The sequence below is a fragment of the Rattus norvegicus genome, chromosome 2, assembly GCF_036323735.1.
Source record: "Rattus norvegicus strain BN/NHsdMcwi chromosome 2, GRCr8, whole genome shotgun sequence".
Taxonomy (NCBI): Eukaryota; Metazoa; Chordata; class Mammalia; order Rodentia; family Muridae; genus Rattus; species Rattus norvegicus.
Window position 1 is genome coordinate 169697289 of NC_086020.1, and position 144179 is coordinate 169841467.

The 144179-nt window shown below is 39.5% G+C and overlaps 1 protein-coding gene, 1 non-coding gene and 1 pseudogene across 6 annotated transcripts; 1 reads left to right on the forward strand and 2 right to left on the reverse strand.

Moving 5' to 3' along the window:
* The first annotated feature begins 4752 nt into the window (after positions 1 to 4752).
* Positions 4753 to 4859, forward strand: LOC120101147 (U6 spliceosomal RNA). The gene has a single exon (XR_005501544.1). It is a non-coding gene; the product is annotated as a U6 spliceosomal RNA (small nuclear RNA).
* Positions 4860 to 19395: 14536 nt separating this feature from the next.
* On the reverse strand, positions 19396 to 83072 carry Gucy1a1 (guanylate cyclase 1 soluble subunit alpha 1). Of its 5 annotated transcripts, XM_006232518.5 has the most exons (10): positions 82303 to 83072; positions 50505 to 50567; positions 46825 to 47180; positions 41316 to 41377; positions 38255 to 38313; positions 35811 to 36520; positions 33078 to 33563; positions 29412 to 29555; positions 24668 to 24822; positions 19396 to 21861 (listed from the first exon to the last, which is right to left on the reverse strand). In XM_006232518.5, exons 3-10 carry the CDS (start codon positions 47074 to 47076, stop codon positions 21657 to 21659), a joined length of 2073 nt encoding a protein of 690 aa, XP_006232580.1. In that variant the 5' UTR covers positions 47077 to 47180; positions 50505 to 50567; positions 82303 to 83072; the 3' UTR covers positions 19396 to 21656. The 5 variants fall into 5 exon arrangements, with proteins under 5 accessions (XP_006232580.1, XP_008759329.1, XP_063138383.1 ...); XM_008761107.4 differs by lacking the exon at positions 50505 to 50567 and having other exon boundaries at positions 46825 to 47226; XM_063282313.1 differs by lacking the exon at positions 50505 to 50567 and having other exon boundaries at positions 82251 to 82390.
* LOC134486013 (U4 spliceosomal RNA) lies at positions 69269 to 69337 on the reverse strand (annotated as a pseudogene).
* Positions 83073 to 144179: the final 61107 nt, after the last annotated feature.

A 144179-nucleotide genomic window follows, 5' to 3' on the forward strand; every position in this document is an offset into this window, starting at 1 on the left:
GTGTGTGTGTGTGTGTGTGTGTGTGTGTGTGTGTGTGTGTGTGTCCAGTGTTGATCAGCATCCTCACGGTTACTGTAGTTGTTCACATGAACATTTCCTCTGTCGCTTTACCTAGCAACAGCTGGCAAACATAGTTAATGTTACAAAGCTAACATTTTACTTTCAGTCAATGAAGTTAATAATCAAATGTGCAAACTAAGATGTTCTGTAATATATAAGAGGTTTAGCAACTGTGTCATCACAGTTTAGCAACTTTTTGTCATCAAGACAAAATACCTGGTATTAACCAGTGGAATTCATTTTCACGTGTGGTTTCAGAGGTACTTTGTTTTTGTCTCCAGTGCTTTCGGACTTCTGGGGAGGCACAGCCCCATGGTGGCTGTTCAGTTCCTTACAGTGACACAAGGATGGGTCTAATAGACGCTACAGTTCCCAAGGACATCCTCAGTGGTCTACTTTCAAACTCATGAAAAACCTCCAGAAGTTGCCTAAATGGTATCTTCAGCTGGGGATTATGCTCTGAAGTTCCTGAGCTTCTCGAAGAACACCTCATGTGCAGACATGCTAGTGACAAAATGTAAGCCATCTCTGTCTGTCTGTCTGTGAACTTCACAGGACATGCTCTATTTCAACCCAGGAGTTAGAATTCCAGAAGTTTTAGATTTGTCTTGTATTTCTGTTCTGCCTGTCAGTCCATCTGCCTACCTGTCTGTCTGCCTGCCTGCCTGCCTGCCTATCTATCTATCTATCTATCTATCTATCTATCTATCTATCTATCTATCTATCTATCTGTCTATCTACCTAATAGTTCAGTACAAAATGTGTGACCATTTAATATCCCTCCAGTCTTTTTTCCTTCCTTTCTTCCTTCCTTTCTTCCTTTCTTCCTTCCTTCCTTTCTTTCTTCCTTCCTTCCTTTCTTTCTTTCTTTCTTTCTTTCTTTCTTTCTTTCTTTCTTTCTCTCTCTCTTTCTTTCTTTCTAGTCATCCCTGCTCCTGTAAGTACTCATCCATATTCTCAATGAAAACTCATTGGTTCTCTAATGGGGACAGTGATATAATCACTACTCATCTGTCCAGACAGTAGACACGTACATTGTGTCTCCTTAGAAAAGGTTTTCTACACAGTACCTCCCGAACCTTTAGATTGCACAATTTTTAGACGGCATATAGTATGTATTAGTTGTCTTTTTCTGTTCCCCTATGACTAGCAGAGCAGGGTACCTACACTGTCTCAATGTGCATTTCGCAGTGGTGCATGCCCTACACTAGGCTTAGACAAGAAAAAAGGGAGAGAAAACTATCTTTTAGCAGTGAAAAACAGAAAATTCACTTGGAAAAATGAGAGGGGACATGAAAAAGGAGAATTCACATTCCCCTCCTTCCTTACACTTTCCTTCTTTTCCTCCCTCCCCCTCTCTAATTTGAATGTCCTTTCTCATTTTTAATTCAGTAGCCATTTGCTCTTACTGTCTCTCTTAGCACATATTTGCACTTGTAAATGGCTTAAGCTGTTTATTTTCTAATCTCTCTCTTTCTCTTCTCCCTCCCTCTCTCTCTTTCTCTGAATCTATAGGCACCTTTTGTTCACTAAACCTTTAGTAATTTTTATTCTGTTCACAAGATACCACAGAGCATATGATTCTGAGAGCCAATAGAGTTCTCAACAGCTGTACAGAGCCCCCAAAGGGTGACCACACTCATGTGACCTCCAACCTCAGTGACACCACTGCTGACAGAGGAGTACAGACACAAGACTATGAAGTGACTTAGGTCTTATTCCCAGAAACATTGTTGCATTCTTCTCTTTAAGTTCCGTGCTGTGGAGAATCTGTTAAAGGGGGAGTAGGAACTTAGGAAAGAACTTGGATGACCTCAAAGCCAACACTGTTTGCTGATCGGTGTGATGGATGAAAATAAACAGGAAGTGAAGAGTGACCTTCAGGAATGTCAGCTGAAGGGACTCATATTTTCAGCTAATAGAAATAATTTTATTTGGGCAATTTAAAAATTAATAATTCTGGGATTTATAAAAATAATTTTATGGCAGGGGGTTCTGTCCCCCTCTAGCCAGAATAAAAGTCACAGTGTCTTCATTATGGTTTTACTGCTGTGAAGAGACACCATGACCAAGGCAACCCTTATAAGGACAATATTTAATTGGGACTGGCTTACAGGTTCAGGGGTTCAGCCTATTATCATCAAGGCAGGAGCATGGCAGCATCCAGGTACTTACGGTTCAGTAGGATGGGAGCATCTTCATCTCAGGGCAGCCAGGAGAAGACTGGCTTCCAGGCAGCTAGGATGAGAGTTTTAAAGCCCAAGCCCACAGTGGCACACCTACTCCAACAAAGCCATACCTCCAAATAGTGCCGCTCCCTGGACTGAGCATACTCAAGCCATCACACACAGAAACGCGGTATTGTTAATTAGCAAGCTATAAGCCTAAACTGGGCAGGTTCTGAGCTAGTCTAACCTACATCCCAGTTATATGCCCCATGTTAACTTACCAAGTGAGTCTTGCTCTGTGTGCTCTGCCCCATGCGTATCCTCGGGGAGATTTTCTATTGGCCACACGCTCATGGTTTATCCTGCCTCATTGCGACCTCCTTCCCCTTCCTTTTTCCTTCTCCTCATGTTCCCTACCTGAGAACCACCACCCAACTTGATCTCAAGATCCATGTTCCTCTTTTTCATTCCCAGTCCATGCTGTAGCCTTTTATTATCTAATCTGAGGTTAGTGGGGAGCATTCTTTATAGCACATTGGTCAATCAATGCCCATATCCAAACTGCACCCTGACCTTGGAGCACAGAACTCAGCATCTGAATTTACAGGGCACAGGCCCAACAGGGACTGTTGTTCACAAGGCTTTTCAAATCAATATGGGAGTAACAAGCCTATATTGAGAATGTAGGGGTACATTTAGGGGTGCTCTCATGCCTGTGCATGTGCTTTACAAATGACAAACATTTTTTTTTCTATTTTTATTCAGTAATGGAATCAGGGTTTGCAGAGCAGCATGCTGTCATTTGAACCAGTGGCTTGCTTCAACTCACATACTTCTTTAATTGTCAAAGTTCAAAAACCAAATTATGATTATTTCTTTGAGCTCCTGGTACCAGCATTACACAGGTATGCAATATTCGTATCTCTTCTTAAAGGATATGCTAAAAATCACCCAAAACTTAATGCAAGTAATTCAGGATGCTTTGAAATAAGAGAAATCTTGATTCAAAAGAATAACAAAACATGTGGCTTTGTATCAAAGGAAAATAAAATCAAATAACTTAGACTTTTAAATAAGAAAGAATGTGTGTATAGTATTATTAACTGGGCCCCAAATGGCTAGCTGGTCGTGGGCCTTAGCGGAAAATCTAGTATTATTACTCTGCTAAATAGAAATGGCATTAAAACAATTTCTAGTGACCTCTTGCTATACTCAGAGATCAGTATAACTCTCAACCATCATCAGAGAAGTTTTTTGTGCAGTAGATGGTGAATAACATAGAGACCAATGACGGATCAGCAAAGAAAGAGAGTCTGGGGATGCTCAGCCCCAAATGGACTATCACACACCTTTTCCCCAAAGCTCAAGAAACCTTGCAGGAGCTTTGCTTAGGGTTAGCATAGGCGCACGTTTAGCTAACTTTCTTATACAGCCCAGTACTACTTGCCAAGGCAATTGTGCTTGACACAGTGGGCAGGGTTCCCCTAAATCAATTAAAATCAAGACAGCCTCTCATGGACATGTCTAGTGTTCATTCTGATCTGAACAGTACCACAATTGAGACGATTCTGCTGTCACTAATCTCTATTAGACACTGAAACTGACCAGAACAATCAGCAGCCGGTCACCTTTCTTGACAATGGTTCATGGATGATCAAAAGAAAAAAATGTTCTGTAAAACTTTGCTAAGTATCAAGCATTTAATTATTGATTATATGCAACTAATTAGTCGTTGATTAAGCAAGGGACAACAGAAAGCACGTTATTCTTTGTTAAAACTTGAGAAGAAATCCAGAATCTTCCAAGTCCATTGTGTAGATTACACTTTTCCAAAAAAACATTGTTATATAATTTAGAACTTCTTTGCTGCCTGTCAGTTGACATGCAACTCATATTCTATTATGCCCTCACACTCTACTATCATCTGGTGATGCCTGATCACCTGGCCAGTCTTTAAGAATTCTGATGTCCCCTAAAGATGCCCCAACATATAACAAAGACACGTGCTCCACTATGTTCATTGCAGCCTTATTTATAATAGCCAGACGCTGGAAAGAACCCAGATGCCCTTCAACAGAGGAATGGATACAGAAAATGTGGTACATCTACACAATGGAATATTACTCAGCTATCAAAAACAATGACTTTATGAAATTCATAGGCAAATGGAGGGAACTGGAAAATATCACCCTGAGTGAGGTAACCCAATCACAGAAAAACACACATGGTATACACTCATTGATAAGTGGCTATTAGCCCATTTGTTTGAATTACCCTAGATGCACAGAACACATGAAACTCAAGAAGGATGACCAAAATGTGAATGCTTCACTCCTTCTTTAAAAGGGGAACAAGAATACCCTTGGCAGGGAATAGGGAGGCAAAGTTTAGAACAGAGGCAGAAGAAACACCCATTCAGAGCCTGCCCCACATGTGGCCCATACATATATAGCCACCAAACTAGATAAGATGGGTGAAGCAAAGAAGTGCAGGCTGACAGGAACCAGATATAGATCTCTCCTGAGTGTTCGCTTCGGCAGCACATATACTAAAATTGGAACAATACAGAGAAGATTAGCATGGCCCCTGCGCAAGGATGACACGCAAATTCGTGAAGCATTCCATATTTTTTGCAATCCCCATCAAAATACCAATCCAATTCTTCAAAGAGTTAGACAGAACAATTTGCAAATTCATCTGGAATAACAAAAAACCCAGGATAGCTAAAACTATCCTCAACAATAAAAGGACTTCAGGGGGAATCACTATCCCTGAACTCAAGCAGTATTACAGAGCAATAGTGATAAAAACTGCATGGTATTGGTACAGAGACAGACAGATAGACCAGTGGAATAGAATTGAAGATCCAGAAATGAACCCACACACCTATGGGCACTTGATTTTTGACAAAGGAGCCAAAACCATCAAATGGAAAAAAGATAGCATTTTCAGCAAATGGTGCTGGTTCAACTGGAGGTCAGCATGTAGAAGAATGCAGATCGATCCATGCTTATCACCCTGTACAAAGCTTAAGTCCAAGTGGATCAAGGACCTCCACATCAAACCAGATACACTCAAACTAATAGAAGAAAAACTAGGGAAGCATCTGGAACACATGGGCACTGGAAAAAATTTCCTGAACAAAACACCAATGGCTTATGCTCTAAGATCAAGAATCGACAAATGGGATCTCATAAAACTGCAAAGCTTCTGTAAGGCAAAGGACACTGTGGTTAGGACAAAATGGCAACCAACAGATTGGGAAAAGATCTTTACCAATCCTACAACAGATAGAGGCCTTATATCCAAAATATACAAAGAACTCAAGAAGTTAGACCACAGGGAGACAAATAACCCTATTAAGAATGGGGTTCAGAGCTAAACAAAGAATTCACAGCTGAGGAATGCCGAATGGCTGAGAAACACCTAAAGAAATGTTCAACATCTTTAGTCATAAGGGAAGTGCAAATCAAAACAACCCTGAGATTTCACCTCACACCAGTGAGAATGGCTAAGATCAAAAACTGCGGTGACAGCAGATGCTGGCGAGGATGTGGAGAAAGAGGAACACTCCTCCATTGTTGGTGGGATTGCAGACTGGTACAACCATTCTGGAAATCAGTCTGGAGGTTCCTCAGAAAATTGGACATTGAACTGCCTGAGGATCCAACTATACCTCTCTTGGGCATATACCCAAAAGATGTCCCAACATATAAAAAGACACGTGCTCCACTATGTTCATTGCAGCCTTATTTATAATAGCCAGAAGCTGGAAAGAACCCAGATGCCCTTCAACAGAGGAATGGATACAGAAAATGTGGTACATCTACACAATGGAATATTACTCAGCTATCAAAAACAACGACTTTATGAAATTCGTAGGCAAATGGTTGGAACTGGAAAATATCATCCTGAGTGAGGTAACCCAATCACAGAAAAACACACATGGTATGCACTCATTGATAAGTGGCTCTTATCCCAAATGCTTGAATTACCCTAGATGCCTAGAACAAATGAAACTCAAGACGGTTGATCAAAATGTGAATGCTTCACTCCTTCTTTAAAGGGGGAACAAGAATACCCTTGGCAGGGAATAGAGAGGCAAAGACTAAAACAGACACAGAAGGAACACCCATTCAGAGCCTGCCCCACATGTGGCCCATACATATACAGCCATCCAATTAGACAAGATGGATGAAGCAAAGAAGTGCAGGCCGACAGGAGCGGGATGTAGATCGCTCCTGAGAGACACAGCCAGAATACAGCAAATACAGAGGTGAATGCCAGCAGCAAACCACTGAACTGAGAATAGGACCCCCATTGAAGGAATCAGAGAAAGAACTGGAAGAGCTTGAAGGGGCTCGAGACCCCATATGTACAACAATGCCAAGCAACCAGAGCTTCCAGGGACTAAGCCACTACCTAAAGACTATACATGGACTGACCCTGGACTCTGACCTCATAGGTGGCAATGAATATCCTAGTAAGAGCACCAGTGGAAGGGGTAGCCCTGGGTCCTGCTAAGACTGAACCCCCAGTGAACTAGATTGTTGGGGGGAGGGCGGCAATGGGGGGAGGATGGGAAGGGGAATACCCATAAAGAAGGGGAGGGGGATGGGTTAGGGGGATGTTTGCCTGGAAACCGGGAAAGGGAATAACACTCGAAATGTATATAAGAAATACTCAAGTTAATAAAAAAAAAAAAAAGATCTCTCCTGAGAGACACAGCCAGAATACAGCAAATACATAGGCGAATGCCAGCAGCAAACCACTGAACTGAGAAAGGGACCCCCGTGGAAGGAATCAGAGAAAGGACTGGAAGAGCTTGAAGGAGCTCGAGACCCCATATGAACAACAATACCAACCAACCAGAGCTTCCAGGGACTAAGCCACTACCCAAAGACTATACATGGACTGACCCTGGGCTCCAACCTCATAGGTAGCAATGAATAGCCTAGTAAGGACACCAGTGGAAGGGGAAGCCCTTGGTCCTGCCAAGACTGAACCCCCAGTGAACGTGATTGTTGGGGGGAGGGTGGTAATGGGGGGAGGATGGAGAGGGGAATCACATATAGCAGGGGAGGGAGAGGGGTTAGGGGGATGTTGGCCAGAAAACCGGGAAGGGGAATAACAATCGAAATGTAAATAAGAAATACTCAATTTAATAAAGATAAAAAAAAGAATCCTGATGTTAGGAATTTCTTTGAAATGAGACACAATTATACTGAATACAGCCAACAGTATGCTTACAGAAAAGTGTCCTTTGAACAAGAAGTCATTTAGAAATCATCCTAAAAGATTGTTAGCTATGATTTCTAGTATCTCTATATTATAGTTCTTCTGTATGCCAAAGGATTTCTAACTGCAAAACAGAATGAGAAAACCCGAAGGCATTTTACCCACATTCAAAGGGCTGTGAGGAGTGCTGCCTTTGGGAGCATCCACGCCCAACTGAAAAGTGTGAAACAACATGCTACTCTGTTAAGAGCAAATTACGCTCCTGAGAATTCTTAGCAGGCGACAAGGTTACAGTATTCATTATTACCTCCTCTTGCGTATACCAGGTAAATATTGTTTTACTGCTGTCACCTCATACCAGGGGAGTAAGACTGGCATATGAATAAAGTCATCTAGTGACACATTGGAGAGCACTGACTCAGAAACATGCTTCCTTCTTCATAAAAGGCTTGGCCTTTGTGTGTTAGGATCAACAGCCAGTGTTTGTTACTGTGCCTACATGGCTATAAAGAGTTCAGAAGGGAATTAACTGCAATTATCTACGTAAGTTTGAAGAATCATCAACTCTCTATGCTTCACTTAATGTCTCTGAAAATCTAAGGCACTATAAATGGCATCCTTTTATCCATTTCTTTTGTAGTGTCTTTGAAATGAACTAACACATATGAAAGGACTGTGTATATCATATAATAGTGTGCATCTGATGTTCTGCTTCTAACATATCACTGCTTGAATTCATTGGCATTCTCGATGTGAGAGAAACTCATGAAGATGACAGGATAATGTTATTCATAGAAAGCCTGCTCTTTGGCCAACTGTGAACCTTTTGAAACACCAATTTCCTCTTCTAACATAAGAAATCCAGGGTATTCGATGTAACAATAGTTTAAAGGACATATAGTGCTTTACATGTGGCAAACTCTTATCAAATGGGAGCTTTATAATCCATTCAAGCAATGTGTTTGTTAAAAATACAAGTGATTCTTATTCACACATGTTGCATTTGAGTTAAAACAATGTGCTTGAATCTCATACCAGCATTATAAAGTACATAAACCAGATTCTTCATCCCTTCCCGAATTCTCACTTGAGGTCAAGAAGCAGTAGCCAAGGTCAACAGAATAAAGTGGGCCCAGATGTGTGTTATTTCATAAATCCATGAGAAAGAAAGTTAGTCTACTTTCGGTCTTTCTTAATTTATTATCTTCTAAATTAAATGTATTCAGCTTGTGGAACCGCTCGCATTTATTCCTTCTTTGAAATTGATTACTTTCAGTTTTATTCTTGCCAAGAGACTATTTAAAATGCCCATAAAAATTGATCTTTAAGAGCAGACTCACTCTTTAGGTGTCCTGTGGAAAGCAGTGGTTTCTCCATCTGAATGAATGTTGAGACTGACTTCCAGGAAGAAAAGAGTTACTCACATGGTAAAACTGCAGAGCTGACAGAACCAAGTACGGCAGTGCTGAGTTAGCACTTGTTGGAGACAGAATAAGATTCTATCTTGTCAAATGTCTCTACACTCATCTCCATGGCCTATGAATTATCAAAGGATACAACAAAGGCATGTAGAAAATGTGATTATTTCAAGAACACTACTTTGGGGACATTGTTCTGAAGTATTGAGATTGACTCAAAATTTCAAAAGGGAGTTAAAGTAAAGGTAGGAACAAGAGTTTGAAGAGGCAGTGAACTAACAGGTGATATTTGGATTGTCTGGATCCCGGAAGGAATTGATTACCTCCAGAATTTTCCCCTGAAAAGTAGCCTAGATGATGCCTTGATTTTAGGAGGCCTGGTGTGTAGAATTACAAAATGAAATTTTCTGTTGTCATAAACCATCAAAGTTGTGGAGTTTGTTACAGTAGTATTAGGACACTAAGAGAGTAGCCAGTGATTTGTTTCTGAAACAAATTCGGAAATAATTCTGAGAGTAGGCATGGACTGAATATGATGGAAAGCAAAGCTTACAGGATGTAACAAGAGTTTAGATAAGAAGAGAGAAATTAAGTGTTTTCTTCACTGTGAGAGAGATACATGAACAGATCTATTTATTACTTTTCTGTGGCTGTGATGAAATATGATCAATAAAATTTATAGAAGTAAGAATTTATATGGACTTATTTTTGCAGAGGGAGAGTCCATAATGGTGGGAGAGGCGTAGCAAAAGGCAGCTGGACCAAGAAGCAAGAGTTCACTTCTTTAATCATAAACAGAAGAAAGAATGAACGGAAAGTGGGGCAAGGCTATAAACTCTCTAACCCCCCTCCCAGGGAAGTACTTCCTCCAGGAAGAATTCACTGCTCCATAACCTTTCCAACCATAGAGCTACCAACCATAGAATCAGATGTTCAAAAATGTGTGGTGGTTATTACTTAAACGATCAGCACATTAGTTAGATCAGGACACAGGAAGCTCACCAGGAACTAGATTTTCCATCATTATGGTCTTGGACATCCAGCTTCAGGAATAGTGAGCAATAGGGCATCTATAGATTATGTCTACAGGATGTCTAGCAGCAGTTCAAGCTGACTAAGACCCTAAGACCAGTGTCCAGATTATATTTCCAGCTAAATATTTCAGAATGTCAATGTCAATAGAACTTCTTCATACATAACTCCTTTTTCAATGTTTATTTTATTTATTTACATTTTGAATGTTATCCACTTCCCAGTTTCCCCTCCTCAAACCCCATATCCCCTCCCCAACCCCCTTCTTCTGTGAGGGTGGTCCTATACCCACCCACCCACTCCTGCTTCATTGCCCTAGCATTCCCCTATACTAGGGCCCTTCACAGGACCAATAGCCTCCCCTCCCATTGGTGCCAGATAAAGCTATCCTCTGCTTCATATGCAGCTGGAGCCATGGGCCCTTCCATGTGTATTCTTTGGTTGGTGGTTTAGTCCTTGGGAGTTGGGTGGTTGATATTGTTGTTCTTTCTATAGGGTTGCAAAGCCTTCAGTTCCTTCAGTTCTTCCCCTAACTTCTCCATTGGGGTCCCTGTGCTCAGTCTGATGGTTGGCAGCAAGCATCTGCATCTGTATTGGTCAGGCTCTGGCAGAGCCTCTCAGGGGACAGCTTTATCAAGCTCCTGTCAGCAAGCATTTCTTGGCATCCGAAATAGTGTCTGGGTTTGGTGTCTATGTATTGGATGGATCCCCATATGGGGCACATACATACCTCTTATGGCTATATCAAATTAATATTCTCTTGTTGGTTTTATGTTTTGTTGAGAAAATGATCACATTATTAGAAGTCACTCTAATAATGAAGTCTAATAGAGAAACACTATTTTTGCTTTTTTTTGAAAGGTTTTTTTTTTTTTTTTTTTTTTTTTTTTGCTTTTCCATCTAGTTCTACATAGTAATAGGCAGAAACCTACTATGGCTGACTTAAATCAAAAGAAAGTAAAAAAAAAACAACTTGAAGTTATGAGCATTATTGAGTAGCTTACAAAATCATAAGGTTGACTAAAAAGATAGTGACAAAAGCATGAACTGTACATAAATTCTACTTACCTTAATAAAAGTATTATAAAAATGAAGAAATCAGGTCAGTGTGCTGTTTGGATTATAACAGTCTGAAGAAATTACATAGAGAAAATTTTAAGCCATCAACATGTTTGCTTTCTCAGGGGACTACATCCAAAGACCTTGTAGGTCTTTGTGAGCCAGCTGGAATGTAGACATGTCACATATCTTTAATCCTCTGACTGGAATACAGACAGGACCATAGTATACACCTTTAAGGTAAAGTTGGCAGCCAAGTTTGAAAGTGACAGCTAATTGAGGGGCAGACAAAATGATGAATTAGAGAAAGATTTGATAGACTGAGTCAGAGATAGGATACACCCAGCTCTCAAGGTGACAGACAGGGCTGAGAGAGTAATTAAAGAGCAGTGAGGGAGGGTACAGTAGAGTTCAGTTCACAGGAGTTCAGTTCAGTTCGGTTTGGTTCGGTTCAGTTGAGTGGTTAAGTTGAGAGGAGTTCAGTTCATGGAGTTCAGAGACAGTCTTTCCAAGCCAAGCAATTCAGTCAGAAACCAAGGGAAGCCGATTTGAATCAGTCAGCTTGGAGAGGAGTTTGAACCAAAACAGTTTAGTTGAACCAACCAGCCAGAGTTCAGAAAGAGCTAGAAAGTGTATGTTTATTCAGTAGTAAGTCTCTGAGGCTACAACATTTTAGTCCTAGGTTAGCTGATGGAGGCTGGAAGCTGAAGCTTTCAAGGTCCAGGATTGCAAAAGATTAGATTGTATGGAAACTAAAAGTCTAGGCCTAGGGAGAGTTATATAGAAATACTCTGGGCTCAGTCCCAACTGTGTATTCATCAAGCATTGGCACACATCTCATCTCATCATTTCATTTGAAAAAATAAAAGCAATATTTACATTAACAGACTTGGGAGTGACATTTTATGTGGAGACAGTAATATTTAATAGTTATTTTTTAAATTAGGTTTGAGCAAATGCCAACTATAAAGTGAAAGGCTAAAAGAAAGGGGGGGCATATGTCAGGTGTCTTTTCTGGGGCAGGGAAATCATCCTGTGGAGTTGAGGCATGCTTCTAAGATAAAATGTGAAAGAAAATAAGAACTGTCACTTGTTTTGTGTGACAGGGAAGGTTTACTGATGATGTAAATATGTATAAATGCAGAAAAGAGCAACCAATTGCCTTTTCTAGGGCCCATATCTCTCATTACTCTTCAAGCTTGTAATTCAGCAATTAGCTAAACAGATTCCTCAACTTTATCCCAGATTTAGCCCTATGTTTCTGCTATGGCATTTGGTGCATATTTACCTCTCCTATTCTAGCCTCAGCATATTGATCTTTGATTATCTTTATCATAGCCAACAGGTTATAGACGAGAACAAGCAAGACAGAAAGTGTCTCAGCAGACTTGATGACTCATGCTCCACTTAATACACTCATGGTCTAACAAGCATGACATGGTTTCCAGGTAACATACATAGTTATGGAAATCCCAGCAGCCAACCTTGCTTGCCATCTAGTCAGGCACTCATCCTTCGTGAGAGACACTGAAATGAACTCCTTGAAACGAAAATTGATTTAAAAACGTTTTTAGAATTTGATTTTAAAAGTAGCCTTCTGAAGGTGGTGGTTTTTTTGGAATCAGATGCTTTAAAGGCCATACCTCTACTTGCAATGACTTTCAAGCAAATGGATCAAATGTAGGGTAACTATATAATTTCCTGTCCTCCTCTCAACTGATGTTAATAATGAAAAGTTAATGACGTTTAATGTATAGGAAACTCTGTAGAACTTTCCTAGTTCCCTAGATATGCTATATTAGCTACAGGAAGATTCTTTAGACTATTTCCAAATCTTACAAATGAGAGTCCCTTAAGTGATTGACCACATTCCCATACTTTATGCCAAATTCCTCCTGAAAAGAAGTTATCCTACCTAGTTGAAGCTAGGTAGGGGAGGCAGCCAGACTACAAGAGCTGGTTGTCTACAAACAGATTGATTTTTCCTTAAGCCTATAGGAAGAGGGGGGAGGAAATTTCACAATCCCTTCTTAAGGCATGTGAGGCCATTGACATATAATAGCACGACTGCACATATCATAAAGAGGCATGTCCCTGCCTTTGTAAAGAGATGGCAATGCATTTTTTGAGTGTGTCTTTTCAGAGATGTCCTTCCTCCTTCATCTATAAACAATGTAAGGGTATAATAGGGAGGATACATTTTTCTCTCAACTTGGGTGTGTTTCTTCTTTCTCTGGAGCCAGTGCATTCCAGACTGAGAGAAGTAAGCATTGCAACTCAGAGACACAAACCAGAGAGTCTGTCAGTTACTTGCCTGGATCAACAAGAAAGAACTTCAGTCTCCCTCTGTGGAGGTTTTAAGATGTTGCCCCATAAAGATACTGTCTTCGCTGCTACCTGCTCTCAGTAACATGTCAGACATGAGTAAGCCTTTGATAAATATTTATGATGCAGACTGTAGAGATGACCCTAATTGGTCCCATTTCTCCCTATCATTTCACACAGTAACAATGGACATTTCACAGTCTGTGCTTATAGTATGTGATCTGCAAAGAATTAGGAGATCATCAGAATTTAAGATGTTAACTATCTGGTGAACAATGGTCAGCCTAGCCTTTCCTCTTGCTGACCAAAATAGTGTGCAGTTGGCAATATATTATGCTGCTCTGGAAAAGATGCTCTGGTCACATTAAATGGTCAGCAGAGATACAATAGGAATACATATTGTGTGGTTTGTTTTACCTCAAAAGGATTCCTGCTACAGAGACTTGGGCCTCAAGTGTAATGGTATAAGAGGTAGAAAGCAATGGGCAAGCCTTAGGGATTCAAAGATAAAAAATATTCTTATTGGACCTGTATCTGATTCTAGGAAAGAACTCTAAGGGCCTGGAGACTTTGCCTCAGTAGATAAGAGCACCAACTGCTTTTCAAAATGACCTGGGTTCAGTTTTTACCAATTCCATGCTATGACTGCTCACAACCATTTGTATCTCCAGTCCCCGGGTATCTGACACCCATCTCTGCTCTCCCGAGGCATCAGACACATACATGCAAACAAAATAGCCATACCTGTAACAGAAATAGATTTTTTTAGAAGGAACGATGCTGTCTTCCTAACTTTGGAGTGACCTCTTGTTCCTGCAAACACCCCATGCTTACTTACCACAAGGTCACGGTACAGTCAATATTGTGTTATTTATTGGGTTTTAAAAATATATTTAGCTTTTAAACTGAGCTAACTATCCTTTCTTCTTCTAGTGTCCATAATGTAGAAAGTAAGTTAATGATCAATAAGAAAGAACTGAAACATCCTAGAGACTCAAGTGGATGTTACTGAGTGATGCTAAAAATATAGACAGGAAAGAACACATTGTGAGGTCTTGGATGCGTTCTTATAGACACAGATATGTCTTACACCCTACAATTCAAACAAACTAGCAGAAATGGATAATATATGTCTGTTTTCTGCTCATAGTGAATGCCTTCAACATGAGTGTATACTTCTGTACTGTCCAAAGGCTCAGACTTTCAATTAGGCAGGGTAGACAGGTTCTGAAGTTAATAACAATGGCCTGTGAACTTGTGAATTCTAGGTAGGTATTGTGAATAAAAACTGCCTGAAAGCCACAGAGCTTGCCTCAGTTACCAGAAATTGCTATAATATTTATAAAGATGAAGGCTCCACAACCACTGTCACCACATCGCCATTGCTTGCAAATGAATTCGTTTTTCTGCTTCTACCATGGGAATTGCCTAACACAGTGTTCTGTCCAGTTTCTAGAACAGAGGTTTTTGCCTTGCTTTGTTTTATGTTAGTTCTAGTTTTAGTTTATCCTGAAGTTAGCCCATAATTCTTTCTACCGTAAAGAAGGGATTGGCAGCGTTTCAGAATAAACAAACATCTTAGCAGGAGTTTTAGGACTTGGGCACATGCAGGCATTTTCTGCTAAGCAATTTTCTTCAAATTCTGTGAGATTCACTTACAGTTTCTTTTTCTGGCATCATGTGTTCAAAAAATTTTAAAAGCTTGAAAACACTTCTCTCTACAGTCTTTTTATGGAATATCTTAGATTAAGTTTTAAATCTGCCATTTAAATTTTGTCTTGGTTTTAACAGCTATATTTAAGTCTAACATAGTAACATATCATGAAAGTAACTTGATTATGATGGCAGCAAATCTAACTGATAATGGAATAAGTTTATTTTTGAGGTTATTACATTATTCTTTTTATTTAACACTTTGAATTTAAAAACTATCCATTTATGAAGACTTTTCTATTTTCTTATAAGAATATCAAATTTGAATGAGGAAGTAAATTTTTAGATAAAAATATAGTGGACCATGTGGATTGGTCACAATATATGTGTGTGTGTGTGTGTGTGTGTGTGTGTGTGTGAGAGAGAGAGAGAGAGAGAGAGAGAGAGAGAGAGAGAGAGAGAGAGGGGGGGGGGAGAGAGAGAGAGAAAGAGGGAGTGGGAATGGGAGAGGGAGAGAGAGGGGGGATGGGAATGGGAGAGGGAGAGAGACTAAGAAACACAGAGATTAGTAACATGCATGGTATTTGAAGCAACTTCATATCAAAATATGACATGGGTCATATCATAAGTAGAATTAAAGAAACATTTAAAGGGAACATCATCAGAAAGCTAGATTCTGACTTCCTAAGAGAAGGAAACTGGTTACAACAAAGACAATAGGAGGATGACTGCTTCCACGGCAAGCGAGATTCATCTCCATCTCTCTAAAGGACACTAAGACTTTCCAGGACCTGAAAAGTCTCCCAACCAAAGCCAGCATGTTATATTATGACACTGTAAATCCTGGTTGGAAATGATTTTTTGCTATTTTCTGCTTAGTAGAGCAACTTGAGGCTGCCCCAGTTGTTCCTTTCTATTGGACAAGTGAATTGTCCTCCCTCTTATCTCGGGTGAGTAATTTCAGCTTGAAGAAAGATTTTAGTGTCTGCCTATGCACCCATCACAGGTAGCACGTATTGGCCCCATCACAATTTAACATCTTATGTAGCTGTCCAACACACATAAAGGGTGAGTTAACACCAAAATGTGTAAGTGAAGTCAAATCAGTGGAAAGCATGGAGTTGGAGTAGTTTAGATCATGATGGTTCCCCCCAACAGCCTATATGTTATGGGTTTAGTCCTTAGCATGGCAGAGTTGGGAAGTAGAGAAAACTTTATCCAGGAAGGACTAGTGGAAATCTGTCAGCAATTGAAGATATTCCTGAGGGAGTATGGAACCCCTCTCCTATCCTTTCCTATTTTTGCTCCATTTCACTTTCCAGCTATGGCATGAACACTTGGTTTCAACATGTTATTCCACTGTGATGAACTGGTTCCCCCACCAGAGGTCCACTAATCTTAGGATCATCCACCATGGACCAATGCCTTCAGAACTATGAACCGAAGCAACCTATTTCTCTCTGCAATTTGATTTTCTCAGGTTTGTGTTACAGTAGTAAGAAGTTGACTAATGCACGATCTATCTAGATACCCCATCCACACATATATAATATACATATTGCCTTTCAAGTGTATTCACACAAAACAGCTTGAATAATATGTTGTCTTGATTAAAACAAAATAAGACTCCATAAAGGTATTTGCAGCTAGACTTCAGTGAGACTGTCATGTACAGGCTACTTTAGGTGGCTTCCTAACCGAGTAATCTCTAAGGGCCCATGTCTGTACCCACCAATATTTAGAGCACTCTAATCTGAAGGTAGGACACATCTGGGAAGGGGCAGGCAATAGTAGGATTCAGAAGAAAGACAGGGGACAGAGTCTTCTGTCTGTAAAAATAAATGAAAATTTCTAAAGATTTGAGGTTTATACGTAATCCTGGTGTTAGCCTCAGTTTCTGTTCTTGCTGTGTGTGTGTGTGTGTGTGTGTGTGTGTGTGTGTGTGTGTGTGTGTGTTCTCGTGTGCACACACATGTGTGTGCATATGTAGGCCAGAGGATATGCCCAAATATTATAAATTATGTGTATGCCTCTTTTGATATTTTAAAGACAGGGTCTATCAATAACTTAGAACTGTCACAGGCTAAACTGGATGGACAGCAAACCTGGGGCTTGGAGTCTATTTGTCTCCTTCCTGCTAGTGCAAAGATTTCAAGTGTAAACTGTCATGCTTCATTTTTGCATGGGTCTTGGGAATGAACAGACATCAGCACATTTGTAAGCACGTAGCTGACTCGGTTGTCTTGTTCATACTTCTGGCAAAATGCCCAGGGTGTAACATGAGATGTTTTCTACTAAGATGGGCACAACTGTTCATGCAGTCACCTGTACACATGAGTCTCCATTGTTATCCTGCATTTCCTGAAATAGCTTTTGAGAAACACACATTATACCCTCATCCTTCAAGATTCAGCATGTCCCTTGTCTCATGGTTCTGACACTGTGCAGAGGCAGGAGGCTATGGATCTGCTTTTATTTTTTATGAATCACTTTATTCATTTACATTTCAAATAACATTCCCCTTCCCTGGTTACCCTTCCCTGGTTATCCCATCCCCCTCCCCCGCCACCCTTTGCTCCTCCAGCCATTCACCCACCTCTACCACACCAGTCTAGCATCCCCCTACACCAGGGCATCAATCCTCCACAGGACTTCCTCTCCCACCCCCACTGATATCAGATAAGGCAATCATCTGCTACATATGTATCTGGAGCCATGGGTTCCTCCATGTATACTCTTTGGTTGGTGGTTTAGTCTCCGGGAGCTCTGAGAGGTCCAGTTCTTTCTGTGGGGTTGCAATCCCCTTCAGCTCCTTCAGTCCTTTCCCTAGCTCTTCCATTGTGGTCCCCTTGTTCTGTCTGATGGTTGACTGTGAGTATTTGCATCAGTATTGGTCAGGTGCTGGTAGAGCCTCTCAGGGAACAGCCATACCTGACTCCTGTCAGCACGCACTTCTCAACATCAGCAATAGTGTCAGATTTTGGTGTCTGCAGACAGGATGGATCCCTAGGTGGTGCAGTCCCCAGATGGCCTTCAGTCTCTGTTCCATTTTTTGTGTCAATGTCTTTTCTTCGGACAGAAACATTTCTGGGGAAAAATGGTGGGTAGCCTCATCCCTCAACTAGGCACCATGCCTTTCTACTGGAGCTGGTCTCTACAGGTTCTACCTCCCCTTTGTTGAATATTTCGACTAAAGTCATCACTGTTGGGTCCCGGGAACCTCTCGCATCCCTGGAGTCTGGAACTTTTTAATGACTACCCCTACTTCCCCATCCCTCACTGCTACATATTTTTATTTGTTTTCCTGGCCCTCTGCACTTCTCTCTTGTCTCTTCCAATACCTGTTCCTGCCCCCACCCCCTTCCCTTCCCTTTCTCTCTCCCTTCCAGGTTCTTCCTTCCCTCTACCTCCTGTGATTATTTTGTTCCATCTATATAGGATTGAAACATCCACACTTTGGTCTTCCTTCTCAAGCTCCATATGGTTTGTGGGTTGTATTATGGGTACTCTGAGCTTTTGGACTAATATCCACTTATCAATGAGTGCATACCATATGTGTTCTTTTGTGTTTCAGTTACCTCACTCAGGATATTTTCTAGCTCCATCCATTTGCCTGTGAATTTCATGGAATCATTGTTTTTAATAGCCAAGTAGGACTCCATTGTGCAAAGGTACCACATTTTTTGTATTCATTCCTTTGTTGAACGACATCTGGGTTCTTTTCAGCTTCTGGCTATTATAAATAAGGCTGCTATGAACATAGTGGAGCATGCGTTCTTGTTATATGTTGGAGCATCTTTTGGGTATATGCCTAGGAGTGGTATAGCTGGGTCTTCAGGTATAACTATTCCCAATTTTCTGAGGAACTGCCAGATTGATGTCCAAAGTGGTTGTACCAGCTTGCAGTCCCAACAGCAAAGGAGAAGTGTTTATCTTTCTCCACATCCTCACCAGCATTTGCTGTCACCTGAGTTGTTGTTGTGTTTTTTTTTTTTTTTTGCTTTGTTTTTTTTTTTTTTTTATCTCAGCCATTCTGATTAGTGTAATTGGAATCTCAGGGTTCCTTCCAGTTTGCACTTGTACCTGGGAGTGAGGCCTGCACTCTGGATCCCCTCCCATTCAGCCCACACCCAGTGACAGCTTGACCCCCCAGGAGTTCTCATACCTCCAGGTTTACAGATAAGGCCCAATCCCTGCCCCAATATCTGGCCTAACTAAGACCCCTGAGACTCAGGAACCCTCACCCAACCAGAGGGTTCCTTCCTGTTTGCATATGTGTCCAGGATGGATCGGAGGCTGTGCTCCAGCCTCCCCCAAAACACCCACAATCAGAGACAGCTTGACCTCCAGGAGTTCTGATGCACCCTGGATTTGTTTCTCATTTTCTATAGTTCAAGATTGCTCACAAGCAGGTCTACAGAACTGATGATAGATAGTGGAAATAATTTTTGATAATGTTTTTATTTAGCTAAAATGACAAAATAATAGAAAAGTTATAGGAACCGTACATGGAGCTCCGGTAGTTTGCCTTGAATTAGATACAGTTCCTCCATTTGCCCCAGGTGTGTACACAGGTGACACAGGTGAGTGTGATCATACATCATATGCACATGAGAGATACATGTAATTCCTTCATGCTGCTTGGGTCGGAACAGGACTGCCTAAATGCTAGGCAGGTGCTTTGTCATTGAGTTCTATCACCATCCCTAAAAGACAGTGGGAGAATTAATTCTAATTAATGTGCAAGCTTCTGAATCAGATTATTACTAATGTAGCAACCACCTAACTGCACAGCTTAAGAGGATGACATCCTGTTTTACGCTTTCTAATTGTCTGTGATTCCTACTAGTTCCCCTGTATTGAATATTAGTTCCAGAAAGAGGGGGTATTTACCTCTTTACCTTCTTAATAAATATTCATTGAATTCCACATCATTGTGACATCCTAAATACACCTTTGCAAGGCCCGTGACACTATCCAACATCAGTGTGACTGTTTAATGAGACAATATCCGCCTTTAAAGAAATCCATTGGGTGGTTTAGTTGTCCCCCTTGGAAACTAGAGCTAGGTAAAAGATGTCTGTTGCTCTGGATGCTTGAAGACTATTGGAGGTAGAAAATGACTTTTAAACTGAGTTTCTTTTCAACTACACACATAGAAATTCAGAATGTCTACCATTCTACTAATACTGATTGAAAAATTCAATTATGTCTATCTCTCTTGGCTTTGAAGTTGGTCTTCTTTTAAAGTCACTTCCTTTTACCAAATTAACACTCGGGAATGTAAACTGTCACCATTAGCAATAAAACTGAAGCCCCATGGTGAGGAAGTTACTCAGTAACAGTCTTTACCCAGCATGCACAGTTCCTGTGTTCAGCCCACAGAATCACACAAACATGCCCAATGGGAGAGGAAGAAAGAGGACTGCAGAGGAGGGCAGGGGAAGGAAAGGACATTAGTTTAAACTCCAGAAGAAAAAAAAACGTATCAGGATCTCTATAATGAAATCATAGTGACATTTTCTTCAATGATACTAGTGGTTTCTGTAGAAAATATTAGTATATTTAAAGTAGAATAATACTTCACAGGTGTACACTGAGTAATAAAAATTTTGATTCTTAACACATACACATACACTAAATGGTCAGTAGAAATACTTAAGAAGGTATCAAAAAAGACAAAATGAAGTCTATTTTTCTACTTCTGACTTAAAACTTTTCCCCTTGGCTTTTATGGCTCAACACGGCAGTAGAGGATCATTTAAACACGTGTGTTTGTGAACACTTTGCCACTGTCCTCTACAGTAGGCTCTCTGTGTGCAAATATTAATTCTATGCCTTAATTAAATTTGAATGTTATTGCATTTTAACAATGTATGTAAATACTTTTACTCTGAAAGTTTTGCTATTAGTAAATTTTACATGGATTAGTAGGAAGTACATTGTTACTATTAATTAAAATGTTTTATCACAGATAGGATCAAAATGAAAAGTATTTGTTGTATTATATATTGTGCTATAGATAATATCTTTAATGACAAAACATGAAAATATTCTTTGACACTTACTGAACTACTTTATATCACATTTTATCCTATGTCTAATTGCTTATTTTCTTAAAAAAAAAAAAGGAAAGGAAAGGAAAGGAAAGGAAAACACGTACATAGGCACAAAGATGTAGCTGGGAAGAAGGCGCTGGCCTATTGTGTTACATACGCCAGGATAGAATAAGGAAACCTAATTGAATGTAGAGTCAAGAGGCTGGAAGCTCTTGCAGAATTAAACACTGTCATTTCTATTCAGAGATTTACAGGCAACACTACCACAGACACACTGTAATAACCACAGTTTGCACTGGTCACAGGCCACAGGTGAGTACATTACTTTGACACTTAAACTTGACTACAATTGTCTGGAATATGTACACTGTGTTGGATTTCGAGTGCAGGTAGTGACTGCTCTAGAACAAAGCTATGTCCCCAAAAGTCACAAGTCACTTTTGAGGTTTGTTTCTTAAATAGAGAAGAAGGTTGAAAGCGCTGAAGCATTGAACACTTTTTTTTTTCCATCTTAAATGGGAAACAGAGGAAACTGGGTTTCACCCCTGCAATTTTAACACAGTTTTTTATCTTCTGCAATCCTAAAGTCATTTCAGAGATTCTGCGCACCCTCAAAGGCATCAAACACAGAAACATGCGGCTCACTAATCTACCCCTGATGCTTTGCCTAAGAAGTTAGCGTTTCCATCTTCTGCATCTTTCTGCTGGAACCATGGTTTAGAATTAGGTCCTTGATGTTGATAAGCATCCAGAAAGTGACAGATTCCAGGAATGTCACTAGGGAAGTTTGGTGGAAGCTCCTCCCTCGATCTCGGGGTGAACACAAAGCCAGGACAGTCTTTGAGTAACCTGAGAAAAATTTAAATAAAATGAAAACTCAATGTTGGCAGAAAGGCTTGGCAATTCAGGACAAGAACAGAAATAAATGATTATTAATACACTAATCATATTAGGTATGATTGACAGAAGGATTCCCATAAGTCAATAGACAGTACCACAAAAAAAATTCTACAAAGAATCAAATTCGTGGAAAACTCTACTTACTCTCACATTTGACTCAAAAGACTGATTGATTATATGATATTTGGGAATGATGTGATTTATATAATGATAGAATCCATAAACACGAAATTACCTAAAGTTTTAATAATAGCAAACACATAACATTTAAATGCAATTGAGAAGCATTTCTTATATTTTTGGTTGTGAGTCTAGCCTTTAACAGTTGAGCCATCTCTCTAGCCCTAAGAAGCATTTCTTAAGTTAAAAACAATGTCATTGTCCATCCATCCATCCATCCATCCATCCATCCATCCATCCATCATTCATTCATTCATTCATTCATTCATCCTATAAATACAACTAAGGCTATACAACTAAGAAGAAATCCTGGGGAAGAAGTCATACAAAAAAGGTAAAATGATAAAAATGAAATGAAAATTACTTTTTGAAATATTGATGGGTCTTTAAAATGAATTCTACAAAGGTAGGACTCAAATGTTCTTTTGGTGGGAGGAGCTTATTTGAGACCATGTCTCCTGTAGCCCAATTTGGCTTCTAACTCACTATGAACCTAAGGATGACCTTGTACTTCGGAACCTCGTGACCCCATCTTGTAAGCACTGGAATTACAGGCTTGCATGACCACTCCTGTTGTAGTTCTGGGGATTCACCCAGGGTTTCAAGTTTGCTAGGTAAGTACTCTGTCAGTGGAGATCCATCTCCAGCCTACAAGTGAGCTTCAATCGTCCACGTGGCCATCTACTGTTTGCTGTGCATTTGTTTAAGGAGACCTAAATATAAAGGAACAGCAAGATGTGGCAATAACCAAGGTTTTATGTTTTCAAGAGACTGGATAGTATGGTACTCTTGTGATCTGAGGGATCTAGAATAGGTTCTGTTACTTGTGGGTTTCCACTAAAAATTTTTTTTTAATAAGACAAAAATCTGTGGAATAAATAAAAGTCTATGGACACAATGGCTGCTTATTTTCTGCTTAAATGTGGAAAGTGTTGCAGTCACACAGGAAGTTGTTAGCTCAGGTTGCCAGCTGCACCTTTTCAAAGAAGTAGACAGAGAGGTCTTCTTTCCTTGTTGTTGTTTTTCCTGTTGTTTTTGCTTTCTTTCTTTTCTTTTTTCTTTCTTTTTTTTTTTTTTTGTTATTTGTTGTACTGGAGATTTCACCTAAGGACTCATGCATGCTAGGTTAGCCCTTTAACACTGAGCTGTGTCTCCAGTACTCCTTTAATGTTTTTTTTTTAATTTTATTTATTTGTGTTTTGTGTGTATGAGTGTTTTGTCTGCGTTATGTAGGTGCCTGAAGCCTACAGGGCCCAGAAGAAGGTCCTGGAACATCTGGATCTCGATTTTTAAAAAGGTTATAAGCTACTGTGTGGGTGCTAAGTACTAAACCTGAGTCCTAAAAGAGCAGCAATGGTTCTTAACTGCTGAGCTATCTCTTCAGCCCCCCACCTCTTCCACCCAAACCCAGGCTAGCTTTGAACTCACTCTATCCAAACTAGCCTTGAACTTGTCATCTTCCTGCCTCAGCCTCTCAAGCAGCAGGAATTTCAGGCCTGTGCCGCCTCACATACTAAGAGGTCCTCTTGATCCCAAAGGAAGTTTAGTTCCTTTGTAATGATGTCACCATTGCTGGTCCTCACGAATACAGACCAACTGTTTAATAATTTGACAGTCTTGTCTGATGAGCATTTTTTTGTTCCTATTGTTCTGATACAGGGGGTTTACCCCTTGTCGTTGGTTTCATGGAGCAACCCTCAAACCCTTGAAAATTTCCTGAATTACAGAGTTATTGTTATTTTCTATGAGCCCTTTGGATTTCACCCCAGTTTATGTTAATGAGGTGACTCAGAATGAGCAGGACTCCAGAAATATTAACCAGGTTAGGAGTGGGCTGGTCCAGGGGACTAGAAATTGAATTTCATTAACCAAGCCCATGAGCCAGTCCATCTTCCCTACATAAGGGAAGCAGGGAATGAGGCATCAATTCTTACAAGAGCGAGCTTCCGGGTTATGACCTCACTGCTGTGGTCCAGAGTGCACAGGGAGAGGTACAGGGGCTCTGCATTTGGAGCTCGGCCAGGCCTCTCTGCAAAGGCCTTCTGTGTTCTTTACAAGTAGGGTGTCCTAGATTGCTCAGGTAACACTTCCCTGAATCTGGTATCATTCTAGAAGGTCAACTTGAAGGAGTCAGGGGAAAGCACACATTTGTAATTAGCTGGCCAAAACTGTTATAGCCCAAGCACCCCTGAAATGTAGCTGGTGCCTGATCTTAATCAGATTTGTTAAAAATTATAACATGTTATAATTTTGTTAACTCCGGGTAGCTTCTGCTAGAATAGTACCAAAGGCTTTCTCAATTAGCATCGGAATACCCATTGGTATACTAAGAAAGCTAACACACGCTCTGAATAAAAGTTGAGGAAGAAAATGCAATGTCTGTTAAGAATTATTGCCACAATTGTCTCCCAACGGTAGTGAAAGTCTTAAAGCAAGTTAAAGTAGGATTGCTAAAGCTGTTCATTTCATTTTCCCAGAACATTTCCCAGACAAAAAGCAAGGATGGAGGATGGACTACGATGGCAAGTGTGATCAGTGAGAAACATGTATTTCAGGTCCTTACTGTGATCAGTACCTGTATGTCGTGGGGCTGACATTGATTTTCCGAGGCACACTGCAGGACTCAAATTTGTTAGCCAGAGTGACATTGTTTCCAAACAGGCAATATCGGGGCATCTTCACTCCAACAACTCCAGCAAACACTGACCCAGAATGCAGTCCGATTCGCATCTGAAGGCGAAACAACAGTGTCCCAGGTCACTGCAAAGTCACCTCCCACTTGCCAGTACTAATTCCACAGCATCCTTCAGTTCTGTGAAACCTCCAGTGAGCCACCACTGCTCGTGCCAGGCATAGTCAGAGGTCATACCTGCTCCCTCTGTTCTACTGGCTGCTTAGCTTTACCTCACCTGACTTTAACATCAGAAATAAACTTATCCCAGGCCTCTCGGGATCACTGCAACAGAAGAACAAAGAACCATTGGGCTGCTACCTGGAACCTGTTTTGTCCTTTGCATGAAAGAAAGACATCCTTTCTAGATTCTAGAAGGAAATTCTTGAAACAAGGACAAAGAAGGGCATACCTGTGTTTCCAGAGGCTAAAGAGGAGTATCTATTGAACTGTAGAGTTTGAGGTCAGCTTGGGCAAGGCAGACAGATCCAATTCTAAAATGAAATGGATATCTACAAAACGTTATGCTTTAAAGTAATTTTATGCCAAACACTAGTCCTTTACTTAAATGGCTAGGACCTGGGAAACAGGAATTGTAGTACTGAAGTGGAAATGACAGAGAACAAAGAAAATCAGAAGGTCTGGGGCCCAGATCCCTGTATTTACAATCTAGACAGTCTAGACATGGAAACCTAAAACTCAGACCCACACAACATAAACATAGGCAATGCCTAAACAGAAGACAGAGTCTGGAGTAGAACTTAGAAATTATGAATGAGGTCAGAGGAGGCTTTGAATGAAATATTTTCTCTTTATTTTAAGGTGTATGCTGGCTGTATACTAGAGGATAGTCTCGAATGTCTGATTCTTCTGATTCCACCTTCAAATGTTGGGATTGGCATGAAATATTTTTAAATGACCTACTCTAAAAGACCCAGCTCCCTGATGAAGTGAGCGAATGCTGACATTTTTTAACTGACTGCTACAACACACATGTTAACTGACGGTAAGGATGTCATATAATTCTCATTAATTCCAGATTCTATGTCTACCTGGCCATTTGAAAAGTTGAATTAGCTGTATGTCCTTTAAAAAAGTGGGCAAAGACTCAGTTACCTGAGGTACTGCTTGTAATTAAAGCATTCTTTTTTTAATTCTAAAACTGTTATTTATTATTCGAATGTGGTAGCTCCTGACCTTAATCCCAACACTCCAGAGGCAGGGAGGTCTATGTGTTTTGAGACTAGCCTGGTCTACATAGTAATAGTAGTAGCAATAGCGAAGGAAACAGCACAGCAAGTCCTGGCAGTTAGGGGACAGCTCTGGAGAGTGGGCTCTCCTCCGATCACTGGGTGCTGACGATGGCACTCACCAGGTTGGCTGAGCCCTCTTCCCTGCCTGAGATTTTTTCTTACTTTTTCAAATAACTTTGGGCATTTGCTGGAAATGAGCAAGAGTCATTCAAGATGCAACATTCCAATCCTCTATCACTTTCAACAAAGCAACCTGTGGAAGATCTGCTTTCTGTCCCTTTGTTTCCCTCCGGTTATTTCTTCATCTATAAAACACAGGGGTGGATGAGCCTTCAAGCCAGATTGCCACACTAAGATGCAAACCTAGATGACTACTGCACCTAGGTTTTCATCTGCAGAATATGGATTTGCACACCTAACAATTGCACAATCCTAAATTGTCCATAAACACAACCTTAGCACCAACTGTATTGAGGAGGTTATGCTCTCTTGGAATACTCCCTAAGACCAGTTTCTCTATGTATATTAATGTTTTGATTGTTTTAAATGATAAATTTACCATAGCATTTTATTATGTTATTTCATAAGTAGTGTGTAAATCTATCCCCTCACAGATGCAGGCAGGGCCACATGTTCCTCTCACACAGTTCTCCCTCTCTCTCCTTCTCTACTCCTTCTCTACCTTTAGTGTCGCCGTGGCCCAAAATTCAAAAAGAAATTTCATCTATAACATAAGATGAGCAACATGTCTGAATGGACTTCATTTTATAGGGAAAAGACAGTGAAATAGGAAAAGGTGAAGAGAATTGCATCCTGTAGGGGCTCTCGAAGGGAACTTTCTAGGGAGGCCCTCCTCTATTTGAGGGCTCTTTCAGCATTGCTCATTTCTCCTCTTAGTCTCTGCGGTTAAGCAAGGAAGGTGCCTAATGCAGATTCCTCTCTTTCCTGCCCCCTATTGACTCACTGGGAAGTCCATCCTCAGTTGTCCACCCACAGTCTACTCAGTTCTCCAAAACTGAGTGGCTGAGAATGAAGGAGGACCACAGTAAGGACACGGGAGTTCATGATTGCACATATGTGACCGTACCAGAGCACAGCACACAGTTAGAAAGAAAAACAAAGGGAAAAAAAAGCAAACAAAAGAAACAAAAGAAAAAACACCAGAATAGTTTTTACTTTTTTCAGGAGGAAAGCAGATTAAAAGTTAAAGCATGTTTGATGGCTGAATCCAAGACTTCAAATCGAGACTCCTAAGGAACTTGGCCAGTCTTCAAACTGTTGTCTTCCAATTTAGATGAAGCAATGTCTAAATCACAATATGCAGCCCTCCCAACACACTCATGTTTCCCTGTGTGCTAAAAACACTCCTCGTTCAGCACTGTATTGCTCTCTGTGAGTGTCTGAATCCAACAAGTATTTCCCAGGACAGCAGTGAATAAACAATGAAAGACCTAGTTTCTGTCTCCCTTCATAGGTCAGTACGGCTGACCTGTTATTACCCAGGTAATTATCTTTAATACTAACTATAAATAATTCCCCTAGCTGCAAAGCTAAAGAAAAAAATACATCGAGACAACTAACAAAAACCCTGCTATTAATCTCCTGATATGAATTGGACATAGAAAAATAATTTATGTGGCAATCATTGGCCTTATTGTTTATAGTCTAACTATTTTTAAAATGAAAGCTCTTACCAAAATATTTAAAAAGAACCTTATAGTTCTCTAAAAACGCAGCTATAGAAACAAAATCTGTTACTGTGAGATGCTGGGAAGCCTTTAAAACACAGTTGTAAATGATTATTCTAGACTTATCTTCAAATTTGGGATCTGCCACCCCACTTATGTGCAGATGTGATTGATCTGAACAATAGAATAAATGGAAACTTCTCTGTGTGCTGTGTAAACTTAAGTCATAAAAGGCCATGCAGCATCTACAGGTCATTCAGTGGGATGTTAGCTACCACGGGAAGAGTATATCTACTCTCATCCCACGATGTTGGAGCATGTGAGTAGATAATAGCAATTGGTACAAGACTTTCTACCCAAAAGGCAGGTAAAGCTGCTATTTTAATGATTCCTCCTGTTTATGCAGTACAATTCCAACTTTTCAATATGCCCTCATCTACTTGGTTGACTAGAAAGCCTTCTAATTCATTTAAACTTACGATGCACAAAATCAGTAGACAATAAGTGGCTATGGATTTATACAAGTAAATGTTGGGAAGTGTGTGATACAGCAATGTATGAATGAGCTAACAGCTGAATTTGAAAATGTTGTGAAGCCTTAGAAACATGGTTTTTTCTAAGGTTACAGAAGGCCGATGCTAAACTGTCATTACTATAGCTTTCTTTTTAATTGTTTTGTCTTTCTTAAAATTGGATATCAAAGAGTTAAGTGGGTATAATTCTGTTACTTTACGGGCTCCTCGCTGAAAAGCTTCGAGTGGAAAGATTAGTTCTGTAGGATTAAGTAGTAAATTTGCTATAAGACAGCTCCTATAATCCAAAGTTTCTATCTATTAAATCATTACCTCATTCATTAATTCTAGTTTCTTTTTGCAATATTACTTTATTCTGGATATGCCTCATCTAAAAATTTTACAACGTTACATGCCTGGAGAATACTGTTGGTTCCATAGTCATTATTTTTCAGTTTTAATTTTTTATTAAAAGCTCATTGTAAGGAACCTGCAAATAAAAATATACCAGGCAATGAAATTAACAATACCCAATTCATACATCTCTGTGAACCTCTGTAGAATAGGAGTAGCCATTCCATAGTCATATTCTGAGGGGATATCATCTGCTATTACTGAAACAGACACCTTTGTTTGTTTGCTGAAACAGACACCTAAATTATCTGGCATTTTCTGGATCTGTTAAGTTGGGTGACTGCTGTGCACATGCATGGGCTTTGGATGATCAGCTTTCATGAAGACTGTCCCTGGTTTGTCCAAATATGAGTATTATTGAGGGAGCTTGGTGACATTCTATGACATGCTCAGTAAAGAACCCCTTTACCAGACTTACAATCTGCGGCAGTGCTGACACAGAACTGCCATCTTGCTGGTTCAATTTGCAGCAAGCAGTCTAAGAAGCAACTTTCTGCACGTGATGGTTTTCTACCGCAACTACAGTGTCGCAGCTCTGGCATGTGCTTCCAGGCCAAAGCGGTGGTGTGCTGTAGATCTTTAGGAACTGTTTTTTGAAAACCCAACATGTAAATGGCATTTTCATATATCTAAAGTATCTTGTAAGGCCATGTAACTGCCTATGATGATTTTTCCCCCTTCCTAAACAAGTTTGAGAAGAAGTGTCTCTTTTAAAACAAAACCCTGGTCAATGCACCAGTTTTTTGACAGCCAGCTAATATGCATCTAGTCATTTCCTTACCTTGATAGGTTCTCCGTGGGGAGACATGACCTCATTGGAGAGCTCCATCATCTTCAGGGCCATCAGTGCTATCTGGACAGCATGTGTGTCACTCTCTCTGTGCAATCCCCCTGCCACACAATATGCATCTCCGATGGTCTCCACCTAGATATAATATAATTTGTCCCTTATAAATAAATGGAAGAAGACAGCACAACAGAATTATACAACAGGAACCTGAGCGCCAGGCCTTACGGAGAAGCCGGATAACTGAGGGTGTCAGAAGGAACTCTTTATTTCATAAAATGCATGAGGTACCAACCCCTGACTTTAGGATAGTAAACTGAAAGACATTACAGTCTGCAAAGACACTGTCAGATAATCAGATGGTCTCTACTGTAGACTTACTACTAATCATGTGCTCTTTTCTTAAAGCAAAACAACAACAACGAAAAAACTATACGTAAAATGGCTTTTGTACAAATAAATGGATTTGTTTTAAGTTTATCTTTATTCATGATTTCATATTTATTTATGTGTATATGTGTTTATAACTCATATAGGTGTGGGTGTCTACAGGTGCCAGAGGAGGGCATTGGATTCTTTGAGTTCCAAGCAGTGGTGAGACGCCCAGTGTAGGTGCTCAGAACTGAACTCATGTCCTCTGGAAGAACAGGAAATGCTCCTAATAGCAGAGACATTTTGCCAGCCCATAGTTGGCATTTCTAGTAAGTTTTGATAAACTTGGGATCACTTTCCCATCATATATTCATACATAATGAATTCTCCATTCATACAAAACTTTGTCATATGAATTCAATAAAAAAGTATGATATAAAATGAAGCCACTGCTAGCAATAAAAGCAAGAGAGATAGGACTTTTCTGAAGGATTTCTGAGAATGTTTGCAATTATTATGAGCATATATGGGTATTAATCACAAAGGATGGATAGAAGCCAAATTGTCAGCTGGGGAATGAAAGCAACCATGCTCACAAGGACATTTTAAAAACGCTGCTATGTAAACTTGAACTATGCTAACCGTCATCTTCATTGTTATTTCCAGGAGCAACTTTGCATCTGTGAATGGCTACAGAGAGCTATATGTTCATTTACCAACTTTAATACATATATAATTCTTGTCATTCGAGTAGGTTAACTTTTCCTGTCCTCACACTATGCTATTCTCCTCTAAAGTCCATTTTGAATTATAAAAGTAAAAAGAAAACAAAGGGAAAGAGGGACAAACAGTATGATTATTTCAGATAATTTCCATTATGGCTGGAACAGGCCTTGGGATGCCCCAGAGTTGTTCTTATCTTGATTCTGCTAAGGTAGGACGCTCTTCTCACTGTGCCTCTCGTGCACGCCACTGAAGTTCTGTTATCACTCAAACACACTAAATGCAGTCTCCCTCACTCTTCATCTGTCGAGAACAAACAGCAGCTACCTGCTTGCTTATCCCTCATGTTCTTAAAGCATCACATTATTAGAAATCTCTGTTTAAAGCCTTGTGCAGAGCGATGATCTTTTAGCATCTGTATTTCTTCTACTCCATAATCAGCTCTTTCCCCCCATACATTCCTTAACTGGAATGCTATATATAGTCCTACACTCTTTACCAGCGCACTAGACGTAAAACCTCTGAGTATGTCCACTCGGTTCGCTGCATCACCAGCACCCAGTTATGCACAAGCAAGCAACAGCACCCTGCTCTCCCTCAGCAAGGTGCCTATTCCTTCCACTGCCGTCATATTTTAATTGATTATCACGCCATGTCTTACAAAGACTCTACCCAGACAAAAATCCCAGCATGGAGGAAAAGAGGAAGGAATGAAGTCTTAGCCCTACCTGGGGAAGAGATTTGGGAATTTGAGTACTGCTTGAAGAGGGGAAGTTGGTTTTCATTAATGATGTGCCACACCTGGTGTACCGAGCACAGTCTATGGGAGGTTCTGTGCCTAAAAGTCATTGGTCAACCCAGACTGAACTTTGTGGGTTTTAACAAAGAGACAAAGGACAGGAAGTTGGGTGAATAGAAAGGTGGGAGAGGTTCAGGAAGCGAAATGAATATGATCAAATACAATATATGAAACTCTGAAAGAATTCTTTAAAATATTTGAAAAAAATAGACCTTTCTCGTTTATCGTAAGCTATTTCCGGCTATTTTCATGCAGTATTGGAAACAAGGAATGGTGGACATGGCGGCTGGGGAACTGTGATTCGTGGTGTGCTATCTGACTCCATCTGCAGCTAGTTAGCCAAGCAACACTGTGAACAGGCTCCTTCTGGGAGGGACACAACTTAGAAGTCCTTGATAGAACCGTTGAAAGCAGGGGGTGACAAATACTTCGTTGTCACTCATACAACTGTTTGTGTGATGGAAAAAGACTCACATCTCACTGTTCTGAGAGAACAGTCATTCTCCATGGAGAGCATAGCTAGAAATCAACAGTAAATTCCACAAGAGACCATCAAATGTAACTGAAATGGTGCCAATTATTTTATCTGTAATTATACAAGGGCCTCTTCCTCACCCTCCCTTAAGAGAAAGTGAGAACTCCCTCAGATTTCCTGTAAGAAATTTCAAAGGGCAAGGGCGTCTAGCATCTCCACAGAAATAAGGCGGGCTCTGCTTATTCCCATAAACAGTACATATTTCTTCCCAACAGTTAATATCCTTTATGTTGGGCTGAACTCTGGAGTAACCAACCACTGTGACAAGCTAAACAGATGATTTCAGTCAAAGGAAGATGAATGTTTTATTCTTACTGTTATCATCTAAATGAGGAAAAGCAGTGCAAGCCAGTGAAGCCTTTTAATTAAACAGAACTGGGAAAACTGGATTCAGTTGTTTCCCTTTTATAATATCTTTTTTAAAGAAATGACATATTTGGCATCCAGGACACACTTATCTTGTCGGATCCTTAGTGTCTAGACAGACACCTAGGTGTTCCCTGACACCCCTTAAAGAATCTTAGGGTCCTGAGCTACAACACTTAGCAACTACAAAACCTTTCTAACAGCTCTGTTCGCAAAGGTTATGAGACACGGTACATTCTTCATGGCTCTTGGGGAGTGGGGGGGCTATTGATCTTGTTCTTTTACAATTGGGAAATCACTTGTCCTGTTCACAAAATAAGAAAAAGAGAGGACAGGATCTGAAGGTGGGAATCATTAAAGGTCTTAAGTAGCTGAATTTGATCTCCTGCTAACTGCCTATAAAAAGTATCAAGTAAACTGTGTTGAATTAATCTATTTTGGGACAGTTTGCATAAACCTTTTGTATCTTTAAAACTAAAGAAACAAAAAGGATAAAGTTCCCCTCTGTGAATCATACCTTTAATTAGTTCTTGTTTATCTCAGTTTCCACAGTTAAGTGGCTGGTCCATGGATGTCTAATCTCTACCTTTTCACTCTAAGAACCATCCATTCACCCTAATCTCGGTTCATTCTATGCTCCTTTTTAGAAAACAATGTGGCAGACCTCTCCGGGAACAATTAGTTCATACTGAGCTATTTCTGGCTGGAGAACACCCACATAATTAATGCACAATTCCTGACCCCCAGATATAGCTGTGTGACCCAAATGCAGAGAACTGTTCATTTGCACTGGAGTTCACTTGGGAGCTGGGCCTTTCCAAGGCGACTTCTGCCTGCTGAATTATTCTAGTTCCACTTGTCCTACCTTGTAGACATCCAGCTCTCCACACTGTTGGTCAAAGCGAGTATAGAGAGCGTTGAGCATGGTGATGACCTGCAGAGGTGAACACTGAGAGCAGATGGCAGTGAACCCTACGATATCTGAGAAGAGCATGGTGACCTCATTGAACTTCTTGGCTTGCACAATTTGTCCTTGCCAGAGCTGCTGAGCAACCTCAGAGGGAAAGATAGAACACAGGAGATCTACCGTCTTCTTCTTCTCCTCCTCCAGGGCTTGGTGGGCATGCTCCAAGGTTGCCTTCAGCTTTCCCAACCTCTTCTTGAGGCCATCTTGAGCCCGTGCCTGTTCCCCTATCAAGACAACATCCCTCAGGGCATTATGAATCGGGATGTCAGACAGATAGAGACCCCGTCCTGTGAAATCTTCCAATCTGTCCACACACGGCGACCCTAAGAACAAGATGGCACTGGATTCAACGATGTAGATCATTTGACCTTTGAGGTCCATAACCTGCAAAGGAAAGGAGAACCCATTAATGGGTTAGTCAAGTTCCCCAATCCTTCCTGAAACTGCAGAGGGAGTGGAAACTGGGATGATCTTTTTGCATCTGACATTAGAAGTGGATACTGAGATAATCTATTTTGTTTCCAACTAGCTATAGAATAACTGACTTTTTAATCACTTCCAGTTTGGTTCCAGTTCTGAAATTTATGCAGACATTTGAAGAATATACTAAGATATGCTACACAGAAATTATGAGCTTCTCTGCAGCAAGAAAAACGCCTTGCTTTAAAGCCCCACGAAGCACCACCTGGGCGCGCTTGCTGCCAGCTTCTTCTCATAACTCTCTGGTAGTTAACCTGCAGCTCTCACCTAACACGGTGCTCATAAAAACCTGGTTTGCATTCAGCCTGCCCTTCTCCGCTGCTCGTTCTGTCTTTTCTCACTATGGTTTCTTCCTCCTTTTTTTGCTCTTCTATTTTAGCAAGCTTCTCTTCCCCCAAGAGTGGTTTACTCCATCTGGAAAGCATAGGAATTAAAATGTCTCCAAATATGTATCCAAACTTTTCTTTTCCTTTTTTTTTTCTTCTTTCTCTAGACTGATAGAGAAACTTATTTTGGGTGTGATCATTTCTCCAGGGATTTTAGCCTAAGATAGCTGGGTCTTACAAAAGAGGCCATGTCTGTGTTTCAACTTTGCCTTCAGCCTTTAACGAAGGCTGTTCTTCTAAACGCAAGGAAAAGTCTAAGCCAACATACAGACACAAATGTACCCAGAGGGCCTTGTAAGAGGTAATGCTGAAAGAAAAGGTCTTGGACCACACAATTCACTTATATACAACATACAGAGATGTACATATGTATGTGTTTACAGTGTATCAGAGTCCAAGCCATGCAAGTGCTCAGCAATGGGGGATGGAAAAAATAAAACCACTCATTGCATGTGTTCATCAGTGAGAGACTGCGCAAATAAAATCGAGCATAATCACTCAGTGTAATAAGCCATGGCCTCCACGCCACTGAGACAGACCAACGTCCAATAGCAGGGATGGATGGGCAAACTCTCTCCTTCACTGACAAATGTATTTGTAGGGGCTTGATTCTGTTATTCTGTTGCTGTAAACATGTACACATACACACATACACCCTACTTCCTTTGTAGTTTTGCTACCGTATACATCACTTAAAATAGCTAAATATACTTTTCGGTAAAAAAAAAAAATTAACAATACAGCTGTTTTCATTTTGTGGAACAGCCAGTGCTCCTGGGGGTTTATTTTTCTAAGATCATTCCTTATCTATGAATATGAATGGCATCATCACCACGGAGTTAGTAAACTTTCATTCCTGAGATTAAATAGTTGCCTCCATTCTTTATCGTGAGAGCATGCCCGTTCTGCCACACACATTTCATAGCAATTCATCAAGTTAGCTATTCCTCCACACATTTATATATCGATTCAAATTCACCTACTTGCTTCTTACAGCATACAGCTTGGTTCTTACAAAACAATTCCTTTTATTACTCAAAGCCAGTGACCTCTTTGATAATAACCAGAAGCAGATTTTCATGTGAACACTTCTAGCTTGGTTATAAAGCTCTCCATTTTGGTTTTTATATTTGTTCACTTATCTTTAATGTCTTCACCGTTGTGTGTTTGTGTGTGTGTGTGTGTGTGTGTGTGTGTGTGTGTGTGTGTGTGCACCTACATGCCGTCGTACATGTGGAGGGCTAGAGAGAACTTGTAAAGACTGTGCTTCTTTCTACCCTGTAGTTTCAGGAACCGAACACATTCCAGGTTTGGTGGCAAGCACCTTTACTCACTGAGCCATCTCGCCCTATACTTGTTTTGAGATTGGGTCTCATTTACCTGAATATACAATCAAAGATGGCTTTGAACTTCTGATTCCTCTATCTTCTGACTGATAGGATTAGAAATATGTGATATATCCCATAGGATGTTGGGGATCAAACCCTAGGCCTTCATGCAGGCCAGGCAAGCATTTTACCAATTAGAAGAGCATGTCCACACCCTCACTGCAATTTTAAGAGGCAAACTGTGTTCAATAAATAATTGTAATCAATGAAGTAGGCAAGAAAAATTAACATAGGAATAAATTCACTTGTTAAAAATCATTTTAGAATTCTAGACAGGTGCGTTAGCCAAATGGCACATTTTCATTTGTCTTATGATTTCTTCCCTTTAAAAACGAAACAACTGGTTTTACTTTGAATCCGTGCTATATTTTCCTTACCCTTGAAGATTTCTTCACTAAGTTATCCCATCTCCTCACCCGTATGACAAACTGCATATTCAACATTGTCATGATGCCGCTAAATGTCTGGTTGATTTTGGGAGTTAGAATTTCAAAGAACTCTTCAAAGTTGGGCTTCCCTTGGAAGTCCCTCTTGTTCACCAGCCTTCTGATGCCATTACCCAGCTGCAGAATGGCCAGGTCACGGTCCAGCATGAAGTGGAATGGGAAAGTTTTGCAGAAGAGCGAAGTAGGGATCACTAGCGAGGACTGGGGTTTGCCTGGGGACAGAGAAGGCTTGGTGCTCTTCACGTGGACCGAGTAGAGCAAATAGGGCTGGTTCACGAATTCGGTACACTCACTTCGGAAGCAGGGAGGCATCAGGGACACCTCCACGTGGCTTTCGTACAGTATGCGAGCAGCCGCTTTAATGATACCGGGGAGAAGCAGGGCTGTGGTTCTCTTCGGGAAGAAGTAGTAAACATTTAGAAAGTCCTGGTCCTTGTCCAGGCACAAGATGGAGGCATCTTCCAGTCGCCCCCGCCTCTCCGCCTCCTGGCAGTGGCTGCTCTGCTTCAGGAGCGTGCTGAAGCTGTTGAGAAAGTCCTTCAGGGTGCCGCCAACCACGCCCAGGATGTGCTCATCTTCCTCATAACAGATCTTGAACAGTTCCTCACCCAGAGAGTCTTTGAGCGCCTCCACTGGGACACCTGCAAGCACACAGCATAGTCAGCTATCAAGCGTGTCAACTCAGAAGAGGGTGGCTCGTGGTTCCACCACATGCAACTGCCCTTATCTAAATGCGGGCACTCAGCTTACCAACAGAAGTTAGCTTTTAGAATTCTCATCACTCTGATTACCAATCCACAAATGACTGACATTGCACCAAGAATGAGTAGTTAAGTGGGATGTACGACTTTTTAATCTCTCACAACTATAAAGCAACTAGGGTTCCAAGGTTAAGTCCATTTCAGAGGAAGCCTGTCTGTCTTTCTCTTAACCACATGATGTACCTTTTCTTGAAGTGTCCTCTACTCACTGGGGTCAGAGTATACACCTCAATGTAAGAGTCACAACTGAAGTTAATTTACACATGAAACTCAGTAATGTCTGGAGATGATTTCATGATGGGTTTTTGATTAGATGATGTACCCTGAGTGAATATTTCCATGAATTATATCATTTACCTTCAGCATCTTCTTCCTAAGCTTCCGACTCATCCCCATACTCTACATCCTATATTTTTTATCATGTCTTTTGTGACTATAACTGCATCGTTTTCCTTACCTTTCCCTCTTCTAGTTCCACCCATATACCCCTCCTTGCTCTCTTTCACATTTATGAGTCCTCTTTTTCATTAACACATATGCATCTGTATATTCATTTATATTTCTAAATAATAAAGTGCTCAGTTTGCATTATGCTACTTGTACGTGTGTTTTCAGGGCTGACCATTTAGTACTGGAAGATGAGTTGATGTATTCTTTTCCCAAGAAGACTGTTTCTGCTATGCTGAGGATTTCCTAGTTTCCTATAGTTCTTTGTTTAGGCTTGATCCTTGTGGGCTTTCCTCCACCCCATTTGGCCTGCCTATAGGTATTATCTTGATTAGCTCATATTTAGACAATCTTGTTGGTGAGTCTTTATGGGTGCAGCCTCTTGTATTGCTAGGAGATACAATCTTACAGTCAACTCCCTGATCCATTGGCTTTTCTGGTTTCTCCACCCTCTCTTCTGCAATGTGACCATTGGTCTGTGCTCCACAAGTCCGTTCTTTGATTGGTTGTGGTTCTCTGTTATGATTTCCTTCTGTGGCAGAGATGTTTCGTACATTTTTTCCCTTGGTAAAGTGGGAATCTATGCTACTCTCTTTGAGGACTATTGTGATGTGTGGGAATTATGTTTAGAAGAGTGTCTATCTTCCAAGGATGGCTCAATATAAAGTACCCATCATTACTACTACGTTTCTTAAAAGTACAACTTTTCCTAGCCCACACTCTGAAAAAGTTTCGGCAGTAATCACTACTGATCTTTCCCCTGTGGCTAATTATTAATGTGAGAATGCTGGCAGAACTATTTTCCCATGATTGCTTCCTGCCTCTAAAAGTACTCTTCAATTTACCTTGTTGAACAGAAGTTTTCATATACAAATGAGAAAGACATAGTTTGGTTTAAAACCAAAGTCTGTGAATGTGAAAGTCTGAGAATCCGCTTCCCACCCAGACTTATCTAATCTCTGCAAATAAACAACAGGAAAAGAGGAATGTTTGAGGCCACAAAACAACATGTTGTCGAGAAAGGGTTGCTCTGCATCAACACACACAGAGGTCAAAGACTTCAGGCTGGGAGTCACTAACAAACAAATACAAACATGTTAAAAGAAATATTAGTTATCAGGGATGTGGTGTGCTTCCTAATTTCCTGTACTCAGTTTTATTTGTTACCTGCCGCAATTGCTTCTTCTGCAATTATTCTTTCAAGGTCTTCTTTTTCTGAAGAATTCCTGGGAATAATTAAATATCTTAAATTAAAAACTGATAAACAAGTGCTGAAAATTCAGATCATACGCAGCATGTAGATAATCATATGTGAGGATTCTTTTCCAGAAGCAAATCTTGACTTGCTATATGAGATTTAATGACCTAAACAACCACTGTTGGGAAAACCCCCAGTGTGTTCATAGCATGGAGTCTCTCCTAATTCCTCATGAAGCATATTTGCCTTTGGGGTTCATTCGTCATGAGAGAGAATCTATACTAGCATGTAACCAGGAGTGGACGATGGTCTAGAAGATGATGTCAGGACAAGGTTACATGGCTGATGCACACTGTCTTGCACATGGAGGGCTTGAGTTCCACAACCAACACTGAAACAAACAAGGAGATGTTACGTTTTTAGGATGATCATCTCAATGAGATAAAGATCTACCTACAATGGGTCTCGCTATTGTTCTGCATTGTCTTTTTCTGATGCAAAAACATAAAATACTGGGGTTCTTACTGTTGAGATTAGGAATCTTTATCGTTTTATTTCAGACCCCAGTCTCCCAAATTTTATGCCTGATCTTACACACAAACTAGTTAGAAATCAATTTTTTCATCAATCGTTGCGTTCTAGAAAATGGAAGCTTGAAAGAATAGCAGCATGTATGAGGATCAATAGAAGGCTGAAAGAATTTCAAATGGGAAAACTTTTTGTTTTTAACAATCGAAAACATTTAAGATGGCATCACTCATTTTATGTACCATATGATTAGCTAAAAAATCAGCTGTGTGGTTTCCCCCTGGATTTTAGTTTACGTTTTGCTATGTTTATTTTATTTTATTTCAGTTTTTTGGAGATGCGGGCTAAAGTTAGCATCTTCTGCTTTTTATTTTCTTTGTGTAGCACCTAATTGATGCTTTATATTTTAGATGTTTTTACACTGTGCAAACCACATATTCTTCTTGACCACCAATGCTCAGCTGTATGTAAGTCCGTGGCTTCCTCCATCCACTGCATGGCTTTGTCATTCATGTCTACCGACTTGCTTTGTGAAGACTTAGCACGATAGTGACTGATTCTGGCGAAATTTGCCAAACTCTTCCAGCTCTTTAAGAGCATAAAAAGCTCTATTTAATTGCAAGGTTCAATTTGTCATCAGCTGAGCCAAGTTTAAATGCAGGTATACTTCATCTGTTTTAAATAGCATCCTTCTAAAGCATAGTATAATTTAAGAAGTTTTAAAAGGAGATACTTCTGAGAAGGAAAATTGGCCAGAGAACCACTTTGTTGCATAGAAATATGATGCTTATAAGTATGTAAAGTACTAGGTGGAATTATTTTACCTAAATGGGCCATCAGACTCAATTTGGACATGGAGAGCCACAATCCTTTGTTAGATAATTCATCAAAGTACCAAACTCTTATTTTTCTTCTTTGTTTTTTAATCATCTAAGCAGATTTATTTAAGCAGGGCTCCTCACTATATTACTGATATTTTCTGACATTCATACAGCCAGATGAGTGCAGAACAGACCTTTGTCATTCTGAAAAGCACACACTGAAGTGTAAATGAAATACTCCTTGCTTTAGTAAACACAGCAGACAAAGACTTTTGAGTGGCCAGCAAACCCAACCCCCTCTCTCTCTCTAGTGGCCAGCATACCCAACCCTCTCTCTCTAGTGGCCAGCATACCCAACCCTCTCTCTCTAGTGGCCAGCATACCCAACCCTCTCTCTCTAGTGGCCAGCAAACACCCCCCCCCTCCACACGCATACACACATGCACACACTTTATGATTTTTGTCCACCAGGTGGTGGAGAGAGAATGACAGAGACAGAGACAGAGAGAGGGAGGGAGAGAGTTGCTGCAACACTTCCCTGAGCAGCAGGCGAGGTCACAGTGGCTGTACAGATAAGAACTGGGCTCTCATCCCTCATTCAAGGACAAGGCACTGCTTAACCCATTTTTTTGTGTGTGTGTGTTTTGTTTGATTTGCAAGTCCCAGAAATAAGCTGCATGAAACAGGGTGAGGGTGTGTTCATCTGCTGGCAGACCAAGGACAGCACAAACAGTAAAGTGCGGCATCGACATTGCCCAAGAATGAGATAACAGGACAGGAGGCAGAGTCACTTCACACAGGAGCAGGAAGAACATACTGGTCAACTGGGTCAGCATCATGGACCGGTGTCTGCATCTGTTTTCCTTAAGATTTCCAAAGGAAATAATTGTTGTGGATTTTACTTTTCGAGGGCCCTTTTACAGGATGCACCACACGAAACAGATCTCCATCCAGCAGCAGGGACGTTTCAGAGTGAGAAGGCCTGAGAATAAATCTCAGTGCACTGGCTGCCAAGGACTTGAGCCTATAGCCCCAGTAGCACCGCAAGATTGACTTGAAGCTATCTTATCAGCCTGCCTGGGAATTAAGGGGAGAGGCGCCTGGGATGCTTGTCAGCTCAGTCCAGTAAAGAAAGCTTCCGTCAGACACAGATTCACACTCTTCCAGGCTGTCCATGACCGTTTCTTGGCTCAGCTGAGCTGCCTGCATAAAGTCTACCAGCAGTTACTCAGCAGGAAAATTCAGCCTGGATTATCCATACAGCAGACTACTAGATTATAGGGAGAAGTGTTTGTAAATTGTACCCACCATGGTGTTGGTTTGCATAGTTCCAAAGTTCTATTCTGCCAATGTAAACTCAGAATTTACTCTGTTATTCACATGTTGAATACTTAGAACGGGGATGGTCAATTTATCCACCAGAAGCACGTGAACGGCTTTATTTTAAAAGCCAATTATCCAAACCAGATTTAAAACAAAACAAAACAAAAACACAATCCTCCTTCCCTTCCCTTCTGAAACCTGGAAAAGTACATTTGTTTTCAAGTTTGTGGTTGCCAACACTTCAGGTTTTGATATATAACAAAAATCTAGTAACTATTAACATATTCTGTAAGGATTTATTATTTTGAAACAACATTTGTAGGATGAGGTTTCATACAACTGAAGTAGTATCGCTTACCTGTTTTCCTTTATTTTGTGCTTTGCCAATGTTCTCTGAAGTGCAAGGTTCAGTCTCTCAAACTGGAATTAAAAAGAGATATTTCTTTAAGATGTCTTTAAAAACAATGCAAACGTGTGTTAGATGGTGAGTGCCATGGGTTTGATATATTGGGAACTGAGACTTCTTTCCGAAGTGGTTTTCGATCCTGGGAAGAACCAATGAGCTCAGACTTTTTTTTTTTTTTTTTTTTTTTTTGTTAGTGGTTATAGGAGTCCCTGGGCCTTGCTCTTGGATATAAGTCTCACAGAGAATCAAGCTTGGTCTGATCCCAGACAGAAGATGTCAACTCTCAGTGTCAGACCTTCTTTAATGAAGGATTCCATGGCATCACTTCCTTTGGATGAGGAAGGCTTCCTGTACACACTCCCAAGATTTTCATTACAGAGTTCATTCTCTTCCCTTCCTAACTGATATCTCTTCCACCACTCACCCAAGGTCACAGTGCCCTTCCCACCCCACACACTCTACTCAAGTTTCCTTTATTCTAGTCTAAGAATCTTCAGTTATCTCTTCTGCTTACCTTTTAACCCTGAAAACTAATCTGTCACCAGAAGTGTGTATTTCAAGAGTATCGTGCTTGGGGTTGGGGATTTAGCTCAGTGGTAAAGCGCTTGCCTAGCAAGCGCAAGGCTCTGAGTTCGGTTCCCAGCTCCAAGAAAAAGAAAAAAAAAAAGAGTCTCGTGCTTGTCTTAATTATGGTAATTCCCATTTTTGAATTTGGTACTTACCAAATACCGGTACTTTCACTCTTTGATTTCTGAGTGTTTATGAGATTTCCTTTCATGCAAGACATACATATGTAGTTCCCCTTCATCTAATATGTACTTCTTTACTATCTATGGATTTATTTAAATATCTTTGTTTCTCCTTGATAAACAAGGAAAAACATTGAAGAGAAGTGTTCAGGTTTGGATCCTGGTTGAAAATCGCACATGTCTATGCATGGGTACGAGATCATCGAATCTTAATTTCAGTTTATATAGAGGAACGTCAAGAACTTTCTGGATATGACCCAAGTTGGGAAATTCCTTTTGCCTTAATCTATTTATATCTCTCATAGAGTTTCCACTAGTCACAGAAGGCAATGTTAAAAAAAAAAAAGTAGAGAGAGCTTTTTTGAAAAGGGCTTTGAATTCTAAATATGTAAATCAAGCTCAGAAAATACATACAAAATTTATTCAATGAAAATGCAATCACTAAGAAGAAATTAAAAGAGAATTTAAATCTATAGTGAGGAGCACATTTTTGAGGAGGGGACACATCTGTGACAGGATGAAGAGAAAATGGTAGTTGAGTCCAGAAGGTAGAACCTGGAGAAGACCCTGTTGACCCAGTGACTGCAAAAAGCCGGAAAGAGCAGCTGAGTAACAGGTACAGAAGGGCACACTACCTAGTGACTTTTTATAAAAAGGTAAAAAAGGGGTTTTAAAAAAAGCCCAATGAAACTTGGGAGATTTTAAAGGAGCATCTCAAATGGGTGCCTGGGAAACCCATCTTCTTAAGAGGCTTCTCACCAGTTACTCTACATCACTAGCAACAGGACACCAATGTGACACAAACCCAGGGAACCATAAGATTCTGTGAGTTCTCCCTTCTGCAAACCATACTCATGTGAGGAATGGGTCATGGGGTGAGGGAAGAGGGACGCTGCCTGTCCTTTACTGTAACCCAAGGTTTTCCTCGTATTGTCTGTCACCTAGTGGAGCAGAAACCCAGAAAAGGCAAGAATAATCATTTCTATGAACTCCTGATCAGAACTTTCAATGAGCTCTAAGAGAGAAAACCAGTTCTATTACTAGGGAGTTTGTCCTTTTTCCTGTGTGGTACTGCAGGACATTTATTTCTGTTGTTCTCCAATTAAACACTCAGGGGTATTCTTTTGCTCTTAAAAACAAAAAAAGCTCCTTTTTTGTGTTTCCCATGCTCTCCAGATCAACTTTGTTAGGTCCTCACTCCGAACATGCATTGACATAGCAAGTTGGAGAAGAGTAAAGTTGATACTTTTCCCAGCATTGCTGGAGATGATGGAACAATTGTTTTTCCAGATTTTCCACTCGGACCAGATTCATTTTCCTTTAAATAAAACCATGGACTTCTTAGGGAAAGATGAGTAGATTACTGTAGTGAACTCTTGTGGGGATTTAACTTTGTCTTATAACAGTGTTGTAAGTGTGTGGCTTCTTCTAGGGCAGACATGACCACCAGCCATCCCTGAGGAGAGGTTGCTACTCTGATCCACCACAGCTATAACAATGGAATAAAATAATACAGCGATAGCCAAGTCTATTGTTATAGTATAGAGGTTCCTGAGACTTCCTAGCAGCGGAACCTGGCATAGGGAGTTCTTCCTTTAAGATTCCGCTATTATTTTCTGCTGCCCTGCAATTGTGCTTGATCTTGCAGGATGCAGGAGTCCATAAGTGGTGGAAGATTAAGGATGAGACTCTTTTTTTCAGCTTTGTGAAGTCATCACTCACAATGTATTTAGGATGAGGTAGCGGTTTTTTGTGCTACCCGTTGCCTTGTAAGTAACTGTAATAAACTCATCTGTTCCTGAAGCTGGACGTGGATGGAATCCTTACCCTCATTTGCTCTGTCATTGTAGCCTATCTAGGGTGATTGGAGCTTTTATTCACAGCTCCCAAGGAAAAGTCAAGCAACAGACTGACTTTTATGAAAAGGTGTAGGTTCAAATAAAATACACAGGTTTTCCAAGGCAGTGTTTCCTGGCAAGAGCTGAGGAATGGATGTCTTTTTTTTATATACTATATTTCTTTTGATTTATCAATCTAGACACTGAGGTGAGTTTAGACTGTAAAGCCATAGATAAGATTCACATTAATTAGAGTTCATAACAAAAACCCAAACAGTGCAGGACTTCTCTACATACACAATGAACCTATACATCAATTTTCTTTTTAGTTTAGTGTAATACTTTAGAACTAAAACCACTATTTGTTTTAAAAAATGTATCTCAGAATTCAGTATATACATACATAGGGTAGTAGTCTTCTGTGGAGTTTTGTTTTGTTTTGCTTCTTGTTCTCTGTGCCTTTATATTTGGGAAGTCTCTATTCTGAACTTTAAAGAAATTATCTATAACCTTTATGTTTTGCAATGATGTGGCTCATGGAATTCTTGAATGATAGAAAGTTTGTCTTATTAGTAAACCAGCATTATTATCAATTTTATTTGTCATGAAAACTGTCATTTGGTGTGATAGAGAACATGTAGGAATTCTTGTTCAAGCATAATTTGGTCATGAATGTAGCATGAGGACAGTCCAGGAACATTGGTATGAATGCTCTGAAATTTGTAGAGAATTTCACTGTTATAGTTAATAGAGGAGCCATGATTTCAGTTGCCTACTGCAGGTACATGTATGCATGTGTGGAGTGCTATTCTGTACACAAGTTCACCTGTGTATACCAGTAAACTTCAGCGATAAAACATGGGTCTTACTTCTTCGGCTTTGTTTTGTTTACATGTTAACACGAGATACATCATTGGGGTTCTCTAATTAAGCTTGTCTGGCTAGCTAGAAAGCCCCAGTGGTCTACCAGTCTCCACCTCCCTAGTGTTGGGATTATAAGCATATGTCACCATTCCCAGCTCTTTGCATGAGTTCTGAGCATTAAATACAGGCTCTCTTTCATACCTGTGTATCAAGCATTTTGTCCACTGAGCTACCTCTCTGAAAGTCTCTTCAGTTTTTAATGCTTCTCTAAACCGATAATATTTTAATTAATAAGGACAAATTATAATGCTATGAATTATCAATGAGATGCAGACTCATCTCAGCTATTCCTTTCACTTTGAAATAATGATACAATTCTACGTGTCCGAGTTGTTACTTTTCAAGCAGAAATGGTGGTAAGTTTCATTAGGGGATCAAGAAACTCCCTTTAAACTCAACCAGCTCACTTCTATGGAATGAGACATCCTATCATAAATCTTCTCAGGCTAATGGATTTTTATACTTCCCATACCCTACAGAAACATAAGTGGAGAGTTATAGCTGATTCTAAACTAAGAACTAATATGTCAAACTGAATCTTGAATATCAATGTCTTTCATAAGGTAATTGAAGTAACTGAAACTAAAATGTGAGCACTAAATGTGCCAAGCAAGAAATATTCACGAAAAATGATGTATCTATAAAAAGACCAAGCAGATATTTGGACAGTTGATAAAGCATGATAGACTGTTTACTACAAATTTCAAACATAATCAACATTGGTGCATTTGCTGTCATAAATCATATGACCTTAACTGTGGAAGTATGCCTATGAATGCCAAAGGTAGTCCTCCCTACAAGAATTCCTATAGATTCTTCCTCCTTCCTCGATGCTGCATGGTATTCTGGTCAGAGCTCAATATTTGCACTCATGAGTCCAAATCCAAATACCAGCACAGCTCATTCTAACTAATACTCTTTGGTACCTCACCCTAGATTTTTCTTACATAAAAAAGAACAGTTTTCAGTAGTCTGCCTGTTCTCTTCCAGATTCTGAGAAAGCACACATGTGGTTTTTCCTCCAGGAAATAGGAAGAGAGAAAGAAAGTACATGGCATATAAAAGATTTAAAAAATTCCCAGAACTTCTGACTGGCCAGTCACTCAAGGTATTTCCAATATCAAAATCACTTAACAGAAGTTGACAATCTGGCTTCTTCTTCAATACATAGACAGTGAAGCAAAGTAATACAAAGATTCAGGAGAATGTGAGAGAGGGCAGTAGTAAATCTTCAGTCATCAACCCTAAAGACATGAGAAAAATTCAAAATAATAAAATAATCTCAAGGAACTTTACTAAGCTGTAGGAGAATGTAGACATCAAAGACAAAAAAAATTATCCAAGAAGAAAAAGAGATGTCAACAAACAGATTATTGAAGGAAAACATTGAACATCATTTATTTGTTATCTCTGTCCTTGGGTGAAACCTCCCAGACTGCAAGGCAAGGCACTTCAGTGAGAAGGGCTATGTCTTCCAGTCTCAACAAACCTGGGTATCTAAGGATCCCCCCCACCCCCCCCCACACCTTTGTTGTTAAAGCATTATTGCTCTCCCACTGAAAGCCATTCGACTTCAGGTGAGCCACCCAACTTCTGTAGTATTTTCTGGGCAAGAGTAGAAGTTGATTTCACTCAGTGTATATTAACACACAGAAGTAGGTCTGATAGAACTCTACTTTACTGATAAAGGAAGCTGAGGCAGATGAAGCAAAGACAGGAATTTGTCAGAGACTAACTATCTTTTGGAAGGAATTCAAGATGTGAAACTTTTAAAGATTACACACAATATAGGACACTGTTATTTAAAAAGACAGTTTTCATGTTTCGGAGGAATTCTGTTTACCATTCTTTTAAAAGTGAGAAAATTCATTTCCAAAATATTTTCTTTTGAAAACCTTAGCGTTTCCAGTTCTGAAATACCACTATCATTGCTAAAGGGAAAACACTCACCTCTGGGAAAATGAGCTTGCCAATACTCTCTGCCAGGGTGTGTAGGTAGACTCTGTTGCGGCTTGTCTTTCTTTGGGGGTGACTCCCTTCTGCATTCTCAGCAAACTCCTGGCAGGTGGGCAGAGTGGCCTGGCAGCTCTCAGAGACTCCGGCCACCTCCTCTATTGGCTCCGTAGGAACCTGACCAGGAGCCAGTAAGGAGAAAGGACACTCCCCCGTGATCTTGAGATCTTTGAACTTCCTGCAGAACATGGTGTTCCTGGAGCTTGGCAGTGGTTTCCTCCTTATTAGCCGGTGTTGATGTGGACTGATGAAGATCTGCTTCTACTGACTCAAAGACACGAGTGGCCCAGCATCTATGAGCAGTGGAAAGTCAGAAGAGAAAGGACACACAACAGATAGCTAGATGCACAAAGAAAAAGGTAGTACAATCATCCACAGGGAAATTGCCACCAGAGTATCAAATATTATTTTCTCTAAACATCCTTAGCAAAAACTACCAATTTCCACCTTCTGCACCCCATTTGTTTCTGTTTGATTTCATAGGAACGATCTTCATTATTGCTTCATTAATGCGAGAACTACTGTATTTCATGTGTGTCCTGTCTACACATCAGAACAGTACATGCCAGTGCTCCCCTTAATACTTTATGTGTTATTCTATATATATTGAGAAACTATCTGAGTGAGGTAAGAATGAAACTTGGGTTCAGCTACACCTTAGTTAGCCAACACTGGGCCAAAACTGATGGAGTCTGACCCCAAGAGATTTATTTGTTACACATTTAAATACACTAAATCTTTGGGAAAAGCTTTTCGAATGACAATTACCACAACAAAGCTTTAGGTATAGTTACCTCCAGGAGACTCCTTTGTAAAATACATCTCTATAAGCACAGCACTTGTGACCTTTCCCACAAGAATTCTACTGACTGAGAAGCAATGCTTAGAATTTGGGGATTCATTGAGGACTGGCTTCCTTTCTTTGTTTCTTTTTGAAATGTTTTCTTATTAATCATTTTATTTGTTTACATTTAAAATGTTATCCCCCTTCCTGGTCTCCTTTCCACAAATGCCGCACCCTATCCCCTCCTCTTGACCTCTCAGAGGGCTCTCCCCTCCCACTCACCCATTCCTGCCTCACCCCTCCAGCATCCCCCTTCTCTCGGGCATCAAGCCGAGGACTGGCTTTCAGAACAGCAAAGATATCAGATATTCACGCAACCATTCCCAGTTTTCTGGACTGAAAATAGGTGTCAATTTCTTCTTTGAAGGAAAGAAAAAAAGAGAAGCCTATATGTTTGGCAATTTGGATTTTTCCAGTACTGCTGCAACTACACAGACCTCATATCCTTCATGGCATTTGCATGGATTTCTGTCTAGAAATGTACAGGTGACACTTAAACCGAGGAAGCTGTCATGCCAGGGAGAGGCTGAGGTCCTTCAACATGCTTTCCCTGTGCTTCTCTGCTGGTGACATCATTTCAAGTTCTCACACAAGTCCAATCCACTATTGCTAGTTATCTGCAGTGAGATTCTAGCTGGAATTCAGCATATTAACAATACCAACTGGGTGCATTTGTAGTCTCGTATTCTTGAAATGTCAAAACCACAAATTGAAAATGAATAAAAAAGGTTTCACTTCTGCTAATTCTTACACATCTAACATAGCACTGCAAACTTCAGATGGATATTTAATCCTTCTAGCATCTTCAGGATGCAGGTATTATCATCCCAGAGAGCCAGAAAAATTTAGGTTATTTCCCCTCATTTGAATTCCTAGAAACCTTTTGCAAGAAATGTGTGTATATATGTGTATGTGTATGTATGTGTGTGTATATATATATATATATGTGTGTGTGTGTGTGTGTGTGTGTGTATGTATGTAGATAGATAGATAGATAGATAGATAGATAGATATACTGTCTCAGTCTTTATTTCAACCCAACATAAGACAACCATTATTTTCTTATCAATTGTTGTTGCTAACTTCTATTCTTGTTTATGGATGAAATATATGACCAGAAAGTTGTTTTTTCAATAAAGGATTAGAGATTCTTTCAGCTCTGTACGCTATATAGAGTCTTAACTGCAACTAATCTGTTTTGCTTTTGCACTATGAAGAGGTCATAGGTCATATACAAATAGGCATGAATGTATTCCAATGAAGCATTTGAAAATCTGGCTGGGGTTCTGGAAATCTGGCCCACAGGCTCTAACATGCTGAACCCTTTGCTCTAAAGAGCTGAGTAAACAGTTGGAACCATTTGAATCTAAAGGTAAGGGCAGGGTGCCTTTTCATCCTCTCTACCCACTCCTCTCTTAAAAACTTCAGGTACCTGGATCCAAGGTGGAGATTAATGTTTCCAAGGAAAAACAGTGGCATCACAGTCGCTGGGCAAGTACCCTTCTCTTGAACTCCATCCCAATACATGGGTCATTGAAGGTGAATGTGTACAATTCTAGAGATGAACCTAGTGTAGCACATGTTCTGGCTGAACAATCTCCTCCTTTTGGCATCTTTAAACACAGAGAAATATAAGTGGTTTTGTTCTAATCCCAGGTCTGAGATATGAGGCTCCTTTAGATCGTCCACAGCAGATGATTATGATTTTCCTCATGCTCTAATAGGGGTGTGGTTTTGACCTATGCACATAGTTTCTGTGAGCGTGTGATGTTTGAAATTCTGGCAACTCTTCAGAGAGGGTATACATGCTACAGCTCCATTAGGAGGGCTGGTTGGCTGGTTGGTGGTTAGATGCTGTTGGTTGTGGTTTGTTGGGGTATGTCAAGTAACATGTGCAAAGAAATGAGAAGAAATTGGTTTGATCTTCCTCACGGCGAAGATCAAACTTGTCCCTAGGAACTCAACACTCCTAATCAGCAGGAAGTAGTCTAACAATACTGTCACACCTTTCCACTCTTTCTTTTTTATCTCCTATCTATTGTTAGGGGCTTGAAATGGTGGAAGAAGGGTGAAGGGTGGAAAAAAAGAAGAACCCACAAAGTAGTAAAACATCCAGTTACACTGATGACATTCTTTTTACATTATTATTCAAAAGAAGTACCTGTAATTATTTTCAAAATTTTCAGTTCTTTCAAAGTATGAACATAATAACTATAAAAGGGTACTCAAAAATAAAGGAAGATAATGATAAAAAGATTATGGGTTGAATCTGCCAGAAATATAGTGCTTCTTAAAAATAAGTTCCTCTGATACATAGGAAAATTTTTACATTGGCCTTGAAGGCTTGGCAGAGCAGTTTATGACAAATCCTTCTATTACTGGATGTGAAACCTGATCCCCAAGCCTCTCCTGACCAGCCTATCTACACTTTATACATACATCAACTGCCCATGAACGTCTCCCTTCTCTTGAACTGCACAATGGTCTCATTCCCAGAAAATGTGCTTGGCACGATTTTTACTAACTTAAAAACAGCAATGGGAAAGAAGCTGCACTTACTGAAGACTGGCCGAGTGTTTAGTCTCATTAAATCACACATGTGTAAACAAAGTAATTAGCATTCTTCATCTGTGACTGGTGAAATTACACTAGGAAACAGATGTACAAGCACCAGTATGCTTGAAACCTCTGTGTGTCTTGGATTTGCCAGAAACACAGGAGATATTCTTCCATTAAACCAGAGATGATTTTTATGTGTAATAACAGCACTCACTTTAGAAACAGTGTGGTCACTTCTGAGGTTGGTATAGAGCTGGCTGGGAAGAGGGGAGGTATGCTAAGGAGAAAACCAAACAAGAAGCTTAGTGACAAGACCTTGGCAAACAGCGAGACAGTGTGTTCTCAGAAAGTTGGTGAGTTTCTTGCTGTCCCAAAAGCTGATGATTAAATGCTCCCCACTCCCAACCCCAATTATTAAATGCCTCTTCCTTTTCCTAGTGAGAGATCAACTCTGCTGAGGTGAAGATAATAGACGTTCCCTGGGCTTATACTAATAACAAAGGTAATTTATTATTCAGGCAAGGGAACTCTTCCTAATAAACTCTGACATTAGACAGATCATAAAACCTGGTTTGCTATTGAAGACCCAGAAATGAACCCACACACCTATGGGCACACCTTGATTTTTGACAAAGGAGCCAAAACCATCAAATGGAAAAAAGATAGCATTTTCAGCAAATGCTGCTGGTTCAACTGGAGGTCAATATGTAGAAGAATGCAAATTGATCCATGCTTATCACCCTGTACAAAGCTTAAGTCCAAGTGGATCAAGGACCTCCACATCAAACCAGACACACTCAAACTAATAGAAGAAAAACTAGGGAAGCATCTGGAACACATGGGCACTGGAAAAAATTTCCTGAACAAAACACCAATGGCTTATGCTCTAAGATCAAGAATCGACAAATGGGATCTCATAAAACTGCAAAGCTTCTGTAAGGCAAAGGACACTGTGGTTAGGACAAAATGGCAACCAACAGATTGGGAAAAGATCTTTACCAATCCTACAACAGATAGAGGCCTTATATCCAAAATATACAAAGAACTCAAGAAGTTAGACCACAGGGAGACAAATAACCCTATTAAAAATGGGGTTCAGAGCTAAACAAAGAATTCACAGCTGAGGAATGCCGAATGGCTGAGAAACACCTAAAGAAATGTTCAACATCTTTAGTCATAAGGGAAATGCAAATCAAAACAACCCTGAGATTTCACCTCACACCAGTGAGAATGGCTAAGATAAAAAACTCAGGTGACAGCAGATGCTGGCGACCATGTGGAGAAAGAGGAACACTCCTCCATTGTTGGTGGGATTGCAGACTGGTACAACCATTCTGGAAATCAGTCTGGAGGTTCCTCAGAAAATTGGACATTGAACTGCCTGAGGATCCAGCTATACCTCTCTTGGGCATATACCCAAAAGATGCCCCAACATATAAAAAAGACACGTGCTCCACTATGTTCATCGCAGCCTTATTTATAATACCCAGAAGCTGGAAAGAACCCAGATGCCCTTCAACAGAGGAATGGATACAGAAAATGTGGTACATCTACACAATGGAATATTACTCAGCTATCAAAAACAATGACTTTATGAAATTCGTAGGCAAATGGTTGGAATTGGAAAATATCATCCTGAGTGAGGTAACCCAATCACAGAAAAACACACATGGTATGCACTCATTTATAAGTGGCTATTAGCCCAAATGCTTGAATTACCCTAGATGCCTAGAACAAATGAAACTCAAGACTGTTGATCAAAATGTGAATGCTTCACTCCTTCTTTAAAAGGGGAACAAGAATACCCTTGGCAGGGAATAGAGAGGCAAAGATTAAAACAGACGCAGAAGGAACACCCATTCAGAGCCTGCCCCACATGTGGCCCATACATATACAGCCATCCAATTAGACAAGATGGATGAAGCAAAGAAGTGCAGGCCGACAGGAGCCGGATGTAGATCGCTCCTGAGAGACACAGCCAGAATACAGCAAATACAGAGGCGAATGCCAGCAGCAAACCACTGAAATGAGAATAGAACCCCCGTTGAAGGAAGAACGTCAGAGAAAGAACTGGAAGAGCTAGAAAGGGCTCGAGACCCCTTATGAACAACAATGCCAAGCAACCAGAGCTTCCAGGGACTAAGCCACTACCTAAAGACTATACATGGACTGACCCTGGACTCTGACCTCATAGGAAGCAATGAATATCCTAGTAAGAGCACCAGTGGAAGGGGAAGCCCTGGGTCCTGCTAAGACTGAACACCCAGTGAATGTGATTGTTGGGGGGAGGGCGGCAATGGGGGGAGGATGGGGAGGGGGAGGGATTAGGGGGATGTTTGCCTGGAAGCCAGGAAAGGGAAAGGGAATAACACTCAAAATGTAAATAAGAAATACTCAAGTTAATAAAAAAAAAAAAAAAACAACAATACCTGGTTTGCTGATGTCAGCAGGGCATGTAGACTTGAGGAGAGAGCTTCTCCACCACACATAACACAAAAATTACTCTTGCATAGAGGGAACTGAAAAGTAGATTTTAAACTTAGTAGTGCCTTTGAGGTTAAGTGCAGCTTGGAACAAAGCCTTCACCTGAAGAGCACACATCAGCCATGTCCAATGCTGACAGGAACATCCAAGAGCTGGACATGCCTGTGACGGAAATGCTGTACCTGTTTGAACATTGGGGCTCAAAGCTGAGGCTTTTAAAACTAGTCAAAGTGAGGGGATGTCAAAAATAAATGTTCAATATCATGGTAAAGTTTGCATACGATACAAATTCTAACTTTTTTAAATAAAAAGAAAGACACTAGAAAATGTTCAGGTAGACTGAAAGACTAGAAGGGTTTAACCTCCATAACTAGGGAAATACCACATATCTAGCTCTTCTTCACTCTGTAGTAGGAAATGCTTAGAAATTTTTTTCTGTGATCAGGAAAGCAAGACAAATAGAAAGATCGGAGAGCATTCCAAGTTTCCAAGTACTCCTTTGTCTGTCTGTGTGTTTGTTGTTAGGGGGATACAATTCAGTGTAAGGTGAACAGTGTCTACACACTCCCTGGAAAGTTGGGGATATGGCTGAGTTTACTTTCACTCATAACATCTATTTGTCAGGCCACAACGTTCTGGCTTCTTTTTCTAAGAAGTGACTAAAACTGCCTTGTTAAGTTGATGATGCTCACAGGACAAACCTCAAGATTCTCTTGTTTCTCAAAAATTTGAATTCCTCATTTATTTGCTTCTTTTCCTTTACATAATTTTGAACCATGCCATCTTTAAAAATCAGCAGATTTCCTTCTGCTCCATTTATTCTGTTCCACAAATGTGGCTGCCTTGCCACCTGCCCGGCAGTCTTCAAGACACAGAGGCCCAGTGAGAGCCAAAGGCACCCTGCTCTACCAGAGCATATGCTCTGTGGATACCGTACATCGGGGACATCAATTCCCAGAGTCAGCGCTCAGTGCTGTAGGGATGCAAATCAGGACCCAGAGTCATCTCGGAGAGGCATCTAGCTCAGCCATGTGAAAAAACTTTCAGAAAGAAAAATATTAAGATGCCATGTTTAAGTGCCTAAAGTGATTCTAGGACACAGGAGGATGTCCGGGAAGGAGAAAAGAAGATGGGATGAAAGATTAAATGAATGTAGGTCACCATGCAGCAAGCTTCTATGAGTTGGTAAAACAAGTAAAAATCCCAGTGAGATCTTTAACTCAGACAAAGGATTCCAAATGTGAAAAACTGACTGCCTTTCTAGAAGATTGTTGGAGACACATAGTGGAAACTGGATTTGAGTTACACAGATGATAGGGCTGAGATGGACTGAATGGGAACTCAGAGGATGTTGACCAAGTCCACAAGTGTTTTGGGTAGAAAACTCACAGGCCTTGGCCAAAAGAACACTCCTGGGACTGCAACTTAACCACAGCCACAAAAGACTCTCTCTCTCTCTCTCTCTCTCTCTCTCTCTCTCTCTCTCTCTCCCTCCCTCCCTCCCTCCCTCCCTCCCTCCCCGCCACCTCTCTCTGTAGACCATAGAATGCAATCAATACAGGAGATAATTCGTTGACCATGGTTATTTGATTATAATCATGTTTGGAATTGAGGTTTTGGTGCTCTATTATTCCTGGTAGTGTTTTATAGCAGTTGGACCAATTCAGTAATGAGACAAATCCCTCTTAGCTTTGAAACATAAAATATAATCCTGATACTTGTGAGCCTAAGGAAGGAGGAACAAAAGTCAATGCTAGGCTGGATTATTCGCTGTGGCCTTATTACCAAAGAAAATAAAACTGAAACACACCTTTGACACTAACTCGGTTCGCTTTAATCTGGTGTTCAGATGGACATTATATATGTCTACAATGTTGGCCCGGCAGAACCCATGAGTAGAAGAAAGTCTGTACATAAAGTGGTGTTCACAGGAGGTCACCAATGATTTTTTTCTTTTAACTCAAACTGGCCAAAGTCTGTGGTTCATTCCTGTTGAGCGACTTGCACTGTGATTCAACACTTGTCTTTTACCTAAGCTTTTGTGTCTTTTAGAATTGTTATTGTATTTATTAAGGCACACAGATAGTGTGATGTCTCACAAAAAGCAAACCAAACATTTTCCCCAGACATCTTGCATGTGTGGTGTGCAGTTTTGCAATACTCAAGGAAGCTTTGCTAGATAGGTTGCATCATGCCGCATCAGCAAAGCTGCTTCCCTACTCCTAACAAAGGAGCTGATAGCTGCTGATGGCGGCTGTGGGAAGGAGAGTCCTTTCTCTTCAGGGATGTTTCCCCTGAGAGGCTGCTCATGCTACAGAGGCTGGTCCTACACAAAATGGATTCAGTGGGCTAAAATAAGAGCACATAAGGTTAGAAGTAACAGTTTTCGTGGGGAGAAATTGATAATAGGGCTAAAGTGAGTACATTTGATAAAAATTTTATGCATGTATAAAGTTCTTCAACAATAAAAACATCTCTGCTCTCAACAATGTACGATTGAAGTTTGCAAGTTAAGTAAAAATCAAATTTAGTTAAGGGCACATGTGCTGACAGACCAGTTTTGACTGTGACTTACATAATAAAATTAATGGAAGTCTCAAAACGAAAACAAATCTTTGATTATCAAACAATTAAAATAAATGTTATATCAAATAAGATGGAGATATTATAGATTGGGATTTGACATTTATAGCTCAAGTAATACTGACATATTTAGTTTCCTGATGATTGCATATCTATTATCATAACATCAATATTTCCTCCTCTTTTAAATTTTCTTCAGCTAGGATCTGGAAATAGACTCCTGATGTCTCTGTCTCTGTCTCTGTCTCTGTCTCTGTCTCTCTCTCTCTTACACACACACACACACACACTCACACTTACTTTACCAATCTTCAACAGTGATGTTTTGTATATTGAAGGTTCAAGGGGATCAGGATAAGGGCTTCACAAATACATACAATCTGCATAAAAGGGACTTGAAGATTCTGATTCATATGTAAGTAGGCCATGTGAGTCATACTCTGAGGCATCAAAATTAATGTGTCAGTTGAGGGTTTAGGTAATAGCATCAGATGTTCCTCTGTCTGTACAAACTCCAGGGCTTTCTTCAAGGTATAAAGCAAATCTCACCTGAAGATTCTCCATCAGGAAATCAGAACACTGATACTAATTATCATTTAAGGATATTGTGAGGGTAAAGAAAGCAGCAAGTGTGAAGTGCTTACTGCTGTGTCCAATAGTGATGGCCATGCTTTGTATAGCTTGTGGTGACATGGCACTGGACAATTTCCCAACCTTACACCAGGCTTCTGTTATCTCCCCCACTAAACAGAGCAGTGGTGATAAAACGCAGTTTACCTGAAGACTAAATACAGAACCTCACGTTCACTGTTTCCCACAGGTATGCACTTTTAAAAATAAAAAAAAATCCAACCTTATATTCAAGTTTAAAAAACATAAGACACAATGTCACTTCCACTACTTATCCAGGACACTTTTTATGACAGGCATAAAATTACCAGGGTGTGGTTGTTAACATTAGAGTAGCCCATATGAGTGTTGTGGGTACATCCAACATAACCATAGTGCAGCATGCCCTAAAGTCTACCTAACAGTCACTAGACCTTTATTACTGACAAGTATTTCATCTTCTCAGAAAGACTCAGTAACGTTTTATACCTGTGATAACATTTTTAACCCTTTGTCAAAGCCTACTTAAGGGAACTCTGGGTTACATCCAGTGCTTATTGCCATGAACTTCTCAGAAGCAAGATCTGTTTAAGATTGAAGAATACCACGAAAGTGATGGTCGTGCTTCTTGACAGGAAGCTAGGGCTGTGACCGACAGATCAGGATTGATCCAGAAGATGAAGATAACAAAATTAACTGGGTACTGATTTACCTTATTTAGAAAGAAGATCATAAAATAATGGACAACAGGGACACCCATGGTTCTTTCAATGCAACACTGGGGACTTTTCACAAGTTCTTTGACAAAGAAAATCACACAGTGACCTAGCCATGGCAGGTCTATGCTTTAATGGACTAGAAGAAACAGAAACTTATCAAATATGATCAAGATCTAATTAATCGAGAGACGGGCTTGGCCACAGAGAAACACCAGAGAGACTGGAGAGAGCAACCACAAGTGTCAATCAGGAAGACAGTAGAGGCAGCAATAAATGTGTTTCCTGGAGTCTAGAAGGCCTAGACAGGATGCTAGTCCTGAGTCTCTTGTATTTAACAGATGACAGATGTCTGGCTGTTAGGGATGATACAAGCTCCAAAGATTGTAAGGACAAAGGTGATGGACGAGTTCCACTTACTCATTTACCCGAACTCACGTGGTTCACCCTGACTACGTTCTCAACCAAAATGCAGAAACACTCTTTCTATAGACTCTCTAACCTTAGACTAGCGGCCCACACAAGCCAGGCAATTGCACCCCCAATTACAGAAACATGCCTGGTCCCTCCGCATTTCTTCTCAGTTGTCTACCTGATGAGCTTTTAGCATTAAATTTTTCATCCCAGTTGAATTGGAGGGTTACACATTGTTATCCACATAGCACAGAAGATTAAGATACTTTGTCTATAATTTTCTAAATATATTTGCTAGATTATTTTGCGTCATTTTCTCATCTTTCATATGTTTTAAATAGTTTTAGTCACCTCTCAATTCTACAAATCTCAACTTAAAAAAAATAACTGCTCATTACTCTGTCTTTGTCACTTTATTAAAACTCAGACATGATTCCAGCCTGCATTTCACCAGTTGAGTAGATCAGAGTAAATTTATCTAAGGTGGATCAACCAGCCCTCTAATTTCTCAAAGTAAGAGCCAAAGAAAGGGGTGTTTGATGTGAGGTTCTGTCTTCCAGTAAAATTATAGTTATACCCATAAAGTCTCACCTATATGACTGTCCAAAAATAATCTGAAAAAGAAAAAATAGACAAACTGAAGTGGGTAAGAGAAAGCCCATGAGGCATCCACCCTCCATAAAGAACAGACAACCAAGAATCATTGTCTTCCTTAGGGAAGAGCATACCAATTGGCTAACCCATAGCAAATGGTCAGCATTGGAAGTGTGCATGAAAATAAACCATTCTGTAGACTAAGCAGATTGTGTTTATGTATTTATGAATATATATGTATATATATATAAATAAATAAATTTGTAGATTTATGTAGCAACAATTTTTTGGGGGAAAAGAAGCCACATATAGGAAAGGAGCAAAGAGAGGTGTATGAAAGGATATGGAGGAAGGAATGATGTAATTGTATTATAATCTAAACAAGGTACATATGGTGGCTTAAATAATTATCAAACTGACTCATTTCCCTTTAGTTTCCTTAGCTTTCGTATTTGACAATCCAAGCATACATGCTTAAATGTCGTGACGTAAAGCACTTTTAAAGGTTCCTATATACTTCCTTTTTCTTATTTACTATTAACTGTAGTTTTTAAGTTTTGTGAAACTAAAATATTAATGCAAACATAGGTTTCTAGATTTCCTTAAAGTCTATGGTTCCCCTTGAAGTCTGTGATACCCATGAAACATGCTACTTCCTTTCCATTCCACAGGTTCATCATCTAAGGAACAACCATCCTACTCCCTATGGTTCAAAACACTTTGAAAAGCTTTTTTCAAAGTTTAACCTGTCACTGCACATTCAATGAATGTAGCTAATATTGACAAATATATTAACATTAAACTATCAACTCTAAAAATATGTAGAACAAAACACCAACAATAAATATTGCAAAATATAAGTAAACTTTAGCTAGATCAGAGCTTATACAACACCTCTCAGAAACAAAGTTGAACACACGTTTTTTATAAATTCATTTACAATTCAGTCAAAATTTAGAGACTGTCAAAATATTCTTTTCTTTCAAACTCCTCAACTACTAATGTGAATAATGCATACTCCTATTAATTTCCTTAAAGGGCTATGAAGAAGGCGGAGACAACATTGTTAATGGACAATATACATTAGAAACATCACTTTCAGGCACTGAGCAATGGGAGAAGTAGAAAAGCAGCTGGGAACATGGAAAGTTTGAGACACAGTGTGAAGGTACCTAGGTTTAGACACAAAGACTTTGGCAAAGGACCACTGAAGAACTGCACACCAGATGCAGGAATGAAGTTGCCAGAAAGAGGCAGGAAGGGTTGGCTGCCATAGATAGTGTGAAATTGAAGTGGTCATGCCATGGCAGCTAAGATCTGAGGACCACAGTAGCTCTGGGGTTCTGTCTGAAAAGATAACTAGGACATTTATAGAAAGGGATAACAGAAGGAGCACAGGAAGGCCAAATGGCTGCCACATTGTGCTTTTTAGTGACCTTTGACTGTTAGCAGAATATTTAGGGAGAAATGTATTTGAATATGGAAGACCTCTTTTCAAGAGCAACACACTGAAGATTTTAACCTGTGACCCTCCCCCTAAAGGAAGCCAGCGAACTCAGGACTTTAAATCAAGGCCCAAATGGGACACACACAGAGAGAAAATGGCTAAATTTAGACTCTGGGGCCTATTGTGTTTAAGGACTGAAGAAGAATGTTATGATTAAGACACAGAAGTAGCAATTAGCAAAGTATGATGGGAATGAACACAGAGGGGGAGACAAGTTCAAAAAGAGGTAGATGTGGCAAGAGGGAAGGCATCTGAGGGAGTCATTAGTATTTAGACTGGAAAGAAATTCATGAAGCATAAACAAGAAAATGGTGGAGCCATAGTAGGGTGGGCTGAAGTCATGGAATTGAAATATTGATATGGATACTAACACTGACACTGATACTGTTATGAGCACTTGGTTAGCAGACAGCAAATTCAAACGAAAATATGTTTAGGATAGGAAGTCTCTTTTATTTGTCCACAGTCATTATAAATGAAAACAATTACTACACAGTACAAAGCTAACTTTAACAATAGGTGTAATGTCATTGATTCTGGTCAAGTTAAAGAAGATCACAAAATTCTCCCCTCTCCACCTCTAACAACGAGAACAAACGCTTAGTATTTTTTTCCACCATTATCAGGAGCAAAGGAAGAATGATTCCTCTAACCAATTCTAAGCCAACAATACTGTCGGGCCAGGGCTGTTGAATTGTGTTAAGGAGAAACACAACACAGAATGTCTGGATTTAATGTCCATAGAGAATCGATCATGGAAAAATTCTGAAATGACCTCTGAAGCAAACCTGGGAACAAGAAGAATGCAGTGAGAGTTCAGGTCCACATAGCTGGTACAGAAAAGTATACTCCAACTTTAACACTGAGAAACCACTGGGAAATGTCTACCTTGAAACACCATCAAGTTAATGCACACAAATATTTCACATTAAGTCTAACTGAAGGTTAGAAAGGTTGACACCGCCATACCTAATGATGATGAAAATATTAGAGAAAGCATTAAGAACTGAAGATCTTTTTTTAATATTGCTGATATCTTTTAAAAATATTGTTAAGAGGTCAATTTTTCTTAAATTGTTCTTCAGATTGATGGTATTTCTTGTCAAAATCCCAGTAGAAACTGTCAAAAAGATGCTAACACTGGATGGAAGACTCAGATTAGCTAAATCAATATTAGGACAAAATTCGAAACATTAGGACTCACATATAATTGAAAATTTAAATGACTATTGTAGATTTGTTTTCTCAAAGTTCAAGTGTTCATTCCCATTCTCTTGAGTACAATCTAGCTCCTACTAAACTGTCTATACCTGTTAATGCCTTAAAGAAACTTACGATAAAGCAGGAATACTCTAGAGTTAGGAGCCTATTACAGTTGTATATGCCTGCAACTACAGTTATCATAGTACTGTTAGGACAGGGGAGACAGATCAGCCTGAGAGACCCAGCAAGACTCCGTGTGAGAGAACAGGAGAAAAAGAAATAAAGGAAAAGGAAAGGATAGCCAGAAGCTGAAAAGAACCCAGATGCCCTTCAACAGAGGAATGGATACAGAAAATGTGGTACATCTACACAATGGAATACTACTCAGCTATCAAAAACAATGATTTTATGAAATTCATAGGCAAATGGATGGAACTGGAAACTATCATCCTGAGTGAGGTAACCCAATCACAGAAAAACACACATGGTATGCACTCGTTTACAAGTGGCTATTAGCCCAAATGCTCAAATTACCCTAGATGCACAGAACATATGAAACTTAAGAAGGATGACCAAAATGTGAATGCTTTACTCCTTCTTTAAAAGGGGAACAAGAATACCCTTGAGAGGGAATAGGGAATAGGGAGGCAAAATTTAGAACAGAGGCCCATTCAGAGCCTGCCCCATATGTGGCCCACACATATACAGCCACCAAACTAGATAAGATGGATGAAACAAAGAAGTGCAGGCCGACAGGAACCGGATGTAGATCTCTCCTGAGAGACACAGCCAGAATACAGCAAATACATAGGCTAAAGCCAGCAGCAAGTCACTGAACTGAGAACAGGACCCCCGTTGAAGGAATCAGAGAAAGGACTGAAAGAGCTTGAAGGGGTTGACACCCTATATGAACAACAATGCCAAGCAACCAGAGCTTTCAGGGACTAAGCCACTACCCAAAGACTATACATGGACTGACCCTGGACTCTGACCTCATAGGTAGCAATGAATAGTCTAGTAAGAGCACCAGTTGAAGGGGAAGCCCTTGGTCCTGCTGAGACTGAACTCCCAGTGAACGTGAATGTTGGGGGGAGGGTGGTAATGGGGGGGAGGATGGGGAGGGGAACACCCATATACAAGGGGAGGGGGAGGGGTTAGGGGGATGTTGGCACCGGGAAAGGGAATAACAATCGAAATGTAAATAAGAAATACCCAAGAAATGCCCAAGTTAGTAAAGATTAAAAAAAATTAAAAAATAAAAGCATTTGTTTTGAAAAAAAGAAAAAGGAAAGGAAGATGGTGAGAGGAGAGAAGGGAAATGGAAAAGGAATAGAAGGGAGAAGAAGAGAAGGGGGATAGAAAAGAATGTGCTTGGTTTGGGTTGGAAAGGGAATATATAAAGATCATACTTATCAGATGAATATATGGACACAACAGTCAAAAAAGCATTAGAATTAATGTCAATGCAAGATTCCAGGCATTACAATAACTAGCATTTTCTTTTTTTTAACATTTTATTTATTTTTCTTTATTAACTTGAGTATTTCTTATATACATTTCGAGTGTTATTCCCTTTCCCGGTATCCGGGCAAACATCCCCCTCCCCGCTCCCCTTCCTTATGGGTGTTCCCCTCCCAACCCTCCCCCCATTGCCACCCTCCCCCCCACAGTCTAGTTCACTGGGGGTTCAGTCTTAGCAGGACCGAGGGCTTCCCCTTCCACTGGTGCTCTTACTAGGATATTCATTGCTACCTATGAGGTCAGAGTCCAGGGTCAGTCCATGTATAGTCTTTAGGTAGTGGCTTAGTCCCTGGAAGCTCTGGTTGCTTGGCATTGTTGTACATATGGGGTCTCAGGCCCCTTCAAGCTCTTCCAGTTCTTTCTCTGATTCCTTCAACGGGGGTCCTATTCTCAGTTCAGTGGTTTGCTGCTGGCATTCGCCTCTGTATTTGCTGTATTCTGGCTGTGTCTCTCAGGAGAGATCTACATCTGGCTCCTGTCGGCCTGCACTTCTTTGTTTCATCCATCTTATCTAGTTTGATGGCTGTATATGTGTGGGCCACATATGGGGCAGGCTCTGAATGGGCCTCTGTTCTAAATTTTGCCTCCCTATTCCCTATTCCCTCTCAAGGGTATTCTTGTTCCCCTTTTAAAGAAGGAGTGAAGCATTCACATTTTGGTCATCCTTCTTGAGTTTCATATGTTCTGTGCATCTAGGGTAATTCAAGCATTTGGGCTAATAGCCACTTATCAATGAGTGCATACCATGTATGTCTTTCTGTGATTGGGTTAACTCACTCAGGATGATGTTTTCCAGTTCCAACCATTTGCCTACGAATTTCATAAAGTCGTTGTTTTTGATAGCTGAGTAATATTCCATTGTGTAGATGTACCACATTTTCTGTATCCATTCCTCTGTTGAAGGGCATCTGGGTTCTTTCCAGCTTCTGGCTATTATAAATAAGGCTGCAATGAACATAGTGGAGCACGTGACTTTTTTATATGTTGGGGCATCTTTTGGGTATATGCCCAAGAGAGGTATAGCTGGATCCTCAGGCAGTTCAATGTCCAATTTTCTGAGGATCCTCCAGACTGATTTCCAGAATGGTTGTACCAGTTTGCAATCCCACCAACAATGGAGGAGTGTTCCTCTTTCTCCACATCCTCGCCAGCATCTGTTGTCCCCTGAGTTTTTGATCTTAGCCATTCTCACTGGTGTGAGGTGAAATCTCAGGGTTGTTTTGATTTGCATTTCCCTTATGACTAAAGATGTTGAACATTTCTTTAGGTGTTTCTCAGCCATTCGGCATTCCTCAGCTGTGAATTCTTTGTTTAGCTCTGAACCCCATTTTTTAATAGGATTATTTGTTTCCCTGCGGTCTAACTTCTTGAGTTCTTTGTATATTTTGGATATGAGGCCTCTATCTGTTGTAGGATTGGTAAAGATCTTTTCCCAATCTGTTGGTTGCCATTTTGTCCTAACCACAGTGTCCTTTGCCTTACAGAAGCTTTGCAGTTTTATGAGATCCCATTTGTCGATTCTTGATCTTAGAGCGTAAGCCATTGGTGTTTTGTTTAGGAAATTTTTTCCAGTGCCCATGTGTTCCAGATGCTTCCCTAATTTTTCTTCTATTACTTTGAGTGTGTCTGGTTTGATGTGGAGGTCCTTGATCCACTTGGACTTAAGCTTTGTACAGGGTGATAAGCATGGATCGATCTGCATTCTTCTACATATTGACCTCTAGTTGAACCAGCACCATTTGCTGAAAATGCTATCTTTTTTCCATTTGATGGTTTTGGCTCCTTTGTCAAAAATCAAGGTGTGCCCATAGGTGTGTGGGTTCATTTCTGGGTCTTCAATTCTATTCCATTGTTCTATCTGTCTGTCTCTGTACCAATACCATGCAGTTTTTATCACTATTGCTCTGTAATACTGCTTGAGTTCAGGGATAGTGATTCCCCCTGAAGTCCTTTTATTGTTGAGGATAGTTTTAGCTATCCTGGGTTTTTTGTTATTCCAGATGAATTTGCAAATTGTTCTCTCTAACTCTTTGAAGAATTGGATTGGTATTTTGATGGGGATTGCATTGAATCTGTAGATTGCTTTTGGTAAAATGGCCATTTTTACTATATTAATCCTGCCAATCCATGAGCATGGGAGATCTTTCCATCTTCTGAGGTCTTCTTCAATTTCTTTCCTCAGTGTCTTGAAGTTCTTATTGTACAGATGTTTTACTTGCTTGGTTAAAGTCACACCGAGGTACTTTATATTATTTGGGTCTATTATGAAGGGTGTCGTTTCCCTAATTTCTTTCTCGGCTTGTTTCTCTTTTGTATAGAGGAAGGCAACTGATTTATTTGAGTTAATTTTATACCCAGCAACTTTGCTGAAGTTGTTTATCAGCTTTAGTAGTTCTCTGGTGGAACTTTTGGGATCACTTAAATATACTATCATATCATCTGCAAATAGTGATATTTTGACTTCTTCTTTTCTGATCTGTATCCCCTTGACCTCCTTTTGTTGTCTGATTGCTCTGGCTAGAACTTCAAGAACTATATTGAATAAGTAGGGACAGAGTGGGCAGCCTTGTCTAGTCCCTGATTTTAGTGGGATTGCTTCAAGTTTCTCTCCATTTAGTTTAATGTTAGCAACTGGTTTGCTGTATATGGCTTTTTACTATGTTCAGGTATGGGCCTTGAATTCCTATTCTTTCCAGGACTTTTATCATGAAGGGGTGTTGAATTTTGTCAAATGCGTTCTCAGTGTCTAATGAAATGATCATGTGGTTTTGTTCTTTCAGTTTGTTTATATAATGGATCACGTTGATGGTTTTCCATATATTAAACCATCCCTGCATGCCTTGGATGAAGCCTACTTGGTCATGGTGGATGATTGTTTTGATGTGCTCTTGGATTCGGTTTGCCAGAATTTTATTGAGTATTTTTGCGTCGATATTCATAAGGGAAATTGGTCTGAAGTTCTCTTTCTTTGTTGGGTCTTTGTGTGGTTTAGGTATAAGAGTAATTGTGGCTTCGTAGAAGGTATTCGGTAGTGATCCATCTGTTTCAATTTTGTGGAATAGTTTGGATAATATTGGTATGAGGTGTTCTATGAAGGTCTGATAGAATTCTGCACTAAACCCGTCTGGACCTGAGCTCTTTTTGGTTGGGAGACATTTAATGACTGCTTCTATTTCCTTAGGAGTTATGGGGTTGTTTAACTGGTTTATCTGTTCCTGATTTAACTTCGGTATCTGGTATCTGTCTAGGAAATTGTCCATTTCCTGAAGATTTTCAAGTTTTGTTGAATATAGGTTTTTATAGTAAGATCTGATGATTTTTTGAATTTCCTCTGAATCTGTTGTTATGTCTCCCTTTTCATTTCTGATTTTGTTAATTTGGACGCACTCTCTGTGTCCTCTCGTTAGTCTGGCTAAGGGTTTATCTATCTTGTTGATTTTCTCAAAGAACCAACTTTTGGTTCTGTTGATTCTTTCTATGGTCCTTTTTGTTTCTACTTGGTTGATTTCTGCTCTGAGTTTGATTATTTCCTGCCTTCTACTCCTCCTGGGTGTATTTGCTTCTTTTTGTTCTAGAGCTTTTAGGTGTGCTGTCAAGCTGCTGACATATGCTCTTTCCTGTTTCCTTCTGCAGGCACTCAGCGCTATGAGTTTTCCTCTTAGCACAGCTTTCATTGTGTCCCATAAGTTTGGGTATGTTGTACCTTCATTTTCATTAAATTCTAAAAAGTTTTTAATTTCTTTCTTTATTTCTTCCTTGACGAGGTTATCATTGAGTAGAGCATTGTTCAATTTCTAAGTATATGTCGGCATTCTTCCTTGATTGTTATTGAAGACCAGTTTTAGGCCGTGGTGGTCCGATTGCACGCATGGGATTATTTCTATCTTTCTGTACCTGTTGAGGCTCGTTTTTTGACCAATTATATGGTCAATTTTGGAGAAAGTACCATGAGGAGCTGAGAAGAAGGTATATCCTTTTGCTTTAGGATAGAATGTTCTATAAATATCCGTTAAGTCCATTTGGCTCATGACTTCTCTTAGTCTGTCTACGTCTCTGTTTAATTTCTGTTTCCATGATCTGTCCATTGATGAGAGTGGGGTGTTGAAATCTCCCACTATTATTGTGTGAGGTGCAATGTGTGTTTTGAGCTTTAGTAAGGTTTCTTTTACATATGTAGGTGCCCTTGTATTTGGGGCATAGATATTTAGGATTGAGAGTTCATCTTGGTGGATTTTTCCTTTGATGAATATGAAGTGTCCTTCCTTATCTTTTTGGATGACTTTTAGTTGAAAATTGATTTTACTTGGTATTAGAATGGCTACTCCAGCTTGCTTCTTCTGACCATTTGCTTGGAAAATTGTTTTCCAGCCTTTCACTCTGAGGTAATGTCTGTCTTTGTCTCTGAGGTGTGTTTCCTGTAGGCAGCAGAATGCAGGGTCCTCATTGCGTATCCAGTTTGTTAATCTATGTCTTTTTATTGGGGAGTTGAGGCCATTGATGTTGAGAGATATTAAGGAATAGTGATTATTGCTTCCCGTTATATTCATATTTGGATGTGAGGTTATGTTTGTGTGCTTTCATTCTCTTTGTTTTGTTGCCAAGACGATTAGTTTCTTGCTTCTTCTAGGTTATAGCTTGCCTCTTTATGTTGGGCTTTACCATTTATTATCCTTTGTAGTGCTGGATTTGTAGAAAGATATTGTGTAAATTTGGTTTTGTCATGGAATATCTTGGTTTCTCCATCTATGTTAATTGAGAGTTTTGCAGGATACAGTAACCTGGGCTGGCATTTGTGTTCTCTTAGGGTCTGTGTGACATCAGTCCAGGATCTTCTGGCCTTCATAGTTTCTGGCGAGAAGTCTGGTGTGATTCTGATAGGTCTGCCTTTATATGTTACTTGACCTTTTTCCCTTACTGCTTTTAATATTCTTTTTTTATTTTGTGCGTTTGGTGTTTTGACTATTATGTGACGGGAGGTGTTTCTTTTCTGGTCCAATCTATTTGGAGTTCTGTAGGCTTCTTGTATGCCTATGGGTATCTCTTTTTTTAGGTTAGGGAAGTTTTCTTCTATGATTTTGTTGAAGATACTTACTGGTCCTTTGAGCTGGGAGTCTTCACTCTCTTCTATACCTATTATCCTTAGGTTTGATCTTCTCATTGAGTCCTGGATTTCCTGTATGTTTTGGACCAGTAGCTTTTTCTGCTTTACATTATCTTTGACAGTTGAGTCAATGATTTCTATGGAATCTTCTGCTCCTGAGATTCTCTCTTCCATCTCTTGTATTCTGTTGGTGAAGCTTGTATCTACAGCTCCTTGTCTCTTCTTTTGGTTTTCTATATCCAGGGTTGTTTCCATGTGTTCTTTCTTGATTGCTTCTATTTCCATTTTTAATTCCTTCAACTGTTTGATTGTGTTTTCCTGGAATTCTTTCAGGGATTTTTGCGATTCTTTCAGGGATTTTTGCGATTCCTCTCTGTAGGCTTCTACTTGTTTATTAATGTTTTCCTGTGTTTCCCTAAGGGAGTTCTTCACGTCTTTCTTGAAGTCCTCCAGCATCATGATCAAATATGATTTTGAAACTAGATCTTGCTTTTCTGGTGTGTTTGGATATTCCATGTTTATTTTGGTGGGAGAATTGGGCTCCGATGATGCCATGTAGTCTTTTTATATTGCACCATAAATTTAAGTGTAATTATTTAAAACATAAAGGTACTTGAAGAAAATGTAAAAGAAATACTTTGTGGTCATGCATGAGGGAAACATGATCATTCTCTGGAAGATGGTACTAAGTTACTGAAAGGATAGGCACACAGCTAGACAGGAGCAACACATCCACCAGCAAGAGTTGACTCTTGAATATACAACACATTACAGCTCAGTAAGAAAACTGGTGATTCCCGTTAACAAATGGGCAAGCACCTGATCTACATTTCACTCAGAAGAGCCATTAATACAAAATAAACAACTTTCTCATAATAAACCAGGAAAAATACACTAAACTGCCTAAAATTCGTGTGTGTGTGTGTGTGTGTGTGTGTGTGTGTGTGTATGTGTCTGTGTGTCTAGGTGTGCTTGTGTATGTATCTAAGTGTTAATGGTGATCAAACTCAGGAACTCATAAATGATCTACCACAGGCATAACTTGGCGTCTTTTTTCTTATTTTTAGCTTGCATCTCACTAAGTTATCACTTGAAGTCACTTAGCAACCCACGCAGGCCTTGAGGTGGCCATCTTCTGGGTCAGCCTCCTCTTCAGCTGGGATCATATACCCATGCCACCAAATATAGATGCAGTTTGAAAATATTAACGGTTTTTACAATGTGGAATAAATAACATATCCATATGCTGCTGCTGGGCAAATGGTACAGGAACATAAGTTTGGCATTTTCATAAAAATTTAAACTCTCTACGACACGATGTATTTTTTTCAATTTTGCATGTTTATTCAAGAGGACTATGAATGTATATTCAAATATAGATTTATATGTAAATGCTCATATTGGCTTTATTTGTGGCTTTTGGCTGAGCCGTCTCTCCAGCCCTCCAGCTTTATTTGTAAGAATGAAAACTTGAAAGTACTTCTGAGGCCCATCCCTGAGTAACTGCATAAAAGAAACACCGTGAAGCCACACATGAATGGGACACCACTCCAAGGATGCACCTGAGGCTGAATAGACACATTTCAAAATCATTAATGTGATCACTGGCATACTAGAGGACAAACTGTAAAATTGGTTTTATGTAAAACATGGAAACTAAAACAAATGCAAAAACATAAGGCAGAATTCTAGCTGCCTGAGACAGAGGCAAGGGGAAGGATGAATTGAGAAATTACCCAAGAAAATGGTCAAGGTTCTGGAAGGGTCTGTTATCAAGATTTTAGCCACTGCTTCACAGGTATACCTAGACATCCGTGCAATTTGTTGTACATATATTCTGTATTATGATTCTATTTATAACAATAACAATTCCCAGAACTCAAGAACTCAAAGGAATATGTGATCGCCGGGTAACAGGCTGCTTCCTGGCTCCCGCTCCTCATGGCAACCTCCTGCCCCTGATCAAGGCAACATAGAAGAGCTGGCATGTGAGTGGGCTCTGCAGGCTCAAGTCTCTCATGCTGGACACAAGTAGCAGAATGGTGAAAACTATTTTCCTTGCAACACACTGATCTAAAATGCTTTCTGTAGCGACCTTTCCTCTGAGTCCAGGAAGCTTTCCAGACTCTATGACACACAATGACATCGTCGTTCTAACAGCGTTTATTGCCGTGTTGAATTTTCTTCCCTAGGCCTAGTGTATGCATTAGAGATTAGCACAGTTCATCCTCAGAGGATCCACACACATGTCCAATTAGCAATAATCGCGCCTCAGATAAACCTCATTGGCTATGATACTGCCACTGAGCAAAACTGCCACACACATGTCCAAATTGACACACTTCAGAATCATTACCACCATGCACAGGAGAGGATAAGCTGTAAAATTGTTTTTATGTAAAATATGCATACTACAATAGTAGTTCTGATCTCCTTGCTTCTGTTTTTACATTCTTTAATCCCCTAATAGTCATTAACTAATGCTTATCATTATCTATTTAATTAACACGAATATTTTGTAATCCTGAATCTTTCTTGTAGTTACCTGTAGACACAAGAGGCAACTATACATTGTTTTGGGGAATTTTCAGATCATTTTAACATTTCCAAATTTAAGATTTCTCACTTAAAACAGTATCTTCATGTTTAATATTTATATGGATTTAAAGGAAATCTATTTCTTATAACGAAGGTTGTAGTTATGACTTAGAAAGAGGAGGCTGAAAATACCCTTAATCTAAAGCCCTAGTACTTCTATCTGCCATGACTGGTAGCTTCATAACACTTTAAATTCCTATGAGACAGCAATGGAATAATCAATTTAGCTCCTTGGTACTGAGAAATGGATCACATTGCCATGAAAATCTATAATTTTCAACACATTTACGGTTTCCATTGGGCTAGCATGTTACACGGCAAAGCTGCATCACATCAGGCAAGTGGGAAGGTTCAGAGAGCCTGGCAGAGTTTAGGGTACCGAGATCGTCATGGATCACACTGTATAGCGGCTTTTGGAAATTAGCATATCTTGAGCATCACCAGAAGTGTGTGAAACTATGATGTATGATAGTACACACTAACATGCTTTTTTCATGCATGTGTCAGGATAATGGTTTATTTTTCGTATCTTCCCAAGAAATGATCTTTATTTGTTCAGTAAATAAAAGCATACAGTTTTTTATTTCAAATAATCATATAACGTGATTGTGGATTCTTTTAACCAACTTTATAGTAACTATTTAGAAGTTGTATGTTCTAAGTTTACATTTCAGTAACTTTGTAGGCTATCATGTGAGTTAAGTGTCACAGTAACTCAGTGTGTCTGAATACAGCATTTTCACACACGGAGGCTCTCCACTTTATAGCAGACTTTTCCCCAAAGCCCAAAGAGTCCATTACCCAACCCATTCTTCTGGACCTGTCTTTGATGGCATCTCTACCCATGCTTCCCTTAGAATTTCCCATCGGTCCCGTCTCTCATACATTCTTCCATTATTACCTAGTCAGTCATCCCCAGATCTCACCCACACTTGTCAGTGAGCCAGCCACCATTACATTCTAGGGAATCGAATTTCAGAAATTTAGAACAAAACCATGGACCACACCCTTAAGGCAAAGGTTGCATGTGGACACTTTGGCCACACAGATTCAGCTCGGTGTATGCCATGACAGGCTGTGATGGTGACGTCAGAAGCTTGCACTGAAACTTTCCTGTCACATTGGAGGTCTCTTTCTGAAAGCATGCATAATTGAAGGGGCTCGAGACCCCATATGTACAACAACGCCAAGCAACCAGAGCTTCCAGGGACTAAGCCACTACCTAAAGACTATGGGCTCTGACCTTATAGGTAGCAATGAATATCCTAGTAAGAGCACCAGTGGAAGGGGAAGCCCTGGGTCCTGCTAAGACTGAACCCCCAGTGAACTAGACTGTTGGGGGGAGGGCGACAATGGGGGGAGGGTTGGGAGGGGAACACCCATAAGGAAGGGGAGCGGGGAGGAGTATGTTTGCCCGGAAACCAGGAAAGGGAATAACACTCGAAATGTATATAAGAAATAGTCAAGTTAATAAAAAAAAAAAAGAAAGCATGCATAGTGGAGCTTATATGCTTATATAATACAAGTAGGAAACAGGGGAGTGGAGAAATCAAGAGAGAAGTTTTCAGGATAAAATATTGTCAGTGGGTCAAATACAGAGATATAGAAAGAAAGAAAGAAGAATGTGATTAAAGCCCACAGCTTAGGAAATTGGCTAATTGATCTGAAGCAAGAGGAAGAACAAGGCAAGATGGCAGGGACAGCAGCGTGGCCCTTATGTTATCAGCTTGAACTTTTGATCAATTTTTAATCTCATTTAAAATGGTGCCAAATGCCTGGCATACGACAGAACATGTTGAGATTTGTGTTCCCTGAACCAAGTGTCATTTATCAAGGAGGGTTCATGCAGCTATAGCCATACAGAATTTACTGTGTAAAACTTGACGGAGGAACAACTGCTTATAATTTCTACTATGAAATAAAACACCTTGCATGATAATCATAGAAGTACCTAATCTGGCTTATTCTGGTTTGTGATAATTAAACCTTTGAAAGGCTGATAAGGAAAAATGTCCTAGCCATTCCCAGTAATGAAGACATTTGAAGGTAGCACCAAAATGAAGCTACTCTCCTCACTACCTTGCATGTGTGCACGCATCATGTTCCCAGCCAACCCTGTCTGCACCTGCCTTTCATACCTATGCCCCACATGCTGGATTCTTCATGTGTTTTCATTCATTAACTTTCCTTTAATTTTAACAGACTTTGCCCACATGCCATGGTTTTGATGGAAGTCAGCTGGCAATTGCTCCAAGGCTAGCAAAGCAGTTCTGGATAAAATTTTTCCTGTGGAAGCCTAGAGGCACATTCGTAAAAGACAGCATATACCCAAAGGCTAAAGGTAGGACTAGGAGGGCAGAAACTGGGTGAAGAAGAGGACCCCCATGTATGGACTTATTCTCGGCCATGCCTACGAGTGAGCTGAAGGTGGTAAGAGATTGAAGTCAAATGGAACCTTATGATGGAGGAGGATGGAGAAAGGAAGATTTGGGGACTTCAGTTAAGATGATTTGCTTTTCAAGTAAGATGCAAACTCGATCAGGAAATGCCACTACTCTCTCCCAAACACTACAGAATGTTTAACATAAGGCAGCGCATCTAGGGCATAAGAATTACTCTAAAGCCACTCACTAGAGAAAGACTCAAAAATAGACACTGTGTCACATTCAATTACTACTTGGTGTCCAAGTGAGCAAGGAAGGGTGCCACCTCTAATTAGCAAATCTTACAAGACATTTTTAAATGTCTTAAAGAATCCTGCTCTGTGTCAATCACATTTACAAACATATACAGCCAATCCGGTGTAAAAAGGTCTTGTTTTAAGTTATACTGGAATGTCCTAGCACTTGAGAAGCAGAGGCTTGAGTTCAAGCCAGCTTGGGTTACAGAGTGAATTGGAGGCTAGCATGGTCAGCTTAGTGAGGCACTGTCTCCAATGAGAACAGAACCAAGGGGACATTGTGTAGGTAGATTTAAATGTCCTCATCTCTGGTGCTGATCTCTTTACTGCTTCTATCCAAACCTCCTCCCGTACTGCATGTACAACCTTCTCCATGGTTTACACAGTCAGATTCTTTTATGAAGTTTCATGATAACAAGTGCACAGCTTCAGAGATTACCTTTGCCAAGGAAATACTGAAATTCCTTGTTCAGTGCTGTATGAACCCAATACTATAATCCCATTGGTTGACAGGGAAACATTTTAAGAGACTTCTCAGATTCTTGAAATCATTAATACTCAAATTAGTACATGCTTGTTATTTTGACTCTATGTACCTACATATCGAATGATAACATTAATTTCTAAACTGAACAGAGCAAGAGATAGAAATTATTATGTTATAATAGAATCTATAATAACACATTGCCATAGGTATTATAGAAAAATTAAGGTTTGTTTATTTTTGGAATTTTCTACTTAATACTTTCAGAAATCAGAACTACAGAAATCAAAACCACAGGTAAGAAGACTACTGTAATATATATTTAACTGCTTCTAAGGAAGCATTTCTGAGGCTGCAGTTTGTGACTGGTGACTGAGACTAAGCAGCTAGCAATTTCTGTGTCTGGGTGAGTGTGTGAATGTGTGTGTGTGTGTGTGTGTGTATGTGAGTGTGTGAATGTGTGTGTGTGAATGTGTGCATGTGAGTGTGTGTGAATGTGTGTATGAGTGTGTGTATGAATGTGTGTGTGAATGTGTGAGTGTGTGAATGTGTGTTAATGTGTGTTAATGTGTGTGTGAGTGTGTGTGAATGTGTGTGTGAGTGTGTGTGTGTATGAATGTGTGTGTGTGAATGTGTGTGTGAATGTGTGCATGTGAATGTGTGTGTGAATGTGTGTGTGAGTGTGTGTGTGTATGAATGTGTGTGTGAATGTGTGAGTGTGTGAATGTGTTTGTGAATGTGTGTGTTAATGTGTGTGAGTGTGTGTGTGTGAATGTGTGTGTGAATGTGTGTGTGTATTTAGATTAGAAAAATAAACATCCTTAACACAATCATGCAGAATTCAAGTCGAGGTTTTTTACTATTTTGAAGACACACAACATCCAGCAAGGCTTGACTGTTTGCCTCCCCACCACTTAGTCTCAGCACAATGGTATTTGTACTTAGGGATCTTTGGAGTCCTTCATGAATGAAAACATTGCAGTCTATGACTATTTCTTACAATATGGTAGGAGGACAGAAACAGCATGTTAAGATACTAGACAATATTATGATTAATTCCAAAAATAAATGTAGAATTGTGAAGACTAGAGTTGATTTAAGAATGTGTAGTCGAAACTGATATGTGCACCTTAACACCACCCCCAACTTTAAACAAGCATAGCACAGTTCAACATTACCTAATGAAGAAATGCTCTGCCTAGCATCCTGTTCTTGTGCTCTAACCCCTTCTTATCTTGAGTGCCTTGCACAAAAGGACTCTGAGATAATCTCGTGGCTCCAGCAGACCAAATCACAGACGCATTTTACTGTGTGCTTATGAGACATTCAGCATTTCTCCTAAGTGTGCACAAAATGGGGACTCAAGCTAACATCCCCCACCCAAATCATCCTAATGGGGCAAAGACAAATTCAAATATCATTATAATATAGTAAGGGAGCATACAGGGAAAGTACAGGGTGTTGTGAGAATGTGTCCAAGACATTCAATGCAGAACTGGGCAACAGGAAAGCTGAATCTGTGAAGCCCAAGTCAGTGTGGCTCTTCCAGTATTAGAGCAAGAAGAAGGGTAAACACCAGAACAGAGGAAGCAGAAATGCTCTCTCCTAAGGAAAAGATTCCACCAGGCAGCGATACAAAGCTGTAGCTTTTCTAAAGACTGAGGCATGAGCTAGGGCTAGGCCAGTTCAGTAAGACCTTGTCTCAAAAGAAAATGAGTTGTGATTTGCAAAATGCCTGTGCTACTCCCCCGGCCCAATACTTTGATCATGCCCATTCGCCTACTCCCTGTAGTGCCTCTTGCCCAGGCCTCTGCCTGGCACACATTCCCTAGAACTCTAAAATATAAGCCCTGTGGGTCCTGTGGAACCCAATCCCCTGGCCTTGTCCTGGATTGTCCTTGGAACTCATTCCTCAGTTTTTCCACTGCAGAGCTGTCTCCCATCTCAGTTCTTTAGAACCCATTAAAACTGCCACACACGTATCAAGCTACTCGTTATGGGCTGACATGTATAATTTGGAGACTATTTCTTGCTTTTGCTAGCTGCCATGTGCAGAGTTTAAATTCCTTCCAATCAAGGCCTGTGTCATCAATGTGGTTGTGTCTCCCCAGTGACAAGCATAATCTGTAATAAACTTTATTGAGCGAGGAACAAAAGAGCGGCTGGTCCTCTAAGAAGGGCACCATAAATTACAAAGCATGAAAATGAACCAAAGCTTTTAAAACTTACAATAACAAAGATTGTCTTTTGATTTCTGTTACAGATGACTAGATAAAGCAATAATGATGGCATTTTTATTAGATGTGAGAAAAGTGTTCTGCCTTTAAGGAGACAAAGAAGGTCAAATGGTACTATGTCCTCAGACAGTCTGTGTGACTCGACTTGGAGCCACATCTTGTTAATATTGAGACAAAAGGTAGAATAAGAAATATATTATTTGGGTTATACGATGTGATAAAACCTTCTAAGTGAATTTAAGTCTAAAGAAGAGTGAAAAAATTGCACTACAGAGTACTAACAGGATTTGTGGGTAAGATAATGAAATTGTCCATTTATTTGATACATTGATAATGAAATTGCTAATGTGTTTTTAAAAAATACAATGGTGGTGCATTTGGGTGGGGCAAGTGTGGTCATAACACCCTGGAAGCTGAGGCAGGGGCATCATGAGTTCTAGGTCATTAGTTCTGATACAGCTTACTATATCAGAAGATCATGTCTCCATATAGGAACCGGGAGAAGGGAGGAAGAAGAAAAACAGGGAGGAAACAAATACAAAGTTGCTACTTTGTATGAGAATGAGAAATCCAGCCAGTGCCTTGACTTTCAAAATTGTTTGTTGCTGACTCTGACCCAGAGAGCTCAACAGTAACACCAGACATGATTCCAGAACGATTCTTGAAAACATATTATTTAAGTGTGAAATGTGACATGCTGTTTACAGGTCATTATAGTTTAACCCAGTGTTATTGTTTTTGCTTTTTTATAAAGATAGTTATTACCAACTCTGCCAAAAGTGGAAAAAGATTCCAGCCATGAATATGACCAGGTTTGACTGTCCTTGTAAACTTTTGGATCATTCAAAGAATACATACTCTAAAAAAAGAAAGGCAGCAGCCTTAGTAAACTGCAAGACTGTCTTTCTTGTAAGAGGATCAATTCACTGATGACCCTGAAACAGAAAGAAAGATCAAGGATCATGTTAATGGTCCTTCCTACTCTTAATTCTATAGTTACTTGGATAAACTATATACTGACAAAATCTGTTACTGCCTTTATGGAGAGAACTGTTTAATCTATGTCATCAAATTGGAATTCAAAGAGACCCTGACATTTCTTTTGACCTACCAAAGAAAAACCCATTCAAATGATCCTTACAATAATTTGACAAAAGTGACCTCAATCTTTCTAATGTTAATTAGTAAATATGCTTACCAACTAAGAGTAAAGTTAAATATATTTGTGCTAAGTAGCTAAGTATGTGTTTTAATTCTTAAACTAAACCAGGTATACTAGCAACCCACCTCTAACACAAGCCCTAGGTATTTCGAAGAGGAACATTGAAAGTTCAAGGTCATAGGGAGTCCAAATCAGGCAGTCAGACATACAATCGAGGAAAAGTAAGGTATTTATAAAAGAATATGCAAAAGAGATGTGGGAGAATCAGCAGTATAGTAAGAATGTGAAATAAAAATGAGAGAGAGAACAAAGTAAAGAAGAGAGAAAAGAGGAAAGGAAAGGGAAGGAAAGAGAAATGGAGACAGAGACACATGGACTTACAATACAGCATCCTGTGGAGATGAACCAGTCCACTGATAGCATTACCACAGTCTTCACTTGTGTGTGTGCTCAGCTGTGAGAACTACACTTACTGCAAAGCCAAAAGTTCATTCAAGGGAGAAATTTCTCTATAGCGAAGAGCCTCTCCACCAATCAATATGAATGAATGGAAATCACTGAATATTAACTCAGAAATTACACTATTACACATAAAGGAATTTTACTCAAAAGGCAAAAGTAAAGAAATACTAAAAGCTGTGCAATATGTCATTTCATGCAAGAAAACAGTCTTTATGTTCAAAACTGGCCTACCAAAGGAAGAGCAACTTAAAGGAGACTTACAGTAATTTTTCAAAAGTCACCTCAATTTTACTAACAAATTAGGAAATATCATCACTGAGAAAGACTGAGAGTTATCTGAATAGACTAAGAAAACTGGTAAAAATCTAAAACATGTACTGTGTATAGATAATAGGTACAGAGTAAATCAAGAAGAAAATCTAACTTCACAGCCTTGTCAACATTTAATAAAAAAAAAAAAAAAAACAGTGATACCCATTAAGTATCCATTCATCTAAAGGCAAAGAAAACAAGTCAGTTGGTGGTCAAGCAATAGAGTTACTCCTCTAGCTGCATCCACGGCAAGCAAGACTTTCAAACAGATTTCAAGAAAGTTGACAGTCTGTTGAGTCTTCTGGGAAAGATTTGAGAGTTGAGCAAAGTTGAAATTAGAATCTAATATGAGTCGGTAAAAATAGGAAACATTTAGAAAAGGAGAAGAATGGGAAAGAAAGACATCAAGTGGTTTTAAGCTAGGAAAGCTTTTGGGAAGACAAGCAGATTTGCTCAAAAAAAAAAAAAGGACTAAGGATCTCTTGAGGTTTTTTTAGTTGAGGCTTCAAGTGATGAGAACCACAGGAGACTGAACTTGATGGTCCTTTAAGAGAGTAGAAGAGGTTAAGGTCAAGGCTAAATATAGAGCAATCACATTAGTAGATACTGAGTGAAGCCCTGACCACAGAGGACGGCTGGAAAGCAGCGCGTAACGCCTCTGTTAGCCTGGATTATAAGGAAGAGGAAATGCTCAGAAGGTCAGTGCATGCTGACAGGGGAGATGGGTAACAAGTATGGTGGGTAAAGATACAATTGGTGACAGAAATGATCGACCAGGGGGTTCTGAACGTGCAGAATAACCTACATAAAAGCACAGAAGGGCACCAGCATGGTCATGCTCGGAACAATCCACCCAAGTGCTCCCAAAACAAGTACTGTGCTCTACATGATGTTCTTGAGAAACAACCGTAGGCATGAGACACAAAGTACCTTAACTCAGCACCAGCAAATTGCAGCTCATTAGACACCTACTGTGCGCCATGCAAGGTTTTGTGACTTCGATGATATAGAGCTGAGATTGCCCAGAGATGCAGATACTGAAACAGACATCTTCAGTGTTGTGGAGTGAAATGGAAAGGTTACAAAGCTAAGGTGGCCACAGGGAGAAAGTGGGAGTTTCCCCCCCTGCTTATCAACCATCATCTCTTGTTGACTTTTTGCTAATCCTTGCTATGTAGGTGTAGTTGGTAAGAGGGTCAGAGCCAAGTTCCATTTTATAGAAAGAAAAGTCCATTTTAACAAAAGATTAATACTAGATGGAAAGCATGCTTGGCTAGGGAGCTTAGTAACCACAGGCACAGGCTAGGGGAAGTACAAGCCTGCTGACCTAGACTAACAGAATATATATATCCAAAATATTCTGAAGAAAAATAAAAGAATAAGAGAGCTCATGAGATGGCTCAGTAGGTAAAAGTTCTTGAAACAACAGCCAACGTTGTGAGTTTGATACCAGGACTCACATAGCAGGAGATAACCAGGTATCTGAAAGTTATCCTCTGGCTTCCACATGCCTGTCATGGTATGAACACACCCATACACTCACATGCCTATGGACATGCACACACCCACAAAATAGATAAGTTGAAAACAGAAATTGTAAAGAAAATGAGGAATCAGGTAGGATACAGGATGGACAAGAAAGCATCCCAGCCTCCACTAAATTGAATGATTCAAAATTGTAGGTTCAACAAAAGAGCTCAGGGTGGCTAAAAGCTCTTGTGGCATGGTAAGAGGATGACAGCTAATGAAACTGCTGTTCAGATATTCAACAGAGACTGGACCTAGACAGCCTGGAAGAACAATCGTGGTCATAATGGATGTCTACAATAAGAGACAATACCTTCTACAAATGTGCAGAAACATAATAAGTAGGATGCCTGAGGAAAGTCTCTTGGGCAAACATCTCTAATCAAGTGGCACAAAAATAGTTCCCTAAAAGTTGGACCTCCTCCCACAGCAAAGGAAAACAATTTCCCTGTGCATCTGACACTGAAAGTAATTCTAAAACATCATTTACCACAATTCCCCTGTCTCCATCAATAACAGATTTTGGCTAGTTTTCTCCAAATATTACTCTACATTTCTATTTCCTATCACTTAAGGAGACTCATTCTTAAAGCTAATTTGGTGTTTATTCCTTGAAGACTCACTAGAGACTTGGGGGGGGGTGCTAATTTAATCATATTAAACTAACTTGTAGACAAAAATCAATATTCACCCCTACCCCAGACACACACTAACTAGTGCCAGCAAATTGAAATAAGAGAATTCATGTTTCTTTCATGGTTTCTGACTCAATCCAGTGTTCCATGGTTTCAATTGTTCAATAAAAGAGGTTTCTTAAGTCTGAAAATATCTATGACAAATTATTGAAATTTTAATCCTCTAAGTATTCTACTGATCCATTACTCATAACAGTATGATTTAGTGTCATCACTTAAGCTTGTAGTGAAGTCTACACATTAAAACAACTTTTCAGAATGTCTTGAAACAAGATTTCCTAATAAGCCATAGTTATGAGACGCCAGCACTAAGTCCTGTGAATTATTTCCCATTGCTGGATATAAATCATAACTCCATATTTCCTTCCTCATGCTCAAATGGCAGAAGATAATCATGTATTTTACCTGAATGCGTACAATGGGTTCTTTATGAGGCTGTTTTTGTGTCATGAATTATGTGACACCATAGCAAGCAAAACTGCTTTACATTTCAGTGAGAAAAATTTATTTTTATTTTCTGTCACAAACTAGGAAGATCTTACTGTGCAAGGAGAAACAAAAAAGTACCCATGGACACAGCCCACAGTGCTATTAAGTAAATGCTACAGAACTAAACTTGCAAGTGATACATTTAATACTTTACTTATGAACCCATTTCCTATAATTTTTATTAGTATTTAGTCTACAAAGCAGGAGATCTCATTGTGACTTTTCATGTATGTGTACTTGTATACCATATATTGTTCTGAGTTGCCCCCTGCCCTCCCCATCTTGTGGGTCTCCTCTTTCCCCACAAGAGGAGGTTTGTAGTTTCTCCGTGTGTTTGCCCATCTTAAAGATCCAGTTGTCCTTCTTTGTCTCCACCCCTCCTCTCTCTGGCTCCTTCCCTCCCTTCTCACAATCCTTTCACACATATGCATTTCCAAGTCTAGACCACATATGAGAATGTCTGTTGTCTGCCTTATGGATGTACACTTCCATTCATTTCAATGAAGATGTCGGAATTCTACTCCACTCTCCAGAGGAACAAATGTGTAACTATCCATCATGCACACCCCCCTCATGGTCTTTATCCACTCACTTGTTGCTAGGCACTAGACTGGCTCCATATCTTGGCTTCTGGGTCTAGTACTTATCCCTGCAGTGGGCTGACACAAACTCTTTCCTGTAAATACCTGACGGAGTTCAGCTCCATCATGTGGTAGTTCTTTTTGTAGATATTGTGAGGAACCGCCGTCCTGACTTCCACAGTAGCTTCCCACGTTTACATTTCGCCAGGTAGTGTATACAGATTCCTCCCCCTCCCCCGCCTCAGCAGCTCTTGAAATAATTAACTATTGTAGCACTACTCTTCAAGTCTTCTGCTAGTCTGTGTCCACACACTTCGTGTACAGAGGCTAAGGTTTGGACCAGAAAATGTTCGGCTCACGGGTCTTCACTTCGGTCGTTATTTTGCTACGGGGTTCTAAATGTCTCGATACTGCAGCGGAATTTGTTCCGTCTCCCTGAAAGTGCAACAGCTCAAATATTTGGGAATAGTTTCTAAGACTACAAGACTCCTCCAATAAATCCATGGGCCAGGCCATTTAATAACTGACCAAAAGCAAAATCCTAGAGTCGCTTCGGAACTCTAGACAGTTTCATATTATCATCCTTTGCCGGCTTTGATTACTGCCACCCTGCTTTAATAGAGTACCTGACCTGATCCTTCCTGAAGGGGAAAACATTCCAGTCTAAAAACAACAGATTGTTCTTTCGTTATAAACAAAAACTCAAAACTGCTTATCGTTAAGTGTCTCCAAGACCATGCAACAGAAAGGTGGACGCTGCCTCTACTAAGCCCGGTGCTTGTCCGAACATAGACAAGAATTATTTTGAGGCCGATGATCCTAAGTAACCATTATGAAAATTTAAATGAAGGTATTCTATTTTCCATTAAACCGAGCAAGATGTATGCAATCACTTCTGTGAGTGAGTTAGATAACCATTTGATTTACCTCAGAAGATGTAAGGGGCTTATTAAATGCAAAACGAAGGAACAACTGTGAATCTCCGAATGCAAAAGAAAGGCGCAGGAAACCCATGCTCTGGAATCATGTGACCATACTCTGATGCAGCCTCTCACACAAAAGTCACTTAGAGACAACACTGAGGACCCAGGACAAAGTTGTGAAGCCTGGTCACTGCCTTCCAATGCATCATACTAATTACAAGAGAAAGGAAGCTAAGGAGCAATCAGTCTCACGCAACCTGGTGTGCAGTCACACTTTGCTGAGGTCCCAGCAGCCGCTGGAACTTTGCAGTTTGCATACTCTGGGGCTTTGAGCGGCTTATCCATGGTGGGGAGAGGAAAGCCCACATGGGGCCACAAGCTGGACTCTCTAGGCGTCCTGCATTGGTGCGAGGGAGGGAGGCAACCCAGCTGCTCAGGGCTGGAGGCCCAGCGTGGGAGACAGTCGCCCACGCCTTGCATGCCCCCACTGAGGGCCCACAGTGACAAGCCAGAGCTGCTCTTGCCAACCGCGATCCCTCCCGGGAGTCCCTTCCTTGCTTCTCTCCAGCGTGGGAAAAGTGATATTGCTTCCCAAGCATGAACAAGATCCCGGGAGGGTGTGGGAAAGGATTTAACCCAGACTCGGCAGAGGGCCACATGCCCCGGCAGCCCGGGCCAGCGAGGGCACCGCTATCACTTACTCAGAGGCTTCCAGACCTGGGGACAGCGGTTCCCGACCTCCTGGAGCTGCCAAGAACACCCCGCAGAGAACAACCCCACTGGATCACAGAGGAAGGGCGGCGGCGCTGGCATGGACCGAGAGGTGACGCTGGAGTCGCACCTGTCGGTCCGGAGCGGATTCACCCAGGGCAGTCAAGGCCACGCCGCGCACACCCTGGTCAACCAGAGCCAGGGGCGCGGCTGAACCCACGGAACATTCCCAGAGCCGGTTCCCACCATGCTGCAAACAGCCACTTCTCGCCTTTGTTTTTCCCTGCCATGACCCAAAGAATTCTTGCCTGTCTCTTCTCTACCACACAGGACCTCTTTCCACGTCTCCGTGCCATGCATGCCTTACCCCCTTCTCCAGTCCCCGAACAGTAGAAAAGCAAGCAGCTGAGCAAACCCACCATGATGCGGTCACGGGAGGCCAGGGGCATCCGGGCGCAGGTGTCTTCGCTTCGAGGACTCCCCGGGCTGAGCACTGCTGCTCTTCGCCTTGGGGTCGAGCTGGCAGGCACTGGAGAAGGACCGCCTGGAAGGCTGTGTGTGAGAACCCCGCTGCTCCGAGTCCCTCCCACTCCTCCCAGGCTCAGCTCCTGAGAACGGAGTCCTGCTCCCCGCCCAATCGCTGTCCTCCAAACCACCAAAGCCAGACACACACACAGCAGGGAAGGGGACAAGGAAGAGAAAACAAAGGAGAGACTCTAGGAAAAGTTGGCACGTTAAAAACAAAAACCTTTTCTCTCGTACTAGCTGGTGCAGACCAACTGTAGCTTCCTTAATTTGAAACTCAAACCGTGGTGGGGAGGTTTTTCTCTCCTCCCTTGGCTTTGGTGGCCTGGCTTTTAGCTTTGAGGCTAATCTACTCTGTTCGAAGGTAATTTTGTGGTCACAGAAATATTATTTCTTTTGTGTAAGGTCTTGCTTCTATTTGGTTCACTACACTCAGCCCTATATGCTGTTAATACACGTGTGTGTGTGCATCTCTGTTCTTTTATTTTTTCCAAGTCATCCGTACACACACATATGTACATACACATTTATGTACACACACACACACACACACACACACACACACACACACACACACACTCCAGTTACTCCTGGTATCTTTTCAGTCCTTCAAGTTCAAGAAGTCTGAGGCAGAGTTCTTTTGACATGTCTACTTCCTGACTCATCATCGACTCTGGTCTCACTGAGGCTCCCCACATATGAAAACATGTTTCTTCCAATGTTGCCTACGACACAGGAAACAACCGTTAAGAATTGACCTAAAGGGGGTTGGGGATTTAGCTCAGTGGTAGAGCGCTTGCCTAGCAAGCTCAAGGCTCTGGGTTCGGTCCTCAGCTCCGGAAGAAAAGAAAAAAAGAAAAAGAAAAAAAAAAGAATCGACCTAAAGAACCGATGGAAGTAGGTAGAAACAGAATTAGTTAGAAATGCCAAGAAAGCCAGCTACAGGATCCAGGGAAACTTTGGTCTTAAGATCGAACAAAACCTCCTAGCTCCTTTGCTGGTTATAATTTGGGTTTTGTTGTTATTTTCTTGTCATTCATAAACTTCTCTTACTCCCAAATCAATTCATGAACTTCTCTCAGGTCAGTAGGGAAAAATAATCTATCCTCAGACCATGAACATAAGACCCAGAAGGAAACAAAAATGGGACTCATGGTGAAAAGGAGCCAGCCCTATCAGTTTTAAAGTAAAAAAACATATTCAGAGGAGGAGGGACATCACTGTGACAGATAAAATATTTCTGAAAGAGTGGTGTCAGTGTGGGATCTTGAAGATGCCTTTATTTTAGAAGAGGGGAATGTGGAAGGAACTGCTTATTGCCAGCAGAGGAAACTGAATAAAGGTCCACAGGCAGGTAGCAGGGTGGCAGTGTGGTGGCCAGGAGATAAGATGGGGTTCAAGGTGAGTAAAGTGCAGGAGGATGCAGAAGGCACCAGGTATTGTCTCTGCTGTGCTGTGGGTTCCTATAGAGACACCTGTGCTACCCTTCTACACTGGTGTTCCTGTTTCCCATGGTGCAGGACTAGGATTTTCTGTCAACTTTTTCTCTTTGGAGGCTTTCCCAGTAGTAAGGATTGTAAAGAGAGAAAGAGAAATGGAATTTACCGTGTGAGAGTATGTGTGGGTGTGTGTGGTGGGGGGGGGTGTGTGGCGTGCATGTCAGGGACTCTAACAACAGATAGGAACATAGAAACGTCATGGGTTAACATAAATGCTAACAAATACAGTGTTTCAGTGCAAAGTGAGCCTTCTATACCCTCCTGCCCCTTTGCAAAGATGTCAATAATTTAAGGAGACCCATAATAAGCAATAAGTACATAATTATGTATTTGTGAATATATTCAAATACTTCAAAAGTTCACAGTTTACACTGGCTATTGCAAAAGCAGAGAAGTTCATGGTGATGACCTTTGGCCTGGTTAAGTTTCTGCATTTTCCCCATAAGTGCTTAATAATGTAGCTTAATGAAAAAAAAATTAGAATTTAAACAAATAAAGGTTCATAGAAATCAAGCAGCGAATCTGTCCAGTCCCGGGTTTTTCTGAGAGGGGAAACTTTAGTTCTAATTTCATTCTTTGTAATGGATTTGTTTATATTATTTATATCTCCTGGCTTTAATTTTGATAGATCATACACATTTAAACACTCACCAACTTCTAATTTCCTGTACTTTTGGAAGTTTATGTCTTCAAAATATCCCCTAACGGGGTTCTGAATTTTATTCAACTCTGTTAGATGTACACTGATTTCATGCCTCATTTTGTGGATTTGTTTCTTCTTCCTCATTCTCAACAGATTGGCTAATGGCTTGTCAATCTCACTGTCTTTTACAAAAAACTCTTGTCTGGTTGATTTTGTGTGTTGTTCTTTAAGTCTCAGTTTCATTCCAAATTCTATTCCTATTTCCTCACCATCTATTATTTCTTGCCATCTACTGGGCTTGACACCAATTTCTTGTTGCTTTTCAAGAGCCTTGAGCTGTATCATTAAGTTGTTTATTTGAAATCCTCTCTCTCTCTCTCTCTCTCTCTCTCTCTCTCTCTCTCTCTCAGCATTAGTTCTCCTTCTAAGAACTATTGAGGTTCCCATCAGTTCTGCCTTGGCAGTGTTCTGCAGATTCTGTTAGGTTGTTGGTCCCTCATTTTCATTTTGCTCTAGGGTTTTTAAGTTTCCTCTCTGATCTCCTGAGTGACCCACTATTTATTTTAAAAATGTATCAAGTCTCCCAGGATTTCTGTGGTTTCTGTAGTTTCTCTTGTTGAACCACAAAATCCTATGAATGTGATTTCCTTTTCAAAATAAGAATAGAGTGAAAGGGAGCAGAGGATGCAGATGAAGTTTTACCACAATGCCTATATGGATCCCATATAATTGTAAGGATCCTTATAAAGAAAGGAGACAGGAAGATCTGGTTCCTACTCAGTCAGCTGGAGTGAAACTGTGGGGAAAGGGCTTCACATGTGGTTTCCAGCCTGGAGAATGGGAAGGAGCTTATCTGAAAGGGAAAAAGGAAGATTATTCCATTTTGGATTGTCCAGAAAGAAGTGATGTCCTCCTGCCACCTAATTTCAGTCTCATCAGTTGGCAACTCCATGCTTTGTAAAGCACTATTAGGAGTTATTTGTTATGACAACAGAGAGGAAATTCATGGAGTATTTTGATAGTATGGCAAGAGGGCAGTAATTGAACAAATATATGTCTTTGGAAGTAGGTAATAGTGGAGTCTGGACGAATTTTGTCTACTATAGCTTTTGAAAAAGTCTAGATCTTTGTCAATAATAGTTTCAAAAGAAGTACAAACATAAATATTGGTCATGATCTCAGGTAATAATCATGGTGGAATTAAAACCTGTCAGGTTGGAAAATACATAAATCATTATGAACAAACCGTGGATAAAAAGATAAAGGGAGAATTACTTGCGGATGGAAACAGCACTGGGTGAAGTGTTAAGGGAGACTTTCCGGGGGGAACACCCCACTACACAATGGTAAGAAGCCCAGACATTGGAACAGCATAGATGTGTGGCCATATGATGCTGCATGTTTAACAGATTTCTCAGCTGAGTCTGGAAGTTTTGTGCTTATTATCTCTTTCTTCGTGTTGAAGTGCATGAGAAAAGTGGGCTGAAGTGAGGACTGTTAAACAACATGGGACTAGAAAATTCAAAAAGTCCTGTCCGTGTGTGTGTGTGTGTGTGTGTGTGTGTGTGTGTGTGTGTGTGAAGAAAGAGACAGATGGACAGGGAGAAAGAGCGGGAAAGATAGACAGGTATGTGGGTTAGAGAGAGAGAGAGACAGAGAGAGACAGAGAGAGAGAGACAGAGAGAGAGAGAGAGAGAGACAGAGAGAGACAGAGACAGAGAGGCAGAGAGAGAGAGAGAATATGGAATATTTGTGTGTGATGTAAGCATATGCCCAGAGGCCAGAGGAGGACATCATCAGGTAGCTGTATTTGATGCTGTCTACTTTATTCCATTAAGATAAGGTCAGTGGTCAGCAATCTCCAGTGAGAGTCCTGTTCATGCTTTTATATGTGGGCTCTTGGAATTTGAACTCAGGTCTTCATGGTAGGTCTATAAGATATTCCTCATAAATAAAAGTTAACTAGTTTTTTTTTGTTTTTTTTTATTTTTGTTGTTGTTGTTGTTTTTCGGAGCTAGGGACCGAACCCAGGGCCTTGCGGTTGTTAGGCAAGCACTCTACCGCTGAGCCAAATCCCCAACAAGTTAACTAGTTTTAAAGCAAGAATTCAGCAAAGTAAACCCATGATGTCTATGAGAAAGAATAAAGAAAATCTATAAGTAAATATGTACAATTAGGGTCTTATTTTAAGTGGACTCCTCATTTCCTTGTTTTTCAATAATGCTTTCTCCCTCTAGCCTGGTCACTCTTACCCAAGCCTTACACACACACACACACACACACACACACACACACACTTGAGTCTTATCTCCACTCCAGTTTTATTTTAATGTATTCTTAATTATATTTATTTATTAAAATTTTATATTTTACCTGCACATACGTATGTGCACCACATGCAAGCGTGGTGTCCTCAGAGGTCAATAGAGCGCATTGAATCTCCTGGGATTGGAGTTACAGATAGTTGTGAGCCACTGTGTAGGCGTTGAGAATAAAACCTGGGTCCTCAGCTATCATAACAATCTTAAACACTGGTCCGTCTCTGCAGCACTTACTTATATTTATGGTGCTGCAGATCGATTGAAAGGTCTCACATACACAAAGCAAGACTCTACCACTGAATCATATGCTATGCTCTTTACTTTTCTACTTTGTAAATGAAAGATCAGTGCCAACTTCCAACATAGAGAGTAGCAAAATAATGAGCAAATGGTTCCTTTACTGTGGCTCAAACATTTTAATTGTCAAAAGAATTATGCCAGTTAATATTGTAGGATATTAATTACATGCAAGCACCATTGAAACCAAACAGTGTTTATAAATGCTGTGAATAGATTAATAGGAAAGATTTGTATTAAAATTTATCTCTAAAAAATCATAGTTATGACCTCACCTTTAAAAATAACTGAGATATAGAGATGTTAATTATGTTCTCCAAATCACACAGAGAGCAAGTGGGAAAATCAGGGCTCATACTCAAGTACTCTGAGGAAAATAAGCACACAGGCAAGTCATGTTAAAGAGTTCTTATAAAGTATCAGAATAAAAGTCCCCAGTCCGGCTTGATAAATCATGTTTCTAAGGTAGACACAAGGAAACTGCTTCTTGACAAACAAGGAAACTGCTTCTTGACAAACATCATAATTTTGATAGCCAACTTTCAAGACAGAAAATCAATCACATCAAGCATGTTCTTGGGCAGAGGCACACTGAGGACAGCTTTCTGTCCCAGGGCAGAATCACAATGACAGTATGCCCCATTATTTGAACTCAGCAATTCTTTGTTTGCTTTTTGTTTGAGTTACCAATTGATCAGTGAGGAACATCAATCAAAACATGATAGGCTGATAGTGATAGAATGGTTCAATGAATAAGATACACTTTGGATCCTCTTAAAGGTCATGTGTCAAAATCTGGTCCCCAGTGTGTACTGCTCAGAAGTCATAAGTAGAATTAGCATAATGCAAAGTGTCTACTTAGGTCACTCTGTGGGTGCCCTCCAAGGGTATAGTCAGAAACCCAACCTCTTTATTTTCCTCATACTTCCTGGCGATGAGGTAAACAGGGTTTTTTCTGCTACATTCTCCTACTATTAGAGACAGCCTTCATCTAAAACAACATGACCAACCAATTGTGGAATGTGGCTTCCAATCTGTGAGCCAAAAAGAGCAATTGCTTTAGTAGAATGTGGAGTAGGGGTAAGGTGGAGAGGGAGGGAAGGAGGGAGGAAAGAAGGGAAGGATACAAGGAGGGAAGGAGGGAGGGAGGGAGGGAGGGAGGGAGGGAGGGAGGGAGGGAGGGAGGGATGGAGGGAGGGAGGGAGGGAGAAAAGTAGTTTACCGAAGCAATTAGGCAAAGCATCCTAAGCATATGCAACAGACTGCTTGGAGAGTGCATGCTCAGGATATGATAGGTCACTCCAGTTTTTCAAATGTTGTAAAAGTTGCCATTCTAACTTCCTTTCTTGGAAAGACTTATTTTAAAAACTGTTGATTAAATACGTCTGTTTAGAGAGTTGAGTGCTCTTTATACCCTCTATTTCTGGACATCGGATGCATAATCAACCCCAAACTTCCTGAGACTGAGTCTCCAGAGAATCTTGTTAGTGGTAGAACTGGCTATTTGAGGAGGTTTTGAATAGCTGGATTGAAATAGAGTTGAAAGTCAGAGCTCTAAGCTGAAAATATAGCTCATTACTGGATTACTTATCTAGCATTTCTAAGTAAGGTCTTAGGATTGGTCCTAAATACTCTAAAAAGGAAAACAAAAGAATAATAAAAAAATTTACAGTATTAAGAGACTATCACTTTTCAGAAAGATACATCGCATTTTTTAGAAGAATACGTTTCCTGAAATTTGATAATCTTAAATATGAATGTCTCTTCAGGAGATTAAATCCAGGGCCTTACGCATTCCAGCCAAATGCCTTACCTATAGAGTTATATCCCCACTCTTTAAAACATTATTTTTACTATTTTTATTTCTGTGTTTGAACTTGGGTGGATGCCGGGAAATGTCCGTGTGTGAGGGCCTGTGGAGAACAGAAGTGGAGGCTTGATCCTCCCTTCCGGTTGGAGTTGCAGGTGGTTGTTAGCCGCATGAATGTGGGCCTTTCACTGGAAACTCTAAACTTTGTTAACCATTGAGTAATCCTATAGCCTTCCCCATTCTTTATTCTTTCACCTTTTTCAACGTCATTCTCTCATACATTACATCCCAACTGCAGTTTCTCCTCCCATTTGGCTCTCCCATTCCCTAACACTCTCTTTCCCTCCACCCACCACACCCCTTCCCTGGTCCACTCCTCCTCCATTTCCCTTGAGAAAGAACAGGCCTCCCAAGAATATCAATCAAAGTTGGCATATCATGTGGCAGGAAGACTAGGCACCCCCCCCCCACACACACACATTAAGACTGAAAGAGGAAACACAGTAGGAGAAAAAGGGTCCCACAAGAGTCAGAGAGAGTCCCTACTCCTCTCTTAGGAGTCTCACAAGAAAACCACCTTACACAACTCTGTAAGATACACGCAGAGGGCCCAGGTCAGACCCATGCAGGCTCTCTGGTTGGTGGTTAAATCTCTGTGAGCCCCTTGGAGGCCAGATGAGTTGATTCTATGGGTTTTCCCATGTTGTTTTTTGGCTACCTTTGTTCCTACAATCCTTCTTCAACCTCTCTTCCACAAGATTCTCTAAGCTTTGCCTAATGTTTGGCTGTGGTTCTCTGTATCTGTTTCTGTCAGTTCAGGATGAAGTCTCTCTGATGACAGTTGGGCTAGTCACCAATTTATAATTGTGGCAGAAAGCCATCAGGAATCATTTAGGAATTATTTCATTGACTCTTTTTACTTCAGTCATGCTTGGTTCTACCATAGTTCCCTGACCTGTCCAGTTTCTGTGTCCTGGCCCTCCAAGCACTCTGTGGCATGGGCTTTCAAACTGGAGCAGTCATTGCCTGATCACTCCACACATCCTGCACCACCATTACCTTAGCACATCTTAACAGCAGGACAGACTGTAGTTTGAAGGTTTTGTGACTGAGTTGGTGTCCTAGTCCCTCCACTGGACACCTCAACTGGTTAAAGGACATGACCTGTCAGGCTTTGCTTTTCACAATACTAGGAGTCTTAGCTAGGTTCCTCCTCATAGATTCCTCAGAGTTCCCTTTGCACTAAGCTTCTACCTCGCCCCTGAAATGCTGCCCTATTTTGGTTGTCTCTCTTAGAACTTTCTCTTTCCATCCTACTCCTGCCTGATCCCTTCTGTTCTCATCTCTATCCACCCCAACTCCACCCTCATTATCTATTTTATTTCCTCTTCCCAGGGAGATTCATGATAGTCTCCCCTTGAGCCATCCGAGTTACTTAGCCTCTCTGTCTGTGGAATGTAGCATGATTTTACTTTATAGCTAATATTCCCATATCACTGAGTACATACTGTGTTTGTCTCTCTGGGTCTGAGTTACCTCACTCAGGATGATTATTTTTATTTTAGCTCCATCCATTTTCCTGTAAACCATGACTTTTCTTTTTAACAGTTGGGTATTACTCTATTGAGCAAATGTACATTTTTTTCATCCATGTTTTGTTTGAGAGGTGTCTAGTTTGTTTCAAATTTCTGTTTATTATGAATAAAGCTGTTATAAACATAATTGAGCAAGTGTCCTTGTAGTAGGTTAGAGCATCCTTTGGGACTATGCCCGGGAGTGATATAGCTGGGTCTTATGGTAGATGAATTCAGAATTTTCTGAGAAACCACTATGCTGACTTCCAAAATGGCTGTGCACTCCTACCAGCAGCAGAGGAGCGCTCCACTTGCTCCAGATCCTTGCTAGCATGAGCTGTCACTGATGTTATTGATTGTAGCCATTCTGACAGGTGTAGGATGAAATCTCAAAGGAGTTTTGATTTACGTTTCCCTTGTGGTTAAGGACGTTGAACGTTTCTTTTAGTGCTTCTCAGCCATTTGTGATTCCTCTGCTGAAAACTCCCTCTTTAGATCTGTATCCCTGAAGGAAATCCAGGAAAATAAATAAATACAACCCTTAAAGAAAGCCAAGAAAGAAAAGAACAAACAGGTGAAAGAAATAAATAAAACTATTCAACCCCTACCTGGCCATGGAAATAGGAGCAACAAAGAAAACACAAACTGAGGGAGGAAGCGTGGAGATGGGAAATGTAGGTGATCAAACAGGAACTACTACAGACACATGTATCACTCACAGAATATAAGGGATCAAAGAGAGAATCTCCAGTGTTGAAACTCTGCTGGAAGAAATCGATACATCAGTCAAAAAATGTTAAATCTAAAAAAATTCCTGACACAAAACATCACATAAAACATTCAGGGAATCTGAGACACTAGGAAAAGACCAATCCTAAGACTAATAGGAATAGAGAAGGGGAAGAATCCCTCTTTACTTTTTAAAGAAATGTCCTAAGGTCAGAAGAGGAAAGAAAGACTGACTTAGGAAGACCAGTATGCAGATGTTTCAAGGGTATCAAGATCAATGACAGCATATTTTAATCAGTTAACGGTCCTCTCGTTTTAATATGGTACAAGGAAAGAGGCTTCTGGGTTTTTGTATTATACCTTTAGAAGGATAATATGTGGTCTGAGAAAAATAACATAGCTGTCATAGACACATTGTAGGAGTAAGAAATGGTGACTGTCATTACTTCCTCAGAGTGCTCACCAACCAACGATATTATTATTAATGTACATAATTGGATTCTTTTAGAAACATCAAATGGGTAGGTGTTGATTCTGCTTTTGAGACTCACTTTTCTTGAGAAACCATGCTGAGTCTTTGATCGTAACACCCGTTTTTTCAGGGATTTTGCTTTCTCTGGGTCTCAAAATGCAAAAGCATCCAGGAGGAGTCAAGGTATTCAGTCTTCCAGTTAGAGTCTCACCAATAGGACCAAAAGGCACATCCTGTGCCACGGTTGAAAGATAAAGTGATTCAAGGATCACGGTAAAGAGAACTGTATTTTGACATTAAAAAAATTGGAAATTGTGCAATGGAAGACTTGTTAGAATCTCATCTTATGAAAATGACAGTTATGACTGCTGTGCTCCTATTTGGGAAATACTTAGTTTAAACAGCTGAAAATACCACCTGAGGGAAATACCATTTCATCAAATCTCTCCCTTACTATTTTTTTTAAAGCGACGCCTGTTTTGCTCTGATTTTAAATTGAACACAAGATTTGTAATATGTAGCAAAATTCTTCCCAAAAGTACATACTAAAAAAAAGCAGATTAAAAACTAAATATGCTTTTGAGGTTTAGCATGACTGTGTGTCTAGAAGCAAGTTGAGACTAGACTCAGTGAGAAAAGAAGGTGTCACTGTAGAGCGAGTGGTCCAACTGGCAATGTCTCTTCTATCACTGGGCCTTGTGGGCTAAGACCCGGAGACCGGACAGAAGAGACAGCAGATACAACTAGCCACACCCAGGTAGTCACAGCACACCAATAGAAGCCACATGGAGTGAGGGACAGGGAGAGGGTTTCACACTAAATATCTTGTCTTTATGTCTTGGAAAAGAACAGGAGAGGAGTATCTCATTCTTGACAGTTTCAGACCTCAGGCCCGTACTTCCAGTGTTGGATTAACACTAGTTCTGTGACTTGGAAATGTCAGGTAGAATCCTTATTTTAAAGTGTGAATGTATTGAGAAAGCTCTAGGAGTTCTGCAGAGGCAAACACAGATCTTCACTGAAGGAATCCACTTTAAAGATAAGCCTTTGTAGATGGAGTCTCAAAACTGATCGTGATAGATGGAGTTTCAGGAAAATGAGATCTGATAAGAAACTGTCCTAGTTTCATGTTTCTGAGATAGAGTAACCAACAACATACAACTTAGGGGACAAAAGATTGTGTTTAGTTTTATAATTACAAAATAAGGGGCTGGAGAGATAGCTTAGCAGTTAAGAGCTCTTGCTGATCTTCCAGAGGACCTAAGTTCAATTCCCAAGGTGGCATATAAACTGTAATGCCAACTCCGGGGATTCAGCACCCTTTCTGTCTTTAACACAAACCCACACACATACATATCAGACACAGAGATGCATAAATAAAATAAAAATTAAAAATCTATAGGGAAACCTACCTCTGTGCTTAAGTCAAGGCAGGGGCAACTAGTCAGGACACATCTTCAGTCAACTGAAGTGCACTTGGTTATTTCATTTCCTTCCAGTAGGCCCTATGAACTAAAACTTTTCCTATCTCTCTGTACCACTACAGGCCAGAGACCAAGCCTTTACACTTGAAGAACTTTGGGGATATTAAGTAGCCAAACAATATCATTATACAAAACAGAATATAAAGTAATTACTTTAATATATTTAAAATAAAATGTACTGCCTATAGAGAGAAAACAATAAAATATGAATGTTAACCAGTTTGAAACTACGTCAAATAGAATATTCAGGAAAGAAAGGTACAATAATCAGAAATAAAATATTATGGGTTAAATTGAAAAATAGAAAATTGAAGATAACATCAATTTATCCCACTTTATAGTTAAGTGCTCATGCTGATCTTCCAGAGACCTAAGTTCATCTCTGGGTGGCATATATACTGTCACTCCAGCTAAAGGAATAGTCCAGAGTAAGACAAAAAGCAAGATAAAAATAGAAAGAATAGAATAAAATATATTAAAATACTGCAAAGGGAGAACAGATATTCAGAGATAGGCAATATATTCTGTGAGACAGCACCTGAGATTTTTCCAGACTGTATGTCAATAAGTTATTCTCTGATTAGCCCAACAATTCCAAATAATAACTTTTTAAAGTTTTTCTTCAGGTAGACTTTCATGAAGTCCATGCTGTCCTCAGACTCAATTGACTATGTGGTCAAAGATGACTTTGCATTTCTGATCTTCTATGCTTGTCTCCAAAGTCCCGGGATTCTATGTCATCCATACCCAAGAAATACCTAAAGTTTTAAAAGTCTATTCATAAATTTCTTGTGACCAAACCAGTGATAATGAAATGTTAGAAATAGCAAGAAGCAGTCACATTTATGTCCATCAGAAAATCAGTAACCAATTGCCATGTTTGCTGGCTTCTTAAAAGATGCAAATACGGTTGGGGATTTAGGCAGTGGTAGAGCATTTGCCTAGTAAGCAAGCACAAGGCCCTGGGTTAGGTCCTCAGCTCCAGTGGGGAGTGGGGAAGATGCAAATAAAGACAGAAGAAACAGACTGTGGTATAAAAATCCCAAGAAAGGGGCTGCTGCCACGGAGAGCTCATAAGCAACACCCCACGAGCAAACTTGAGACCATATAATTGGTCAAAAAATGGGCCTCAACAGGTACAGAAAGATAGAAATAATCCCATGCGTGCTAAAACTGGTCTTCAATAACAATAAGGGAAGAATGCCCACATATACGTGGAAATTGAACAATGCTCTCCTCAATGATAACCTGGTCAAGGAAGAAATAAAGAAAGAAATTAAAGACTTCTTAGAATTTAATGAAAATGAAGGTACAACATACCCAAACTTATGGGATATAGTAAAGGAAGTGCTAAGAGGAAAACTCATAGCTCTGAGTGCCTGCAGAAAGAAACAGGAAAGAGCATATGTCAGCAGCTTGACAGAACATCTAAAAGCTCTAGAACAAAAAGAAGCAAATACACCCAGAAGGAGTAGAAGGCAGGAAATAATCAAACTCAGAGCTGAAATCAACCAGTAGAAACAAAAAGGATCATAGAAAGAATCAACAGAACCAAAAGTTGGTTCTTTGAGAAAATCAACAAGATAGATAAACCCTTAGCCAGACTAACGAGAGGACACAGAGAGTGTGTCCAAATTAACAAAGTCAGAAATGAAAAGGGAGACATAACTACAGATTCAGAGGAAATTCAAAAAATCATCAGATCTTACAATAAAAGCCTATATTCAACAAAACTTGAAAATCTGCAGGAAACGGACAACTTCCTAGACAGATACCAGGTACCGAAGTTAAATCAGGAACAGATAAACCAGTTAAACAACCCCATAACTCCTAAGGAAATAGAAGCTGTCATTAAAGGTCTCCCAACCAAAAAGAGCCCAGGTCCAGACGGGTTTAGCGCAGAAATCTATCAGTCCTTCATAGAAGACCTCATACCAATATTATCCAAACTATTCCACAAAATTGAAACAGCTGGATCACTACCGAATTCCTTCTACGAAGCCACAATTACTCTTATACCTAAACCACACAAAGACCCAACAAAGAAAGAGAACTTCAGACCAATTTCCCTTATGAATATCGACGCAAAAATACTCAATAAAATTCTGGCAAACCGAACTCAAGAGCACATCAAAACAATCATCCACCATGATCAAGTAGGCTTCATCCCAGGCATGCAGGGATGGTTTAATATACGGAAAACCATCAGCGTGATCCATTATATAAACAAACTGAAAGATCAAAACCACATGATCATTTCATTAGATGCTGAGAAAGCATTTGACAAAATTCAACACCCCTTCATGTTAAAAGTCCTGGAAAGAATAGGAATTCAAGGCCCATACCTAAACATAGTAAAAGCCATATACAGCAAACCAGTAGCTAACATTAAACTAAATGGAGAGAAACTTGAAGCAATCCCACTAAAATCAGGGACTAGACAAGGCTGCCCACTCTCTCCCTACTTATTCAATTATAGTTCTTGAAGTTCTAGCCAGAGCAATCAGACAACAAAAGAAGGTCAAGGGGATACAGATCAGAAAAGAAGAAGTCAAAATGTCACTATTTGCAGATGATATGATAGTATATTTAAGTGATCCCAAAAGTTCCACCAGAGAACTACTAAACCTGATAAACAACTTCAGCAACGTGGCTGGGTATAAAATTAACTCAAATAAATCAGTAGCCTTCCTCTACACAAAAGAGAAACAAGCCGAGAAAGAAATTAGGGAAACGAAACCCTTCATAATAAACCCAAATAATATATAGTACCTCGGTGTGACTTTAACTAAGCAAGTAAAAGATTTGTACAATAAGAACTTCAAGACACTGAAGAAAAAAATTGAAGAAGATGGAAAGATCTCCCATGCTCATGGATTGGCAGGATTAATATAGTAAAAATGGCCATTTTACCAAAAGCGATCTACAGATTCAATGCAATCCCCATCAAAACACCAATCCAATTCTTCAAAGAGTTAGACAGAACAATTTGCAAATTCACCTGGAATAACAAAAAACCCAGGATAGCTAAAACTATCCTCAACAATAAAAGGACTTCAGGGGGAATCACTATCCCTGAACTCAAGCAGTATTACAGAGCAATAGTGATAAAAACTGCATGGTATTGGTACAGAGACAGACAGATAGACCAGTGGAACATAATTGAAGACCCAGAAATGAACCCACACACCTTTGGGCACTTGAATTTTGACAAAGGAGCCAAAACCATTAAATGGAAAAAAGATAGCATTTTCAGCAAATGGTGCTGGTTCAACTGGAGGTCAACATGTAGAAGAATGCAGATCGATCCATGCTTATCATCCTGTACAAAGCTTAAGTCCAAGTGGATCAAGGACCTCCACATCAAACCAGACACACTCAAACTAATAGAAGAAAAACTAGGGAAGCATCTGGAACACATGGGCACTGGAAAAAATTTCCTGAACAAAACACCAATGGCTTATGCTCTAAGATCAAGAATCGACAAATGGGATCTCATAAAACTGCAAAGCTTCTGTAAGGCAAAGGACACTGTGGTTAGGACAAAACGGCAACCAACAGAGTGGGAAAAGATCTTTACCAATCCTACAACAGATAGAGGCCTTATATCCAAAATATACAAAGAACTCAAGAAGTTAGACCGCAGGGAAACAAATAACCCTATTAAAAAATGGGGTTCAGAGCTAAACAAAGAATTCACAGCTGAGGAATGCCGAATGGCTGAGAAACACCTAAAGAAATGTTCAACATCTTTAGTCATAAGGGAAATGCAAATCAAAACAACCCTGAGATTTCACCTCACACCAGTGAGAATGGCTAAGATCAAAAACTCCGGTGACAGCAGATGCTGGCGAGGATGTGGAGAAAGAGGAACACTCCTCCATTGTTGGTGGGATTGCAGACTGGTACAACCATTCTGGAAATCAGTCTGGAGGTTCCTCAGAAAATTGGACATTGAACTGCCTGAGGATCCAGCTATACCTCTCTTGGGCATATACCCAAAAGATGCCCCAACATATAAAAAAGACACGTGCTCCACTATGTTCATCGCAGCCTTATTTATAATAGCCAGAAGTTGGAAAGAACCCAGATGCCCTTCAACAGAGGAATGGATACAGAAAATGCGGTACATCTACACAATGGAATATTACTCAGCTATCAAAAACAATGCCTTTATGAAATTCATAGGCAAATGGATGGAACTGGAAAATATCATCCTGAGTGAGGTAACCCAATCACAGAAAAACACACATGGTATGCACTCATTGATAAGTGACTATTAGCCCAAATGCTTGAATTACCCTAGATGCCTAGAACAAATGAAACTCAAGACGGATGATCAAAATGTGAATGCTTCACTTGGGATTCTTGGGGGAAGGGCAGCAATGGGGGGAGGATGGGGAGGGGAAAACCTATAAACAAGGGGAGGGGGAGGGATTAGGGGAACTGGGAAAGGGAATAACACTCGAAATGTAAATAAGAAATTCTCAAGTTAATAAAAAAAAAAGGAAATAAAAAGAGACATATATTCAAAAAAATCCCAAGAAAGGAATAACAAAAAGAAAGAAAGAAACCCTGTCAGAACAATTTTAGGTGCAGAAAACTGACCTTGGAGAACTGGAGACTAAGTGTATGGAGAGGATGCTCTTAGATACTGTGTAAGCAAAACACCCTCAGTCCCTGTAACAATAATAATTAAATAAATAATAATTCCAAGTAATTAAATAGTAATCAAAGATGAGAGGGAGTACTGAGGGCATAGAAGGAGTTAGAGAGGTAGAGTGTGGGGCAGAAGTGATAAAGTGCTCCTCTGTGAAATTCTCAATGAATGTTATTAAATTAAAGTAAAAATAAAATACAACTACAATGATTCTTAAAGGCTCTGTAGAACCTGAGGTAGTGAAAGAGAGTTTCTAACAGAAAGCAATAGTGTAGGACTTCAGTGAGCAAAGGAAACAGAAACAATAAACAATAGTTTTCACTTAGTTTAAAGTAGTTTCATTATCATAGAAAGAATCAAACTCCATTAGGGTGTTCTTCAAACACATTTGTTTTCTCTATTTCTTTTCCTCCCCTCTTCCCCCTCACCCTTGTACCTTCCCATCCCCCAAATCTTTTCTAATTTCATGCCCATAGGACCTTTAGCCTACTCCATGCCCCTTTCTCAGTATCCCTTGTTCTCATATTGTTTCCTATTTAACTTTATAGTGTATAACTAATCATTCTTATTTACTCCACTACTATCAGTGGTGGTTTGATGAGAATAGCTCCCATGGACTCACGTGTTTGAATGCTTGGTTTCCAGGTGGCAGGATTGGGAAATATGGCCTTTTTATGTGTGCCACTGGGGGTAGGATTTGAGGGTTCTAAATTTGACACTATTTCTAGTCCCTCTCTTCCTCACTCTTCTCCACACCCTGAGCTTTCTGTCTCGTGGTTTATAATATCTAGACTACTGTTCCAGAGCCAGGCTTGCCTGCCTGCTGTTCTGCTCTCCACTCTGCCATGAGGGTCATGGGCTCACTCTCTGAAACTCTAAGTCAAATAACTCTTAGATAACTTGACTTGGTCATGGTGTCTCTTCAAGACAATAGAAAAGTAAGTAAGACATAATATTTAGAAGTTAGGAGATAGATAGATAGATAGATAGATAGATAGATAGATAGATAGATAGACAGACAGACAGACAGGTTTTGTCTTTATTAGTCCAGGTGACCCAATTTAATAAAATATTTTGCAGATCCATCCATTAAATTTCATAATCCCATTTCTCTTGCAGCCATGTGAAAACCCATTGTATGCATGAGGCACATTATCTGAATAAATAGGTTCTTATAGACAAAGGAATAAACTGATAAACTGTGCCAATTTTTAATTTCAGAACTTCTGTTTACTAAAGACAGTCTAAGACAAGCTAAAAACCAAATTTGATGTAAAGCATACAATTGCAAACAGATGAAAATTTCACCAATAAATGGTTTTTCCTACATGCCTTTTGACTTTTTTTTTTTTGTTTCCAAGAACTTGGAATCTTAGAGAACAAGGTGTTTTATAGGGATTAATGTCATTGTGCAGATGGCTCAGAAAGTCTTTTCTAGAGGTGTAATTACATCAGCTTCATGGAAAGGATGACTTATGTACTTCTGGGCTTTTATTAAATACTTATGCTAGGTGAGTTTTATTAAACACAGATGCTGAATTCTCTTTCTCTTATGGATGATGTTAACTGTTTTCTGGGTTTTGTCATCACTGCTGTAACAACTCAAACCTTGGTAACTGCCACAGCATAATAAGAGACGTTTTAAAAAGACCTTAGGCTCCTGTCTTCAGCTACCAGACTACTGAAACCATGGACAGAAGAATTAGAATTTCCCCAGCAGGCAAAGGGACCTGGTGAAGGTGGCAGCCAGGAAAGAGACTTCCATCCTAGGAACAGGCTCCACAGACTTCTGATGAGATTATCTTGAAGGAGAGACAGAAGCTGTGAAAATAATGGTTCAAAGATGGACCACACCTGCATAAGAACCCCTAGTTATAAATGCTCCTTGCCCTCTCGTTAACAAGATCTCATGGCAATATCAGCATCACCAAAAGTAAACAGAGGTTCCTCTTCCAAGTATGGCCAACCAGACTATATCTCTCCCCTGTTTTCACTCTTCCTTGTCACGTTAGTGATATTAGAGACAGTGGGTAAGCTTAGCTTGTTAATAAGAAGCTGCCAGAGGCCAGACTTTTACTCTAAAATCTCCGGTCCACCTTACGTTCTTGTTCTTTGCTCTTGGTTGACATTTAACAGCCTCCCCCCATTTATTTGGATTTTGCTTATATGCTGAGAATAGTTAGTCATTATATCCACATCATTATCAAATTTGCCTTAAGATAACACAGCACATAGATCGCAAGGAACTTTACAAAGAAACCACGAAAGAAAAGAGTATGCAGCTCTGTGTCGATCATTCTGCTTCCCAGTCTAAAGATCGTCTGCATTACAGTGATCACAGCAGGACAATGAACAGATATGTTGCTCATCTTTCTTTCCATACTTGTAGGTTCTCAACTCTCTTTCTTATTAACTCATTCATTAAAATGTGAAGACAAGGAAAACACTTACTTGGCCATGAACAGATAGGGAATTTGATTTGTTCTAATGCTTTAATTAAATAATTGCATCTAAGCACTGTTACAGAAGCTTAGGAACAATACAATAAGGACCATTGTTAGAGGGGTCCTCTAATATCATCGAGAGTTTAAAAATTTAGTGAAGTGTATGCATTGTCAGATGGTAACATGTATGAAGGAAAAATAAAGCTGAGAGAGATGAGTGGTGGGAGCACAGTTGAGAAGGGAGGGGCAAGGAAGAGAAAGTCAGCTGTTCAATGAGCTGCAGCTGTTTCGTGCATTGTTCCTTTAAATTTCTGTTACAAGTTACTTACATTTTCTACAACCACCCAGACCATCAGTTAACCAGAAACCATTTTATGCAATTTGGACAGGAAGAAGTATGGACTGGAGGACCTGAGGGGGAACTCAGGAATGAGATAACTGTTATTGGTGAGATGAGCTCTCTGCTCTGTGGAATGGTGGTAGAAAGCTCCAGGCCCTTTGTCCCTCAGGTCACAGCTCTGGCTAGAGAGGACAGTTCTTCCCCCTTTTCTCTGCCATCTAAGTTTCCCTTGAAATCAGAATTCAAATTCAACCTCTGGTTGGCAAGGGATCCTGGGAACATTCATTCTGCTATGCATTGTGAGTGTGTTGTGAATTCATAAGAGAATCAGACAAGTACAAAGCCTAAGAGCAAATTTATTATCATAAATAATGCAAACGTTTGTTTTTACACAACTATTCCACAAAGTATGCTTGGTCATTTAATAAACTTGTTCATTTAAGTTATAAATAGATTGATTAGGTTTGAGCTAATTAAGGCATTTAGGGACACACACACGTACACACACACACACACACACACACACACACACACACACACACACAAATGACACTGGCACTGGACTAGAGAGCAGTCCATGAGGTGGAGTACAGGTTGTGGAGAAAGCTCTGTTCAGCTCCTTTCCAGCATTTCAAAGTAGTTCAAGTACAAGAGTCAAGAGTTGTCTGATCATTTATTTATTAAATCATATTTCACATCCATTTTTTAACTTTATACGTTCAAACATTTATCCTATTAATGAGATGAACTTATAACATCAATGGCATGCTCCAACTATTTGGCATTATGTTTTAGTGTGACTTACTTGAGAAAAAGGAGACATAACATAGCAATGTTCCTAAGAGTTTACAGTCTGGAAAAGAAAAATAAATTTGAAAATAATTAGAATACCGTGGTACAAATGATGAAAATTAGGTGGCTACTTTGAATTCCCACAGACTCAAGAATCATTTTGATAGGTTTAGGTCTTTGAACTGTGAATTCAAGACTGCCTAAAAATTTTCTTAATAGAAGTATAAATTGCTATCACAAAGGCAGAAAAGAGGAATTTGAAAGTTTGAGTGGTTAGGAATATTTTAAAGTACAGTGCTCAGTGGTAAGGTGCCAATTCAGAATAGAGGTTACTAACACCAGCTTACAGTGAGGGTATAGACAGGTAAGTCATACTTTGGTACCTCCAAAAACGATTGTACTTGATGAATTTTCCAAATGTGTTGTATTATATTTCCAAATGACAATTTTATTTCCAAATTCCAGAAAGCCAGATGTTGTATGATAAACTTGAATGCCTTAAAATCACAAGTTACATCTTAAGAGAAAAAATTCTTATTGCAACAGTAATTTTTCAAATAATACAAACAAGGCAAAGAAAGAAACAAAAACTAAAAATGCTTTAAAAGCTACATAGAGTTGGATAACCAGAAAAATAAGTGGGAGGCTTAAAAGAGAACACAGCTGTATTTAAATTTTAACTGCCATCATTTTGTATTTAATAATGCCACAACTGCTACTCAAAGTTCCTAAATATTGTGTATCTGCCTCCCTCAGATATTTGTAAGATAAATTTGAAGAAATGACTGAGATTCTGAAATGTTTATTCTTATTATTTATAAATGAATGATGTTAGTCTTCAGGCCACAGAAACTGTCAAGTCCAAGCAGTCTTAGGGAGCTACCTTGACCTATTTCATTCACAGAACAGCAGTGTAGACATTTACCTATTATTATGTACATTATCTCTCCTTTAAAATAAGCCATGTTTTACGGTAACATCAAGATGCCTAGGTTAAATAACAACACATTTGTTATTTAAAAGAACAATCTGTGCTAGAGTGTAAGACAGTAACAGCAACAAAGTTTATTGTATCTTAATGTTTTCCTTTTCCTTGGAGGGGGAATGGTGGTTTGAATGAGAATGGCTCCCATAGGTTCATATATTTGAATACTTGGTCTCTACTTGCTGGAACTATTTGGGAAGGATTAGTAGGTATGGTCTTACTGGAGGAAGAGTGCTTTCAAAAGGTTTCTAAAGCCACCCACCCTCTTTTGGCTGTTGTGAGCATTTCACATGCGTAGGTCATAAACAAATGCAGAGAAAACACCCTCATACATAAAAAAAACGAGAAAAAAATGTCACCAACTTTATTAGAATTACCATTAACTGTTATCTAACTGGTCTCATTTCAGTGAACTGAATCAGCATAAAAGGCTGCTCATCATACTTTACAATTACTGAAACATTTAACAGTAATTCTATTTTATTAAATGAATATTGTAACAGAGCATAGGAATTAAAATTCTGGTAGCTTTTAGGAATCACTGGCAAGTGGTTAAAGATTGATAAAATAAACATTACAAAATAGTTGAATCATTTTAGGTACAGATTAAAACTTAATTCATCTTGCTTAATGCTTTTCTTTTAGGAGAAGAAGGAAAACTTCAAGTAGCAATTATTATGACAACTATTAGCCTATTGAAGAAGTAAGTTTAGAATTCACTTTATGTTGCAAACATAATGTACTAGTTAAGGACTAGGAGCAACTCTTAATTGAAATTTGACAAGGTCCAATTAAAGTGAAATTTATAATTCAATATTAGCTTTATCATTATTTCATTAATCCTGCTGTTACATAAAAATCATACTAAATGCACATAATAAAATAATAAATGTACAGAACAAAAATAATATTAAGAGTCAAAAAGGGGAAAGGCCAAGTAACATATAAAGGCAGACCTATTAGAATTGTACCAGACTTCTCAAGAGAGATGTTAAAAGCCTGGGCAGATGTCTTACCATCCTAGATTTGTACTCACATCAAAATTTTCAATTACCATAGATGGAGAAAACAAGATATTCTATGACAAAACCAAATGTAAACAATATCTATCCATGTATCCTTCCCTACAGAAGATACTGAAAGGAAAACTCCAACCCAAGAAGGTTATTACCCCCCCAAAATAAAACACAAGAAATACATATTTTCAAATCAAAACCAAAAGTAGGGAAGCACACACACATGTGTGACATATGCATATTTGCACATTACTAAAATCAACATTAAAATAATAGAAAATAACAATCATTGACCTTTAATGTCTCTTAATATTAATACATTCAATTCCCCAATAAAAAAACCACAAGCTTGCATAATGGATACAAAAGGAGGTTCTATCATTCTGTTGCATTCAAGAAACACAACTCAACAGCAAAGTCAGACATTACATTAAAGAAAAGGCCTGGGAATAGATTTTCTTTTTTTCTTTTTTTTATTAACTTGAGTATTTCTTATATACATTTCAAGTGTTATTCCCTTTCCCGGTTTCCGGGCAAACATCCCCCTCCCCCCTCCCCTTCCTTATGGGTGCTCCCCTCCCAACCCTCCCCCCATTGCCGCCGTCCCCCCACCAGTCTAGTTCACTGGGGGTTCAGTCTTAGCAGGACCAAGGGCTTCCCCTTCCACTGGTGCTCTTACTAGGATATTCATTGCTACCTATGGGGTCAGAGTCCAGGGTCAGTCCATGTATAGTATTTAGGTAGTGGCTTAGTCCCTGGAAGCTCTGGTTGCTTGACATTGTTGTACTTTTGGGGTCTCGAGCACCTTCAAGCTCTTCCAGTTCTTTCTCTGATTCCTTCAATGGGGGACCTATTCTCAGTTCAGTGGTTTGCTGCTGGCATTCGCCTCTGTATTTGCTGTATTCTGGCTGTGTCTCTCAGGAGCGATCTACATCCAGCTCCTGACGGTCTGCACTTCTTTGCTTCATCCATCTTGTCTAATTGGGTGGCTGTATATGTATGGGCCACATGTGGGGCAGGCTCTGAATGGGTGTTCCTTTACTCTCTGTTTTAATCTTTGCCTCTCCCTTCCCTGCCAAGGGTATTCTTTTTCCTTGTTTAAAGAAGGAGTGAAGCATTCACATTTTGATCATCCGTCTTGAGTTTCGTTTGTTCTAGGGATCTAGGGTAATTCAAGCATTTGGGCTAATAGCCACTTATCAATGAGTGCATACCATGTATGTCTTTCTGTGATTGGGTTAGCTCACTCAGGATGATATTTTCCAGTTCCAACCATTTGCCTACGAATTTCATAAAGTCGTTGTTTTTGATAGCTGAGTAATATTCCATTGTGTAGATGTACCACATTTTCTGTATCCATTCTTCTGTTGAAGGGCATCTGGGTTCTTTCCAGTTTCTGGCTATTATAAATAAGGCTGCGAAATAGTGGAGCACGTGTCTCTTTTATATGTTGAGGCAACTTTTGGGTATATGCCCAAGAGAGGTATAGCTGGATCCTCAGGCAGTTCAATGTCCAATTTTCTGAGGAACCTCCAGACTGATTTCCAGAATGGTTTTACCAGTCTGCAATCCCACCAACAATGGAGGAGTGTTCCTCTTTCTCCACATCCTCACCAGCATCTGCTGTCACCAGAGTTTTTGATCTTAGCCATTCTCACTGGTGTGAGGTGAAATCTCAGGGTTGTTTTGATTTGCATTTCCCTTATGACTAAAGATGTTGAACATTTCTTTAGGTGTTTCTCAGCCATTCGGCATTCCTCAGCTGTGAATTCTTTGTTTAGCTATGAGCCCCATTTTTTAATAGGGTTATTTGTTTCCCTGCGGTCTAACTTCTTGAGTTCTTTGTATATTTTGGATATAAGGCCTCTATCTGTTGTAGGATTGGTAAAGATCTTTTCCCAATCTGTTGGTTGCCGTTTTGTCCTAACCACAGTGTCCTTTGCCTTACAGAAGCTTTGCAGTTTTATGAGATCCCATTTGTCGATTCTTGATCTTAGAGCATAAGCCATTGGTGTTTTGTTCAGGAAATTTTTTCCAGTGCCCATGTGTTCCAGATGCTTCCCTAGTTTTTCTGCTATTAGTTTGAGTGTGTCTGGTTTGATGTGGAGGTCCTTGATCCACTTGGACTTAAGCTTTGTACAGGGTGATAAGGATGGATCGATCTGCATTCTTCTATATGTTGCCCTCCAGTTGAACCAGCACCATTTGCTGAAAATGCTATCTTTTTTCCATTGGATGGTTTTGGCTCCTTTGTCAAAAATCAAGGTGTGCCCATAGGTGTGTGGGTTCATTTCTGGGTCTTCAATTCTATTCCATTGGTCTATCTGTCTGTCTCTGTACCAATACCATGCAGTTTTTATCACTATTGCTCTGTAATACTGCTTGAGTTCAGGGATAGTGATTCCCCCTGAAGTCCTTTTAGTGTTGAGGATAGTTTTAGCTTTCCTGGGTTTTTTGTTATTCCAGATGAATTTGCAAATTGTTCTGTCTAACTCTTTGAAGAATTGGATTGGTATTTTGATGGGGATTGCATTGAATCTGTAGATTGCTTTTGGTAAAATGGCCATTTTTACTATATTAATCCTGCCAATCCATGAGCATGGGAGATCTTTCCATCTTCTGAGGTCTTCTTCAATTTCTTTCCTCAGTGTCTTGAAGTTCTTATTGTACAGAAATTTACTTGCTTGGTTAAAGTCACACCGAGGTACTTTATATTATTTGGGCTATTATGAAGGGTGTCGTTTCCCTAATTTCTTTCTCGGCTTGTTTCTCTTTTGTATAGAGGAAGGCAACTGATTTATTTGAGTTAATTTTATACCCAGCCACTTTGCTGAAGTTGTTTATCAGCTTTAGTAGTTCTCTGGTGGAACTTTTGGGATCACTTAAATATACTATCATGTCATCTGCAAATAGTGATATTTTGACCTCTTCTTTTCCGATCTGTATCCCCTTGATCTCCTTTTGTTGTCTGATTGCTCTGGCTAGAACTTCAAGAACTATATTGAATAAGTAGGGAGAGAGTGGGCAGCCTTGTCTAGTCCCTGATTTTAGTGGGATTGCTTCAAGTTTCTCTCCATTTAGTTTAATGTTAGCAACTGGTTTGCTGTATATGGCTTTTACTATGTTCAGGTATGGGCCTTGAATTCCTATTCTTTCCAGGACTTTTATCATGAAGGGGTGTTGAATTTTGTCAAATGCTTTCTCAGCATCTAATGAAATGATCATGTGGTTCTGTTCTTTCAGTATGTTTATATAATGGATCACGTTGATGGTTTTCCGTATATTAAACCATCCCTGCATGCCTGGGATGAAGCCTACTTGATCATGGTGGATGATTGTTTTGATGTGCTCTTGAGTTCGGTTTGCCAGAATTTTATTGAGTATTTTTGCGTCGATATTCATAAGGGAAATTGGTCTGAAGTTCTCTTTCTATGTTGTGTCTTTGTGTGGTTTAGGTATAAGAGTAATTGTGGCTTCGTAGAAGGAATTCGGTAGGGCTCCATCTGTTTCAATTTTGTGGAATAGTTTGGATAATATTGGTATGAGGTCTTCTATGAAGGTTTGATAGAATTCTGCACTAAACCTGTCTGGACCTGGGCTCTTTTTGGTTGGGAGACCTTTAATGACTGCTTCTATTTCCTTAGGAGTTATGGGGTTGTTTAACTGGTTTATCTGTTCCTGATTTAACTTCGGTACCTGGTATCTGTCTAGGAAATTGTCCATTTCCTGAAGATTTTCAAGTTTTGTTGAATATAGGTTTTTATAGTAAGATCTGATGATTTTTTGAATTTCCTCTGAATCTGTAGTTATGTCTCCCTTTTCATTTCTGATTTTGTTAATTTGGACGCACTCTCTGTGTCCTCTCGTTAGTCTGGCTAAGGGTTTATCTATCTTGTTGATTTTCACAAAGAACCAACTTTTGGTTCTGTTGATTCTTTCTATGGTCCTTTTTGTTTCTACTTGGTTGATTTCAGCTCTGAGTTTGATTATTTCCTGCCTTCTACTCCTCCTGGGTGTATTTGCTTCTTTTTGTTCTAGAGCTTTTAGGTGTGCTGTCAAGCTGCTGACATATGCTCTTTCCTGTTTCTTTCTGCAGGCACTCAGCGCTATGAGTTTTCCTCTTAGCACAGCTTTCATTGTGTCCCATAAGTTTGGGTATGTTGTACCTTCATTTTCATTAAATTCTAAAAAGTTTTTAATTTCTTTCTTTATTTCTTCCTTGACCAGGTTATCATTGAGTAGAGCATTGTTCAATTTCCACGTATATGTGGGCATTCTTCCCTTATTGTTATTGAAGACCAGTTTTAGGCCGTGGTGGTCCGATAGCACGCATGGGATTATTTCTATCTTTCTGTACCTGTTGAGGCCCGTTTTTTGACCAATTATATGGTCAATTTTGGAGAAAGTACCATGAGGAGCTGAGAAGAAGGTATATCCTTTTGCTTTAGGATAGAATGTTCTATAAATATCCGTTAAGTCCATTTGTCTCATGACTTCTCTTAGTCTGTCGACATCACTGTTTAATTTCTGTTTCCAGGATCTGTCCATTGATGAGAGTGGGGTGTTGAAATCTCCCACTATTATTGTGTGAGGTGCAATGTGTGCTTTGAGCTTTAGTAAGGTTTCTTTTACATATGTAGGTGCCCTTGTATTTGGGGCATAGATATTTAGGATTGAGAGTTCATCTTGGTGGATTTTTCCTTTGATGAATATGAAGTGTCCTTTCTTATCTTTTTTGATGACTTTTAGTTGAAAATTGATTTTATTTGATATTAGAATGGCTACTCCAGCTTGCTTCTTCTGACCATTTGCTTGGAAAGTTGTTTTCCAGCCTTTCACTCTGAGGTAATGTCTGTCTTTGTCTCTGAGGTGTGTTTCCTGTAGGCAGCAGAATGCAGGGTCCTCGTTGCGTATCCAGTTTGTTAATCTATGTCTTTTTATTGGGGAGTTGAGGCCATTGATGTTGAGAGATATTAAGGAATAGTGATTATTGCTTCCTGTTATATTCATATTTGGATGTGAGGTTATGTTTGTGTGCTTTCATTCTCTTTGTTTTGTTGCCAAGACGATTAGTTTCTTGCTTCTTCTAGGGTATAGCTTGCCTCCTTATGTTGGGCTTTACCATTTATTATCCTTTGTAGTGCTGGATTTGTAGAAAGATATTGTGTAAATTTGGTTTTGTCATGGAATATCTTGGTTTCTCCATCTATGTTAATTGAGAGTTTTGCAGGATACAGTAACCTGGGCTGGCATTTGTGTTCTCTTAGGGTCTGTATGACATCAGTCCAGGATCTTCTGGCCTTCATAGTTTCTGGCGAGAAGTCTAGTGTGATTCTGATAGGTCTGCCTTTATATGTTACTTGACCTTTTTCCCTTACTGCTTTTAATATTCTTTCTTTATTTTGTGCGTTTGGTGTTTTGACTATTATGTGACGGGAGGTGTTTCTTTTCTGGTCCAATCTATTTGGAGTTCTGTAGGCTTCTTGTATGCCTATGGGTATCTCTTTTTTTAGGTTAAGTAAGTTTTCTTCTATGATTTTGTTGAAGATATTTACTGGTCCTTTGAGCTGGGAGTCTTCACTCTCTTCTATACCTATTATCCTTAGGTTTGATCTTCTCATTGAGTCCTGGATTTCCTGTATGTTTTGGACCAGTAGCTTTTTCCGCTTTACATTATCTTTGACAGTTGAGTCAATGATTTCTATGGAATCTTCTGCTCCTGAGATTCTCTCTTCCATCTCTTGTATTCTGTTGGTGAAGCTTGTATCTACAGCTCCTTGTCTCTTCTTTTGGTTTTTTATATCCAGGGTTGTTTCCATGTGTTCTTTCTTGATTGCTTCTATTTCCATTTTTAATTCCTTCAACTGTTTGATTGTGTTTTCCTGGAATTCTTTCAGGGATTTTTGTCTCTCCTCTCTATGGGCTTCTACTTGTTTATTTATGTTTTCCTGGAATTCTTTCAGGGATTTTTGTGTCTCCTCTCTATGGGCTTTTACTTGTTTATTTATGTTTTCCTGGAATTCTTTCAGGCATTTTTGCGATTCCTCTCTGTAGGCTTCTACTTGTTCTCTAAGGGAGTTCTTCACGTCTTTCTTGAAGTCCTCCAGCATCATGATCAAAAATGATTTTGAAACTAGATCTTGCTTTTCTGGTGTGTTTGGATATTCCATGTTTGTTTTGGTGGGAGAATTGGGCTCCGATGGTGCCATGTAGTCTTGGTTTCTGTTGCTTGGGTTCCTGTGCTTGCCTCTCGCCATCAGATTATCTCTAGTGTTACTTTGTTCTGCTATTTCTGACAGTGGCTAGACTGTCCTATAAGCCTGTGTGTCAGGAGTGCTGTAGACCTGTTTTCCTCTCTTTCAGTCAGTTATGGGGACAGAGTGTTCTGCTTTCGGGCATGTAGTTTTTCCTCTCTACAGGTCTTCAGCTGTTCCTGTGGGCCTGTCTCTTCAGTTCACCAGGCAGCTTTCTTGCAGCAGAAAATTTGGTCTTACCTGTGGTCCCGAGGCTCAAGTTCGCTCGTGGGGTGCTGCCCACGGGCTCTCTGCAGCGGCAGCAACCAGGAAGACCTGTGCCGCCCCTTCCGGGAGCTTCAGTGCACCAGGGTTCCAGATGGTCTTTGGCTTTTCCTCTGGCGTCTGAGATGTGTGTGCAGAGAGCAGCCTCTTCTGGTTTCCCAGGCTTGTCTGCCTCTCTGAAGGTTTAGCTCTCCCTCCCATGGGATTTCGGTGCAGAGAACTGTTTATCCGGTCTGTTTCCTTCAGGTTCAGGCGGTGTCTCAGGCAGGGGTCCTGCCGCTCCTGGGCCCCACAGGAGCCCAGAGGCCTTATACAGTTTCCCCTTGGGCCAGGGATGTGGGCAGGGGTGAGCAGTGTTGGTGGTCTTTTCCGCTCTGCAGCCTCAGGAGTGCCCACCTGACCTGGCGGTTGGGTCTCTCTCTCACGGGGTCTCGGGAATAGATTTTCTAAGCAAACTGTGCCAAGAAAGAAGGTAGAGTAGCCATTCTAATATCTGACAAAATAGACTTCCAACCAATAGTAATCAAAAGAGTTGGAGAAGGACATTTCATGCTCATCAAAGGAAAAAAAATCACCAAGAGGATATCTCAATTCTGAATCTCTATGCCGAAGTGCTAGGGCACCCAGACCTATAAGAGAAATATTACTAAAGCTTAAATCTGAACCCCACACATTGGTTGTAGACTTCAATACACCACTGTCACCAAAGGACAGGTCAACCAGACAGAAACTAAATACAAAAATAATGGAAATGATAGACATGATGGCTCAAATGAACCTAAGAGATATCTATGAGAAATTTTACCCAAACACAAAAGAATATACCTTCTTCTCAGCACCTTACAGAACCTCCTCCAAAAATTGACCAAATATTGTCATAAAACAAGTTTCAACAGATATAAGAAAACTGAAATAACACTCTTTATCTTATGAGACCACCATGGATTAAAGCTGGACTTCAACAACAACAGAAAACTTACAAAATCATGTACTCTCTACTGAATGACCACTGGGTCAAGAAATAGAAGTGAATGAATGAAAGACTTTATAGAATTGAATGAGAATGAATGCACAGCATACCCAAACAAATGGGACATAATGAAAGCAGTGCTAAGAGGAAAGTTTATAGCATTTCATGCATTTATAAGGAAATTAAAGAGTGCTCATACTATCAATTTAAAAGTACACCTGAAAGCTCTAGAAAAAAACAAGAAGCAAACTCACCCCAAATGAGTAGATGGCAGGAAATAATAAAACACAAGGCTAAAATAAATACAATATAAACAAAAATAACAATTCAAAGAATTGATGAAACCAAGATTTGGTTCTTTGAGAAAATCAGCAAGATAGCGAACCCCTTAGCCAAATGCCAAACTCCAAATTAACAAAATTAGGATCAAAAGACATAACAACATGCACAAAAAATCCAGAGAATCATCAGGTCTTACTTCAAAACCTGTGCTGCACAAAATTGGAAATTTGAATGCAATGGACACTGTTCTTGTTAGATACCACTTACCAAAGCTAAGTCAAGATTCAGTAAACAATCTAAATAGACCTATAATCCCTAAGGAAATACAAGCAGTCATTAAAAAAATCTCACAACAACAAAAACCCATTCCAGATGGTTTTAGTTAAGAATTATACCAGACCTTCAAAGAACAGTTAATACCAATAGTTCTCAAAATTATTCCACAAATAGAAACTGAAGGGATACTGTCAAATTCATTCTATGAGGCCACAATCATACTAATACCTAAACCACACAAAGACTCAACCAAAAAAGAGAATTTCAGACCAATCTCCCTAATGAAAATCAATCCAAGCAAATCATCCTCAATAAAATATTTGCCAACTAAATACAAGAACACATCAAAAATATCATTATCCACCATAATCAAGAAGGTTTTATCCCAGAGATGCAGGTATTGCTCAACACACAAAAATCCATCAATGGAATTAATCATATAAAGAAACTGAAACACACTCACACATCACACACACACACACACACACACACACACACAATCACTTTTTTAAATGCTCAAAAATTCTTTGACAAATCTAACACATCTTCATGATAAAAGTCTTGGAGAGATTAGGGATGCAAGGCACATACCTAAACACAATAAAGTCAAGCTGATAGTCAACATGAAATTAAATGGAGAGAAAGTTAAAGCTGTTCCACAAGATAAGATTGTCCACTCTCTCCAAATCTATTTGTTATAGCACTTGAAATTATAGCTAGAGCAATAAGACAAATAAAGGAGGTCAAGGGGATATAAATTGGAAAGGAAGATGTCAAAGTATTGCTAATTGGTAGATGATATGATAATAAACATAAGTGACCAAAAAGAATCTACCAGGGAACTTCTAAAGCTGATAAACACCATCAGCAAAGGGTCTAGATACAAATTAACTCAAAATTCAGTAGCCCTACTTCAAAACCTGTAGTCCACAAAATTGAAAAACCTAAATGAAATGGACAATTTTTGATAGATATCACTTATCAAAGCTAAATCAGGTAAAAATCTAAATAGATGCTTAATTCCTAACAAAATAGAAGCAGTCATTAAATTGACTCTATATAGCCTACATCCTCTGTATATATCCTAAATATTATGTATATATCCTATATATCTATAAACAGGCTAAGAAAGAAAATATGGAAATAACCACATATAATATAAAATTCCTTGGTATAACTCTAAGCAAGCAAGTGAAAGATCTGTAGTACAAGAACTTCAAATGCTTGCAGAAAGAAATTGAAAAAGATATCAGAAGATGGAAAGATCTCCTATGGTCATGGATCTAAAGGATTAAAATAGTAAAAATGGCCATCCTACCATAAGCTATCTTCAGAGTGTGCAATTTCTGTTGAAATTCTAACACATTTTTATAGACATTGAACTAATAATATTCAACCAACAAACCAAGGATAGCTAAAACAATCTTGTACAAAAAAAAAAACAACTTCTAGAAGCATTACTATCACGATTTCAATCTGTACTACAGAACAATAGTAATAAAAAGGCATAAAAACAGACAGGTTGGTCAATGGAATTGCATCAAAGACACAGAAGTAAATCCAGACACTTGATTTTTGACAAAGAAGCCAAAACTATGTACAATGGAAAAAAAGAGAGACTCTTCCAAAAATGTTGTTGGTCCAACTGGATGTTTGCATATTCAAGAACACAAATATATCCACACTTATCATCCAGCACAAAACTCAAGTCCATGTGAATGATGGACTAAATCTGATAGAAGAAAAATGGAGAACAGCCTTGATAGCATTGGTACAGGAGACAACTTCCTGAACAGAGCATCAATAGCTTAAGCACTAAAATCAACATATGACAAATGGGACCTCTTGAAACTGACAGTGGCAGAAGGACAAACCAACAGCCTACAGACTAGAAGAAAGAGTTTCACCAGCGCCACATCTGACAGAGGGCTGGCATCCAAAATATCTAAACAGCTTAAAAAACTAGACACCACAAACCAAATAACCCAACTAAACTAAACCCAACTAAAGTGGGGTACAGATCTAAAAGGAGAATTCTCAACAGAAGAATCAGAAATGGCCATGAAACATTTATAGAAATGTTCAATATCCTTACTGTCAGGGAAATGCAAATCATAACTCTGACACTCTATTTCATACTAGTCAGAATAGCTAAGATCAAAAAATGCAAGCAGTAGCTCATGCTAGGGAGGGGGATGCAGAGTAAAGGGAACACTTCTCAATTGCTTGTGGGAGTGTAAACTTGTACAGTGATTTAGGAAATCAATTTGGTTGTTTCTCGGAAAATTAAAGATAGATCTACCTCAATATCCAGCCATACCATTCCTGAACATATACCCAAGAGAATTTACACACCACCAAGAATTCTCACTTAACTTTGTTCATAGCAGCTTTATTTATAATGGCCAGAAACTAAAAACAACCAAGATGTCCCTCAACTGAAGAACAGATAAAGAAAATGTAGTACATTTAAACAATGGAGTATGACTCAGCCATTAAAATCAATGATATTGTAAAATTTGCAGATTAATGGATGGAACTAGAAAAGATCGTCCTGAATGAGATAACCCAGACACAAGAAGACAAACATGGACTCACTGACAAGTTGATATTAATTATAAAGTAAAGGTAACCATACTTTAAAAACACAGACTCAGAGAAGCTAAGTGACAGTGAAAGTCTAGGGATGGATGCTTGAATCTCACTGAGAATGGAAAATAGATTAGACTTCAAGGGTGGATGGAAGGATGGGACTGGGTTGGGGAGATGGATGGATGGCAATAAGAGGGATGAGGTGGAGGGGAGATGGAGAGAGAGTGTTCTGGGAAAGACACCTGGATGGGAGCAGACATCTCTAGGATAAGCCAGAAACTTAGGACAATGAAAACTCCCAGCAATCTATGAAGGTGACCCTAGCCAAGAGTCCTAGCAATGGTATGGAGCCTGAATCTCCATCTCCTGAAACCAGGCAAGACTTCCAATGGAGGGAGTGGGACACCAACCCAGTCACAAAAAAACTTTGACCACCAATTTGTCCTGCTTTTAAGATATGCAGAGGTAAAAGACGGAGCAGAATTTGAGGGAAGGACCAACCAATGACTGTCCATCTTGAGACCCATGCCATAAGAGGGAACCCATCTCTGTCACTTTTAATGAGACTCTGCTATACTTGAAGACAGATATCTAGCATAAATGTCATCAGGGAAGGATCACTCAACAAGTTATGGAAACTAATGCAGAGACCCACAACCGTTTGGGGAGCTGGCAGAATCCTGTGGAAGAGGGAGAAGAAGGATTGAAGAAGACAGAGGGTTAAGGACACCATAAGAAAAACCTATAGAATCAACTAATGTGGGCCGTAGGGGCTCACAGACTACACTGCCAATGAGAGACCATGCATTGACCTATGCACTCTGCACATAGGTAACAGTTGTGTAGCTTGGTCTTCATGTAGGACACCTAAAGCAGGGGCAGGGTCTGTCTCTGACTACATTGGCAGTGTTTGGATCCCTTTCTCCTAACTAGGCTGCCTTGTCTAACATCAATAGAAGATGCGCCTAATCTCTTTGCAAGTTGATGTGCCAACATTGGTTGATATCTATGGGAGGCCTTCCAGAAGAAGGGAAGGAGAGGTGGATAGGGGCCAGGTTCTTACTTCTTATCTCTCCTTGGAGGAGCGGAGGAAGGGGAAGCTATCCTTGAGGTATAAAATAAATAAATAACTTAATAAAATTTTGATACTAAAAGTGAAAATACATAATAAAAGTTTATTAACTTTATTGAAGTAACCTTTTGTTTATAGTGAACAATAGTTAATTCGCAGAGTCTTAACTAGACAATATGTTAAGAGCAAGTGATGATGGAATCCTCTTTCCTATATGGGACATCTATATCAACCTTCCAAAGCTCAGTACATCAAAGAAGAGTGGGAGAAAAAGTACATGAGCTGTGGGTCAGGAATGAATGTTGTAAATGTGTGGAGAGATGACATGGCAGGTGCGCACAAGATCTCACACAATAGTGACTACCTACCAGGCCTACCAGCATTCTAAAGTGCATGGAGAACAACAGGTACATAAAACCTCACAGCTCCCAGAGGAGTTCTTGACAGATGAAGGCTGCAGGGGGAGGGGGTAGAGATAGTCCATAGTGATGTACCAGTGGTAGATTGCCCCAACCCACATCGACACAGGATACTCTAGATGATGATGATGATGATGACGACGACGACGACGACGACGACGACGACGACGATGACGACGACGATGACATCAAACCTAAGACTACACTGTATTGTTAGGGATATTTATCTAAAAAATGATTTATTTTTAATCTTTCTTTTAGATAAGGAAAACTATCTTTTAAAATGTCCCTAAAATTCTGATTGAATTCAATTGAACCAAAAATCTTGCAAGAAATACTCTTCCATAAGAAAATTATATTGAGGATTTATAGCTCAGTTGTCGGCAGCCAGCTTACCATGCTTAAGGGCCTGGGTTCCAACCTCAATACTAAAAACAATCACATATGTATATACATAAACACACACACACACACACACACACACACATATACACACACATGACCATCCAATCTTTTATACCAATAAAAGATTGACTAGCCAATCTTTTATAGGTATACTGATGTTAAAGTATTTATCAAAGGTATTTGGTATTTCTTTTACAAATGGACTATCAGAAAATCTCTTTACTCACAGTATTCAATCTCTGTGTTTAAACACACATATTAAATATATACTACATATTATGCATAATCGAGTAATGTGCATACACAATCATTTCCATTCCACATATGAGCATATCACACATAAATATATGAAGTACACTTAGTACACATATTGCATGCCATGTATTAATATTAATACATGTGTATTTGATAATTATTCATTTTTGACACCTTCTGTAATAAAATATTAAGCTTTATCAAACCTTCATTAGAATGGCCTTCAGCCATTAAAATGATTTAATGTTTGTTAGCAGAAAAAATAAACAATGTTTATTTGATCCATATCACGTCTTGGTAGACTTCCAATGTTTTCCTCAGCTTCTGAAATAGGAGTCTGTGTACCAAGTAAATTTTCAGTGAGAGTCAAAACAATATAATAAAACTCTGTCTTAGGGAGAGGGGAAAAAGTTACGTGTTCTGTGTTCTAGGGAATCTTTCAGGATTTTAAATGCACCCCTGTCTCTACACCTTTAGACTTTTAAGTAAACTGCTCTGCTCAGGAGGGAGACTCTGGCCAACAAACTGCCTATACATCGTTCAGAGAACTCCAGGGTTACAGCTTTTGTGAACGGTCACCCATGTTGAAGTCACCATGTCAGAGTGACATAGTTGCTTTAGAAACATCCTTGTTCCAGTAAGTAACCCCTCCCCCATGCTTCTGTAAGCAGTACCTCAGGCCCCCCCCCCAAAGTTTGGTTAGGAACCACAATGAAACTCATTGGTTCATTAAGTCGAACCTTGGTGTGATCATTACTTTAGCCTGTCACATGTTACTGTTCTGTCATGAACAGACACGTGTTATGTCTCCCAAGAGAGTCTTTCAAACAACATTTAGGCAAGTGGTACTTATTGCTGTGAATTATCTCTGATATAGTCAGAAGCTGGCACACTAGCTACGGAAGAATTTCTCTGCCACAAAACCATGAGTCTATGGCTCAGGCCTGGGATGCTGAGAGACACTGAGAGATGCTAAGCCATGCTAGGAAATTTTTCAGGAAGGTGACTGGAGACAAAAAATCACAATAATTAAATTCCACAGAGCCTAAGTCTCTCCTAAATACAAACAAGCTGTGGTGGGGACCCAGGGCCTGGGACCAAATGCTAAGGTGTTGAAATGCAAGACCATTGCAAGGGAAGACCACCCTGCAGTACTGGGCATGACCATCACATAAAGAGTGGGAGATTTATACAACAATTATACAGTGGCATAGTGGAAGTCTCCTGCCCCTGGGACAGCTCAGAACAAAAAGAGTCCTTAACTGAGGAAAAGTTTCTTTGGATGATGTAAGGGGTCAGGAGACATGTTTTGTTTAACCTTGCGACCAGAATAGCTGCAGAAGAAGTCTAAGCCATGAAAGCTCAAGGGGTGAGGATAGTAAGATGACAGTGACCCTCTTAGTGCAGTCACCACTGGCAGTATCTGTATGTGAGTTCAATTATTTACTAAAGACAATGTCATTTTAACATCTGTGGATTTTTTGAAACTCTGAATCTGGGATATAAGACCATGCATCATAGAGATCACTTCTCGAAAATGTGAGTTTGTATTTGTCTGATGAAAAGTAACATAACACTATAACATAACATGCATGACCCATGCCACTAAAAGATGTTTCTCTCCATAATACTAAAAAAAAATCATTTTGGGAAGGTGAGTAGAAGAAAATGAATCTTATAAAACACTTATTTTCCCAGGGATCAACTTTGCTCAGTTGGTAAAAACATTGCAAAACTGACTAGTTTTCACACTCTTGGAAGAACTGTTAGATATGCTTGAGACACCTCTCCTAAGAAAAAGCAGACATTTCTATATGAAAATTGGGACTCAGAATTGGATATGATATTCCAAAACTGTGATGGGATAGCAGGAGGGTCTTAAGTCGAAACCCTATTCTACTTCTAAAGAAAAACAACAGCGACCCACCCAAGCACGTGGTTCAGAGACTACCTCAAAATCAGTCCCTAAAACAGAAATCGCTTTGTTTCGGGACCACGGAGGTATTCTCTCACATGAGTCATTGTGACTGAAAGTCTCAAGAGTCCTTTGTGTGTAGCAATGTTACCTCGTTTATACTTGTTTGTGCAGTTTTAAGATCTTTTCTGAAAATGCTATCATTTTATAATTGAATGAAGTAGACTTAATCCAACGGTTATTTTAATGATGCTGTACACTGATATTTGGCCTGAGACAAACACATCCGAAATGAAGTGTGCCAGTTTTCCAGGGATTCTGTTGGCAGTGAAATGAATTATTTTAGAAGTAGGAAATACTACAGTTTTTAGCAGTCAAAATCCTTATAGCTTTCTAAATTAGTCACATACCGATCACTATAGAAAAAATGGGAGAACTCCACAATAAATCACAGACAGGATTGCAAGCACATCACATATATTTTACTAGAAGTATTCCTAAAAGCAAACCAGATCTAATTTCCTTTTCTGACTGTGTTAAACACCATGACCAAGGGCAACTTGAGGAGGAAATCATTTATTTCATCTTACGGGTCAGAGTCTGTCACTGGAAGAAGCTGACTAGGGCAGAAACCTGGAACAAAAACTGACGCCGACCATGGAGGAACATTGATTATTGCTTTGCTTCTTATGGAATGTAAAACTACCATTCTTTTTATTTTATTTTGCTTTGTTTTATTTTATTTTGTTTTATTTATTTTACACTCCAGATTTTATTGCATCCTGGTCCACCCTCCCACTGTTCCACATACCATACCTCCTTCCCACACATCCCACTCTGCCCCCCACCCCCACCCTCTCCACCAGGATGTCCCCACCCACCCCACCAGATCTCTAAACTTCCTGGGACCTCCAGTCTCTTGAGGGTTAGGTGCATCTTCTCTGACTGAACCCAGACCTGGGAGTCCTCTGCTGTATATGTGTTGGGAGCCTCATCTCAGCTGGTGAATGCTGCCTGGTTGGTGATCCAGTGTCTAAGAGATCTCCGGGGTCCAGGTTAAATTGAGACTGCTGGCCCTCCTACAGGGTTGCCTACCTCCTCAGCTTCCTCCAGCTTCTCCCTTATTCAACCAGAGGGGTCAGCAGCTTCTGTTCATTGGTTGGGTGCACACATCTGCATCTGACTCTTTCAGCTGCTTGTGGTGTCTCTTGGAGGGCAGTCATGATAGGTCCCTTTTTGTGAGCGCTCCATAGCTTCAGTAATGGTGTCAGGTCTTGGGGCCTCTCCTTGAGCTGGATCCCCCTTTGGGCCTGTTACTGGACCTTCTTTTCCTCAGGCTCTTCTTCATTTCCATCCCGACATTTCTTTCTGACAGGAAGAAGTATGGGTTGGAGTTTTGACTGTGGGATAGCAACCCAATCCCTTACTCGATGCACTGTTTTTCTGCTGGAAGTGGGCTCAACAAGTTCCCTCTTTCCACTTTAGGGCACTTCATCTAAGGTACCCCACTTTGAGTCCTGAGAGTCTCTCACTTCCCAGTCTCTGGTACATTTTGGAGGGTTCTCCCAACCTCCTTCCTCCTGAGGTCACCTGTTTCCATTCTTTCTGCTGGCCCTTAGGGCTTCAGTCCTTTTCCCCCCACCCAATACCATATCATGTTCCTATTTCCCCTCATCCTATTCCCTTTACCTCCCTTGTCCCTCCCTTCCTTTACCTTGTGGTTGCTTTCTCCTCCCTCCCAAGTGAAACTGAGGTGTCCTCACTTGGGACCTTCAGCTTGTTGACCTTTTTGAGTTCTGTGGACTGTATCTTGGGTACTGCATCTGTACATTTGTGGGAGTTTTTGGCTAATATTCACTTATTAGGGAGAACATACCATGCATGTCCTTTTGTGTCTGAGTTACCTCACTCAGGATGATATTTTCTAGTTCCATCCATTGGCCTGCAAAACTCAGGACGTCCTCATTCTTAATAGCTGAGTAACTCCATTGTGTAAATGAACCACATTTTCTGTATCCATTCTTCTGTCTTGGTACATCTGGGTTGTTTCCAGCTTCTGGCTATCACAATAAGGCTGCTATGAACATAGTGGAACACGTGCCCCTGTGGCAGGGTGGGACATCTTCCCAAGAGTGGTATTTCTGGGTCTTTAGGTAGGTCTATTTTCTGAGGAACCTCCGAATTAATTTTCAGAGTGGTTGCACCAGTTTGCAATCCCCCCAGCAATGAAGGAGTGTCCCTCTTCACATCCTTGCCAACATGTGTTGTCACTTGAGGTTTTGATCTGAGCCATTCTGACTGATATAAGGTGGAATCTCATGGTTGTTTTCATTTGCATTTCTCTGATCACTAAGAACTTTGAACATTTCTTTATGTGCTTCTTAGTCATTCAAGATTCCTCTGTTGTAAATTCTATACTCCATTTTTCAATTGGGTTGTTTGTTTTTTTGGTGGTTAGTTTCTTGAGTTTTTTATATATTTTGGACATTAGCCCTCTATTGAATGTGGCATTAGTGAAGATTTTTTTCCCAATCTATATGTTGCTGATTTGCCCTATTGAGTATGTCGTTTGCCTTACAGAAGCTTTCCAGTTTCATGAGGTCCCATTTATCAATTCTTCATCTTAGAGTACAAGCCATTGGAGTTTTGTTTAGGAAATTTCTCCCTGCGCCAATGAGTTCAAGACTCTTTCCCACTTTCTATTCTGTTAGATTCAGTGTATCTGGTTTTATGTTGAGCTTTTAAATCTACTTGGATTTGAACTTGGTGCATGGTGACAAATATTGTTCTATTTTCATTTTTCTACATACAGACAGACCAGCACCATTTACTGAAGATGATTTCTTTTTTTATTGTATATTTTTGGCTTCTTTGTCAAAGATCAAGTGTGCGTAAGTGTGTGGTTTGATCTCTGGGTCTTCAATCCTATTCCAGTGATCAACCTGTCTGTCTCTGTACCAATGCCACGCAGTTTTTTTCTCTATTGCTCTGTAGAGGCTACCTTTCTTTATGCACAGCCAAGCCCACCTACTTAGGTATGCTGCTGCCCACAGTGTGCTGGACCCTACATAGATTAGCAATCAAGAAAGTGGCCAATAGACAAAGTCACAGGGCAATCTGATCAGGACAAGTCTTTAGCTGAGATTTCCTCTTTTCAGGTAATTTTCAGTTTGTTCAAGTGGATACCAGAGACTAACCATGACAGTAAATAACACTGAAAGTATATCATAAAGGTTTTCCTTAGCTTTATTAATATATAACAAATGAATTTATATTTTAGCAGTAAGAGTTATTTTGCTATAATGATATTATAGTGTATTTTTATAAAATATATAAGGTTTTTGAATTCTATAACTTCCAAGGCACAACTAAAAAAGATGATGACATATAGTTGTGTTATTTACTCATATAGGATATGTCATCAAAATCTAAATATTTTCAACAAAATTCTAAATTTCATTTGTTCACCCAGACTCTTTAATAAAGTAGTTGGGATTTAATCATCTTTTCTCTATAACCTTAGCATAGATTATTCTGGAATAAATCATTATGCAAATTCTATAAAAAAGGTCATATAATTGTCATACAAATGTTAATTTGCAAGTAGACATAAGGCAGTTCTTATAAATTAACATGTATGCCAAAAAAAAAAAAAAACCCTTTCTCTTCCTAAGTTGTTTTTGGAGATGGTATTTATTATAGCAACAGAAAATAAACCAGGATAAATCTCATTCTCAAAGAAAAAAAAATAAAACAAAGCAAAACCCAGTTTTAAAGAAACAAACAAAAAAATCAGAGAGTATAACATTGTGGCTGATCACACATTAGATTTATTATATTATTTATGCCTACACCCATGGGGCATAATTGTTACAATTATTAATCAGTACTGATGTGCTCTTATTAACTAGGGTTTACACAACACTACGACTATCTTAGCTTTGCCATTCTGTCTCTCTTTACAGCACTGCATTATATTTAGTGGTCATGTCTCCTTAGGCTCCTTTTAACTGTGGTGATTCCTCATGTTTCCATTTTGTAGGATTGGAAGGTACGTTATAATAGTAAATTGTCATGTTCTCTTAAAGATTTTTAAAAGCAGACTCTGGGAGTGAGGAGGGCCCTCCTGGCTTAGACTCTGTTTATTTCCAGTATTCTCAAGAATGTTTTTCAAAATATCTTTTCCTGGGACAGGATAGCTCCCTAACTTTAATGCTTGGCAAAGTAAATAACAAAGCAGGCCAAGAATAAAAACATTGCATTTCTTAAAACAACCAAAAGGTGAAAATTTTACAAAGGAAAGATGTTGCTACTGTTTATCACATGATGTGGAAATTTTGCCATTGGAATAAGGAACCAGAAGTTATCTGTGGAAAGTTCATCCGTGGAGAGAAAGCTTGACGAGACACTTTGGCTGACTTCCTCACCTTCCCCAGTCCATTTCTGCAATCTGTTGATAATGCCTGGTTTGATAATGCTAGCTATCTGCTGCTAGTCATTCTTTCACTTGGAAACCAGGACTAAGGAACACTTGGCTCTGCCCAAGACTCTTTCTTAATTAGGAACTCCTGCTGATTCTGTCAACAGGACAGTTTCATAGTCTATTTCTACTGGATGGTCACAAGCCCCCAGATTGATGACTATTCTCTCTATCTGGTATTTGCTGTTTATTTTTTTATTTTTACTTGCCATACACTTAATAAAAATCATTCATTAAAATCCAAAAGCTCATACTGAACACAAGTGGTATAGTCAGCAGGAGCCACAAGATGATTTTTTGTCTTTGTTTTATTTTATTGTATTTTGATCATATTCTTCTCTTCCTTCAAGTCCTTCCATATCTTCTGCCCCTCCTGAGCTGCCCAGCTTCAAGTTCTTTCTCAAGAAACAAATCACATACAATAAATAAAATCCGTCACGAAACAAGAAATCAGGTAAACAAAATAAAACCATACCCAGGATGAAAAAATACTGTCAAGTAACCAAATAAAAGAAAATATAAAACTGTGGAGGCCAAGGCCATATGTTGGTCAATGACTCCTGAACATGAGGCTTGTCTTGATTACTCAATATAGCCAGGTATGTGTAACAGTTGAGTTGTTCACTTTTACCCTAACAGATTTTCTTTCTTCCTTCCTTCCTTCCTTCCTTCCTTCCTTCCTTCCTTTCTTTTTACTTTCTTTCTTTCTTCCTTCCTTTCTTTCTTTTTTGAAGTTTTATTATTGTTTGAAAATATCATACATGTCTATTTTCCATATCCATCCTCTATTTCCTCCCTCCCATTCCTTCTGAGCTTCTTACCAACACAGCTCCCCTGCGACCTTATGTGTGGTTTTTGTTGTAATATATGAACCTAAACAGGGAAGACTAGATGTGCATGGGTGAGGGGCCATGTGCTATCTATGGGTGACCTATGAGTAGCCATCAAACAAAGACAACTCTCTCTTTTTGGTTGCAGTGACAACTATTGTTCAGGTGATATTCGGGCCTCCAGAACCTGTTTCTACTGTGCTAGAATTTTTAAATATTTCAGCATTTATACTTGTATGCAGGGGCATATGCACATGCATTCTTTGCTCCATTTCTTTAAATAATGTTCTTTCATTCATTCTTAAGAGTAAAACAAAGTGTAATCAGATAATGCAAAAACTATCACTTCAAAGTTGAACAAGAAAAACCACCAGCAGGGAAACAGCCCAAGAGAAAGCACAAGAAGTAACAACCCACTCATTTGTGCACTCAACAATCCCATAAAACACTAAATTGGAGGCCATAATGTATATGCTCAGAACCATGCAGACCCGTGCAGGCCCTGTGCTTGCTGCTTTTGTTTCTGTGAATTCAAGAGCTTTGTTCATATTGATTTAGAGAGCCTTGTTTTTTGGGTGTCCTCCACCCCTCTGGCTTTTAACCTCTTTCCACCTCTTCTTGGAGAATAGCCTTGAACTCATTGGCACAGGAAAAGACTTTATGAACAGAGCAGTTAGCACAGGAACTAAGATCAACAATTAATAAATAGGACCTCATGAAACTGAGACATTTTATGTTTCAAAGGAGTAAATATTCCAAGGTTGCTGAGGACATCTCTGGCTAAGGACACTTCCCTTTTTGCAAGTTGGCTCAGGAATAGATAAAGCAGGCTGGTTTTCCTTCTTTCTTTCTTTCTCTCTTTCTTTCTTTCTTTCTTTCTTTCTTTCCTTCTTTCTTTCTTTCTTTCTTTTTTTTGTGAGCAGTGGTCTAGGAAACGGACAGCTTTTGAGCCATACCATGTGTCTTTGAAAATGGTAACTCTGATGCTATTGACCTGCCAAAGCTAGAGACATGGACTCCCTGTCAAAGGCTATAAAAAATAACTTTAAAGAGATGGTGGTAAGTTTACAGAGCCTCTAGTAGTGTTTCTGTGTTAGACATCTATTTTTAGGGACTGAGTGCATAGTCACCAAAATGTGGACAAGAAAGCCACACATAAAGGAGAGGCTTCAAGGCAAGGAAAGTCTATCTGACAGTTGTTGCAATGGGGCCAAATTAGAGCCCAAAACCTGGGATGGTGATGTATGGAATGGTTAAAAGGGAGTGAGAATACACTCTACAAATCTGGCCTTTTATGTGTCTCCTTATGGAAGAATGAGGAGAATAAATGTTGTCTGCTTCCAAAACTTTGAATACAGAGTTAACAAATTCTCAGCTCCCTGTGTATTTTTCCTTCTGCCTTTTCTTCTTTATGAAAAGTGCTTACTGCTCAAGGTCACTAATATCTCAGCACCCTCCTGCAATTCTTAAACTCTGAGAAAACACACATATGCGCATATGCGCGCGCACAGACACACACACACACACACACACACACACACACACACACACTATAATATCTAACCAGTGAGGAAGTTTGTCTAGGACAGAAAAACAAATTATCTTGATATTTCTTAACTTTTTACACTTGCCCATAAAGATAATTTAAGTAAAAAGGACAGTAAGTAGTTAAGAGAAAGATGTTTAAAAGATATAAGGTTAAAAATATTTTAATAAAAAATAATTAATATAATAAACGATAAAGTAACTACACTTTTCCAAAATAAATAAAAGAGAAGAACAATATTAACAAAGCTTAAATCCAGTCAAAAGGAGTTGGGTAAGTAACCTGAGATTTGTAAAGAATAAAATTTATTAATGATATTCTTAATAATTAAAGTTTATTAAAATCCCTGAGATGCTATCAATCTGCTTATGGGAACATTTATGAACACTGAACTCCCACTTAGGAAAACTAATTTTTAACCAAATTGAGATTTATTTAAAGCTAATTTTTTTTCTGAGCCTTACCTGAACGTTACACAAAAGTTACACTTACAAGACTGATAAAGCTGTCCTTCTGGATGTTCAACAGGTTTGAGTGGAGTCCTACACCAGTCAGGACTATGAGGTCAGGAAGGACAGAAAACATTTTGGTCCTTGCCCTGTAAAGTAAGCTAAGATCCAACTGGACCTCTCTAGTAAGTTACCTGTTCTCAATCAGAGGTGTCATGCAGTTTCAGGCATTAAACTCTAACCAGTAACCATCTTTCAAGATGGGAGTCAGTGGAAATGGACACACTCCCTGTGCTTCCAAAGGGAGCTGTGTGGGCAGCACTAAGTCCAACCATCCTCTCAAGGCTCCTCTCCTAAGTCCCTAAGAATAGCCCCTGGGGGTCTCAACTAACTATAAACATTTTAAAGTTTAGGCTGTGGACATCCACAAGGCCATCCAACAAAAGTACAGCCCCACGTTGTAAATAATGTTGCCAGCTCCCATCAATTTAAAAGGAACACACTGTTGTCTCCAACAAGTGAGTGGCTGGGTTCATATGTCTAGAATTAAGTGCTATTTAGAAAACAAACAATGATATCTAAAATGAATAAAAGAAGGGAAGCTTCAAACTAATTAGAAACACATGCCTTTTCTTCAGGAGACTTCAAACATAAATAAACCTATGGGTCCATGATCTGTAGCTCCTGGTAGTAAAACCATCCTTATGAGAAATGTCTCCATAATATCATAGCCACTCTTGCCTATGCCCACCGTGCAAATCATTTCATGTACAGACCATGTCTCTTTAAAAGGCCAAACAGATTTATCTCTTCCAAAATATGGACAAGTTGCTTCTGAGGCATCATAGACAACGTAGAATAGAGAAAGACTGATTTGAGTGACTGCCCCTTTACTTCAATTTGTCTGATAGCTTAGGATTATAATTTATTGAAATTAAGATCACAGATGTATCAGTTTCATGACATAATACTTAAGGGTATATATTGTCAACATCTTAATGAATCTTGAGCTTTATTTTGTTAAATGGTTTTATGTTTACAAAAACATTCGGAAGGTCATAGAGTTCTCATGCGTCCCACGTCAGCCATTCCTATTTTAAAATGTTCATGTAACCTACCAGCATGGTATAAGTAACAAATCTAGATTTATAAACTATGAACTGAATCTATGGTTTATTCATATTTTTACTGTATTCATTCTTTGAAATTTCTATATATGCATATAAAGTATTTTGATCATATTTACTCTCAACTTCTGAATTACTTTTCCTATCCCATCCAGTTCTCCCCCTGGAAGCCTTCTTGTTTCTAGCACAGACCCCTCTTGTTTCAATTGTTTTAAAAAATAAAATCCAGTCAGTTTAAATAGGGTTGACTTCATGTTGATCGTTCCACAGGTATAGGGCTATTTACTGGATAATAGGCATCTTGCCAGTGGCTACAAACCTGGGTAAAATTGAGCCCCAGCATCTAGGAACTACCAATAATTCCTCACCTGAGGGTGTTATTTAGTATGCACCTCCACCATCCCTACTGTACTGTTAAAGAGTTTGATCTTGTGCAAGTAAGTTCAGCTGCTGTGAGCTCCTGAGTGCAACAGTATTGCCATACCCAGAGGACAGTATATCACTGAGATCTTCCTCATTGCCTAGTACTTGCACTCTCTCTAACTGTTCTTCTGTGGCATTCCCAGAGTTTTAAATGGCAGAGTAAGAGAGACAGGAGTCCCATTTGGAGCATATGTGCCAACAGCTACTTATCTTCAGTACTGTGACAAGTTATAAGTTTCTGCATTAATTGCTATTTATTGAATAAATAAAATAACTCCTGTCACTAAGGTCTACTAGAGTACTCATAATCTGTTGGTAAAAATCACAAATATTCAGAAGACAGTTTGATAATATATTCATTTATCAATACAACAATGGAAGGTAATTATTAGAGCCTATGACATCCTTAGCGTGGATTTTTGATTAAGTTTACAACAGCAAGCATGAGGGCCTCCCATGGTTCAGGCTTCTGGTTCAAGCAGAAAGTGATTAGTTGTATCCATATTCATGCTACTGTTGCAGGAGTGCAGTGGTTTTCAAGCTGTGTGTTGTATCCCCTTTCAGGGTCAAGTGACCCTTTCACAGGAGCCATCTAAAACCTCCAGAAAACACAGATACTTATATTATTATATTATTTATAACAAAATCATAGTTATGAAGTAGCAATAAAAGTAATTTTGTGGTTGTGGATCACAACATGAGGAACTGTATTAAAGGGTCACTAGTGAATCTTCACTAGTAGATCTTTCTTCCTAGCATTTCAGTATTGTACCAAGGTCCAGTTCTATGTTTGAGTAGTAATGATTTCTCTCCCTCAGCAGTTTACATAGACCTTCAAACAATATGGAAACTAGCCAGGAGAATGGAGATTTCTGGGTCAAATTAAAGCTGATTTCTCTATGTCTTGCAATGAAAGTTTGTGGTGTCTTCAACATCTAGTTACAATGGGCAACGAAGATCAAAGCAAAGGCCCATTGTTTTGTATGAATCAAAGACAACCCTAATCAACAACTCATAGGGAGCTATCCCACACTTCAAATCTTTCATTTCTGATATTAGTAATTTATGTCATGTCTAGTGGCCCTATGGGTAGCAAAGATAAAATACAGATTTAGAAGGTGTTAAGTCAGGAATACTGGAGGGGAATGTGTGCTAGCCACAGGAAGATTTAGAAGTGCCCAACCATTGAGCTAGCCAAGCTAGTCAAAATTAGTTGGTGTATGTGTGTCTTTCATTCGTGAATCCAGAGCACTAGCGAGAGTCTGGCGTGTACAACTAACCAGGAGCCATAGGCTTAACTAATTCACTATTACAATGTCTTCCAGGAGAAGCTTTCGATAGGGTATTATTAGTTCCTGGGTCCCATCTCAGTGGCATGGATGCTGTTCATACCACTAATGCATATGCTATAATCATCCATCTTATTGTTATCACTGTTACTTAAACAAAGAGTTTTATATTATTATGTATTTATTTTTTTAGGTAGACATTTCCTATATTGCCCTTGCTGGTCCAGCAGTTGCTAGATAGGCCAGGCTGGCCTTGTAGTCACAGAGATTTGCTTTTTTTTTTGTCTCCTAAGTGCTGAGATTAAAGGCATTTTAATGTTTCAGTTTATCTGCATTTTGCAAAGTTGAAAGTAATTAAACAAGAAAAGAAATTTTTCTGTGCCTATTCATTTGTTTCCTTTTAAATTTTTGTTTGCTTTAATTTCTAAATTAGTACATAATGTGTGAGATAACACTATGATATTTCTGAGCAAAGCACGCTCTGGTGACTTCCCTTTCCCATCTCCAGAAACGCTGCCATCTTTTATCTTCCTTTGCAGACCTTCACAGAATCTTGTTCTCTTTCACGCCCTATATATCCTTTGCCCACTCCCCCATTTACTACTTTTTTCTTTTTATGTTTCTTTTCTTTTTATGTTTCAGTTTGTAAGGATGAGTTGCTGTATTCCTCTCTGCTCAGTTTTGTCCCTCTTCATGCGATATTCTTATGAATCCGTCTAAAGCATTCTTTCTTTCCATTATAGACATTTTTTCTACGATTTTCTTTTTCTTTATTTTTAGTTTCTTTTTCTTTGGATATGTTTTCCTTCCATTCTCATGAATTATCTGTTTCTCATGAACCCTGAACATATTTATCTTATTGAGATCCCTGGTCTGATGAATCCAACATCTGTGTCACATCTGAATCTGAGTCCAGTAAGTACTCTGCTGCTTTTTTTTCCTTCTTTTTTTTTTTTTTTTTTGGTGTTCTTTGAAATCTCTCATGAATGCAAGGAACTTTGTATTAGGTAATGAAATGGAGTAAATATTGACTTGTATGAAGATTTAACATTAGGATAGGCATAGTGTCTTGCTTGAAGTTTGCTTTAGCCATTTCCAAATTCCTTTCTTGGTCTTTCATTTATCTTGCCTGTTGGCTCTAGGCATTCTTGACTATTACTTTCATTTAAAGAGTCTGAATTTTGCAATAATTTCAATCACAGTCCACTATTGTTCTTCAGAAGCTCTATGATGTGGTGTTCACTTGTGGGCAGTGGGGAGAGTTCCATCAGCTTATGACCAAATCTCCATCCTTGGGTGACCGGGTAATAATGAGTAGAGTTGGTCACATGTGTATCCACTGGCATGGTGTCTGATTGCCCTCTTCGGTTAAATAGTGAATTTGGGAGGAAAGGGCCTTTCTTCCAAATAGGATACTGGTTCTCATGAACAAATTTCCCTGAGAGCTGGGAGCATGTCATGGAGATGGCACAGGAAGTGTTTTAGCCACAGTTCTCTTTTCTTTCTTTGTTCTACCAAAGACAAGAGGAAAGTCTTTCATGGATTTATTTTTTGACTATGAATATCTTTTGACCCTCCAGGATCACTAAAGTGTAAATGTTCTTCTAAAGCTGTGCCACCTAGAGACTCTCGGTCTCCCTGAGACCCAGTTCACACTGAGCACCCCAAATGTCATCAGAATCTTCTCTGAAATGTTCACACAACTCCTATGCTCTCTGGCTTCTGAGCATACCCTGGCTGTGTTTCTGAATCTTTACCTCTTTCCCATTTTTAGACTTGTTTTATGCAGCATCAGCTCTAGCTGGTCAAAAAAATGCATGAATTTGCACTCTGTTCAGATTTTTCTTCTTATGAAGTTAGGTTAATAATGTCCAAGCCCTCTTAATACATCAAAGCAGTAAGTACAAGTTCTGCTTATGTTATAGCCCAGATAATACAGAGGACAAAATGCTTTGCTCTGATTTATTTTACATTTTTTTAGAAGAAAACGAAAGACAGATACATTTGGAAAAAATGTAATGCAACAAAATCATCATAATAGCCAAAAGCAAACACTTCAACACTTATGAAGTATTCTAGTTGCTTTTATTAGCTCCTTCTTGCTGTTAAAAGTGTTTGGTTTGGAGCATTAGTACTATGGGAGACCTTCATCACATATAGCTGTAAATCTCTGTGAAAGTGTTTGTCTCTAATACCTTCCATACATTTTAACTCACTGTCCAGTGTCATTGCAAAACTATGTTCTTCTTCTCAAACTACAGCAACTTCCCATTAGAAGTTAGTAACATGGACTCTGTAATGAAGGTCATTTATCTGTATTGTATGTAGAACAAATTGCCATACAAAACTGAGTAAGAAGGTTGCTTAATGTCTGTTTCTCTAGATAAAGTAAGTTCCTGTGATGAGGAATCCTCTTTGATTCGTGTTAAAATTTTTATTGTTTGGTGGTAGTAGACGTGAGCAATAATAATTTTCTTAGAAGTCATGGAGGAGGAAACATCTGACTTCCTCTGTTTATAGCAGAGTTTCCTATGCCCTACATTAAAAGGCCTCAGGGTTCAGAGGTCTTTTCTTTCTCAGAAGAAAAATTTTTGTATCTGCCAAGTTAGATAAATCAAAAGAATAGCAAAGATGCAGAAGCGAATGGAAAAGACATTTTCTCCCTTAAATCTTCTGCTCAGAAAGCAGAGATCATTTGCCTCAGGGTACCTGAGATTTCAGCGTTGAGGGCAATGGCCCAGATCTAACACGTTTGCTGTGAGTGGTCCATGTGAGATTCAGAAATGGATGATATTACTGAAATAGAACATTAAGGGAAAATGTTGAGTGAACTTTACAAATAAAGTTGCCATAAAATTTTTAATAAATGCCTATTTACAAACCTAGAGTACCTGTGACATCTCTACACTATGGAAACAGAACAATGTTGACTTTCCATAATAAAAATAAGTTTTGTTACATCCAAGATTCAAATTAACATGTTTTAAAACCAACAGAAATTACCTGTTTCCAAAGATGAGTTTTACTTCCACCATCATAAAAAGAACATGAGGTCCATGTATAAATGGCTGAATATTACTCTAGGGCTGGGAATAGAGAAGACCACAAGAAACCAGACCTGAGCCCATAACTGTTCTTCAAGATACTGAGGAAAAAAAATATCACGAACTCTAAGTTACCCTGAATTGCAGTGAGTTCAAGCTCATTCTAGGTAATGTAGTGTCTCAAAAATTAAAACAAAACAAAAGCAAAAAATGCATGAGAAGGGCTGATGATATGAATTTCCTAACATGAATAAGACTTTGGTTCAATCCCCAGTGCTGGTAAAAAAACAGACAATGATCACAAGAAACAAACAAGTAAAACTAACACTGAACCATGTCAACGTGTCTGACAATAATAAACAACAAAGAAATCATGTATAGAAGTGTCAAAAGAACCATATTTAAATACTTCTAGGAGAATGGAGATATGGCTTAGCAGTTAAGAGCATTGGCTGCTCTTCTAGAAGACATGAGTTTGGTACCCAGGGCCCATATGAGGATGCTCACAACCTCCTGAAACTCCATTCCAGGGAATTTGACATTCCCTTTCAGCCTACTTGTACACATTGGGAGATAAATAAAGACACATACATGCATAAACATGTGCACACATGCACATATGCACATAAATGTAGATATTGGATATTTTGTTTAAAAAGTCAGTTTTCAAAAATGAAAATTTTAAGTAAGAAAGTGGCAACATACAATATATAATATTGGATTATAATCTAACCTCGAAAATAAATATCCATGAGTTCATATTGACCCAACTGATTAGGTAAACAAGTGAGTGGTTTGATGTAGACAGATATCCATACAGAAGAATCTTAAATTGTTAGTGTAGATGATTCACATCAAGTGGTGCAAAGTCTCCCTACTCCTAAATTGGGGGTTGCTCAGAGTCTTGCTCACAAAGAGTGAGCTATGCAAGGGGAGATGGGAATCTTTACCAGAAGACTGGAAGTTAGTTCTCCACCAAGAATAAGCAATGGCTGGCATTAACAGTTCTCATTCTGCTGGTCACCTTTGGTGTGATGGGAAAGACATTATCTCTCTGTGGCCTCTACCCAACACTGCTAACCTTTTTGTAACTTTTACAAAACTCAGAAGAACACAGTGTGGAACAGTGAACCATGAACTAATATCTTCTCAGGATTGAGGATGTGAGCAGGTTTGGAGGAAGCTACTTACAGTCAAGACGACCCAGGGGAGGTATGAGAGGAGATGGGGTATGATGTGTGGATGTCATCCTTCAACAAAGAAAAGACTTTAGTCAAAGACATTTTAATGAAGTGTGTGCTATGGTTATTAGGAAAGAAATTGTTATTAGCAGTGTAAATGACTTCTCTTCAAGCAGGGTATTAAGTATGGGCACACAGAAAACAGAAACAATGACAAAAGCCAGAAATATCTTCTATGGGTATACATATAAAATAAGACTATCCTAAAATTTTAAAATGCTTAGTATGTCATTTATCACAGGTTCCCAATTAGGGTACATGATTAACTGGGGGAGAATCAAGACCATATGCTTATCTTAGTTATTTGTCTTGTTACCGTGACAAAAACATTAAGACCACAGCAACTAATTAAAGAAAGCATTTAATCTGTGGCTCAGGCTTCCAGAGGTTAAAGTTCATCTCCATCATGGAAGATTGCATGGCATCAGGCAGGCAAATATTGCACTCAAGCAGCTGCTGAGAGCTTCTATCAGATAAAAGCAAAAGGCAGAGAGGGAATAATCTGTCTAGGGCTTTTGGAATGTCAAAGCTCTCTCCCACAATACACTTACTCGAACAAGGCCACATTTCCTCATCCTTCGTAAGCAGTTCCACCAACTAGGAACCAGGCATCCAAACATGACCTATGGGGGTCATTCTCATTCAAACCACCACATTGACAATTAAGCATAGGTTTTCCCATTTTAAGTTCCCAGCACAGTGAGAACTGAGCTCATTTGCTCACCTATTCAACAAATCTATTTTGAATACATATTATATATTTTTGTGGCTATATAGGTAGAAGAACAGTACTGAGCAAAATAGTTTACTTTTTCAGTAAACTATTTTGACATTGCTTGAAGATCTATAATCAATGAAAAGACAAGCCTCAGCACATATACGTGAGGGTTTGTCTAGATTAGGTTAGTTGAGAAAATGCATCTTAATGTGGATGATATTATTCTATGTTTGGGGTCCTGGACTGAATAGAAAGTTGATAGCAAGCTTGTACAGCATTGCTCCTCTGCTTCTTGATCAGTAAAGTCAAATGTCATTTGATCAGGGAGGAATATTTTGCTCTCACTGCAATATCTTCATCCCTGTAGTAGAATGTATCCCTCCAACAGCACTCCATAATCACCCCTTCTTTCCTTCAATTGCTTCTTGTCAAGTGTTTTGTCACAGCAATGAGAAAAATAACTAACACAATGATTTTAATAAAGCCTCAAGTTCTGGGGAAAGAAAATGCAAAGAAGCCTGAAGGGTTTTTCAAGTCAAATTTAGTCTCTGCATGTTTAGTGCGATGATGACATCAAATGATGTGCCAAGTGAGGTTGAAGCTAAGTTTGAGGGTGTGGATGAAAACAGAGGGCTTCTTGAGGATGCGGGAAGGTTTCTGGAAAAAGGAAGCTACACTTGCCCAGCCCTGAGCATAGAGGACAGAACGTACTTAGGGTCTAAAAGTGAATAAACATAGATGAAACCGAGAAGCCAGGGCCCTTCAAAGGATCTGATCATCCCTGTAGAAGTTGTTTTGATTTAAAAATACAGAAATCCCTGGAGGTCCTGGAAGTCCCTCTGTCCTGATCACAGTCACCAACCTCCAAACTCTTCTAAGAAAGAACTGTACCCAGAGAAGAAGTGTGGGAGCCCAGGCTCCACCCTTGGCGGATCCTCTGAGTAGATGAAAGCTGTGATTTCTAATCTGTCACTGTACATGCTTAGTACAGAGTGTGCCATAGCCCTATTCCCACACAGCCTCCTCTTCTAAGGACACATGAGAACATGAGGAAGTTTAGAACTACCAGAGCCCTAGGATCCTGGCCTGCATGTCATTTCTCTCTCAAGTTCAAGAAAACATTTGAAATATAAACAAGAGTGACACTGGTGTGGGGTGACCCATAACCTTGAGTCTATTCTGTTTTCAATGAAATATTGTATAAAATTTAGTGCTTTCTGAATATCATGACATTTTGAACAAATTTTACAACTTGGTTTTAACTAAATAAAATGGAGAGCTTCCTTCTTATTTGATATACTCAGTTTTAATGAGAGGGATTCAGGGCATAGTGAATCTATGATGAACAATTAAAATCATTTTTAAGAACAGTTGACATAACACTTTATCACAATATTATAAATCAAATAATTAAAATCAGAATTTCCAAGCATAGTTATTCATGTTGTGTGCAACACAACCCCAGTAGTATTAGTCACACAGACTATTTACTTGTTGTGCTGTTTAATCTCATAATCATTTATATCTCATCAGTTTTATGGTTGCCTGGTAACATTTTAATAACATGTTATAGAATACCCTGGGAAGACATCAAGTCTTAGGTTTCTAGTTCTATGGAGAAACCACACATTTTCCATAACCGAGATACTTGGATGATGGGAATTAGATATTATGTTCTTTCTGGTACTTGCCAACATGACACAACTTTGGCATGCATCATTTTAATTATTGTGTGAGAAGTGTGGCTATTCAGAGAGCAAGCCCCAACATGCTGAGGCTTCCTTGGGGCAGAATAATTTCTAGAGTAGAATCTGATAAGTTCTCCCCCTCAGTTGCTAAGAAGTGGCCATTGTGCTTTAGCCATTTTGTCAATGGAAAAATTAAATAGACGAACAAATATTAAAATTATTGTTAATAGTCTATTATTAGTGATTACTATGAGTGTTGGGAACCATGGAGAATTTCCACATGTGCAGCTGAACTATCTACAAAGAAGCAAATGGAATGTTACTTCTTGCACTTTGCTCTCTGCTCTTCCCCTCTGTCCCTTCTCTCCCCATCCCTCCCCTCTCCCTCCATGTGTTCATGGCTTGCCTTTACCTCTCCCCTCTTCTATTCTTCTCTCATTAAACCTTTCCATGTGGAAAAAAAAAGAAAAGAAATGTCACTTCTTATGGAAAGTACAGTTGGAACTAGTGTTCTCAGATGGTTGTTTATAAGAGTTTCAATTTTGAGATCACATATTGTAATATCATAAGCCATGAGATATTATCATATTTTCCACTGTACCTAAAAATTACTCTAGCTAAAAATTATGCTGCTGTCTGCTCAGCTCTGTACAATGCAATAAAGTCACAGGGGCCCCAGCCAGGAGTACTTACTGAACAATGTCACCAAACAGGCAAGCCTTTACTGTTAGCGATGACTGAAGTGAATCTACTGAAGGTTTTACTTGATAGGGTACAGTTGTAAACTTTGGCCCAACAGATGAAATGTGGAAGAGAAGCAGCTGCTTACTGACATCTAGTTTCCCATAGCAAATTTTTTCACTCCACTAAGACATACTCTTCAGGGCTGTGGATGATACCTCATATAGCCTTTCCCCACTCCGGAACCTCTTTCTCTGTGACCTTGTGACTCTACAGTGAAATTAGTGAAGATATATTTCAAAGAGTCTAAAAGGATTTTAAAAAGAGAAACATGCCTTTCACTCAGAGGCAAAGGATGTGTTCTAGAAGAATAACGATTGCTTTCAAAGTTAGGATATTATAAATGTCCAATTTGTTATGGAATCACAAACCACAGTGAAGATATTAGCAGAAATATTAAATAAACAGGTTTTAGTCAGCAAGTGATGAAGTAGTTGCTTTGGGGTTTAAACCAGTCCATTCTCGCCTCTCCACATTAATGGTGGATGAAAAAAATAACCGTCATGTTAACTGAACAAGGAACACTTGGCATTTAAGACTTGTCAAGTGTTGTGTTTCCTTAGAGTGTCAGGGATGGGTGACTACTAGAACCATGACCATGATTTACTACTCCATAAGCAGTGTCAGTACATGTGGAGAAAGAGGCAGTTGCCTGTATGCTTTAGTGTTGGGGTTATAGACTAATTTATAAAAGACTGTTTTATATCCAAAGATACAAGCTCCACTCAAAGTATATCTACAATACATAAAGGGAAGTAAAATGCATATGACTCTTGGTATTTGTCACCTATACAGGGTTTTGGGCCCTGGAAGGCAAAGAAATTTGCCCTTCTAGAAGCAGGGTGATTAACTGAAAGTAGTTTCTTGAGGTGCTGTTTGTTTGTTTGTTTGTTTGTTTGTTTGTTTGTTTTTTCCAGGAAGATGCTGAGGACATGGTGATGAAATGTTTATGAAAATGTTGGATAGGTTGTAGAGATTCAGGGTAGAAGTAACCAACAATGGCTTATGTTAATCATATTTGAAACACTGAAGCACATGCTAGAGATGACCAACTTATAAAAAGAAATATTTCCATAGGCTCACAGATTTGGAGGCCAGTTTACATTGATGTTTTAGGGACTAGTCAAGATGAAAACACTGAGTTAAAGAAGCTGTTCACTTCCACATAGCTGTCATGCTGAGAGGAGAAAGAGACCGAGACATACACAGAGAGACAGAGAGATACAGAGAAACAGAGAAACAGAAAGAGACAGAGATGACAGAGAGAGAGAGAAGAAGAGAGACAGAGAGACAGGAGAGAGAGAGACACACACGGACAGAGACAGAAAGAAACAAAGATGACAGAGAGATACAGACAGAAGGAAGAGAGACAGACAGACAGACAGACAGACACACACACACACACGCACGCACACACGCACACATACGGGAGAGAGAGAGAGAGAGAGAGAGAGAGAGAGCGAGAGAGAGAGAGAGAGAGAGAGGAGAGCCCATTCCCAAGGCCCCATTATTCTTTTCCAGGACACGACTGTGGCTTTTTTCCTCTCTGTAAATCCATCTTCTAAGTCTCCCACCACCTCCCAATGGCCACTGTGGCTGGGAACCAAGCCCTTAACTGGACCTTGAGGACACTTACCAGCCATAGCATGCTCATCTACATAATAATATTTCCATGTCTAGAAGCAGAAATTAGCCAAAAGAGGAAAATGTACTCAATTATTTATATAAGTATCTATGAAAGTTTTTGATACTTCAGGTTTTATCAACAGAACCTGAAGAAGTTCAAATACATATGTAAGAAAACCTTTTTTCTTTCTTCCAGTCATCACTAGTGTGTAGTGTTCTCACATTTTTGATACACTTTTGGATTTCCTTGGAGTGTGGATTCCTAGCTGAAGTTTCTGAGAACTCAAATGTACAATGAAAATAAAATGATGTTGACTTTTAGCTGGACAGTTAAGGATATTTAGAAAGAAGGCAATATCTGTGGGTTGGGAGACTAAGTTATAGGAAGCACATTCCTTGGCTTTGCCTGCAAACACAGAAACTCCTGCTGGTGGACCCAGACAAGTCTTCTGGGACTCATTTTTAATAAAAATATGAGAAGGTTGTCAACCGAAAGAGCTTCAGAAGAACTCGCTGAAACTTTAGTGCTGCAAGAAGTCTCCTCATGTGATCATAACACCAAACAATATGCCTGAGTCAATGAAAAACCCAGTGCCTTGCTGATCACCAGGATGGAGGTCAGCAAAGACCAACTTAACACAACTCTCAGATCATATCCAATAAGCAGGGTGAACAATAGTCTTGCTCAAAATGACTTTCATACAGCCCTGATTTACATAGGCTTCTCTTTTTAAAAAAGACTTGACCATTAGCTGAGAGCTGATCTTCAAAGAGAGAATGAGTCACGTCAGAAATGTCAAATTTATATTGTGAGAATTGGCAAGAGAATTTGTATTTTCTCCCTATTTTATGAGATCTCAAAATAGCTTTAGGAATTCCCCCACTAGACAGAGTATTGTAACACTAACATAGATTTAAAGCGCTTAACGGCTCCTAACAACTCTTGTTTAGGATCTGCAGTTTTGGTGTAGAATGAAGCCATAGCTTCCCTGCTTTGTACATGAAAGAGTAAACACGTTAACTGGGCATTTTCCAAGATTCATGGTTTCCATGGGTCAAATTGAGAACAAGCCAAATATGTGAGTCACTCCTTAATCACCTTCTTGAGCACTCTATATTGAGTACTAGGGAAGGTACTAGGGATGTCAACCTTTACTCTTCTTCAGAAACGAATGTCTGCCTCCTGAAAATAATGTTTGTAGGTACACGTGGGTTTTTTTAAACTTGCAAGTAAATATAAATATCACACAGAGATGTTAACTAGACCCGGAGTTTATTCAAGTCAGAGAACATCTGTACAGTTAGAATAGGCTTTTGGAATGGAAACTGTGGAGCTCCACATTACATTTGTAATTTCAGTATAAATTATGTTTATACACTTATGCACCACCAAATATCCATGACAGAAACTAGAACAACAATTGACTTTATATCCTTTTTCATAATTTGTGTCCATTACCTGACTCAATACTTCCAGACCCCCTGATATTTATATTATCTTGTTATTTTATTCATACCAAAGTGTGCTTACACATATAAAACTGTTCTTAATAATGGCTACAGATTATCTTTCCATGAGAAAACATTTGGGTGCTGTGATGCATAATCTTTCTATCCTTCCTCTCTTTATGTTATATTCTGGAAGATAGTATCATCTTGGTCCATTCGTATTGTTATGACAAAAACTTGTACTCTTGGGAAACTTAACAACAAAAGAGGTTTATTGAGTACACAGTTTTCTTTTTGGAAAACATAAAAGTTGAACTGCTCAACCCATGGGAATGGCTTTCTGGCTCTCATAAAATAGTAGATGGTATCATATCCAGCTTAGAATGTTCAACTTTAGTCCTCAGCTGTACTGAGGAGTGTCATTGGTTTGATCTTAGTACTTTTACTTTCAGTTTATGGTGCCTCTCTTTTTGCTACAAACCTTACTTCCAATGTCCCTTTCTGCTCACTGTGTGATTATAAACCTTTGTGCTTTGCACTAGATCAGACCTTTTGATTTGTCTCATGATAATGTGATTAGAAGTGGCCTATGTTAATTTTAATGATATCTCAAAAAGTAGGTGATATATATATATAAAGTAGGTATATATATATATACACTCTGTCCTGAAGGGAAGATGTGGGGCAGAAAGGCCTGTGACTAATGCACAATGGACACTTAGGGGATGTGAAACTAATATTTGGAGGCCTCTGCAACTTAGAGTTCTTTTCTGTTTTTCCAACAAGTTTCAACTCTCGTATCTTTCCTGGAAAGTCTTCTCTGTTTTGACCAGCTAGAATTGCCGTTCTGGTTCCTCTTCTTCTCTCTTCCAGGATGATTTTAGATGGTTTACTCGTCTACTCTTCTTTCTCATGAACATGAATATTATCAAATAACTGTGTCAAAGTAATCAAGGAAAAATAGACATGAAAGGGAAGCAACCAAGAATGAGTCAGTGCTCTTGGCACCAAGTGCTGTGGAACCTCCAGATCCTGTGAGTGGTAATTATGCTAGGACATTTCCTTTGTAATGGTGACAGATGGATCACTGAAGGAAATCCCACTATTGCTCGGTCGCATGCAATGATCCCACTTTCTGTCACCACGCCACCAACATTTATAGATTTCCATGAAGTTTTCATCGTAAACTGCAGCCAAGATTACTACTTTGCTCTACATGTGTTCCATTTATATTTCGTCTCCTGGCAGGTGTACTCAATTGTGTTGCTTGCAAAGGACCGTTTCCCATAGGCTCACAACCGAGTGCTAGTAAGCAGATCATCCACTCTCTGGCAAACTTAACAATCATCTTTACTTTGATGTATCTGTTTTCACTCTTTATGCTTTATTTTGTTATGTTTTAATGGTGCCATGAATCAAACCTAAGATATTAGGGAGGGTGAGTAAATGTTCTTCCTCTGAGCCACACCCCAGCACTACAATGTGTACTTAAAAAAATGCTTAAAATAAAACTTTGGTCTACAATTATGACAATCTTAGTTCTAAACTAAAATCCCACAATGTTTTTCAATCCATGTTTTGTGATGCATCACTAAGTTGGTTTTCTCAATTTTTCATTTACAATCCATAACTGCTTCTTGCTAATACATTTGCATTTCCAACCATGTTTTCTCCCTTCTGTTCAGTTTACTACACCAGACTTTAATATATATACATGAGCTTACCTACATATACATAGGAACATGTACAAATACTCCAGGACACTATCATGTTCCTGAAGGGGAAAAATATTTGACTAAATTTCCTAGAGTCTCTTTGGATATCCATATTGCATATATTTTTATTTTCTGTATATCGTTACATTTTGATACCCTAGAAGCTTTTCTGACTGGATGACTTGGGTCTGATCTGTGCTTCTCAATCCTTAGAAAGCACCAATGGCCTAGTAAGAGAGGGTGTGTCTTTGATCTGTTTACTTGTCTAGAGACAGATTTTGCACTCCAGACTCCCAGGAGGCAATCTTCCTGTGCCTTAGGAACTTGGAACATCACTGAGGGATGTCTGCTTACCCAGAGCCCACTGAAGTCATTCATAGCAGTCTTAGCTGTTGTCCTTTGCTACACACTTTTTTGTGTGTGAAGAAACTCTGATGAATGTCTTGGTCTAATGCTTTCCCTGGCTGCTGTCACTTTGTCTTCCTTCCTTCCTCCCTCTGCCTTTCATTCTCCTTTCTTTTCTGTGCTTCCCCTCATTCATTTTGCCTTCGTGTTTTTCCTTCCTTCTCCTCTTTGCCTCTTTCTTTCTTTTAGTACTAAAGACTCCTAGGTCTGACTATTGGTGGCACCGACATTATAATCTATGGAAACCCAAGGCAGAGCCCCAGGTATGCTGCAGTTGTGAAACTAATGGACAACAAATCAAATATTGTAATCTATTAGATCAAAAACTTGAACAGGATGTAAAAATGCAGCTAACTGATTATTAAAATTGATTTCATGTTTTCAACTTGGTGGAAAAACAACTGGGTGTGGGCTCTGGGTGATACCAGGTGGGATTATTTTCCCACAATCTCCATAGTTTTCTAGTTAAACATGCTGAGTTTGATGATCACACCCCTACCCTCTAAAACAGCAATCTGCCAGCAAAATATACCCGTGCAACAATGACACAAATGCTATAGGATTAACCAGCGACATATTCTTATTGGGTTTAAGGCCCACTCAGTCACATGCATTACATATCCTGGCACTGCTAAAGTGGCCAAGAATCTGCAAATAGATAAGTCATAGGTCTAGGGGAAAACTTAAACTGCTATTATTCCGTTAATGGAACACTTCAATAAAATGTCTCCTAATGGTGAATTGGTGCACCCATAGAGCAGAGTATGACTCACCTCTCACCAGAGAAGCTTCTGCCTGTAGCACATGGTAATTAACAAGGAGATTCACAGCTGAAAAATGAGTAGAGAGTGAGAGACACTGACATTCAGTCCTAAATGGAGCATCTTTATAAAAAGTCATGCCTTCAAGGCTCAGAAACACAAGAGGAAGAGGAAACAACAAGACTTTAAAGGCCCAAAAACAATGATGTCATCAAAAATCAGTTTCATCTCGACACAACAGAAACGATGCACATGAGAACTCAGAGACTATAGCAGCACACGCAATGTCTACACACGCTCAGACAAGACAAATCCCTAGCAGACAGGAGAAGTGAATGAAATACCTCATCCCCAACTGAGAAGCTATTTGCAACAGATACATACTGGGGAAAGGAAGATACGTTTTCTCCACCGGAGTGAAAAAAGTTTACCAAGCACACTCTAAGGACTAGTTGGTCAACACAAAACAGACTCCATGTTCTTTTCTTTGTTTTTTTTTTTTTTTTTGTATGTGATTTTTGTTTGTTTTATTATGTTTTGTTTTGGCTTCATATGCTATTTATTATTACTTTATTTTTGTCTTTTTTTCTACTTTTGTTTTAGTGTTATTTTATTGTTTTTGTTCAGTTTTGTTTCTTGGAGACAAAGGAAAAAAATCATGAAGTTGGCTAGATAGGGAGGTGGAAAGTATCTAAGAAGGAGCTGGGTGAAAGGAAGGAATATAATAAAAATATATTGCACAAAACTTTCAATAAAGTGTTTAATAACTGGCTGAGTTTGAGATAACAGGAATTCATCAATATGGAGACATCCAAGACAATGACGGTAAAGCAGTAACAACAAAAAGGAGTAAACAGAACTAGGAAAGAATATGTACCTCGAAGAGGCATTCTCTAATCATGGTGTAACAGTGAAGAAAATATGCAGACAGGCAAGTGGTCCTGCATTTGTGATCACAGTTAGCAATGGAAGTAAAGAAGGGCAACCAGAGGTCTTCTTCCCAGATGGCTATGGGGTAGTTTTGTGGATTGAATATGAAGTATCCCCAATAGGCCCATGCCATTGAACTCTGGTTCCTTCAGGAGTTAAAGTTTGCTGAAGAAATGTGTTGTTGAGTATGGGCCTTGAGCCTGTATAGCCCTTTCCACTTTCTGTTCCCCCATCCCCTTCCTTGCATTATGACCAACCGGCTTCCTAGCTCCTGCCTTGTTTTTTTGCTGCCATGATGGATCATATCCCTCTGGAACTACAAGGCCAATTATTCTTAAGGCCTTTATTCTTAAGCTGACAAACTTAGATGACTTCACCAAGTGCAGATTGGAAGCTGTGCTCCCTCAATTGGGATCGTGTTCCTGAGGTGGAGAAGGAAGCCCCTCTTGCATGGGGTGCTGTGAAGGATGAAAGTTAAAAGTTCCACGGAATCCATCTTGACCTCTGAAAGGCTGAACTTTTGAGATGTCTCTCTTCACCAGTAGTATTGACCACTGAATCCCTTCGGGAACTTTCAATGGCCTTAATATTTTTCTCCTTAGAATTTACCAAAATAACCATGTAAAACTTTTAAGTCATAGATATGAGGAGATTCATGTGTTTGGAGAGGGGTAGAGAGAAACATTCTCAGCCAAAATGAAGTTGAGAAATGTCTCATTAAACAAATTTTTAAGCCCTCAGTAATTCAATACATTTCCAAATTGCATATAATTATATAAGAGTGTTGTCCACAGCCCATCCCTTGCACTATGGAGATTTTATGTCACCTGAGTTTCCCATTGACCGCACATAGAAAATGCTGACAAAGATACAGGGAAGCTGCAGTCCAGTGATCTAATAGATCTGCCATCCATCCTTCCATGCCCCACTGTAGCAATTTCTTTCTGGTATAGGAATCAAACCCAGAGCCTTACTCACACTAGCTTAGCAATGTACCACTGGGCTTCAAACCTAGGCTCTGCAGTTGTTGTTAAAAATGCCCTTGGTACTGTTCCTCCAGCAATGACATAAGCAGCCTAAAACAAGACTGAAATCTGCCCCATATAATGATTGTCTTTCTCTTCTTTTTCTACCCAAGCCTCTTCTTGATTTTTCTATCCAAAACATCACAGACATATTCATTTCTTTGTTTCATTCTTGATTCAGAAAAAAGTAATCAGTTCTTTAAACTCTTATATTTCTTTTTGGGGCTTGAAGAAAAAAGAAAACACTGTGTTTGTCCCATCCAAACTTTCCACCCAAAACTTCTATAATTACAAGGCTTGTCTATATCTTGTGAAGGAAACCTATGTAAATTTTCCTAGCATTCTTTTATGTATTGGTAACATACTGAAGAAAAAAGGAACAAAATGAGTTTTCTAATTCCTTTGATAATATCTCCCTTGTGGTTTCTTCATGTTATTTTCCCCTAACTTAAGACAGAAAAATTTTTTTCAATCTTAGTGTGTGTAGAAGAGCTTGAGTTTCACCAATAAGAAT

What these genes read in the sequence shown, in the direction of transcription:
- Gucy1a1 (XM_008761107.4), bottom strand. Translation starts at nt 47,076, where the DNA reads ATGTTCTGCAGGAAGTTCAAAGATCTCAAGATCACGGGGGAGTGTCCT. An exon ending in GCAAGCTCATTTTCCCAGAG is followed by an intron (nt 41,378 to 46,824) that starts GTGAGTGTTTTC and finishes TTTTAATTCCAG; the next exon opens with TTTGAGAGACTGAACCTTGC. An exon ending in CCCACGGAGAACCTATCAAG is followed by an intron (nt 24,823 to 29,411) that starts GTAAGGAAATGA and finishes TTTCGCCTTCAG; the next exon opens with ATGCGAATCGGACTGCATTC.